Below are 136,503 nucleotides of genomic sequence, written 5' to 3'. Positions count from 1 at the left end.
ATTCCCTGGATGCAGGAAACCTCTCAGGAGCTCTTTTTTTGTTGAAATATTTTGCAAACATGAACAATTTATGAAAAAAAAAAAAACGCATGATAAGATTTTTAATCCTGCATACTGTTTAGGTACTTCAGTCCAAGTTTGCATAAGCAGCTCAACGTGGATAAAAAGTCGGGAGACACTTCGTTTGAATCTCTAAGCTTCAAATAAAACAAGAGCTCAAACAAGTCATCCTGCAAAGGGCAAACTGCCAAAATCAAACAGTTTCTCAGAGTTTTACAGGATTTGATATATTCAACAATCTTCTTCAGCCTCCTGAGAGCTCACGAAGGCTCCTGATTTATTCATAAGTAAAGCTGCATTTTCTTGGAGGTAAACAGGAAGCCTCATTTTAATAGGACATTGTGATAAAGTCTGTCTGTGAGGAGGAAATATGACGAGAGCAGAGAATGGTGCTTTGGAAACACAGTAAGTGCAGTCAAACCGAGCTCTAATACTTATGCATTACGTGGTAGTACTGTTATTACAGGAGAACAATGTTCATTTATGGCTTAATTTATGAGGAAATGCCCCGTACTAGGCATCAAATAGATAGTGAAAACTAAATTACATGAGAGAGAACAGCCCCGTCAGATCAAGTGCAAACATCAGTTAAAGGGGTTTGACAGTTAATGAGTGTTTAGTTGGAGCAGAGCTCCTGCACAGAGTTTTCTACCAGCTCATCCTCACATGAACCCGACTCCAGTCGTCTCATCCAAGCTGTGCATCAGATGAAACCTCCTGCCACGTCGTCTCTCCTCTTCTCTCCCCTCCCGGTCTCTCTCTTCTTCCTCAGCCCGTCTGCCGCTTCCTCATTCCCTCGCTCTATATTTCTCACTGTCATTTTTTTTTTTATTTCTTTGGGCCTTGTCTGCATCTTTTTGAGCTATTTATTCCTCCATCTTCTCCCTGTCATGAAACAGTTTCTTCCTCCCCTCATTTTCTTCTTTTTTGTTCTTTGGTAGATTTCTCACTCTTTCTATACTTTTGTTGCACTTCTCACTGTAATTTTTTTTTATTTCTTTGGGCCTTGTCTACGTCTTTTTGAACTATTTATTCCTCCATCTTCTCCCTGTGATGAGACAGTTTTTTCCTCCCTTCATTTTCTTCTTCTTCTTTGCCGTACTTTAGTAGATTTCTCACTCTTTCTATACTTTTGTTGCACTTCTCACTGTGATTCTTTTTACATTTCTTTGGGCATTGTCTAGATCCTTTTGAGGTATTTATTTCTCCATCTCCTTGAGTTTCCCTCTTTTTGAGGAGAAATCTTTCTTTCTTTGTTTGCAGATTCCTCACTCTTGACATATAATGTGATTGTTGCATTTCTCTATTTCCCTAATCAATTTATTCTTCCTCTCTGACAAAATGTTTCTTTTCCTGACCACCTTCTTAGTGCATTTGCTTATTTATTTATGCAGGCCTTGTCTAGCTCCTTTTTTTTTTTACCAAGTTATTTCTCCATCTCCTTTCTTTCTTTCTCTCTCTCTCTCTTTCTAGTCTATTTATTCTTCCTGTGATAAAATGTTTCTTTTCCTTACCACCTCTTTCTCTCTATCTCTCTCTTTCTTTCCTCACTATTGCTTCTTAGTGCATTTGCTTATTTATTTGTCTAGCTCTTTTTTTACCAAGTTATTTCTCCATCTTCTTTTTTCTTTCTCTCCGTCTTTCTTTCTCTCTCTCTGTCTCTTTCTTTCTTTGCAGATTCCTCACTCTTGACATATGACGTGATTGTTGCATTTCTCTATTTCCCTAATCTATTTATTCTTCCTCTCTGATAAAATGTTTCTTTTCCTTACCACCTCTTTCTATCGCTCTTTTTTTCCTCACTGTTGCTTCTTAGTACATTTGCTTATTTATTTGTTTGGGCCTTGTCTAGCTCTTTTTGACCAAGTTATTTTTCCATCTTCTTTCTTTCTTTCTTTGCTGTAAGATGTGGTTTGTTGCAGGGATGAAGGGAGGGTCAGTCCAGGCGACTTGCTTCCTGCTCTCGGCTCCGTCTAAATGCCACCTCAGTGACCACACAGCAGTGCATGATGGGTGCAGTGATGGTTCAGCTGTTACACTTCGGTCTCGGGTCATTTTCACTGAGCTGCACTCTCTCATTTTGTCCAGGATCTCAGACAGACACATTGCTGAGTCCTGTGAGTCTTCGCACACAAAATGCCTGCTGCATTGTTTGATAAAAGTTTAGACTGAGCTTTGGAAGACTAAAACCTCACGAGCAGTATTGTATTTCATCATTTTCACTTTGTTTATTTCAGCTGTTGCATTTTCTTTACCTTCATCAATCTGTTGTGTGTTTACTGCATGACTACAGACAATTACTATACAATTTTATATTGTCAGTTTCATTGTGATGAGCACACTCAAACTGGGTAAAGAACTTAATTGTTTTTTCTTTGTACACAGTGTAGGTTCCTTTTGTATGTGTCATTAAACTGCAAATGCAATGAATTGTATTAAAGAATACTCCATTAAATCCTCCTTTTGTTGTTTTGTCCTGTTTCTCATGTCTTCTTGTGTAAATCTGCCATATGGATATAGAGTCTTGCAGTATATTGATATTGAAAATTAAATATTAATGTCATGTATATAATACACATATGATAATATTGTAAATAATCCACCGCCACTAACTCTCTTGCTATGATTTCAGTCTCTTTCTCCAACTCCCTACAATCGCGTTTTGAGTGTAATTCATCTGCTAGAATAGATATAACACACACAATTAACAGAATTAAACATCTATTTCACTGGGATATTCATTTTTAAAACTATACTGTTATCTTGAACTCTTTTCTAAGATAGACGTAGTGAAAATCTGATATTGTGATCACCCTATTGTGAGATTTTTAAAAGTGACAGAATTGTAAGGACCTTTTGTTGATGCCACGTTCTCCTATATAAAACTATGTGCTATAGGATTATTAACACTATAGTGTACTGCTTGATTACATGTAATTAATAACTTCCTGGTTCCAGAGTAGCAGATAGATCCTGTGAAGGATGTGAACCGTGAACTCCTTCAGTGGAACTGAAGTCCAGACAGAGGCTCCTCCTCCTTCATAATGAGACGGTGCAGCCTCACCAAAGACCAAAGCAAATGGTTAATGTGGGCAGCCCTCTTTTTCTTGTAACATTTCCTTTGTAGCTCTAGAAATGTTGTCTAACCCTAAATTGGTAAACGTATGTGGCCATGTGATATTTTTCAAGTTAATAAGTTGATAAATGTTGCCTTCAACACGTGCAGTGTGGATAAAGACACCCTGGCTTATTTATGGGAATATATTCAGTCTTTAAATGCAGAAATTGGAGGGTCTAGCTCCCGAATTTCCACACATCCACAAGAGATGTGTTTCTAATCTAGATGAAGACACACAATGAACGTGATGCATGTCAAGCATTCAGAAGAACCACAAATACAGTACAACGTTCAGAGACGTACAGACACTTGGTACTTTTTTGCTTTCTGTAAAAGTCACACTTGGCCAGTGGTAGCAGTAAAGACAGATGCCTTAAATGCACAAACACACGGCTGATCATCCATTTCAGTTCATCACAGTCTCCAGTGTCTAGACAGCAGTCTGCTCATAAGGCTGCAGTGGTTTAAACTGCAGTTTCATCTACCTGCTCATTACAACATTTAAACATATCTTAGAGAATCATGCTCCAACTCAAACGCCTGTGGCAACAATGTGAGAAACGTGAAGCGTCTAAACACCTCCCACAGTCCTTTGTAGGGCCTGCCCCAACCATCTGCAGACCAAAAAAGAAAAAAAAAAACAGAAAGAGGAGAAAAGTTTTTAGTTTCTCCCAAAATAATGCAATGAAAACAAACAGACAGGAGTTTTTGTGTAATACCGTTATGATTATTGGGGCCATTTGACAACTTTTCTGCCATACAACATCATGTATGCCATTGTAAACTAATGTTTTCTGTATGTGTCTTTACAGTTAATAATCATTTTCTCTTCTTTCTGTTCTTCGTGCTACTGTGAAACAAAGAGTTTCCAACCGCAGACACTGTAACTCCTCTGGTGACCTCAGCTTGGACTACCTTCCTCCCTGAACCTTCATGAATGAGAGAGCAGCATCCTCTTCTGGTAAAAATGCTGAATAAACAAGGCACTCCCTGGGTTGAACTATGCTCTCTTCTTTCTCTTTCTCTTTCTACACTACGTTGGATGGATCAGGGGAACAAACTACTGGAATCTATATGCCTAATATTTTGCATATATAATTTTTAACTCCATTTTTGCAACATGAAGGGACACCGTTTTCCTTTTATTGCACACACATATGCATATTATTGCAGGAAATATAAGATCAAACTTCTATCTTGTCAACCTGGTGAAATTTCTGCTACATTGTCCACTGGAGGGCGCCACTGCACCACACAGAGCCATCAGCCGGTTTCTAGCCTCCTCCTTAAAATGCAAAAGGCATCAGTAGGCGCTTACTGATTTGTGAAGCATTCTGTAAAAGCATGTTTTCTAAGGCTCCGTTCAATAAATAGGCCACGTTTCAGCTGTTGTGACCTCTGCCTCCAAGCTGTTCTTCCCTGTAATTGGACTGTGTAAATGTATGCCCGGCTACACACAAAGGCACACACATGGACACACAATGTTGCATGCTTTCACACTGAGGAGCAGCCTTAGCACAGCCACAGTTTCTGAGCTGTCAGGAACTTTTCCCCTGGAAAAGCAAGAATCAAAAGCCTTGCTCGAAGACACTTTAAGCCCAGGGAGTTCAAGGTCTCCGTCTTCATTTCTTTTACAACAACACCTTTGTGATCAGAATATAACCTGTGTTTACTCACTATGTGATTCCCAAGATCCTCTAATGTGCAATCTTTTCTGCGCAGTAGAGTACAGAAAAAAATCTTTCTGCTATGAGAACTGACTTCATCTCGTATCTCGACTTTCAACTCAAATGACCTCGGCATCTTTAAGTCCTTGAATGCATTTTGAAATAATTCTCCAGGAGAATACAGGTAAAGGCTTTTGTCATACACACTGAAAAGGCTGTCTTTACCACTTGGCTTATACAAACACTTGTGCTTTCATCAATTATTTTGATTCATTTTTAGGAATTGGGGACAACAGTGATGTCTGAATCATGGCTGGGACCAAATACTTACATCTAGACAACCTTAAATACTGCGACTGTCTGTGCTCAAGCAACACCGACTTATTGAGCTATTTCTCTATGACTGGTTTCATGCTGTGTTTTAAGATGCATTATTTACTCTGCTCCTAGTTGCCCTCAAGACCTTTTGTGCTGTTGTTTGGTTTACCTTGATATCATGCCCCAGTTTCCCAAACATTAGGCCTTTACAGCTCAACTGTCTGTTTTCTGCATCTCTGCATCACACATTTGAAATCAACATATCGTTGGTTTTTATTTTGTTGCTTCACTGTCATTTTTGGCCAACCAGTCATATATTAAATAGGGTGGGACTTGTTACCCAGGTGACCCAGAAAATGGAGGAGAAGATCAGATGAATATGTGGTGAAAGGCTTGTACTTTAACCCAAACCATAGCATTTTCTTGAATTATTTTTGGTTTAAATGTAAACAAGCTTCTACCAAGGGATTGTCACTGTGTTCATCAGTAGACTGAACTAAAATGTGATACAGTCCTAAAACTAACCATGTAGTTTTTGTGCCTCAAACTAACCAAACAGTGAGTGAAAACCAAAAATAAATGAGTGAAAATGAAGAATAATAAGTCTTACATGGGACGTGACTGCTGGTCTCCTAGTGACGGTCCACTCACTAATCCATGCCTCCATCCTCCCCTTCTGCCTCCTAATGTGGGGTTGGTGGTTCTTTCAAGCTAAAAGCCTATTCTACTGTGTCTTTCTTAATGTAAGTGAGAATGCAGTTTTGATGTATAGAACCTCAATAGAATCATCTTCTATGGAGATAGCTCCACGTCCATACGGTGTTTTCACATTCTAGAAAGACATCATGTGCAAGATGAGCAGTCAGCGCCATGGCTGAGCTTTGCTTATTTAAAAACTGTTGTGTACCGTCTTACAAACATAGATTGAAATCTCCCTGGTTTGATACGTACGAAACCGAAGAAACCAATCCTGTCAACCTGGGATGATGCTGTCTGTATCATTCTTCTTCTTCAAAATCGGTTTTCAATTCGAACATGTCTGACTGAAATACTCAAATATTAGAAGTTGTCCTTGTGTAGCATAGAGTAGATCTACAGTGTTCCAAAATCATTAAGCTGGTGTGCTAGAGCTGCATTAGGTGTTGGAGGCAGAATGTAGATAGAGGGGTTGACTAAATAGATCTGTTCATTCTAAAGGAAGCAATGGTGTAAAGTTATATCTAAGCCATTGAAAGGTAGAAATAGATATTTTCATGGAGAAAAAAATAACTTACAAATATGTAACTTTGGTACACAAAGATGACCTTTCAGGGATTTAATCAATGACTGAAGAGACTTTATTATATATATCATCTATTTTCAGTCTTCGCTCACTTTAAATTCCCATCCAAATATTTCCCTCCAAGCTATGCGAACTCTTAGTGACCACTCCACAAGATAAATAAAGCTTTCCAGCACACTGTGACCTGGCTGTCAGTCAGCAGAATAAATGATAATTTTATTTTTTTTGTTCTCCTGCAGCAGTGTATGACTCTCATGATGTCGGAGGACAGAGAGGTCACCAAACCTGTCCAATGAACGAGTGCCCTGTCAGTCCACACGTCTAAGTAATATATAAAAACAATAAATCATTCTCCTGATGTGGGCTGGACCAAAACACAACCAAGTAGAAAGCAGTTTGAGGTGTGCTGTGGGCAATGGGCTATTCTGGTTGTTATTTACATGCTCAGAGTATTGAAGCCGTTTGAATCATTAAGATGATGAGGCGACAAATCACATCCATCCATCAAGAGGAGACAAATCTTAATGTCACATAAAGATTTGTCTCCTCCATCCCAAGATCCCACACTGCTACAAACACATTAGTGGTAGAAGAAGTTTTCAGATAATTACTCAAGTAAAAGTTCCATCACAGCAAAGTAAATGCCGCCCATTGTGAGTAAAAGTGGCCTGTTTTGATGAACCTACAGAGAATCATCACCTAAATCTGCAGGAAGGTCATGCTCCACAGCTGGAACACAGCTGCTTAAAATGGTGTATGCTCAAATTTTAAATCTACATTTAATGTTTAAAAGTTAAGAAATGATGCATTAAATATCAAAATGTTCAGGGACGTGATGGGGATCAGAGCCACGTCTTACTGAAGCTCTCCATTCATTGTAACACTATGCATTCTTTTCTTACTCTCTCACTCTTTCATTCCTGGTTTCCATTATGCTGCATGACATTGACTGACACTGCTTTAATGACATCTCCACGTAAGCAATGCCTCAGTGGGTTTTCTTGAAATGTATTACTGTTTCTATAAGCTTTTTCCATTATTAGATGGAGCATTCTCACCAAGTTTTATCAAAAACCCTTCCTCAGTTTTTCTCATCTGGCTGCTGTCTTTTGACTCCAATATAGAAATAGTGACGTCGCCTTATTGATACTGATGTATAAAAAGAAGCCACATGTGGTTTGTGATGTTAGACATCTTTTGAAACCAAAAATAAGCCGCGTCACACTTTAATCTCCTACTGTTTCACTTCTCTGGCAGGAAATCTCTCCCAAATCTAGCCTGACGTGTTACGATGAGAAAGAGCCTGCCATGTTTGCCTCCCCTGTCCCTGCTTAGCTGTATTTACCAAAGGTCCTGTTCAGGCATTCAAGAGCCACCAGGAGACTCAATAAGGAACAGAAAGCTTCATCTGCATACATTAGAATTGTAAATGTAGTCAGATGCTCACGACAGCAGCCATACATAAAGATTAGTTTTTAAAAAGTGTCAAAACTTCACGGACAAGCTTAAGGGAGGAGAAAGCCACAGATCAGCGCACTGAAGACAGATGGGCCACCAGGATGTGCAGATAATTATTCATATGATAATTGGCTCAGTTAAGTGAAATGTACCCTTGAGGAGAAATAAAATATTTTTGGGGTTCAAAAGATTTAATTTCAGTTGCTGGATAACAGGCAGCTTGGTGGGTAGTTTTGCCTAATTAACAAGATGGGAAAATGCAGAGCAGACAGACCACCATGTCTTCCAGACAGTGACGTGGAATTTATCATTTTTAAAGTTTTATTTTATTTATATATTGTAATGAATTTGTTTTGGGGAGGGGCAGATTTAGATAGATGATTTGAGGATCTGTGGACATGCTAGCAGCTCTGTGGTTCTGTAGGCCCATCAGTGATACATGCTTAAAGACCAATTTATGCTTTGTGCATCCGTATGCTCAGACCAGTACAGATTTTGAAAGCAGACAGCAGACATGCACAAGGTTCTACTCATACTACAATAGATACCCCTATGCCTGCTACGTAGAAAGACGCATACTGTTTCACATCAAAACACAGAAAAACACGTGGTGCTCCCATGGATGTTTCTCAAAGATTAGCAGAGACTTAGTACTTTTTTCCAGGGTGTAGCAGTTAGTTATAGACTGGACTGTAGACAGTCTCAGTAAAAGGTGGACCAACAGAGCACAGGGTTTCTCGAGAAGTCCTGCAGTGACTGTCAGTTGCAACTCTTCTAAAGATGAATTGCAAATGTGTGGATGATGGGGAATCCATCCATCCCTCCATTATCTATACACCGCTTAATCCTCATTAGGGTCATGGGGGGCTGGAGCCTATCCTAGCAGACTTCGGGTGAAGGCAGGGGACACCCTGGACAGGTCGCCAGTCTGTCGCAGGGCTATATATCTAGGCAAACAATCACACTCGCATTCACACCTGCGGGCAATTTAGAATCCATTTCAATTAAGCTCAGCATTTTTTTGGACTGTGGGAAGAAGCCGGAGTACCCGGAGAGAACCCACACATGCAGAAAGATCCCAGGAAGGTTGGGACACGAACCGGGAATCTTCTAGCGGCAAGGTGAAAGTGCTAACCACCACGCCACTGTGCAGCCATGATGGGGAATCTCCTTGCAAAATCCCTCCTCTTAATAAATATTTGTTTCGCTTGCAGGCTGCTTGTGAAAGTCTGCAGAGGTCCACGTTGGACAAAAGTTACACCACGTGTATCCTTGCAGACCATTGTGGACACAGACACAGAAAGTATGAATTGGCCTTAAGGCTGCATGATACCACTGACAATAGGCTGCTTTCCACTGCAGAAACTTGCAGGCCTTTTTTCGGGAGACCCACACCTTTGTCCATGTTCTGATCACATCTAAGACCTCTTGCAAGGCGAAGAAAAATATCCCTACTGGGGCAGATACATCTAAGAGGCAATAAAAAGATTGCAAGATTGCACTCAACACTCATTTGTTAAAGTTGGTAGGACAACAAAAACAAGTGCAATTTTTCTGACTTCTCTCTCTTTACGCAGTACTCTTCTCCTTTCAAACATCATCATCAAGACTGTACAATTAACCATTAAGACTAATAAAACAAAGAGCAATCTCACTGAAGTGGAGTCCAGTAACTTTTGTTGTTGTTTTGGCGTGCTCAATATTGATGTCATGGTTGCAAAATTATTACGTCGCCACCATGAGTTCGGTAGATCCTACATGGTTATGGACACAGAAAAGCTGAAAGGACTGATCATGGGTCCATTCCTGCAAAAATCTATGCCACCTTACATCTGCCTAGAGTTCCTGCAGTGGGAATGTGTTGTACTTTTGAATTAGTCCAAAGTTTTGTTCCCTGTGGTCTGACTCTGAGGATCGTGGACACATTGACATTAGAGATCTATAGATTTATTCATCCTTTCTATGTAAATTGACCCCCCCATGAAGAAGACACAAACAGCTTTCTATCCTATAGCATCACACTGAGAGGATTCTAACCTGTACGGACAATGTGCTTCATCAGTCACAGGTCCAGATCATCAGGAGGTTGACTGTTTCCTCCTTCTCTGAGTGGAAGTGGGAAAACACTTGATTAGCTGTTACTGAGTTCATGGCACAGCCAGGGCTCAGGTGATTAGTGCTGATTTGACATCAAAAACTCAGTGTTCCCTCTCAGTATGGGGTTTGAAAACATGTCCATAACTGTGTTGTAAGACGATTCTCAAGTCAGCTCGTTTACTTGTTTGTTTACCTTAAAGCTGCTGTGTGACATATACTTCAAATTTTATGACTTTTAGGTAGGTTTGTGTAATTTTTTGTAGTTGATTTTTATTGAATAAACCACATTCGGAAGGTTTTCTGAGCATATGATCTGCCAAATGTAGAACAATTTCAATTCTCTTTGTTATCATGCATTAAAGGATCAGTTTATTAATTGAAACATATTACAGACACAGATAAGCATCATTTGATTTGATGCAGACATTAAAGGACTTGACTTCATATATCCATGTCTCACTCATTGAAATCTGCTAGCAGCTCATTGCTAGCTGATTCACTGATGGTTTGAGTTTTTGTATTTTTTGAAAGTACAACCACATCCTCTTAGCATCACAGCTTGCTTTTTCTTTGTTCTACTTAATTCACCCTCACATCTTTACTTGACCTGAAAATGTTTTCATAGAAGTCAAGAAAAACAGGTTTGTGAAAGAAAAAGGATAATTAAAAAAAAAAAAAAATCGACCCCAATGAATATGTTGTAACACCTTTCTAGATTCCTCCAATTGCCTCCAACCTCTGCTGACATTCTCACTCTGCTGCTTCTCATCAGCAATTAATCTAAGTGCTTACAACACTGCACTCTTCACTCTTTCCTGAAGTGTTTTCCTGCTGATTCCCCTGTTGTCGTTCTTCATAGCTGATATTTGACATTTCACAATAAAAGGGTTTATAATAGTTTAATTTCATTTAGCTGCCTCTGTCCTGGTTCTATGCATGCTCAGAGTCATCATTAATAATTTGAGTAACAGCTATTCTTCTCCTGCACTGACAGGTTATAGAATTTGGCCACATAATTCACAGTATAGCTCCACTCATCTTCAATCTGTCCATGATTTGCAGAGTATTTGAAAACATCTGTCTGTCTTGGTCTGCTGGGGTGTACTGAGTGCAAGAGTTGTGTGATTTATGCACCCACCATCCACCCCAACCACCTCTTATGAGTTCAGTGTGATAACATGGCACTTAAAATTATCATAAAGCAGTCAGCAGTTAAGCTTCTTTGTAAACATGTTTCATTTATGATATGTGACTGTATTTCTGAGACAGTAACAGACTCTAAGCCATATTTTTAGACCAACAAAACAAACCTGTCAGCCATGTTCACCTGACTTTATAACACCTGGGTAGGTGACATCTCTGAATTTTTCATTCTCATCAATAAATTATATGACTTTCAGCAGGGGTTCTCACTTTCATTAAAGTTTAAATTTCAAATTGATACACGTTAATCACGTGACCTAAATATGTAGCGGATGGCAGGAATTGATGGGACTCAGAAACAGGCCACAGTTTAATCATTTGTTCCTTGTATGATTACCAACTGATAAATCACAGTCAATTTGTAGTAGGATCACAATCATGTGATCGTCAGCAGGTAACTGACACAGTGTTCACTTGTTGTCATGGTTACAGCGACACCGTGCCGGTAACTATATCTGGCAATGGGAAATCCTTAACAAAGCCATGGATCCAGACTATAAGCCGCATCACTGTGAAAAATTAATGAGGTGGTCCTTGTGTCATTTCTGACTTCCCCTGAAAATTTCATCCATATCCGTTTGTCTGTTTTTGAGTAACGCTTCACACTGACTGACAGACAGATTCACAGACAAACGTACGCCGATCATCACATGACCGCCGTTCCTTGGCGGAGTAATTATTGAAATTTAAACACTGTGCTTTAAGAGGAACAAAGTCAATAAAAATCTAAACTAATCAACTATATAAGAAAAGTAATATTTTTAGTGATCTCAAAAGTTCCAAAATCCAAGCTTGCCATGTCTGTAGAAAGAGGTGAGATGAACGTCTACGTTTTGTACATGATCACATTGTGAAACTGTTTCCTCTCTCTGAAATTTGAATGCCTGTTGCTCCATTTATAATTCTTGCAGTATTACATTTCTCTGCTCTAAACAGATGAAAGAACCTGAGTCACTCATGGGGCTTTACATCATCATTTCAGAAATTATGCTTTTCCATGAATTCACTATTATACCACTATTATACCACCCTGCGTGGTTCCAGCAACTGACGTGGGAAACAATCTCAGCTTAGTTTGACATCTGGCACTGACCTAAATGCAACCTGGGTAGTGAAGATAAGGAGCTGCGAAATTACCTTCCAAGTACAGAACAGAAGGAAAATGGTTTGTGAGAAAGCACACTGAGACGCAAATATATGGAGCTATCACAGCAGGGAAATTATACTGCAAGATTGTAAGCTTGAAATTGAAATGAACAATATTTTCTGAGTAAACAATTAGCGTTTTGGCTCTCTGTCATCACTAGCTTTGGTTTGGGACTCCTTTTATTGTCACCACATTATTTGTCTTCATTGACTTTGGAAAAAATGTTTTCACATGGATGCATGACAGATTTGCACAAACCTCCAGGAGTGTCATAAATCACTCTAAAATCTTTGTCTCTTTGTTTTAGTGACCGCACGGGATAATTCTGTTAGTCTGAACCAGACATATTTATTTTTTTCCTTTGGCCATGCATGAGCTGTAATCCCCACTAATGTCATAATGTTGCTGTATAATGACCTTTATCTTCCAGCTGATCATTTAGTTTTGCTTTCACCGTTACTGCCTAAGTGTACTGTCTTTTACAGCTGCCTTGTATGCAACTTCAAAGCAGGGATTTTGTACACATTTGAATCTGCAGACTGAATCCCAGAGACAAGGATTAGATACAGTGGCTTTGGTAGCAAAATATGGAAGAGGCCTTGGAGTGAACTGTTCAACTTTCTCTCACACTACGGCCTCAGCACCACCTGTTTGTTTTCTAATGTCACCATCAACCTCACTATGACTCATCTGACCATCGATCCACCTCAACCTCGCCATCCGTTCTTTCTATATTTAAACATAAAGCTCTACCAGGCTGTGATTGTGTCTTTGAGTCTGCAGAAGTTGTCGCGTTTGAACATATTGTGACATGAAATCATCGAGATGGGACTGAAGTCGAGGCACATCTTCACTAAGAACAGTGAAGGTGAAATAAGGGGAACAGGAAAAAAAAACAGAACACTGGAAGGCACGGCTGAATTCAAAGCTTGTGTTTACAGTCTGACATCTAAACAGAGAAGCAACAAAAGGAAATGTTCCGTTATACCCTTTCATCAAGACTCAAAACAAAACAAAAAACAAAAAACAAAAACACTGCTGCTCAGTGATTGATGTACTCCAGCAAGCAGCATTGTAGATCACATCCAAAAACATTTTTTCAGGCTTCCTCATCAAAGCTCTTGACACACAACTTCTTTTCCTCAGATTACTACTGTGAATCTAGTGAGCACTGGTCCACTTTGGAAAGGAAGTTTTAAGGAGGTCTTCTTCGTCTTTCTGTTTGTGTTTGGTGAGCAGGTCCTAAGAGAGACACCTCACTCACCTGTTCATCAATAAAAGTCTACATGTAAGCAGCATTTAAATTGCTCTCACTTATGCATAAACAGATTACCCTTGATTTGTAAGGATACGCAATATGCCCGTTCTTCATTGTATTCACTTATTTATTTTTGTTTTATCCCTTTTAGATCCTAACAGCTGAGAGTTACCAAAAAAAAGGCTAAAAGAGAAGAGCCGACTTTGGACTTGTGCTCATGACAGGAGCTGCATTGTATGTTGTATTTCAGTGGTTTTAACCTCATGTAATTTGAGATTTACTTTTGGCAAATATGAATACGTGTCAGCTGAAGCTTTGGGATGCACATCAGTCAAATGATCTCCTTGGTACAGAGTCCTGCAAGGGTCACTGCCAGTTTTTCCATTTGCGTTAACTTTTGTGCTTCCTCCCGATATGCCCTACATTCTGTGTGATCCATAAAAACTGTGACAAATATTGGTCCAATCTAGTTGTGATACACTTCCACTTCAGGGAAACAATCTGCACGCACTCCAAAAAAGAACAATGATGCAGTTATTGCTAATTATTCAATTTAAAAGGCCAGTCATCAACAGCTGCTGGTTGTGAGCACAGCTGCAACTGCTCTGTAAGGCTGTGATGCTGAAGCTGTGGTTTGATGTAGTATTTGGACTTCAGCTGCTGCTGCAGTTCGGTCTGTGGTGCAATGGATGTGTCCAGCTGCTACTTACTGCATCTATGACAAATATCTTTATTTCCTAATTTAGACCAGGAATCAAGAATACAGTGAATACTCAGCAAGCAAAACTGTCACTCCACACATTCAGCCAGTTCATGCAGTCAGTGTTAAGACCATAAAACAATAAAATGTGTCACAGCCATAAGCGGAACATTGGCTACAGCCACGGCTGAAGATGCACTGACTCTTTGTAGTCACAGCTGCATTACCTGAATATGATAAGGCATCATGTAGCTGCAGAGATTCAGTGCATCATCAGCTCAGATACACAGTACAGCCTAGTACAGTCACTGAGAAACTATGATAAGAACGAAAGAAAACTAGAACCTGGTTCACTGCTCTGTCAAACTGACCGTATGACTGCAGTCACTGTGGCTCTGGCTGTAGTCATTGTTAGGCCTGTGACATATTAGTTTTTAAAGGTCGTAACGTGGACTACATGCAGCAATTGTGTGTGAGCACTGACACTTTTGCCTGCTGACCATCTACTGCATTCATGTAATGCATATCGCCACTGAACACCAGTGTTATTGTATGATGTCCTCAAGAAGTTCTCTCTGTGACCTTTAGGGGGCTCCATACCTTCAGAACAGAAAATGCAAGAAAAAAATTGCCAGACATCCTAACAGTGTCTCCTCAGAGGGCTCTCAAATCTGCGCAAGTGTTGCATTTTCAATATGGACAGAAATAACTCATGAAAAGAGAGCAGAGACAGAAATATCTTCTACAGCATAATGATGAAAGGTTCTCAACTGACATAACACCACAGAAAAATGGATTTTATTTGAAAATATGCCCGAGTTCCCTGGACTATACAAAAGCCCTCCAACAAACTGAATGAGTGCTACATGTGGGTTTAACATCTTCTTATCTTTTAGATCTTTTATTCTACTGGAGCCAAAATATTTTCAACTTTAAAAGCCCTCTTTCCCTGACCTTCGCAGTTGGTTCAGAATTTTCAGTCAGAAAGTGAAAAGACCATCATGTGATACTTCAATATAATTTATACTGTAAGTTTAAAGTAGCTTTCATTTTCATTTTGTATATATTTGTCTAGGCATACTGTGAAATTCCTTAGTGTTAGTTTGTCGGCGCAGACCAGCAAATAAACAAAGATTGATTGGGGTGTGAAGACTAGAAACAACTGGCAACATGCTAAAGATTTGACTCTGAAATAATAAATTATAGTAATTGTGACACAGGAAAAACATCTAAGTGGAGCTGATCATTTTACAATCAAACCTTATGAAGGTCACATAAATTAGTACATATGATTTAAGGTTCTGTAAGCTTTAAATCGTAGAAAATTTGGTGAAAGGATCAAAGGACAACATTCAGTACAAACAGCTGAATTGGGAGTTGTTTGTCTTGATTTGGTCTGATTGATCTTTACTTGGTTTCTAATCTTGGACCTGTTGGTGTGACTTGGAAGCTGCTGGTGTCTTTTAGAACTCAACTTTGGACTTGTTAGTTTTGCTCTGGGGACTTGTTGGTTAGACTTTGGACTTGTTAGTTTTGCTCTGGGGACTTGTTGGTTAGACTTTGGACTTGTTGCACCTGACATGGGACTTATGACTTGTTGATCTAAACTTTGAACTTGCTGATTTTGACTTTGTACGTTTTGGTCTGTACTTGGTTCTTAATATTGGACTTTGTGGATTTGATTTAGAACCTGCTGGTCTTTAATCGGACTTAACTTTTTATTTGTTGGCTTTGACTTGGGACGTGTCCTGGGACTTGTTGGGCTTTGCTTTGGACTTCTTGATCTGACTTTAGAGTCAATTTTGCCCTTGTTGGTCTTGACTCTGCACAAGATTTAAAACTTGTTGGTCTTGACTCAGGACTTGATGATCCTTACTTGTAGCTTGTTTTGGGACTTGTTGGTCTTTACTTGGCACCGGACTTAAAACTTATTTGTCTTGACTCCGGACTTGTTGGTCTAGACTTGTGATTTAGCTTTAGATTTATTGTTCTTGACTCGGGACCCATTGGTCCTCATTATAGCAGACTTGCCCCAGACACTCATGACTCTGCCCCTCAGTATGATTTAAAAAACAGTCAGGCGTTAGCTGAGCAGTTTCTAAATTAGCCTTGAGACTTCCTTAATCAAACAATGGAGAAAGAAAACGCAGACTGAAAGCTTCCATCTGAAATTGTGCCATTTGACGCAGCAAACATTAAAATATTCACATTTAAACAGGCCGACTTGCCATGAATCCCAATGACAGACAAAGTAAAGTGTATATTTTTGCCAGTTTCAGTTTGTTTGGTTTCTCCCCTGACAGTGTTGTGATGACTCATTGTTTGAGCTGTGCAGGGAACGCTGAGAAGACATCATTTGCATGGTGTCATCTGAGGAATTAACAACAGTGTGAAGAGCTGACCTCCGACTAATTAGGACGTGTCTATCTAAATAAAAGTCTTTTAGGGTGCATGTGTAATTCTTTCCAACAAATATTTATCTGAAAGGTCAAGTCGAATGTATCCCAGACAGCAGCATGTTGATGTGATCTTACTGCACTGTGATACTGAAGGAGCAGTGCCAATCAATCCTAATACACAGATGATCTAATTATACGCTGTGACATTAAGGGTGAATGTTCCCTTGGACACAGGGGATGATCCCTCATAGAGAGAAATGTTGTTCATATTGAGTTTTAAACTAGGTGGCACTGTTGCTCTTCCTCCAGTCTTACTACTGTTAAAGAGAGAACAAGCATATCCGCATTAAGAACAACTTTATGACTGATTTGATTATATTTGTAGTTTAAAATCAATGACGGTTACATGGTCAAGATATCAATAGCATTAATGATCTGACTGTGCTGCAACCTTTATAATTTTACCGATATATAACAAAGAGAATGGATGATTGAAACTCTGTGATCTGACATAGTGCTGTGTAATAATAGTTGTGTTGTGATTAGGACACACTTGCTGCATTTGCCACATGGCCTCAGGCTTTAGACTTTCATTATCTGAGGTATGACAAACTTCAAAGATTCACAGTTGCTCTTTTTAGAAAATGCTGCAGCACTAATACCTGCGCTGACTTTTTATAATCAGATTACAGTCCATATAGTCAAATTGTACTTTCCATGGTGGAAAGTGGGTCAGGATGTTATAGAATGATAAAAGCAGCATTGGATCCTCCTCCTCCTCCCACACTAAGTCTCTCTCTCTCTCTCTTTTTTTTTTTGAAGATACCGAATGTCTTCAGAAGGTGATGTTGTGAACTCAGCCCCAGCATAACTTTTAAAAAACTTCAGAAAAACAACAGCTGTGTTTTGTGCAAGCTTCTTCTGGGATAACTGAGTCAGGCTCGGATATGATATGCTGAGTAAAGCTGGCCTCAGCATTCAGGCCAAAAGAAAATTCTGCCCGTGGTATTTTGCATGACGTCAGCCCAGTCTGAATCAAATTTGACAAATAATGGAGACCATTAGAAAATACCAATACCTACAGTGACAGCAGTTCCTTATATTGTAATAAAAGTGCATACAGAGCAAAACTAAAGTTTATTACCCTTTCTTTGGACTATAGCAGCACATAAAGATAAATCATAGCATTCTGTTGATCTACGCTGTTTTTACTGAACAGATATTTCCAATTTTTTAGTTTTGCTTCTTTTTGTTGCTAAAAAAAAAGAATATCTTAAAGTTCTTCTTGCGACATTGATTAAAGCCCTAAAAACTCATCCCTGCTCATCACAATCAACGTTTTACATGAAATTAATTCCTTCATGCCCTAAAACGGCTTAAATCAACACCTTTGCCTCCTTTACTATGCATGGAACTCTGAATATGCAAATCAGTCCTCGGCTGTATCTCCACCCACCCATCCGCTGTTCGCCTGCAGCTCCAGTATACCGATTCACCTTGGACTCTGCTCAAACACTGTAAAACTACTCTGCAGTACACAATGGCAAGTTACTGGAGCATTGGAGTAATTCAGATATGCATACTGGAACCAGCAACTACTTCTTAAAAATAATAATGATACAAAAATGCCCCCACTTGTGATGATGGGATTGGTTCCTAAGCTACACTGCAGTTTCAAGATGGAAATGCTCAATCCTAATTTTGGCTGCTTATGTATTGCTCATAGTGCATTTTTCAGCATATAAAAACACCATATCGCCATGCTAATAAAGTAAAATGCTTGTCTGTCATTGGAAGGGGTCTTTATCATCATCTGTAAATTACTCATATTCTGTGGTCACCAGTTGATCCTAAAAGCTTTTGACATGGTTTGACTTGAGTAAAACTTAAAGTTTAAGTTGAAGTTAAGCTTTAAAGTGATTTTTTTTTGTGCCATTTTTTTGGCCGTAAACGAAACATTGACTCATTATCAAGTTGGCAAAAAGTTGCCTATTTAGCCAGCAGACATAGAGTGACATTGTTAATCACTTGGCTTTACGTTTCAGGCCTTCTGGCAAATTTAAGTCACAAAATGATCCTCCTTTGAGCTCTGTGTTTGGTCTCCACCAACATCTGAGGGCACATCCGGATATTTAGTCATAAAATGTCACAACTGTGTTCATCAGCTGATTTCTGACTTTGTCTGTAGCTAACTGGTTCAGGTAGAGCAAAAATCTAAAAAAAAAAAAAAAAAAAAAGAGAGAGGCAGAAAAAAAAGTTTTTTGGCTTTGTTACCGAAATCAGATGCTGGTATTCTGATGATTGGTGCTGCCTTGTCGAAAAATGTTACTGCAGTGCAAATAGCAGTCAAACCCTAACCAAGATGTGGCACATATTGACACAACACTGGGTTCAGCTTGGAATGATGGTGTGATTAGACGGAACCAGAGTAAAGTCAAGAATAAAATCACAACCAAAGCAATGAGGTGAAAAACTGCGGAGCTGAGTAGATCTGGGTTCATCACTTTTTACTTATGTAATATGGTTATGAGGTTGTGCTATGAGGTCCTCATGAATCTTGAATGCAGCTAATCACATAAAATATTTCTCAATGTTGAGCACTGGTTATTCTAATATGAAAGTTAATACATGTAAAAAAAATAAAAATAAGAGGTTCTGAGGGGTAGAAAGTAGGACAAAAACACTTGAAAAGTAAAAAAAAAAAGGGAATAATAAAAATGATATAACAAGCAGCACAGTAATCTGGAAATGTATCAGTAAGCAGAACGTTTACGCAGGCTGCTGAAACAATGATATATCACAATAAACAAGCCGTGATTCAATCCGTGCAAAAGCAAACGCTGCCAGATTTAGCAGATTGCTATGCTTTGCTATGTGTGAAATTTGTAAACAGGCCTCATTATGGTCACCATATGGTTGTTTCAATGTCGCCTGTGAGGTGTCTGCCACCGCAGCACGTTAGTGGGAGTTTACTCTTCAAATGTCAGCCGAGCCTTGTCCTGCCTGGACACAAACTCTACCTGGTCTAGGCCTTCTGCAGTCACAATAAGTATTCAGAAGACACGATGAAACAGGAGGTTTGACATTATGCCTCATCCCTTGGGGGAGATTATTGTAAAGCAATTCATACTCAGCAAACTATGAATTACTTGTCAAAGCTTGTCATGCAGAGCATCAGGAATTTAGGAGGGTGCTGGAATTGAGCCCTGGTGATGCTCCATTATAGCAGGACAAAGGCATGCAGTGCAGTGACATATTGTAGGGAGGAGAAGTGCAGTAGACCAAAGCTTTGGTGACATAAAAGACACAGCAGTGCATAAAATTGTGATTCTGTTTTTGGTGTGTTGGTAAGCCTCTGAAATAGAATTCACATCAGGGCAGGCTTTGTCTCGTTGGCTCTTGTTGCTGAGACAAAAAAAAAAAAACGAGGAGGGAGAGAAAAAATGAAACCCATTCATGATAGTTAATAGAAAGCTGTCAGGTCTGTGGTGGCAGCCAATGATTCAGTGGTGTATCAGCACGTCCATGCGGTCAGGTTTCCAACTTTCACCACCATTAAAATGGAAAGTGCAGGACTCTCATATGAAAATGAGAACAGAGCAAAACCAGCTGGCACATTAATGCTCTTGTCTAACCGCAGCGATATGAAAGAACCCAGCGTGGCTGCAGGAATTAAAAGAGATGACAGGACTGTTTTCTCTGTGTGATCAAAGACAGCACACTCAACCTGCTCCTGGCCGGCTCATGACTCACTCTGCTAAACTGTGTCTTCCTGGCTTGTAAACTTTTCTCCTTGAAGTGGACATACAGGAGAAGCTAATTAGAGCGCACTGGCATTATTATGCGTTCCTTTTCATTATCACAGTTTGTTATCTGCTGGAGCGAGGACGTCCTCCCTCACCTTGTGACCCTGAACATGGCGAGTGTTTTAGCAGATGGGTGGATGGACTCTCGCACCTTTTTATTTTGCAAACAAGTCAAGCTGAACCTCAGGGAAACTCACAGAGGCAATTGCATGGAATTGTGTAAAGCCATGTGCGCTCCTACAGACCAATCACCTTCATTAATGCAGCCCACGCTGTAGCTGTGCAGCAGAGTTTAGAGTCACGTATCACGCTTTGTGTGGCATCTCCAATAGAAATAAATGGGAGCAGTAAAAGAAACAGGCAAGGATGTAACAAGCATGCATTTCATACACAGACGCATATGCAGAGCTTAAATTAGGCCACATCCACTGTGGAAGAAACCGTTGCATTGCTTCTAAACCAGTTATTAAAGTCGTATTTTATGAACTTGTTTTGTCTGAATAATAAATAAAAGCAGTCAAGCAGAAAGCTGTCTAGCTAACTGAATGAAAAAACAAAACACTTGCCAAGGCAAATGTGGTTCAAAACCTCAAAAAAGTGAGAATAAAAAGCAGCAAATGCATGAACACCTAGGAAACACAGTTCTTGTGCTGCAAACACACTCATATGCATACTAAAGCAAGCATTTGTCACCAAAAAGCTTCTATTTATTCCAGTATACTGATTTTTAAAAATAAAAAAGAAGCATGCTCTCCTGTTGCACCTAATTTAGCAAATCAATTGCTCTCTATGAAATATGTCAGTTCTGTGTGGGATGTTTTGGGACATTTAACTGGAAATCTGAGATTTCAGTGTAGCTCCCTCTCTCCGTTAAAGGCAGTGGACCAAAACAGTTCCTGGACACGAAATGTGTTACGTCTATAAATGTTTGTTGAGGACTGCAAGTGTTTTTCCAAAATAGGCTGTAATATGCAAACATCCTGAGACAAATGTTTGGATGAATCAAGGAAAGCACAGACTACGTTGCTAAGAAATGCTTAAAAATAAGATGGATGTTTTAACACAAGATTAATATCAGTGACAGGTTGTAACAGAGTACATTTATTCAACTGCTATATGGCCAGAAACATTGTTGTTGTATTTTAATTTTGTTCTTCAATATTTCAAAATTTTGTACTTATACCTCCATCACATTTAGGGAACATTTAGGTGCAGGCTTTGGTTTGTCAGCCTCCTGCACTGAAACAGCTCTACACAATGAATTACCATGAAATTCACTGACATTGGTGTAAAGTGCAGCATGTATTGCAATTATTTAATGCGCACTTTTTGTTTAATGTTACTTACTAAATGATACCATGCTAAACTTTGATGGTAAACGAACCTGCTCAGTGTGACTGTAACATACTGATGTTTAGTATTCAGCTGCAGTGTACAGAGATGCTAGAGTGGCTAAATTTTACAAACTTTAGTCTCTTTTTGACAAAGTGCACAAAGAATTCAAATTTAGCTTCACTTCTGCCCTAACACTAACCCTCTGAACCACAACCAGTTTCTTGCACCTGCCAAACTTTTTTATTTACTGCGGGTTCATTTATCACTGCAACAAAAAGTCCTGCACCTCTGTGAAAACAGCACAACCATGACTAGAAGTAACAAGTAGTCAGAAAGGTATTTGGTGCACAATGACACGGCTATGATGCCATAAATCATAAAAAGAGTTGAATTTCACTGATTTTTAATTTTACAAAAAGTGAAACACATTTTTCTGTGTGCCCCACGCTGACACCAATACTTAAGTAAAAATGTCTCCACATACTGCAGACATTAGACTGTTTAAATTTGTGCAACCTTTACAAACCAAGTCTTTTTCACACTAGAAAGATGAATGATGAATGTATCTTCCGACAACTTTCTGACAACTTGCTCTACTGTATAGAGTCTTTGGGTAATGCTGCTTGTATTTTATTGGTCAAGAATGTTTTATTTTGCTTACACTGTCTAATTAGTTTCCATGCTTGACTCCTCTCTCCTCTGTGTAAATACATCCTATAGTTCACCTGAAACGTCTCCAAATTTTTGGCACGACTCTTGGTCGAGTTTATCTTTGTACAGTTTTAAAAGAGACAGAACAAATAGGTTTTGATGACATGTCATGACTTAATGAAATATCTTTAAATGGTTGCATTACTGCTTTTACTTCTGTAAACTATCTTATTATACAGTATAACCAGCATTTTTAAATTGCAACTTGTGCCCTTTGAGTGAGTGACTACATGGGGGACCTGAGCAAAAGTCAAAATTGATAAATCTAAATACTATCAAACACCATCTCTTTCATGGTTTCTAAAAGTAAAAGCCCTATAAACTAAAAAGTAATAGTTGTCAGTAAATCTGCAACACCATAATATTCCCCAATAGGCACATTGCTGCATATTTCATAACATAAAAATCATGTTTCCTATGTTTTTTTTTTTTTCTCAGGAGCTACTCAAGCAGTTGCACTTTCACCTCAGCACTACAGAAAAATCAGTGTCAGTCTGAATAATGCAAAGTAAGAAGGCATTTCAGCTTGATTGCCATAATTTCCACCAGGTGTAGATTCACTTACATTCTGTTACATCATGCCTTGGAGGTAAACAGCCTGCAGCGGGCTTCATTAAATCTCGGTGCATCTGTGTGGTTAATGCTCAAGACAATGTGCTCAGCAAAGCGTCCTCATTTAGACAAGTGCAGTCGGTGACCACACACTTTGCCAGATGACTCAGAAGTGAAGATGTGCAGGAGACAGGTGCTACTGACTAATGGCTTGGTAAACACTGCAGAGAGTTAATGCTGGCCTCTGCGCAGTATATTTGACAATGTATTATATTTTAAAGCATTTACTTATTTAGGCTGTTCATAATGATTTTCAAAGAATATTTAGAAATGAATTTGTCATATGTAGATTACAACTGCAACTTCCATCCATCTATCCATGTTTATCTGAGGTTGGATAACAGTTACAGCAGGTTAAGCAGGGCATTCCAGACATACATCTCCCCAGGAACATTTTCCAGCTGCTCCTGGGGGATCCCAAGGCGTCCCCAGGAAAGATCAGGTATGTAATCCCTGCAGTGAGTTCTGGGGCTACCTAGGGGTCTCCTCCCAGTAGGAGGATGCTGAGAAAACTACAAAAGAAAGGCACCCAGGAGGCATTGTAATGCTTGAAACGCTTGAACCACCTCAGCTGGTTCCTATAAACACAAACTCTACTTTGAGCTCCCTTCAGATGTCTGAGCTCCCCATCATATCTCTACAGCTGTGCCCAGCCACTATTCAGAAGCTCATTTCAACCTCAGTCTTTCGGTCACTACACAGATCTCCTGACCACAGGTGAGGCTGTGAACATAAATCAGTTTTTTTACTGTTGATGCTACCTCAGTCCCTCTGTCCATCTCATGCTCCATTTTCTTGTCAATCATGAGCAAGAACACAAGATACTTAAACTTCTTTGCTTAGGACAGCAACTTATCTGTAACCCAAAGGTGGCAATCCAGAGAACCATGGCCTCTCTTTCATCCCTGCTGCTTCACACTTGGCTGCAAATTGCCTCACTTTGCGCAGAATGCTATGGTCTAATGAAGCCAACAAAATCACATCATCTGCAAAAAGCAGAACTGCAAGTGAGGTTCCCAAACCAGGCACCCTCCTTGCCCCAGCTTTGCCTTGAGATCCTGTTCATGAATATCCCAATCTGGATTAAAGACAAGTGGCAACCTTTGTCGAATTAAACGTCCACCAGAAACAAGTTTGATTTCGTGCCAAGAATACCAATACAGCTCTGAGATTGGGTGCAGAAGGATCTGATGGCTCGTAACAACAGTTCCAGTACTCTGCAGTACCACACTACCCTTTACACCAGGGGTCACCAACCTTTTTGAACCTGAGAGCAACTTCAAGAGTACTGAGTAGTACGAAGGGCACCTTGTTTGATACAAACTTCCTCAATAGCAAACTTGCGCCATCATCTTTAAACAATAATAATAATAATAATAATGAAAATAATATGTAAAAAGACTGATCACAATTATGTTAATTATTCATTACAATAATTATTAACAATTTCCACAACAATGATGGTAGGAAACACACACACACACACACACACACACACACACACACACACACACACACACACACACACACACACACACACACATATATATATATATGGAAATCTGTTCCAATATTTAAAAGTCAGAGGTATCCCATCCCTGAAACTTTGGTAAATATCTTTCTTGGCAGTTTTGTATGAATCAGCATATTTGCAGCATTTTGTTCAAAATCACACCAGTTACATTTCTGTGCAAATTGTCACTTCTAATTTTTAGGAAATCATTAACTGTCATCAAATCATGCTTCATTTGTACAAACTACCACCTTTGTAAGATTTTTGAACAATTCACGAACTCTGTCCCATGTTTGTACAAATTATCAGTTATGTAAGAAAAAAAATCAACTCTTTACATTTTGGAATGAATCCTATCACATTAGTACTAATCACCAGCATTTTTCACCAGCATTGCAACATTTTTAACAGATCATAACAACAAATCATTAAATGTTTTCAACAAATTATTTTTCACATTTTTGTGTAACGTCATGGTGTTTTGAATGACAACATGTTACCTCTTTCTTTGTCTGTAAATGTGTGTTAGTGGGAAGCCTGGCATTGCAGAGCTTATCATGTCTTACCTTTACCTTGCAGCTCACAGTTCAGATGGTTCAGTTTCCCAGTGATGTCTGTTAAAAATGCAAGGGCAAAAATCCACTCAGTGTCCTCAAGCAGCAAGGTGTCTTCCCCTTTGGATGCATGAACTCTTTGATTTCGGCCAACAGTGACAAAAAACGCTGCAAAACTGTTCCCCTGCTGATCCATGGGGTTTCTGTGTGTAGTAACAGATCACCATGTTCAGCTGACAGCTCCTCCAGCAGCACCTTCAATGTCCTGGTTGTTTGGCTTTGGAGCCATTTATGATCTTCACGACACAAGTCATCACATGATCAAATCCGGCCACTTTTGTACATACATATGTCCTGCTGGTGAATGATGCAGTGGTAATGTAGGAATGTTGGGAAGTCTGGATCACCTCTGCATCGTACAATGAAGCCTGCATGGCGACCCGTCACTGAAACAAGCGTTTCTAATGGTACATTTTTCTCCACGAAGAAACTTTTCGCCGCGCAGTAGATGCCAAAGCTGCCTTTAAGTCCCGGGTTTTTCTGTCCGTAGTGCGCATACAGTCTATGTGCTACCAGGTGGCTAGTTAGCATGGAAGCTTTGTAGCGTCTAAAGTAGCGTCTCTCCACATTGTGCCGCTATGCCGACGCAATAGTCGCCCTGCAAATAGGACACATATATTTATCTTTCACTGTCGTGAAAAAGGACTCTTCCTCCCAGTCATCCTGAAAATAGTGTTTTCTCTTTCACTTCTCTGTCATGTTTTGTGGGTGTTCCAGTTTAACTGGTGATCAGGTTAACTGGCGATAGTTTCCGTCTCCAGATGTTTCGTCCGCAGATTCGTCACGATCAGACCTGGATTTACGTGAAATAAAGATACCAGATAAAGAAGACCTCGCCGAAAAACGTCGGCATCACCGCCTAATAAAGTCTGTATCCATGTAAATATCATCTACAGACAGTAAAAAGAAATGTGCGGACCGAAATAAAAAACACGTATTTTTCAAGTACAGTGAGAGGATTCGAAACCACGTAATCTAGCGATAAAATTACGAGACCATCGTTTTACTCATTGTGCTACCGATCAGCTCGACAAGCATTCTGCTTCATCTACATAGATCACTGTCATCCTGTCAGGTGTTTAACACCTGGTGGTTGTTCAGGAAACACGTCCATGTCAACTGGGGATAGTCACAACTTAACACAGGCTTCCTGGTTAACAACGAGTCAGAAAACTATTTATTGTCTCACCAATAAAACCCACAACATAGAAGCACGTCCACTGCTGTGTTGTGTGTTAGTTTGTGTGTTCAGTGGAACAGATCCAGAGCAGAACTTCAGGTTTAACTCGGATTTGTTCTCAGAAACACTCAGACCCTCAGCAGCTTCCCATCAGAACAACACGCAGCACTTAGCTTTATTTGCTAAAATGCATCGGAACAAACTGAGACCACGTTGTTTAAACTATCTGATCAAAACAAACAATGGTTTATTCGTCCTACACAGTGAGCCATGAGCACTTAGGGGATGTATTGAAGTAGACTACAGTCACATTTGAACATTACAGCTACAGATATTCCTGTTGGACTCTAAAGATATTGTGCTGCCATATTTGTATATTTAGCCTACATGTACTCTAAGGTGGATTAGGAACATGTCATTAAATCAAATACTGTCAAACACCACAATTCACTCTAGTCTTCCTCTGCGACATCATTAAAAGTATCTTCTGCCATTTCTAAACCAGCCAGGGTGTTTGGGAAGACACAAATCACACAAATATATTGTTTGTTTTTACCAGGTCGGATCCCTTTACTTACTTTTTAAAAAAAATATATTGTCAGTGGTTAAAGTGCTCTGAATGACGGTTAGGACGTGGATGACTGAACGAGTTTTTATTGTTTTCTGAGTGACTAGTTTAAACAACGTGGTCTCAGTTTGTTCCGATGCATTTTAGCAAATCAAGCTAATGTGCTGCGTGTTGTTCTGATGGGAGGCTGCTGAGGGTCGGAGTGTTTCTTTATCTGGTATCTTTATTTCACGTAAATCCAGGTGTGATCGTGACGAATCTGCGGACGAAACATCTGGAGACGGAAACTATCGCCAGTTAACCTGATCACCAGTTAAACTCTAACAGGGGTAAAAACCACATCTAGCTTCCCAAAGTGTCTGCACCCGGAAGCTTCAGCAAAGAATGACATGGTGGTTTGACATGCGCAGTGAACTTTGACTCGGACAAGGTCAGAGTTCATTTACACCGAAAACATTTTTGTTTTTGTTTTTTTTAAATTATAATAAATATTGTAATTTAAAATCTGCATTAATGTAAGTATTTTTAATTTCAAAAGAACAGCAACTATAATTTTTTATAAGGAATTTCATGGTGACTGGTGTTATTTTTAGAACGTGTGGTGGGCAACTCACATGTCTCTGCGGGCAACCAGGCGCCCGCGGGCACCGTGTTGGCTACCACTGCTCTACAGGGTTGTAGGCCTACTATAAGTCCACAGAACACCATCACAACTTCCTAAAGCCTAAAGTAATGTCTTCAGATGTCTTACTTTGTCTGGCCAACAAGGCAAACATTCTGTTTACCAAAGAAGTGCTGCAGAAGTGATTTAAACAATACATTGCTTGTTAAAAAAAATCATTAAAGACAGTGAAATGAATTTGAGTCACAACTATGAATCTGTTCCCCTTTTACTTTGTGAACCATAGCAGCAGTCACCGACAGCATCAGTGTAAACACATGCTGCTCACGTATATTTGCTTTTTACTGCAAGCTGGTGCTCATTTCAGCACTCTGACAACATATTTTCTTTGCATCGCATGTAGATGGAGAAGACAGATTTGGCTACAAGAGGTGTGTGTGTGCAAGAGAGTGAGTTCAGAGAGGCTGACAAAAAGGCAAAGCCCAGGAGTCAGCCTATCTTCTATTAAAGAAGAACACAAGAAGGCAGTAATGTAATTAGCAATCAGAAGCTCTCTGAATGGCATTTATTGACTAAAAGTCATCAGAGAGAGAAGACTAAACAGTCCCATGTACATCATAATCAGGCTGAAAACAAAGCCGCTCAAGCCGAGCTCCCTGTGGGGTTAACAGCGCTGCAGTGGATCAATACCTCAGTTCAATTATAAATGGCATTGCATCACTTATGTCAGGAGAATCTGTGCTGGCGTCAATCAGTGATCAATGCTCCATTTGAGCAAAAGAAGGACGAAACTTGCATATTCAGGTTCTGTAATGGGGAATTTTTCAACATTTCTGTGGGTTTCAAGGGCGTCGTGGGGGTGCAGACACAGACACTCTATCATTTGCAAACTCACCGGCATACAGATGAGAGGAGTGAATAACAGCGTGGGTACAATGGGCCGACAACTAACTGAAGTTTGAGTAATAGTGTTGTTCATTAGGAGTGACGGGGGATCCCCAAAAGGAATTCAGCAACATGGAATAGCCATGAAGCGAAAAGCGTATAAGCTTTTAAATAGATGATTTTGAGCTCCCCCCCCTCTCTCTGTATTTCAATTTCACTTATGCTCTGTTTGCTTGAGTGGTTGGTGGGCATTCCCGGAGAATAAGAAATAGGATGACAATGAGATTGTGGTGACACAGAGTAATGATTGGATGATGGGAAGAAAATGCATGCAAGCAACACAACACTTTCAATAATATGTTTATATATTTATACAGAGGCATCAGCGGAGATCTGTGTTCTTGCTGATATGAAGATAGATGTCCATCTGTGTTTAGAGGCGGCTTCTCCCTGGATTTTTATCTTCATCTGGAAAGTTAAGCAATCTGGCATTTTGGGCTTAAGACAGAGATTTCTCCATAATTATAAGGGGTCCCAGTGGTCACCAGCCTTCCAGATCTTAGGAAAGTCACGATGATCACTGCAGTGAGAGAATGCTGTGACAGCTTCTCTCAGCTTAGAGCCTTGTGATGTCATCTCCGTCCTCAAACCGACATTCTTCTCTTTTCCAGAGCTTTTTCTGTTATTATAAATAACCACACTGGTAGTTTGAGCCCCAGAGAATCCACTAATAAATGAACAAATAAGGCACTAACTATCTATTTATATGATCCAGTTACTCCATAAATTGGCTGCACACCTGAACCTAAGGAGTTTGTTAATTACATAAATGTTTATTCACATTTAATTACATTGGAGTTAGCACTTACCACCAGTGCCCACTTCCTCACCTTTCAGCTGCTCACGTTTCAGCAGCCTCTCTTCACAGGATCACTAACTTATCTTAAGTAATTAAATAGTAATTTGTAGATAAAGTGTAATCAGCTAACTATCCCTGCTATAGACAGGCGAAGTCCCCCCATCCCTCTTTCTAGGGCGCTCCATGGCACCTTATCTCTAAAAAAAATACATGCAGTAGTCAGTGGGAAGGGAAAATGCTTTTTTGATCTCATATGAATTGTGCCATGAATTATACATGTGAAGTTTATCAATTTAGAATACAATTTTGCATGTCAAGAAAGTCGCCGTTTGTCAGAGAGACAATAAAGTGCTATTTATGTTTTCTGTGAAACTGCTCAGTGAGCCACATCTGTCATTTCGCACAATTTACTTCACCTACATCAACATAGCTGCTGGCATATTTCACCTTGTTCTTCCACAACAAAGGTATTGGTACGAAAGAGGTGAAAATGACTAAAAACCTGCCATGTTCAGAGCACCTGTGTGACTTTGAGGTGTAATCCTTTTATATTTGACAGTGATATTTATTTAACCGATGCCATGTGTGTCAAGCAGGATTTAGAAGCTATTTGGTACTTGCTATTGACTATACATCACATGATATAGGGCTGGACCTTTCCCTGTCTAGTTGGCCTGACAAGCTACCTTACAGACAGCTAATTAGTTGGACAGGCTTGTGAACTTCAATGAAAAGTCAATATTAGCATCTCTTGATACCTGCTCATTTTAGTGCTACCTCCTTACTGTTGTGATTCAAAGCATGTTCTCGGGTTACAAGCAGAAAAACGAAGTGGAGGGAAACTGGTTGTTAAAAGTGAGACTATGGAATAAAAATGTGACAGAATAAAAGCATTATTCCATTTTTTTTAAAAATTAAAATTAAATAAGAAAAATCAGATTTCATGGAAATTACAACTAAACTGATGAAATGACATTTCATAATAAGAAAAGATGCTAAATTGAAGTTAAAGAAATAAAGAGATATTTTGCTCATTCGTTGTGTTAACTATGTTTTGCTCTGTGTAGTCCCCAAGTATTTACTTCTTATTCCTTTATTTAACACTTTGAAGCACCATAATTTTCATCTAGTCACTTTGCATAATCTGCCTTTACCTCATGTAAAATATCACAGTTTTATATGCATCTCATTAAAACACACATTAATGAATGAATGAAAGGATTTCGGTCCATCCTGAACATCAGAGCCGTTTATTAAGGATGTAGCTCCTCGTATAACTTACAAGCCAGAGAATAGCGAGCACGGCCAAAGGGTCAGCAGAGTTCTTTAAACTGCAGTTCAAAGCCATGTTAAGTGTGGGAATCAAAATCCTTTCTTCTGAGACCAACAGTAGGAGGCACAATAGCATCCTTTTGATCTTTCCTCTGGCATGTTTTCCTCTACATTTCTCCTCCTCCGTCATCTGACTCATTCATCGCTCCATTCTCTGGAGAAATCATGCTAATCAGGGCCAGCGAGATATTGTTAAGCACCAGCAGCATGCAGTGAGAGGTGCAGAGCAGCGATAGGTGAGCAGCTCTCATTTCCAGCTAATTATGGTCCTCCTTCACCAAATGGCATGCATACTTTACCAACTGGGGAATGTCTTTTTTAGCAAACACAGACGAGTTGCGGAATCATTTTTTCATACTATTATGCACAGAGTAGCCAATGCACAATTCCTCCAACATGCACTGATCTATTTCTGCCATCCCTTTCACCGAACACTTGCAAGGTAAATGATAATACCAATTAAAGGAACTATTCAACACCTCATCTTCTTGTATTTAGTTAAATAACATTTACAGCATTTACTGTAAATATGCAGCTGGACCAGCAACCAGAGAGCAAAGCTTAGCATAAAGCATGGAAATAACAAATCTGGCTCCGTCTACAGACAGTGAAATCTGCCCAGCAGCACCTCTAAAGCTCTAAAGCAAATAATTAAGTGTAAAAATGACATTTTTCATTTGATGGGGTTTATGGGGCTGGATTTCCTGGCTTCAACCAAAAACGGTGCTGGTTGTCTGGCAACTGGTCCCAGGCAAGGAAGAGAACGTCACAGAAAAGATCAAACTGCTATTTTTACACATCAGCTATGAGATATGTCAGGTTAGTAAGCTTTAGAGGTGCTGCTAAGCAGATGAGCTGTTTTCCTCTGTTTCTATTAGCTTCTTATGAAGACATGAGACTGCATCAGTCCTCTCATGTTACTTGTGGTGAGAATGCTAATAAGTGCGTTTCCCATAATGTCAAACAATTTTGGATATTGTGATGAATGAGAAGCTTTTGACAATTAGTGAATTGTAGTTTTTTTTTTTTTTTAAATTGTGGTCACTGAAGAATAAATGATGGAACTGACCACATAACATCAAATCAGATGAAACTTAATTTCACATATTCTTTTCTTAGAGTAGAATATATACAGGGCATATATACATAGAGTCTCTAAGGGAATGGAAACACAAAGTGCACTATATGTGGACAACCACTCAGGAAGCATGTATGTTGATTATTGCACCAGAACTGTTCTGAATTCACATAGTTTCAGTGAGGATTAATATCTGCCTTAATGCATCCAAACGTCTTTCTCCTCTCTAAAGACCCTTTTGATAAATCCAATCCTCTCAGATCCACAATGGCAGCTGAGATGCGCACACACAGCTCAATCAATATCCTCTGTTTCTTTGACACTCATGTCAAGGTCATGCTTACAGCAACACCTTTGGGTGAGACATAAAAAGATGACAGCCGGGGCATTGAAATGCATTATGGCAGATGGGAGCTTAAAGTTGTATTTATTTATAAGATATTGGATTGGAATAAATTAGCGTCATGAAAGTCATTTTAATCTCTCATATCACATTAGCTGTCTCCTGTGATATTGGCACAAGGCAAGGTGAGGGATGATGTATGAGCCGATAAGGAAAGCTAATCACTGCTAAACAGCACCGCTAGGATTTTGGAAATATTGAGAAACTCTTTTCTGTCCCGTACAACACAGATGGATGTGTCAGTAAGCCCTGTTATAAATCCCACACAGAATATTTGTCTCCATTTTATGATGATCCCATTTTAGGATGTTCAAAGGAAACAATCCGTCTGTGTCGAAAAAGAACATGGTAGCAATTTTCTACTTACAATAATATGTTCTATTACTGAAAGGAGATTTACCCACTGATGTTTGGACCTGTGGTGTTCAAAAGATGAGTGGAAGATGCAGGGAAGAAGCTGTATTTTTACAATTAATGACATTATTCTATTTCATACTTCTCATATGCACATTACAGTTGAACCACAGAGTGTCTTATATGCATTTATTTACTGTTATTTTGTATTACAGGGAGCAACTTTTAGGAGCATTTTTAATTTTTTGGTCGAGGAGAATACATCCAATATACCTTTACAGACGTATAAACAATGTAAAGATTCACAGCGTCATTATATTTAAGTTTGTATAATATTCCCACAGTATGAGGAACTAGACAATATGTATTTTAATGAAAAATGAATGTCTTTACAAGGGAAGTTCGACAGCTACTTAAAAATAATCATCCTTGAACTGACCATGATCCCAAGCATGTTATTAGTTGTTAAATACCAGCGTGACAGTTAAGAAAATGCCGCAAGAGACAAGCTTCCCAGTAATGCAGACTGTCACGGTAATTGGAAAGGATCATGCAGTGTTTACTGTTGCCAGATAATGATTAAGTTAAACTCCCTCCTTAATCCATAGATACATGTTGTCAGTCCAGAATGCATATGAGGCACAGCCAATAAAGATGGATGGTGATGACTTTTACTGATGAATGCAGTTTGTCTTTGTTAACTGCTTTGTCACCCTCCAGTGTTGATTTAAGCTGTGATTTTAAGGTGAGTTTCATGGCATTTTAAATAGATTCCCTTCAGGGATACGCATACCTGATCATAAACTGCAAACACACTGAAAACATGCAAACTTATTTTATAGTAACAGGTTTACATATGCTAATCAAAGCAATCTTGACATAATTCACACGTCGTCCAAACGCCGTTTTATTTTGTCACTCGCATTCATCTATTTTTGCATTCGCGGTTTTCTCAGGGAAGGATTGTCCTCCGCGGCCACCGTATGATGTCGTGGCGTTTGCTGATGTGTACAGCGTTGCAACGGTTAGCCAGTGACTGATAACAGCGATATCCAGGTGATTTAGTCTTCATTTGTTTCCTTACACATCACATATACGACTGGACAGTGTTAACTTCAGTGGGTCGAGATGAGGCGCGCCGGACTGGGTAAGAAACACCAACAATTTAAGACTTTTATTAACGCTCCTACTTAGCTTGCTTGCTAGTTAGCTAACAAGCTAATGTTATTAACAAATGTGAATGAATTGTCGCTTTTGTTTACTCCAGGCTCAAGTTTATACAAATGTGTCACCTTTAACGTTTTATTAAAGGATTGAAACGCTAACAGAGAAGCTGACATTTATTTGTTGTTTCAAACAGGTGAAGGAAGTTCTGGGAATTATGTAGCCAGCGGATACAGTGTGTATGAAGAGGAGAATGAACATCTTCAGGAGGGACTCAGAGCCAAAGTGAACGCTTTGAAAAGCGTAAGTAATCATTGATGCCAAGTTAAATGGTTATATTGTCAGTTGGGTAAAATGCCTTCAGTGTTGTATGTTTGTCCACTTAGAGAATAGATATGGCTGTCAAAATGTCAAGTGTCTCTCAGATGTTGTTGACATTTTCTCATGAATTATATATAGTTTAAATTAATTGCCAAAATTATATATATATATATATCTCATGGCATGTCATTGTGCTTTATATTTACAGCTGTCAATTGACATAGGAACGGAGGTTAAATACCAGAACAAAATGCTGGATGATATGGTGAGTTTCACTTGTGCACTTTAAACTGAACAGTAGTGACTCATGGGTGGTGGAAGAAATGTTCAGGTTCTCTCTTGCACGACAAAGATTCAAAATGTCGTCATATATTGTTATCTTGCACTGCAATATAATGACAGTATAGCAAATAGTTCTAGGTTATCAGCATTTACAGTATACAGCAGAAGTGATCACACCTCTGTACAATATCACACAATGTCAAATGATTCATTACTTCATCACCTTACAGTAACTGGATAACTTCTGACTAGAATGGGGCATGTTTGTGTAAAATTAAAAACTGGCACTTTTGATCTATTATATTAAAAATACAGCCCTCACAGTAGTAACTCAATGCAATTGAAGACAGTTCACTTCATGTGTCCCACTTTTTATTTATGAGGACAAACTTAATCCTCTTTGGGCCAAAAGGTTTCCAGGAAGACATATTTCTTTTCAGCTGCCTGTTGCTATAGAAGTATTATGGTGCTCTATCTTTCTCTTTACATACCTCAAAGATGTTTTGTTGAGTTGAAGTCACATGAAGTACTTGACCAGGTCATAGTTTTTACTTCCTCTTTAGATACTTTACTATTTGTCAGCATAGAACTATAGCAGTCATTTAGAGGTGATTCAGTCTGAATCATTTGACATTTTAATGATTTTGCACAGGGAAGTACTCACTTCTGTTGTGTATTGTAGTATTGCAGCTTGTTGTAAGGGAACCAATTAGAGCTGTTTTCTATACTGTTGTATTGTTGTGGTTTTATGAATGGACCTAATGTTTTGTATATAAAATCCTCTTTTGCCAAAGTAACTTTACAGCTGTGAAAAGAACAAATTTTCTCTTTAAAGTAGTGCAAAAGAAATATGAAGTAGTATGAAATCAAAGTACCTCAAAACAAGTGCAGAGCTTAAGTAAATGGTTACAGTCCATCACTCCAAACTCTAGAAATATCGCTCAGAATCTGAATATTGTTGCTGTTTGTTTGCCTGCAGGACTACAGGTTTTTAATACGTCTCTCCCTCTGTAGGACACAGATTTCGACTCAACAGGTGGACTGCTTGGCGCCACCATTGGCAGAGTCAAGCAGCTGTCCAGAGGCAGTCAGACTAAGCTCTTGTGCTACATGCTGCTCTTCTGCTTTTTTGTCTTCTTTGTCCTGTACTGGTTCATCAAGCTGAGGTGATACAAGGACCCTGCTGGACTCGGCCCATCAGCTCCACATCTTTCTTTCCAGTCTTTACCACGCCGATACATCTCTAATCTAGATCAACAGATTAATAACAATGATGATGATGAAAGGCAGGGTTTTTTTTTTTTTTTTTTTTTTTAAATAACTCAGCTTTTTATGTGCCATGATGTCTGAGCATTTCACATAATGACCGCAATTTGAGTTGTGACATGACTGATGGGAGTTTCAAAAAGTAAAAGTGGTTTAGAAACGTGGATACAGTCTGAAATGATTAAAGATCACTGGAAGTACACTGCATGTATAACAAAAGCAGGTAATGCCAGTTTTTCTATGTATGTTGGTATGTACTTGATAACTGGCAAATTTGTAACAACATGAACATCTAACGACAGAAAAAAACTGCGTCAAGAACTTTTAATGCAGCGCCAAATTTGTGGAATAGTTTATCATAAGGCACAATTTGTGTTTAAGGTGATTAAGCTATAGAATGATCAGATTTTGTGTATTTGCTTTCAAGAACAAATGGATCCATCACATCATTTGACAACCTATACGATAGTAATGTTACCTCATTGTTTAAACTTTGTTGTAAAAATGTTGTAAATGTAAATAAACAAATTTTATGCTCTGAATTGGCCAATGTTGGTGCATACTTCTTACAACCATATAGGATGTGCTGAAAAGATTGTAAATGGTGTCATAAATTTCTCACTGACACAAAATGGGAGAATCTCTGCTGAATATTTATTGTACACAACAAACATTTTTATACATTATTTTTGATTTATTCTGAAAAAATATGGCAAGTCTTTAAAGGATGATTGCTATTTAAATGAACTCATTAAGGTATATTACACCAAAATTGTGCAATGGTTATTCATAATTGTAAAGACAGGAAAAGGGGGGAAAAAACCTTCATTCTGTCTGCTTGAGCTTATACAATAATGTTAAAACAATCAAAGGCAAAATGCAAAACATCCTGCTTTGCTGAAGAGAACAAAACATTTAAAAAGAACTGCACTTAAGTGCCTGGAGTTAAAATTGATGACATTGTGTTTGCTGAAGATGAGGCAGACCTTTGCAAAACTAATCACTGCTGTCCAAATTGATCTGATTTCATGAGACACAGCAACATTAACGTTGTGAGATCAACGCAGCAGCTGATGCTCTCCAGCGACTGCACAGCTTCTTTTCACTTTAGTTGAATTAGAGATTTAGACTTTTGTCATCTGATTTCAAAGGTTAATCTGGACAACACAAAACATGGTTGAAGAGACTGAACACATTCATATAACAGATCATAAACTGCTTATATGTCACAATTGTAGTCAACCTGATTTAATTCTTAAAGGATTTAGCAACACTAAAATTTCTGTTGAGGATGGAAGGATTTAAAAATTACATCTTCCGATGTTTCAGCCTAAATATCTGACACCAACAGTCAGAGCTGCATTTTTTTTCTCCTGTACTTGGCAGTACAAAATCTATAAGCGTCAATTTATTTATATAATTTGAGATGAACAAGCCTCATCACCTGATTTATATACGAACTGATGTGTGTCTGATAACACTTCATTAAATCATGATAAATTAGTGTGTTACTGTAAGTCTCTGTAAAGACTGATGGCTGCTGGAGATTGTCTGTCCTACCTGCCTACTTTCAACTCCGCTCAATGCTGCAGCCTCCTGCTCTCATTCATTTTCCAGTCGAGGCACACATGATCTCAAACAAGTGTATTACTTCCTGGGAAGCATGTCCATGTACTTGCAGATGATCCCCAGCATTACTTCATCAGCTCCTCCACCAATTGAAATCAACCTGAAATCCCTGCAGAGAAGACAAATGTCAAACTGTTTTTATTTCTGTCACAAGCATATGATGTGCATGCTGCATCTAATTCCTGTAATTTTTTCGAGCCATGTCCGTCACCGCAGGGCAAATAATACAGCTGCATTATTTGCCCCATCACTAGATGTCAGCACAGTGTAAAATAAAAAACGTACTGAGTCTGAAGCATTACCAAGACTGCATCTGATTCCGTGTTTTTATGAATAACTATAATGAGACTGACGCCATTAGTCAGTCCAATTGTAATGCTGTTATAAAGCCTGATCAAACTCCTGCACTGGTGAGGTTTCTATCACTATAGAAACATTAAACTGCCACAAAGGTGCATATTTGGCATCCAAACTAATAATAGTTGGTGAGTTAGTGAACGGTGCTGGTATGTGAAGAGTGTGGTCAGATATTGCTTCCTTTCTTTTCTTCTAGCTGCAAGGCAACAGTGCTAACCACAGAGACACTGCGCAGCCCCCAGTACAAAATATACAGCATTTTATTTATTTACAGGCAACTTGTGGCTGTCTGGTTTAGGTCACATTTCTAAATTTTATCTAATCGTATGCCTTTAAATATTCAGATATTTCAATTAGGGTCATATTAGAAGTGCTCAGCAAATAACCTGCATCTGACCTCTTTGGTTATTTCAGTCTTACCTGTAAAATCTGCTGACCAGCACATCACTAGTGAAGCCCATCCCTCCCCAGTACTGGAGACAGCCGTCACTGAGTTCTCTGGCCAGGCGCCCCGTCTTCAGTTTGGCCATAGATGCCAGTTTGGTGACATCGTTGCCTTTAACATACAATGCTGGAGGGGGAAAAAAAAGGAAGGACAAGTAGAGACACAATCAACAAAGAGTGTCAAAAATGTTCACCTGGACAGAATGTAAAGAAGATAATGGAGACAATAAAGAGATGTGCTTCAGTTCAGTGTCACCAGCAGCTGGCTATGACTCACTGTTTTCCCCTTTCAAGCCTTTTCCAAGGGCTATTGAATGCCTCTATTGTAGGTACCCTCTGGAGGAACCTGTATGAGCCACATGATTTTTCCTGTGTCAGTGTGTGAAGAAGTTGGTTTGTGTGGCTGTGTGTGTATGTCTATCTACATGCGCCAAACAGATGCAAAAGCTTTGATTTCTGGGCAGGCAAACTGGACTTGGAACTGTTACCAGCAAGATGGATTCATTCAAAGCTGCTAGCCACTGAAGTGGTTATAAAGGGAACAAGAGAATCACAAGACCTTGACAACCTGCCTGACAGATGCAGCCACACATTCAGGTCATAAACAGCGCAGTATAAAGAACGTGAATTTGTATTTTGGAAAAGCTGGTCATGTCCCATTTGTCAGTAATATTAATACCAAACTACCACACTGGCCTCCATTCAGCTCCATGCCCTCTATCTTTTAAACCAAACTACTGCATTATACATGGACAAATTAGCCACTCAAGGCTAGTTTGGCATTCACATCATTCTTGCAGAGCTGAGTCAATGGTGGCCTTATCTTAGGTATTGAGCACCGTGACGACAACTGCATGCATTAATTCTGGTATGATTTTCCCAAAATAACTCACAAGCAAATCTACATTGGATTCAAACTTAGATTAGGGTAAAACATGACTTCCTGACATAAAAAGCACATGAATCTAGAAGGACAGATGCTGCAAGAACATAGAGGATGGGGTACTAAAGGTAAAGTGAGGACACCATGGATCGGTTTTATTTATCAAGTAACTTCATTCAAAGTGAAAATCAATATTTTTGCCTTTAAAACAACACAAGTGTACTTGATCACAGCTTACTTGCCAGGTAAGTTGCCCCAAGCACATTGGACGCTTGCCACAGTTCTTCTGTGGATTTACCGTCTCTTCATGTAACTCCTGGCTGTCTCCATGTCATTGAGATCAGGGTTCTGTGGGGATCATGTTGTCTGTTGCAGGACTTTCTGAAGATAGTTCTTTAGGATTCTCGCTACATGTTTGGAGTAAACATCTAACCCTTCAGAATGAATCTGGAACCAATCAGACACCTTCCTGACAGTTTTGAAGAATCTAAACATCTAAAGTACCTTCACACAGCAGTTAATGTTAAATTCTAAATGCTCAAATTACATATTAATGAAATGTTAGTGTAATAGTGCTACCTCAAGGTTTTCCCATTGGTGACACAAATCACATAGTAACAGCTGTTTTATTTCCAGTGTGTTAATTCTGTGTGTCTCAATGCTCTGAACCAGACTCATTCAGATGCAGCCTCCACTGCCAAGTCGACATTAATCTTATTTTTTTTCATATTGCCTCTCTGTCTTATGACCCTACCTGTGGCTTGGTAGAGGAGGGAGCGGAGCAGCTCGACCTCGGTCTGCAGCTCAGCCAACCTGAAGTGAACTGCCTGGTGGTAAAGGACAGGCTGCTTGAAGATCTTCCTCTGCCGAGTGTACTGGATGGTTTCCTGAATGATGGTGTCCATTGAGGTCAAAGCTGCGGGTGGTACAGTTGAGACAGCGAGGTCATATAGGGTTGTTTCTAACACCCTCACTGAATGCCGAAAACACTGATAAGCAGCATTACATATGAATCTGCCTGTGCTGCAACAACTCTGGCCTGGATTGTGAAAAATGTCACTAAGTGGCGAAGATTGACTGAAATAAGAGCGTCATATTCTGTAGAAGTGTTTAGTTTTACTTCATTTCTTAACACGTTGCCCCAAAATGTTCTGTTCAAGAAAACACTGACTCATGCTTCTTACTAAACCTCAAATATAAGCAGCTACTTTACAAAAGATTAAATGCTTGAACCATGTGACCTGAACTCCCTGTTTCGTTGAAACTAGAACTGAAGTAACAAATATACCACTAATATTAAAACAGTATTTTCCAGTAAAAACATGCAGGAGGCAGCTGCGATGTGGTGGAAAAACAGTGATTAGAAATTAAGAAAACATACAGAAATGATATCTGATAACATAATATTTGCAGAGGGAAATAGAGAGATTAATTATATTAAGGCTCACTCACCATTGGCCACTGCCCAGAGCCGCTCTTCCTGGAACTGAAGCATCTGATAGGTGAAGCCCATGCCTTCCTGGCCAATGATGTTCTTACAGGGAACATGGACGTCATCGAAAAACACTTCAGCTGTGTCCGATGACCACATGCCTATTTTGCTAATCTTGCGGGCAATGTGTACTCCTACAGGGGAAAGACAGGAAACAGAACGATCTGTAAACATGCAGAATCTTGTTGTACATGAATCACAAATTACATACATTTACTACAATAAATAACTTTGTGCATCTACAACAAACTGACTGATCCTACCTGGCAGGTTCATGGGCAAACAGATGAGAGATTTGTTCCTGTGAGGAGGCCCGTCACTGGTGTTGGCAAGGAGACACATCCAATCAGCCTGGGTACCGTTGGTAGTCCACATCTTTCCACCATTTATCACATATTCATCCCCTTTCCTCACAGCCTTGGTCTTGATACCTAAATGGTGTGTGGTGAAATGTGCAGAAAGAGGTGAGAGCAAAGACAGAGGCTAAAATGAAAACCCAACACTAATGGAACACAAAGTGATCCAGAAAAAGACGGCAAAAATGGTGCAATATAATGACAGTGAATTTATAGCCTTGTTCTGAAAGTGAGGTAGTGTAAAAGAGGAAATTACAGGATAATAAATTATTAGAAATTGGTGGAGGAAAAGACGTACTTGAGACATCAGAGCCAGCTCCAACTTCACTAACTCCAAGGCAGGCCACTTTGTCACCCATAATGGACGGAAGGAGGAACTCTTTCTTGAGCTCAGCTGTGCCGAACCTGCAAAAACACAACACACATACAGCAATGCACATAATGTGTAACTCGGACTATATTATTTGTCTCCCTAACATCACGAACATATCCCTATTTTCTCCATCTAATGTGAACATATTACGTAGGCAGCTGTTTAATAAAAGTTGTGTCAAACTCTTTAACTGTACTGTGTAACTGTGGACAGACAAAGCGGTAGATTGTGAGCTTTAAAACAACCTGCTGTGTTTAAGGCAATTACAGTTCCAGTGGGACAGAGCAGGGAGCCCCCACGGTACCACTCCCCCTTTTTCTGCAGCTCTTTTAGTACTTAAACCTCGTTGCAGGCGAGTGTAGATCGCCTAATTAAGCTCATGAGAGTCCAACTGTCTATTTCACTGAATTCTGTCTCGTGTCACAAGCAGCTGTTTCCTTGCAGGAGGACACCACAAAACAAGCCAAAGCCCCACAGGGGTGAGACAAACTATTGCCAAATACATGAATTCACACATGCTCTAGGGTTTATAACTTTGATCAATGACTTTACAACAGGCTGTGTTTTTAAGTATAAAAATAACAAAACAACAGAGATACATGTTACATTTATGGAAAGCCTGGATGATGAAAGATCTCATATAAAATTTTACTGCACACAGTTGGGACCAAAACACGCACTTCTAGTTTGCAGACAGATCATCTAAAAGAAGAGACAGTTTGGCTTCATGATCACATGCACATATGGAAAATATGTGCACAGTGTGAGAGCCTAGCTTCTTAGGATCAGATGTTTTTGGTCTTATCAGATCTTAGCATTGTGTGTGGTAAAGTACACATTTACTCAAAGATTTTTCCTTGGAAGTCGCACTAGTGAGAAGATGACTGATAATATCCTCGGTTTGTATACAAGCGCTTACCTGTGTAAACTGTTTAATAATACTCTGCAGCCACTGTGTTAGCAGTCACATCACAGCTGAGCAGATGGTGCTGCAGAGTCTCTTAAACAGTTCAGTGGTTCACTGCAAAACCCTCTGCATTTATCAGAACTTTTCCAAAGTGACATTTCAGGTATCCGCCTCAGAAATCTCTACAATAGCTGTGTAGCGTTGACCAGTACAAATGGTACCTTTATTGCATTAGTTAGCATATGTAGCATGGTGTAACAATTCATCAAATGAAATAGAAGTCTTACTACAACTCAGTGTGTGTCACACAGTGCAGTTTAATTACAGTCACAGATCGACCTCAATGATTCTGACTAACTTTGTACATTTGTTGCACCGAACTTTTTCATTTAGGTGCAAGTTAGATGCACACACAATTTTCAATACATCATACATTTTGACTATTACATTTTTTTCAGCTCCTATACACATCTGTAATTATTTAACACACCTATCATGGTACAGGACCAGTTTCTGCTTTTAACATTTCAATTCAGAATGTTGATTCACCAAGCACAGTTTCTAGCCATACTTTGGCTGTACTTTCTGCAACAACTGCAATGCATAATGTTGGCTGTTTCATCATGTTTCAGTGCATTTACTGCAAGCATTTACTGATGGTGGCGGGTGGCACAGCATGACTGATGTGCATGCAGAGACTTAAGCAGTTTAGAGAGAAAGAGAGTAACCCGGGTTGTTTTTTGAAACTACTATTTGCAGATGTCTCCTTAATGCCTCACATGCATTGCATCAGTGGACACTATCCAGCAGCTGTGCAGAGAAGCCTCGAGTCCCCAGTCAGTTACTGCAGCGTATCATCTCAGACAGATGTCTGACCAAAAATAGATAGTTCGTCAAGAGTAAGTCAGGTTTTTTCAGGCTAAAAAAGGGATTTTATATACCTCAGTGGATCGTACAGAGACACATATAGAGACACCTGCAACTAAAATGGTCACAGTCTGGAGCTCTGCACCAACAAAAATACACTAAAATAAACACAACTTCAGAAAAGATGGGTGATAAAAGGGGACAGACTTGTCAGAGAGGCCAAATCCAATGATGACACAAATGTCTGAAATGAAGGCTACCACAGATGGACACAACTTGTTTTTAAAAACTCATAAATCAAATGCCACATTAATAATCTACATGTTAGTCAGGGTGACAGTTGCTACATCTGAAAACAAAACACAGATGTAAAATGAGTGCTTGAAAATGTACTCTGACACAAGTGGCTCTAGTGGTGGTGTAAAAAGGAAAAAACAGAGCAGCATTGTTGCTTGAGTGTGTGCTTTCAATTAGCAAAAGCATCACTTGAAAGGTACACAGGCAAGTTGAGGATTTACACAAAGACATGGCACCATACCAAACTGTTCAGTGACATGACTTTAAGGCAATACCTGGATTCAGAATATGTGGTACCAGGTTTCTAGGACTGTACCTGGCCAGTGCGGGAGTCGCCATGTCAGTCTGTACGCCGATGGCCATGGGGATGCCTCCACAGCGGATGTTACCCAGCTCCTCTGCCACTGCCACACTGTAGCTGTAGTCAAGTCCCAAGCCTCCATACTCTGCACAAGACAAAACACAGTCTAATAATTAAAGTAGCTCTGACAGTTCATCATACATTGTGTGGATTCTAGTGTATTATTATTGTGTATGTTTTGTTGTCCGTATTTGTGCAAATTTGCAAATATATGTGTAACTACGTTCAAAGACAAAGAAAGAATGGCTTACCAATGCAAGTCTCTTTGAATAAATATACCCCATCACTGCATTAGTCACCTTAAAGCAGCCTTGCAAGCACCTTCCCTGTCTCAAATACATCTTTCCTGCAATCTGTGTGATAAAATCATCACCTAACAGATTTCTGCACACACACACACACTCGGACACAACGTAGAATAGTATACATACATAATATTCTGAACTGATTCGTTGGCACTGGAGCATGCACTCAAATTAATTATAGGATGTTATCATTAACTGCGCTATCTGTAATTATGTGTAAAAAGCACTGCTGGGAGATCAGCAGCACACTGCAGATAAGGGTCACTGTCATCTCAGTGTCATCTCATCTATTCTACTTAGTATATCAAACCTTGAACTCTTCAGCAACCCATTGGGTAAAAAAGTCAAAAAATGGATGCCTATTTTCACTATTCTGGCAGGGGAGACATTTGCAAAGACCTTAGGTCCTTAATGGATCTGAATAGCGCATTGTAAACTATGTTGAAAACACCACTTTCTGTTCGTCTTCCTCATAAAGATCCACCTCTTTACCTTTCCTTTCTTTTGCCTTTCATCATCAGTTGCAGCACTCATTGTGAAAGCAGTAGCCTGATTTTAACACCAACATACTTAATGCTAAAGGACAATTTTCTGTCTGCTACTCATGGAATTAGCAAGAATATGTCCCTGCTTTACTACTGCGTTTCTCTCAAGTTGGTTTGGTAAACAGACACATATCTAAACTCTCTGAAAAGAAAAAAATATGAAGATGAACAGTCGATCTGCAGCACAAAAAAAATGATCATCATCTCATGCAAGTCGAGCAAATGTAACCTGACAGTTATTCATTGAGGACAAATACCTTGATGATAATATGCAGGCATTCAAAAGTAACGAGCCTGAGCATTTGTGAACGTTTTGTGCTCAGTTTTCCCATGACTAAATACAAAATGTCAGCCACTAAGTGATGAATACTAGCGCTGACTGACAATGAATAATTAGGAGTGAATCTACCATGCGGAGGCCTGCAACTCTAGCAAAGTAGTTTAATATCACATGTCAGACTAGTTATCATAGAATGGAAAGCACAGCCTGGCAGACTGTCAAAGACAGGCAGGGAATAAATGAAAGTGTGCAATATAAAATGGGACACAGAAAAAGGGAGGAATAGTAGGACAGGCAAACAAGGGAAGCCAAAAAAAAAAGAGGAAACAGGTGCAGCTGTGCAGTGATAAGTCTCTAAGCACTGGAAACCCCGCGGCGGCTAATGTGAACGAAGGGAAGCACCAAGGTTTATCCCGTTTTAAACAAAACAGCAGGCTGCCTGGTTGAACAAGCAAGCAGAATGAATACAAACAGAATTCTGTCACAAATGTCAGGCTTATGCACATATGTTTCTACAGAGCAGCAGATGTTCCTCACCATAGGTTCTCATCAGGTGGAGCTCCATATGAAGCAAAAGTGAAGGAGAATTTAAAGGTGCAGGAAAAGCAGAGACCAGCAGTGATGATGGGAGGAAAATACTGGGGTGTTCTGTTATAGTCTCTTCTTTTTCTATTCTGAATGTGCACACCAATGTGGAACCTAATGATGAAACAGGTCAGTTTTCTGCCAGAGGGTGACAATATGGGAAAGATGAATTACTGTCATAAGAGCTTCTTCATGATTGTTGTGTAACAACTACTACAATGGGCATATAGTGCATGTGGAAAATTTTATGATCCTTTCAAGTTTGCTTCATTTTGTTATGTTTCAGACTCATCTACAGTGGAATAAATTAATTTATTTTTGTCCAAAAAGACAAAGCAAAAAAAAAAAAGGTTTTGGAGTGCTCTGAAATATCTCATTTACATACGTATTCAGACCCTCCCTCACAATTGCGCTCTGGTTAATCATACTTCTATCAGTGGTCCTTGAGATGTATCTGCTACTTGATTGGAGTCCAACTGTGTCTATTTATATTCACTGGACATAATTAGGGAAGGCACACATCTGTCTATATAAGGGCTCACAGTTGGTGGGGTATGTCAGAGTGAAAATCAAGTTAAAAGGTTGAGAGAATTGTCTGTGGGCCTAAAAGACATAATTGGGTCAAGGTGCAGATCTGGAGAAGGATGTAAGAACATTTCTGCAACATTTCAAGTGCAGAAGAGCTCCGGGGCCTCCATTGTTCTCAAATGGCAACAGTGTGGAACCACCATGCTGCTGTGGGCATGTTTTTCTGCAACAGGGAGTGGGAGACTCTTTGGGTCAGAGGGAAAGATGGATACAGAAAACTATAGAGAAGTCCTGAGTAAAACCCTGTTCCAGAGTGCTCAGGATCTCAGACTGAAGTGAAGGTCACATTCCAAGTCGAAGCACACCACCAAGACAAGACAGGAGTGGCTTTGGGAAAACTGTGAAAGTCCCAAAAGCGCAATTTTGGAGAGAACAGAAAATGGTTGTGCACTAGTGATCCCCAGTCACAGCTTGAACAACTCTGTCAAAAAGTAAGGGCGGAACGTTGAAAGAAATATTTCAATCTTGTAGGTTCACTCCCAAGAAGAGATGAGATTATATTCTGCTTTAAATTGCTTCACTGTAGTAGTAAGTGTCTTAACAATACATTCATGAACTGAATATTATAGTCTTTTATTTTGAATAAATATACTCCAAAACCCTTTTCTTGATTTGTAATTATGGAGTAATGTGTGTACATTATCTTTTTTTTAAAAAAAAGAACTGAATCCATTTTAAAGTGATTCAGAAACATAACAGATCATGAATGCATGCAACATCATAATAGTGTGATGTCATAAAACCTGTATTAGCAATGTTTCTGAATAGAAAAACTAGACTTTGTAAAGCGTTTGTAATCGTATTACTGAAATACAAATTGTGGCTATGTAAAAAGCCTGGATACACAAGTCTAACTGCGAGGTTATTCATTTAAAGGTAAGTATCAAAAACGCTTAGTTAAAGGGAAAAATATGCAGGATGCCAGGTTCTATCTGTCTGGCAGGACACAAGGCCATTACCATGGTGTGATCTACAGATCCCACCCTCGGTCAGAGCAGAGGAAATCAGGCAGGGAGCCAAGGGTCATCCTTGTCTTCCCCCTCAACGTGACGGCCTTGGAAAAACTTCCTGTTCTCATGTTTTCAGAGGTAATAATGCCTTTCCTTGCATATGGAAAAGAGTGGAAAGTAAGTGTTGAGCTTTGTTTATGGACTACATAAGAGGACAGACTGAACAGATCAAAACATTGTAAACAGACACATTAAATTTGTTGCAGTTTCAAACATGGGACATTTTATAAGTTCAAGATGTATTGTGTTCTGTTAAGTGTTCTGTTTCACTGTTTTCACAGATGAAGTCATCATTGCCTGCAAAGGAGCGCTAAGTGATTAGAGTAAATGCCTAGCAACAGACCTAAATCATCTGCCTACATTCCTATTTTGGGATCACTGCTGGATTTACTTGGTGTATGCTTAACATGCTAAATGGGCTAACTGAATTTAAATGTCAACAGTGCCACGATCACAGAAAACACAAACTACAGAAAATGGTACTGCAAACAACCACCAAGATACTGTATTTACAAGTCATTTGGCCTTATTTTAAGCATTTGAAATTAATCTGTTTCATGAAAATGTAAATTTGTATCGATTGTTAGTATATAATTACCATAGCATGAAAGATTGTCACTTGTTCTTAATGCAGCACTGGATTATGGATAATTCCTCAAATTGAGATTAACATATTTATACAATTAATAACATAATTACATTAGCATTATGAGTAAGTTACAAATTCTCAGGACATTTTCTGAAGTTTTAATTTTCAACAAAGATATGGTTTTAATTGCTTTTGTATTGCTTTTGTCTCGAGTTGTTTTCTGATCACAGACAACCACTTCTCTCATTCCATCTGATAATGCATTTCTCCATTAAAACAGACTCCTAAATCCCTGTTCTCATTCCTGTAATCCGAGCCTCTGAATCAATTAACCCAATGTGGAATTCTTTTGAGAGTCTGCTTCATTAGTCAGCACTGCAGCAAAAGAAAACATTGTGTAGCTTCCCCAACTGCCCATGTTTTGGTTTTTTAACTTACAGTGCCACATTGGTCCTTCCAATTATCATTAAGCCAAAAGCCTGACTTCACACTCGGTGTAATGAGAATTGTCTTTCATGCTTAAACATACACATGCAGAGCAATGTTCAGGCATTAACTTTAGCAAATCTAAAAGTTTAATGTCAAAAATGTTTCATAACGGGCTTTCGGATTTTATGCAGGTATTCAAATCTGTATACCTTCTGCAAGTAAACAATATCTGCCTAAATTATCTACCCTGACCCCAGCTGTGTTTGATTTACACAGTATAATTGAGCCACTATGGTCATGTTTGTAAATGTTATCTCTTTATCGTGTGTTGTGCTGTACATGATCGTGGGTAATCTACCAGCTGATCATACAGTGTGTCTTCACCCAGCCTTCCACTGGGTCGATCCTCCTCTCTAATCTTGTCAACTAATGCTTAATGCTTGTGCACTCAGCACATTTTAATTCCCTCGCCCTCCCTCTTGCCTGACCTACAGACTTGGGGTGGAATCTTCCTTGCAGGACCCACTGCTCGTCATATTACTCACATATTTGTTCTTTTCTGCATCAACTATCACAACATGAACTGCAGATGTTTTATCCACAGACAGAGATGAGCAGTAGGAAATTAATTAAGAAAGCTAATCTATTATAATGCGAATTACTGAATAAAGAGTGGAACATTATACTGCACTGCTGGTGTTGATTGTCAAACACTTCCCCTCAGATTTCTTCACATATTCAGAATGGATTACACATCACAACCACAAAATTTTTGTGGTCCTGTACTGTATTTATCCCACTCCCTCCTCTGTCTGAGCAATAACCCAGCTGGATACGCATCTGGAAATGGGATATAGGCTGTAGCAGACAGCTGTGGCGGGACGGTGCTGTGACACCAATACCCATCATCACAGCGGGAGCATTTGTAAGCCAGACTGGCTCTAATGTATGGCTGTCAAAAAGAGAGTAAACAAATGGAACATTAACTCAGCTGTGACAAAAGATGTGCGAAATTTCTCTTGAAGCAGAAATGGTCAAAATGGGCACACAGTGAGCAATTTGTCAGTTTATAGTGTGTTGTGGGATACATTTTGATGTACCTTTCCCGAAATTTCAGGAAATGCTATCCTTTACCAAAATTATAATTCTGGGTTTGTCTGTTTTTCATGACAACCTTCTTAGGTTAAAAAAATGTATCCTTAAAAGCAATATTTATGTTGTACCAAGGGATTTCAGCTCTCGGATATGTTACAGATTTATCATGGGAGTTTTTGCAGTGGCAACAAAAACAACACGTCCCCACAGCATATATCATGTAGACTGAGGCTTGGATGATTAATCAGGCTTCATGTTTGTATGGATTACCGAGTGAAATTTACAAGAATACAAATGGACTTAAGTCTGTGCCAGGACATGCTCTCCTATACTTCCTGAGTCACTCACATAATTAATGCATTTTCTGCAAAGACCAGTCCAAGATCTAAAGCCTTCTAATGTTTTTCAGTGTCCTTAACTTGCCATTTAAAGCATCAAAGTCAAAAGAAATACCAGTGAAAAAGGGGAAAGTATGTAGGTTTTCAGCGGTTTGCTCACAGACATGTCTAAACAAGGATGTCTAGACATGTTACTCAATTTTACCTCTTAATTTATTAAAACTAAAGGTGTCTGTAAGACACAGCCGTCTAAAAGCCTTTTGTTTCCACCAGCAACAAAGGTGCACTATGTTTGGGACCTTTATGTGATGGTTGTTACCATTCCCCCTCAGGCTTGTTGTACCTCTTTGATGTTTTCACAGCAGACAAACTTCCTCCAAAATAAAAGCTTCTTGGTCTTTCAATAAAACTAAACATTTCCCTATCTGTCTCTTTCAGATAACACATTAAACTAACTAGACTCATCATTTTGTCGCTGATTTTAAAGATAAAAACACAAACGCAAATGTTTCCCCAGCATCACAAGTGTTGGAAACTATCCCAGAATGCACTTCTAGTCTACAACAGATCTAACAGAGATACAGGTGGTCAGACAAACATATCAGCTTTTATTTATATGTGCAAATTCATGCCAAACTCCCAAAAAATATGACTGACGATTTGAAAAGATACTGCAGATTGTTGTTAGGAGAAGTTAACTGCAGAGCTAATGTATCAACCCAAAACTGTGCTTAAGAAAAACGATAAAAGATAAGTGTTGGTTTTTAGATAAGAAAATGTTCAGCGTCTTACCAGTTGGTCGGTTGACTCCTAGAAAGCCGGCACTTCCTAAGATCTTGAAGACTTTGTGGGCTGGAAATTTCCCTTCTGCTTCCCACTGCTCCACATGAGGGTTGATCTCCTGGTCGATAAGCTAGACCACAAAAACAACAGTAAAGAGATATGATGTATTTGTTTGCATACAGCACGCAGTACATCTTTATCGTTTTGGCTTGGGAATTGTAGGCATTATTATGTACATGCTTCCATTTTTCTAAACGAACACGTGTTGATTTCTCAGTTGTTTTGTCTTGACGTGATCCTAACTACAAATGACAGTCCAACTATCTCCTGTCTCATAACTAACATCAAAAGACATACATTTTGCGTGAAAAAAAAGATTTTTACACATACATGGACATCCTGCTGTGTAGCGTGCGTCTACACTAAAGTCTATGTAATCTATTTCAAGTAGAGAGAGACATAAGGTATGACAGATCAATGAATAGAAAGCAGGCTGAAAAATGCGTTACATAGGGAGTCTATAATCTATAAATGATGAAAACAGTGACGGTATGCATGGCATGCTGTTTTCCACATGTATATGTTATCAGTAGATACGGGATTTTGAGGGCTCCGACTGATAGTTTTGTACTGACGCTGCTGGAAGCCAACATTGTGTTGATATTCACTATCTCTGCATTCAACCGTTTGCATGCCAATATTTTAATGACTCAGTGTTTCCCCCATCATTTTGGTTTTGGCATGGTACAAAAAACCTCTGAAGTAATATTCAGATCAGCATGCAAAACTAAAGCTCAGTGCTGAAACCCACACTAATGACATTCCTTCTGGGTTAGCAGCCACTCCATCGATTCAGCCACAAAGCCTGAGATAGAGCTGCCTAAAAATGAAGGATGACTACATTATAGGCTTTTAGAGTGGAACAAAAAGAAGTGTGGCGCTGTGGAATGACTTCCCTTATGTAAGAGGTAAATGGTGTTAACTGGCTGATGTCTGATTGTAATGACAGCTTAATATTACACACCATTAAAAGCCAACTTTCAAGCAAATTTGTATCAGAACTAAATGATTTATATGGGATGAACAAATGTATCGGGGTCATCTTGTCACTGAATTTTATATAATACTCTTCAACAGTGAGAGCAGCTTTTGTTTTGTCTCTCGAATCTAAAATAAAGCAGTAGTGTGCTCTATCGGTGTATGTCGCTGCTGCCTGGATTCGTGAGTCATGAAAATGTCTGCAGTAAGTGTGTTGCAACCTGGTTTTTGAAGAGACTTTGGAATGAGTGAACCTTGGTGCCGTGACTCATTTCAAGCACCTGGAAGTGGTCCGCAGCTGGAAAAGCACTTATGAATGACCCATCTATTGAGATGCTCGTTCGGTGCTATTTTGCGGCAACTCAAGCTGCTTCACAAAGAATAGGCTGTAGGTCTATGGTGCAGGCTACAGTTCATGTGGTCATTTGCTGTCAAGTTTTAAAAAGATTCTGCTTTACACAGTAGGCATTGTCAACAGAGGTTTAATGAACAGGATGTCAACAACAGTTATTGCAAAACAGCATTGATATGAAGTGATGCCATGCAAGAAAATCCATCAAAAAATAAAGAAAATTAAAACTGGTACGCTGTGACTTTTGTTGTATGCTTATTTCTAAAATGCCTTCAAACAAATGCATCTTCACTTGCTGTTGGTGTGATTCATAACATTTTTAATTGACCATATTTTCTACCTACCCAGGACAATTTGCTCATTGAATGGGTTTTTCTGCTCAGTATAATACACCCTAAATGGTAGGTAAAGCCAATGAAAAAGTAATGATTTAAACAAACAAGGTATTTGGTAGAAATAGGAATCATCAAATTTAAGCCTCCGCCAATAAAAGACTCAAGCGAGCCATGTACAGAAGTGTGATTTCTAAGAAAAATAAACCTATTTGATTATTCTTTCATGGTGCTTTGATTAAATCTTTAAAACAAAGTCCTGAAAAAGCATTCGAAAGTTTTTGTCCATGACTGCAAACAGTGGTGCACATTCACTTTTCTCCTGCCAAAGCAGACAAACACAAACCAGCCGACCCTTCAATGAGCCAAAAAAAACACACTTGGTGGGAAACATCTGAATACAAGACAGACAGAAAATGTGGACAACATCTTATGTCGCATTCAGAACAGTCACTACTTTCAACACGTATATGGGGTTAAAGCATGGGGCTAAACCTGTAAAGATCAGGCTTACTTACAGAGGACTGAACACAAAAATATGCAATAAAAAACAGCAGTAGTGGTCCCCTTTAACCTGAAATAAACTCAACCGTGTTTAAAGTTCAAATCCTGAGGAGGGAAAGGGAGGGACGACTCGTTGCTGGAAAGGGAAACATAAATGTCATGAGGGAGTAATCCCACATATCCTCACAAGGGTTATTGTGCTCTCTTTGTGCTCCATACCAGAAGAATTTCACATGACTCAACTGTCATGTTGAAAGACAAAGTCAAAAACTTGAATTATCAAGCCTTCCAAAAAATCCAGTCTAGAGAGTTTTTGCCTTTATCTGGGCAAGATACTCTAGATATTAAATATAGACTGGACTTTTCCGTTCAACACAAATGGATGTGCTGCCTTTCTATCATATATTATGCATTATGGCTGGGACTTAGGATGTGCCTCAAGATATGATACCATCAAGAGATTCTGCCAATTATTTTTGATTCAAATTAATTGCCCAGGTAGTTCATTTATTATATTATTCAGGATCAGTGGGGCTGCAAATTGTTTAATGAATCCTTTAGAGTTCAAAATGTAAAGTAATGGTGAAAAGCAGCCCCTTAGAATTTCCCTAAGTGTACAAATTCATTATTTAAATTGCAATTTCTGTCGAACAATAAAAGGTAAAGCCATTTCAAATGCTATAACCCAGACAAAAACAACACATTTGCATATATCAGATGCTACAATTTGCAAATGTATGTCATTTTTGTTTCTTATGTTAACTTAAATAAGTATGACATTATCAAAATAGTTGGGGTTTTTGTTAAAAAAGCTCTAAAATGAAGACTTTCTTTGGTGAACACTGGATAGTTAATATCCTTTCGTGAGAAGAAAATCCTTATATCGATGTCCTTCCATAATCAAGTCAACATTTTTGGCAACTTTCACGACTTTGAACTCTTGAATGGAGACTGCTAGGCCGAACTTATTCAACATTTACATTAATTGAATGTTTACTCAAAGTTTACACCAAACTAAATGACACCAAATAAATCCTCGGTGTGTCTGCATTTTGTTGAAATGGGCAGCCAAAAACTTGACTGCAAACTTTACAACAACCAGCGTGGGACATCAACTAAAAACAGTAGACTAACTTGACTGGATCAGAATGTTTCTCCAACTTTCATGCTTATCGCTGGGGGCTTTCAGTGTCAACGTATCAGAACTGGCAAATTTCAGCATGTTTGTTCTAATAATCGTTTTATAACACCAGACATGTCCATTGGCAGCTTTGATGGCTCCAGCATCTGTCAGTAGCAGCACCAACCCAAGCTGAACGTTAAAACTCCTCACTCATGGAAACAGAAAAGTATCACAATGGGAAACGTCAAATTATTTAATATGCCGCAAATACCAGAGTTTTAGGCTTATTTGTAATCAATTTAGACTTATCAGGTTAGCAGGTAACAGTGCATCATGATCAGTTTATTCCATCGACAGGTAATTTGTAAATTTTTCCTGTGACCGGTGATGACTAGGTACGGTTTTAGTCAACCAAGATTTTTTTCTGTTTGATTACAACCCAACATGAAAAAATGACTGTCAAATGATCACTCCATTTTTCCCAATATTAACTGCAATACTACCATGCACGCAAAATTATGTGAGTTAAGCTATTGCAAAACATATAAGTTAGATATTACAATGTGTGTAAATGCACAAGAAAAGTTAAACAGCACTCATATCTATACTGTATTTACTCTATGAGACAACGCATTCTGAAGAATCAACTGTTTGTTTGGTAATCAAGGCAGAAGTACAAAAATGTAAATGCTTAGTGGGAGAGCAGTACAAAAAAATTACAGTCCTCTGGTTGTCAGTGTTACTCTGTAATATTGTACACATGTCTGTTCTATAATGGCTTTGTTGTGTTGCGCGGAATCCTAGTCTGAAACCAGGGGAAGCTGCACATGAGTGGCTACTTCCTAAAAATATTAGGGAAGTCTTGTGTCTCTTCATTAATGACTGCAGCTGACCTTCTAAGCACACCAGCTTTGGCCGGTTCAACAATTTGTACATGTAGAAGATCTTGTTTCAGTCTATAAATGAGCACATGAATACAGTCCAACACAGGCCCACCCACTAGTAGAAAATTAGTAGTGGAAACATTGGCACTGTGAGAGTCTAACCTTGGGCAGTAACTAAAGGATTTCCTATAACCCTATTTGTATATCATCTATAAACACACACTATCCTACAGTGAATTCTTTTAATAAACCATTCTGGCTCAAGTTCCCTTTCCTGCATTGCCAACTTATTGTTCTGCATTTCCTTTTCACATTTTCATCCTTCCCAAAATTCCCAGAGCTGGTTTATTTTCAACCTCCTGGCATGTTTTGAAGGTTTAGTCAGACAACAAGCCTCCCTTCATTTACCGCAACAACTTTGCTTCCTGCCTTAAATTAGCCTCTTGTCGATATTTTTGCAGCCTCTGTCTACAATGTCTGTCTAGTAATATATATTCAAAATGAGTCAGGCTGATTAGTAATGCTTGCTTTGATTTTATGTTCCCATAATTTGCAGTGGTTCATATTTAGATCTTCAAGAACAAAAGCTCTGCACATCAGTAAATACTAACTATAGCTGAAAAATGAAGCAGCAGACTGAGAAAAATATGGAATAAGTTGTGGAAGAAGAAAAATATTGCTGATATTCCTCTACAGGGATGAAGAATTAAATAGTTGAATGAAACATTTGAATGAGTCTGAGTAGGATGAGATTTAGATTTAGATTTTCTTTGATCTGTTAATATGTATAACCCTCATCTAATGTGTCTTCAAACTGTCTTTAAAACCTACCCTTGCTCAAGTAAAGAGTAAAAAAAGACATTTACTTTTGCATAAAGGTTGATAAATCCCACTTAATAGTAATTAAACCATCCCTCTTGTATGCTTTGCCTTTTAGATGAACTTCTAAACAAAAGGACATTCAAATAAATCAACTATTCTACGTTCAGATCAGAAATATACCAGATGTTTTCAGGGTAGCAAGCGATTTCATGGAAAATTGACTATTATCAAATACTCACAGTATGACCATTACAGCAGAAAATGGAACTAATTATTGGTCTCTCCCAAATCACACAGATCTGCCAATTAGTTTTCCTACCGAATGTTTCTAAATCTGCCAACCTTAATGGCCTCAGGAAGAACACCTGTTCTGTATCGTACAAACTGAGATATTTGGCTTCTTGGTGAGCGAGATGCATCATTTGATTCAGGGCCAATCATTTGTTTGATACAAACCAAAATTGTATGTTTTAAAGCTAAAGTACATTGGCTTGACAGACATTTTCATTTGGGCACCAATGCCCACTCAGTAGTCCTGCCACCATCAATATTTATCTATTTTAGTCTTACAAATAGCACCAATTAGCAACCCAACTGGTATCAGAAACTTTTTTTACACATGGATCACGCCTCCTTACTTACAATGCAAATGAAAAATTGTTTCAGTATGAACTGATTGTTTGTAGGCTGAAGAATAAATCAAAGTATTGAGTATAAAAGTAAAATGTGTCACAATATACTAACATAAATGAAGCACTGCGGTGCTACACAGATGTCCCGGTCTACAAATCATATTCCCAATCACATTAGTATAGACTGCAGCAAAAATCACAATGTTATGGTTTACCAGAAAAGAAATGCAAAAATTGCCATTCAATCTAACATCATATCACAATATTTGCAAAAGAAAATCACAATATGACTTGTTTTGCATCAGTTTTGCCCTACTTTAGAGTTAGTGTAAGAATCTTTATAAAGGCATCACTACTGTCCTCAAAACACACTCTTCTATCTCTAAAATATCTGTTAAATGTGCTCTTGCTGTTTACCTCAGAGGATTTCTGCAACTTTGACCACAGCTTCTATTCATTTTACACACTAAACATGTTGTTCGCATCCAGATCTGCCAGTCACACAATAATTCATTGCACATTGGACCAGATGTTAAAAATCAAAAATTGGCATACGCAAAAAAAAAAAAAAGCTTTACATGAGCCTAGAGTCAGAGCAGAGATGCGGTGTGTTATCCAGAATACAGCTGACATTTATAAAGTGGGATGTGGGAGTGTAGAGTGGGTCATGAAAACACAGCAGCTGCTGCGCTGTAAACCTGTCCTGTTGTCCTTCTTTCAATAACCTAACGTTAGAGCAGCTGAAATCTGAAAGTTTGTACCATTATTTGTAGATATATTTTGGAATAGCCAAGTGAAAATATTGGCTTGGCAGTGGACTCCTTGTTTTTCGGAAGGGATACAGAGTAAACACTAACACAGTTCAGCGGAGGAGAGAGCTAGCATAGTGACCTCTCACCCACTTTACTGCCCCTGCTTTTCTTCTTGGGGTTATACTGAGCTTATATTCAGACTGCTGTGTTGTAAGAACACCCGTGGTTAATAAAATATCCAACTGTCGCCGCCTAAATAAAGCAAAATCAGCCTTGTATTCATTGTTACCCCAAACCTTCCTAGCCAAGTGTTAGCATACCTTTTTGAGGGACTCCTTTAATGCAAAGTGCTCTTGTGTGTAGATTACATGGTCGCCCGCGACCTCTGGGGAACTGGACGTGACTGATTTAGATGACACATTTTCGGACAACGACCGGACACCGACAAAAGACGTGAATTTGTAGAAATTCCGGCTGTTAGCTAACAGGTTTAAACGCAGGGCTCCTTCAAGCAGCGCCATCTCTGTTGACAGTGCAGGTAGCGCATGCGCACTCCGTTGTTCTAACAGTAACCCAGTTTGTGATTCAGGCAAAGGGTCACACGTTAATCCAATGGAAAAATAAGATGTTGTAATGTTTAAACTTCATTATTTGGGGAAACACCGCCAAATTAATAAACTAAACTAAAAAAAAAAAAAATTAAAAAATCATCTAGAATCAATAGATAAATGTGAGGGTGCTGCAAGCAGAAAGTAAGTGAAGCACATATCCGCTATATTGTTCTGCTATTTTCTTGGGAAAGACATTAGCTATTTTATTATCTGAATTACTTTAAAATAAAGAATCAGCAAAAGGAAAACCCCTCTGGTAAAGTCTTAACATCTGCATTATGGCTTTCAGGAGACATAAAGAAAAAATTAGAGGACAATACTATTATGTTTTGCAGAGAATGTTTTGTCATTTAGTTTTTTTCCCTTCCCAAAAGCAAGCTACAAGAAGAATGAATTAAATGATCCAAAAACTTCAAATAAAAGAATAGACACAGAATTTAACACAGATTGCCCCAAGGTTTGATATTTACCCTGACAACGATCTTATCAAGACTTATGAGAAAAAGTTGGTCTAACTCTAAATGTATGCAGATTGGGTTATGGAGATATATCTGTTTCTCCACCTTGTCTTGAAACCTGCAGTGAATCACAGAGACAGGCTGAGTTATACATGTGCACATTTAATGACAGTTGCTTCCGTGGATGAAACAACAAATGAGCCCATTTGCTCAGACTATATACACCACATGAGAGAGAAGCATTATACAACCCTTGCCGAATACAACTCTTATTTATTGCGTCTTTCCAAAGAATAAAATTATAAGGCTACAAATCTTGCCAGAAGATGGGGAATCGGGAATCGTTTACATGGGAAGTTTTATGAATTCTTTCTTTATTGTGTCCTTCTAGTCTTCTCAGTCTGCAAATCCATTTTATGAGGGGAGGGAGAATGTCCTCGGGTGCTAATCTGAGATATGAAAAGCTCCTCAGGTCCAGTCTAGCAGATGACACAGCCACCTTTCTCCTTGAAGGGGTTCTTCTCCTCTGAAATGCCTTTGACGAGGGTGTCCTCCTCCACTCCGGCCTGAATGTAGTCCTTGATTTCCTCACAGCATTTAGATGTCTGAAACAATCAAACAAAGGTGTTGGGGTAATGTTTTCTGGCAGCTTTTTTCAGTTTTAAATATTTTTCCCGATTTAAGTAACTGTGCTTTGTAAAATTAGATTCAAACAGGCAAAGAACTTACCAACCACCTTTCGAGTTTCACTTCAATTTTAAGTTGGTTAACTTCCATCACAGCCTTGTCCTTGTCTGTCAGGTCGTCCACATTTATGACTGGCATTATCTGTCAAAATGGAAAAAGATAACATTTAAATTCTTTTTAGATTCACTCCCATAACACAAATAAATCATGTTGGATGATTAAACTTTAAAAATTCTTCATAGAAAGAATAGGAATGTACTCACGACTGCTTACAGGGAGCGGTCCTTCACCCCCGATATCCTGCTGAAGAATCCCTCTCCTCTCCCTCAATCTGGGTTATAAAGTAATCTGCATAAACAATTCTAATCCACTAATCTGATTAAAACAAGGCCCCACTGAATGATCACCCCAGAAGCTCAAGTACGCTATCAGATGAGAGGGCGAATCCAACAGGTGTCTGTTTGGGTCCTTTTGATGTTAAAACAACAAAGTGTATTTACTGTATATTACAGATTAAAGCAGGATTTGTGCTATTTTTGACGGAGTTTTCTTAGATATGGGTTGAGGGGTGGCGCTTCATGTATCAGGTCATTTTGATAAGACGGCTAATCTGTATTTAGCCTCCACCTGTCAAGGTGGACACACATCATTGTCCTGAACATGACTGCATGGCAGTTTTGTAGATGATGACAGGTAGTTATGTGAGGCCAGAAATATACATTTTATTAAGAATTTCTGCTTCAGTTTTCACATAATACTGCTTTTATAAGTAAAGAACGGGAAGCTTAGTGAAGAAAGACTGTTCTCTGAGGGGTGATTGCACTCACTAAAGAAAACAAATGATAATGTAGGCCATAAGGTTGATAATGGGAGAGTGACAGTGAAAGTGTGTGACTGAAATCCAGTCAGATGAGTGTGTGGTGGGAAGTCAAGTAAAGATCCGTAAATGTTTCACAAGAGTGTCTGTCTCATAAAGAAAACACAATAGCAACTTGTTCAGGGGAAATTTACAGAGATGCTGAAGAGTGACTGGATCACCTTCATCCTCTTCCTCCTCACCATCACTGGCCTGTTACTGTAACTGTTTGACTCCTCTCAAGCAGACAGGATTCATTGGAGTTGAATATGAGATTAGTCATTATCGACGGCTTTCTACGCAAATATTGCAACGTTAAAAAAAAAATCCTGCCTGATGTCATGAAAGAATTCATCACCAATCTAATCTCTTTGCTGTGTAGTATTGGAATGAGTCACAACCTCCCCGCCCCTGACTTTCCCCTGGGAAACACTACTATAAAACTGGATCTAACTGGGATGGTCGGCAGAGCAGGAAAGGCTTGGACCAAAACTTACACAATGGATTTCTGCACACTGTCGCTGTTTGCATTCGTTTCCACGTTTTATAACGTTTTGGCGCTGTCTCCTAAAGGTAAGCTCCGTGCATTCATCCCTTTAGTATTTTACCGACCTCTTTAAAAACAGGAACCGAATTCTGGTTGTCAGTTTACAACCCCGAGGCGTGTTACTATCCAGTTTGGTTTCTGTTAAGCAAACCTCATTTACCGTGCTTTCCTGAGCACGTTTCGTCTTTCATTCACACTTTTCCTGGTTAATTTCAGCCGTGTGCCTCCTTCAAGTGGACGAGGGACCTTGCAGGGGAGAAATCGAGCGCTACTACTACAACACTATCACCCAGAAGTGCGAGATTTTCTACTATGGAGGCTGCCAAGGGAATGCCAATAACTTCAAGAGTTATCAGGAGTGCCAGAAGACGTGCTTCAGAATCCCAAGTAAGTTTTCAGTGTGATGAGCATACACTCCAGGGATGGTGGTGACCTTGACCACCCCTGACAGTTGCTAAGTTACTTTTTTAATTCTTTAATTTAAAGTGTAACTGGAAAACTAGTTGACGCATTTTTTTCTTGCTCGGATAAATGAGCGAGTCTTGTGCCATCAGATCTGATTCCTGAACTTCCATTCTTCTCTACAGAGATTCCCCAAATCTGCAGGTTTCCCAAAGAGGAGGGTCCCTGCCGTGCCCTGTTCCCCCGCTACTTCTTCAACATGACCACCATGCAGTGTGAGCCCTTTTATTACGGAGGCTGCCAGGGGAACTCCAACCGCTTCCAAGACCTCACCTCCTGCATGGAGTACTGCAGTCCACACAAAAGTTAGTAGGAACTTTGTATTGCTGTTGAGTAATCCTGAATTATTGCATCTCATGTCTGCAAGGATGCACAACAAAGACAGTTATAAACTTGAGCAATTCCTCCTCTAAGACTGTGATTAGTGGCCTCATTGTCATGGTTTTTTGCTACCCCGCAGCTGTTCCTGTGCTGTGTCTGGACCATCTGGACAAAGGGAGGTGTTCAGCCTCCATAACTCGCTATTACTACAACAAAGCCACCAAGATGTGCGAGGAGTTCGTCTACTCGGGCTGCGGAGGGAGCAGCAACAACTTTGTGTCGCGCCAGAGCTGCGTGGACGTGTGTGTCAAAGGTGTGTGCGAGCAAAAAGTTTCACAACTCAAACTGAAGCCATTATAACTGAGCATGATAATTGGAGAGAGAGACTCCTTTATTCGATAATGACAGTGTCTGGACAGCCACTCAGCACCACTTAAGGTTTGAATTTGGAGAAAATTCAAAAAGTCAGAGGGAGAATTTGGGAGAAGACCAAATTATGCTTAGCTGAGTACATTATCAAGCCAAAAAAAAAAAAAATGCATGGCATCTGAAGGAACCACTAACATGAACTTGGGGGCAGATGATGTCCTCCAAAAGCATTCATGGACAACAGCCAGTCATTATGTTATGACTAAGAGAACAGCAGGCGAAATCAGTCTCTCGAAAGTTGTGTTTGCTTAATTATAAGTATGGAAAGCCACAAGAATTCTAATCAGTTGTATTCTTGTTTTTCAGGAGCGAAAAAGCAGACAGGCCAAGGAAAAGGTCGGCGCATGAGACGGAATCGAAATAATCACATCACATTCTTGCAGGCGTAGATGTCTGATGCTTTTTCTCAGGAATTCTCACTTGGACGAGTCCTTAATGGAAACTAACGTGTTTGTTTATGCTAAAATGTTGACCGGGCTGTATTTGTAAGGCCTTATGAGCAACTTTTCAAATGTGACTTTACTATGTGCTGTCGATGAAGTTTGTTACTACTGCACTAATGTTCCTGATTTTGATACTGTATGTATGTTTTGTATGTTTTATATAAGTAGTACGTTACTATAGAGAACTTTTTTATTTTCTCAGCTCCATTTTTTGACACGATATACAGAATTTGTTGAAGAATTCTGCCTCTTTCTGTACTTTGACGCTGCTGTTTTAAGCAAATGACTGTATTGTGTGGTATTTTAATAATTAAACTCAAAATGTTTGCATCTTAACTTCTTCAATCACTGGAACGCATGATTATAACCTTCAAGAGTGTCTGTTATTGCCTGAAAAACAGGCCTGGCTGGTTTTCTTCACTTTCTGTTAGTCACTTTCACTTTATCTCTAGGCTGCTCTTCCATTCCTACTAATGTTGCTGTCTTCCCTCCTTATCTGGAAATACTTTGCAAAGCACTCGAGCCTATCTCAGTCGCTTCAGCACAGCTTCGAATCAGGAAGGAAGCAATCAGGGAGCAGCAAACACTGCTGTGGCAGGTTCATTAGAACTTTATATTTAGAGGAGACAAAACTGCAGGTTTACAAAATGCAAATCATGAGCTTTCAGGAATATTATCTGGCCATGGTTTACAACCTATAATGTAGTTATAGTGAACTATACACATGCTTACATGCAAGGTAAAACATACATTTTTTCTCCAAAACTCAATCATCAAATAGGATTTTCCATTTGTATTTTCCTTTTTGTCAATGCTGCCACACCGGTTTTCTCAGATAATATACTTTATGTACCACAAGAGACATCTCAGTAACCTCATTAAGTGAAGGAGGCTATTAATTCCAAGGTACTCTCTGTTTCTAGAATATGATGATGGCTCTAAATCCTTTCTTTGTTCCATCTCTTATAATAGAATTGTTGAAGTGCTGTGTGATTTTTTCAGACAATAAATATTTATGGACGGTATCAAAGGAAACTACTCATCCATCTGGCTTTGCCTATAAATAGCAATAAAAGGCAATACATCTGGCTGGGCCTTTTTGCTATTAGGAACCAAAGCACAGAGGGAGGGTGTCATCCTAATAGTCTGTATGCAGCTCCTTAAAAGCCATAATCTTGAAATCATCCCTGCTGCTCGCGATGAAACAGGTGGGGGAATTGAGGTTAAGCTTATTTCAGCTTTTTGCCCTTTGGGGTAATTTTTAATAGTGAATTAAAGAAAAAAATCTGCATTGCAAAGAAGGAAGAATATCAGCTTAGTGGCATATATGAATATGTAAAAATAAAAAGAATGAAAGAGCATATTTTATGAAGTTTAAGCTATTCAACCCTTTTTCTGTTCAGTGTTTCATACAAGTACTGACCATTCTGATGATAAATCTTTCGCTCTGAGCCTAATTGTACCTTGTGGCAACAGACTCTTGTGTGCTCATTAAATAACCAAATGACATGACAAATGTTGGAGAGGCTGCAAACAGACACAGTGTGTAACTTTTAATCCTAACAAAGCTCTGTCTTGGACCATTAATGGGTGGCAATATCATAGCTACTGATTGCAAAAGATTCACTGTAGTTCAGGGGCCCTGAGATGAATTGATTCTCTGGTTATTTCATTAGCTGCAGTACATTAGACAGAGTCATTTTGTCCCTCGTTCTCAGCGTTGATTAACGGACATTTACACTGAAGCATGATTCCCATTTAAAACTGGATTAATTCTATGTAAGAGGCTTCTTTTCACCATATCTCAAACTGTGATATTGTTTTGTATTGCCATTCAACATGATTGGTAATGATCATATGATGCTGCTTTTAAATGCCTACTGTAGGTTAAGGTGGAGGTGAATATCTTAGATGCCCCCTGGTGGCAGATTCACAAATCTAACAGCCACAGAGAACCAAAAAATTGACTTTGACACTCCTGTTTAAGGGCACAAGTAAGAAAAAATACGCTTTATAAACTTTTAATTTGGAAAAAAAAAAAAGAATTTAAGTTTAATGAAAAATCTTTAAGTTTTGATGGTGTTTTCTGGCTGCTTTAGAGTAATAAACTGCACTTACAAGAAGTTTTGCAGCAAGTGCTCCTGTCAGCAATGCATGCCAAGCACCTCAGGCGTCAACTCAGCAGCATTTATTCTATTACGATTGGTTTCTGTAAGTGGGTCTTCTTTACTCAAGTAAAAACTGTCTTCAGGGTGATCTCACAGCTTTGGATATTGGAGTATAAAAACCAGCTACCGAACATGTGGATCCAGATACATGTTCGATGAATTTCTTTGTCTGTTTTGGTTGCAAATGCAAAAAAAATCCCAGAAATCTCACTTTTGTGTATAGTCATTTAAAAGACACTGCCTCTCACAAGAAAACATTGTCCTAAGCTGATGGTATAGTCAGTCTTGTTCTCTGTGCCAGCATCCACAAAGCCACAAACAGGAAACCCATTATAGCTATTGCTGATATTATCGACAAACAAAACAGCCGTCTGTATAGAATAATGAATAGCTTTGTTATTGCTCATGAAAACTCCCTATAACAGGATGTGAGCTGAAATGTTGAATGGGAATAAGCCTCATCGGGTGTAAATTTTCCGTTCTGTGATCAATGTGTCTGCACAGTTTGCAACTTTTTTTGGCAAGACCCTTTAAAGGGGATAAATGTTTGCATCTCTTCAATCATTTAATAAATTATTGACCTTGGGGTATTACACAAGAAAAAAAGCAAACACTTGGAATCATTTTGTTGGAATTCATTTTCTTGTCCTGTTAATTACATGTCAGATTCTTACAACTATCTCACAGACCCGTTAGTGAGACATTTTGACCCCTAACTGGGTAAATGTGTTGGTTTTTAGCATCAGTTCTCCACCAACCTGTTAAGAGGTGCAGAACTGTCATCACAGCAGTAGCATACAGTGTACAACATTTCTATTTTAAGGTCCACCATGTCTTTGATGTTAGAGTTGGTCTGTTTAAGCTGTAGACCAAACATGTCAGCTGGCCCCTCTGTGCCGACATGGCATCAGCTTTTCCCCAACATTCATCACCCTCTGTTGCGTAAAGTGGAACATCTCTGTCCCTCTCCCTTCCCCTCACACTTTGAAGATTGATGTGTCTGGTGATGAGACTCCGGGCCGTTCTTCACCGTCCGTCTGGCTGCCAAACATATGTAGCCTTTGTATAATTAAACAAGTCGGACAACTCCTCACTCCTGCTCCTGAGATGTTTTGGAAGCGTTTGCAGGTACAAATTTCGAATTGACTCCCAGAGAAATGTCAACTGAAAGACATCGGAGAGAGTTGAGTCTGCACATTCACGTGGTAAAAACTGTGCTCCTAAACTGTTCTTCAGCAGTTAAACATTATTCCAATTGACTTATATCACAATCACTCTCCACAGGCCTTTACAACAACGTTTTTGTTGTTTCAGAAAAGCCTCTTTTTTGCAGCAGCAGATGACTCATAGCTGTAAATAAATCTCCTGCTTCCACCCTCTGGCAAATGGGCCACAATCTTTTTCATCAAGGTTGGGAGGATTAAAAATGATTTGAGCAGAACGAACAAATACAGGTGCCTTTTCCCCCTCTACGTCAGGTGAGGATTTTTTTTTCACAGTTGAAAAGTGCTAAAATTAAATAAATAAAAAAGGAAGATTTCAATCTATGAAGGGGCTTCTTCTTCCTCTTTGCCCGCATGCTTCAATTACCACCTTCCCACAGGTCAGAGACTTTATATTGAGCTCCTGCTCAGCAGTTCACTGCAGATTCTGCAGCTCTGCACAGTGGCCCAATTGAATCTGCTGCCTAATAAGTTTAAATATATATATATATATATATATATATATATATATATATATATATATATATATATATATATATATATATATATATATATATATATATATATATATATATATATATATGTATATATATATATCATTTAGGAAAGCTGACCCACCACATGCTCCCTAAGTGTCGAACAGAAGAGCTGCAAATTCCTTGAATAAGCAAGACGTATTGCAAACTGTAGGTAAAGAGCTAGCTGTCTTTTCTTGATACTTGTTGAAGAAACCATCCAAAAATGAAGACATTTCACAGTGTAGAAGAATGTAGGTATCAATATTTATGAACACAGAGACATAAAGGAACTAGGATTGTGTACAGCATACGTGTGAAGTAGGCCAATCAAAATAAACCAGCTCACCAGTAATGCACAGTTTTATTGCAGCACAGATTTATGCCACTTATGTGTCAAGTTATTTGAGATCTCCACGTTTTTTCCAAGTATTTTAGTAGCTAAGCGTAGCTTGACATCACTGGCACAGTTTCACAGCAATCATTTTGACTTGTCACAGCAGGGAAAGCACAGGCATTACTAATAACATTAATGATGCTTCGGTTCTGTTGAAGTGTCCCAGAAAATCGTGACACCATGACAGTGAGCTACTCAGTGTTAAAATTAATAATAGTACCGGTAAGATCAGCATTCATCCTTTGTTAGACAATTATGAGAGATCTGGTACATTAACGGCTCAAAAGGAGTCAGAAATAGGTTCTGCTGCAAGATGGCACTCAGCGGGGGTGAACAGGTCCAGAGGGGATAAAGCCAAGCAGAAATCAACGGGGAACAGGGAAAAGTCATAACAAAGCAGCAGGCAGACAGGGTGGAATGCTGAGGCTGAAACACAATGGATGATGTGGCATAGAGGGTGAGTGAGTGAGTGGTATGGTAAATATACTACAGAGCTCATATGAAGGTCAGAGAACTGGCAAATGGCAGAGAGCAGTGAGGGCTATTGCTGGGCTGGTGAAGAATGATGGGGTTGGAAATGAGAGTTGCTCAGGGAGAAGCTAAGAGGATGAAAATGAATTGTTGAGTCTTAACCTGTGACAAAGATACTGCTAAAGAATAGCCTTTGATTTATTCGAGTCCAACTTAAAGTGGCAGTCTGAGACGTCTCCCTTTTGTTCTCTTTGTCGGCAGCTCTGGTGATATAAGCAGTAGTTGCAGGTGTGCTTCACCTCACTTCCTACAGATGCAAACAGCGCTGCCTGTGTGACATTGCTAATCTGTTAGCAGTTGGGAGATGGACCACGCCTCCATAACAATTTCAGGTCACCGTTAATGAAATAGGCAAGAGAATAAAGTCTTGAGAGACAAGGAAAAAACAGCAGATGAGAAAACGGTGTACGGCTTTACACACTGGTGAGTTGAAGATGGATGGATGCAACACACATTAATAACTCATAGAACTAAATGCAAGTAATTTCATATAACTTTCCTCAATATGTCATGTGCTTAGTGGCCATTGTGTAAATGTGTAAAAGAGAAAACAAAACAAGAAAAACAAGCGATATAATTACACAAATAATTGCACAAAACAAGACAAATGAAATCCAAAATGATAAAAACAAGCCAAAAAAATGACAAATTTCGCACAAAATAACTGAAACGAGACAAAAAATGACAAATTTGAGAAAAAATGACAAACACGAGACAAAAAATGACAACAAAGAGACACAAAACAACAAAAATGAGACAACAAACGACAAAAACAAGACAAAAATTGAGACATGAAACAAAAAAAAAACAAGACCAAAAACAAGACACAAAATGACAAAAATGAGACAATGAAAACCAGTTTTGCATTCATCCAGATGTCACAGTCGAAACACTAAATCTGTTTTTTGTTCATTTTCTCTGGAACCAACTGTGAGCGCCAGTATTATGGGATATATCCTAGTGTGAACAGTTTAATGTCTATGACACAGATGTATGTTTCAGCTTGTCCAGAGTCAACTAAACATAGTCTAAAATGGACAAATCTTATTCAAATCTTCGAGACTGACTCATCAAAACAATACTCACATGTCTATGTTGATCTATCCATTGGTATAATCATATCTGCTGTCCATACTGGCTGTAAAGTGACCCTTTCTTGAAAACATTCGGATTCTGAAAACTCTTGAACTCCTTCTAAAGCAAATAAAAGGGTTACACAGTCTGAGTTAGCCAGTCAAATGAGTATCTTAAAAAATGACTGCGTTTTCAGTTGGAATATCTTTAGTCTGACTCACCAGAGGTAGACTTTGGGTATAAGCCTGCCATGTTTTACCACATATTTCATGTGGCTTTCCCCCTTCCTTCTGCTGCCTGCTTGTTACCATTTTCAGAATCCCTGTCACTACGGGAAACAACAACAACAGTCTCTGAGTAGCAACCTTGGTTCTACGGCTGGGTTCTGTTGTCAGATTAGTCATTTTAAAGACACTGCTCACCTCCTTGCATACAAACGTTCCACCAAGACGACCCCACTGATGCTATTTTACATTGGCACCATTGCTACATCTTGATCTTAGTCCCACCAAGATAATTGTGATTTGTTTAAGGAAATGCAAACAAGTCAGAGCATTTTCCTCCTGTAGCAGAATGATGGTGGTGCAGCCAGACCATTCTCCCACACTGCTGCAGTGCTGTGGAGGTGAATCTGTCTCTGCAAGACTAGAATACCTGAAATAAAACCGAAAGAAAAGGATTTAAACACACACAATCTGGCAAAAAGTATCACTTAATAACCTAATGTCTCTTAAACCCACATTAATGTATTTATAAATCACTTGGGGGCAGCACTGAAACGCTATTATCCTTAAAGACTGTAATCAAATTTACACATTTAGCAGACACTGAAGAACACTGACATTTACTGAGAGTTTTATTTCTAGCCGCCTTATGGATCTAAGTATGATATTCAGCCTTCTTTTCAGTTTTGCTTTAGTTTCCAGCAAATTTTCATGGAACTAACCAGCTCTTTAGCTGTTAATTGTTTTGTTATGTTCACTAGGTAGTCACTCTATGTGTTTTTCGAGGTAATTTAGTGCCCTGTGGGTCTATCTGTGGCCTTTTGTCACTAGAAACAGGCTTGATGAGAGTGAAGTAAAACAGTCACATATGTATTTATTCACTGGATAAATGTTTCATATACAAAATAGTGATTGCTTTAATCTTCATCAATCTTAAACTAGAATTCACAAAAGCCTGCAGCTTTATATTTCTTCAAGCTGAACAGTAGAGAGAGACTCAAGTGATTATATCTTTCAGTGACAAATCCAGGAGCTGAAAATACTGAATGCTTTGACAGGAACTGTGGTGATTTTACTCAGATATGGGCACTTTTTTGGATTCACAGCTGGAAGCCTACATTAAAATCAGACATTTATGAGTAATATATTGCATGCAAACACTCAGTGAACACATATTATCCACTCAAACAAACATCACAAGATGACATGCCCCCTTCAGGTCTTGACAGTGTTGTAGTATAAAGTGTTATCTTTCATTAAATGTCAGAATCACACCCTACAGTTTTTAACTGGCAGGAATCATTTCAGCTTCATCTGTAGTTTTGAGACAAAAAATTTTTTGTTTGCAGTGACGTCCTATTACTTTCAGGCTGGGCACGGATGCTGCCTACACTGGCACCAAACTCATGTGGCCTTTTTAATCTGGCGTCATTATCCTGCAGATTCTCAGCACAAAACAGGCTTCGCTCCAGCTCCATTTCCCTCATTCATCCAGCACCGTCCGTCACTGCCACAACTGACCATAATGAGGGGGATTCTCTGAAGAGGACTTGCTTTTTCATGGAAGTGTCCTCTGACCACAACACCACCGCCAGCACAACTCCAAATGTGACCAGGGAAAGCGGGTACTTTGCCAGGAGGGATTTCTTGGTGTTGCATGTTTGGATTATTAGCCAGAGGTGGAAAGGAAAAAAGGGAGGATGAGGAAACTTAAAAGAGGCAAAAAAACCGAATTGCTTTGCTTTTCCTGTCCAAAGATTCGTTACACGTTTTCTGTTCTATTGCATGATTTAGGGATCCTCTAATGAATGCATGTGTGCAGACATGCAGGTAAAATGTAGCTGACAAAGGGTAATCTTCCTTTCAACGTCAGAAGATTACTAACATTCCCAAGTAGATTGTGTTTGTCCACTCCTCTCCTTCTCCTGGGTGGACGTTCTGTCTTTTCTGCTAGTTTGAAGGCAGCGTTGCTTGCTGGTGGATCGTGTGGCTTTAGGGATGACAGGCTCATCATGTCTTTCACTGTTATAATGTGTTATAAATATGCAGCAACATGTTCAATGCTGCTTTGTGTGTGTGTTTGTGTGTGTATTTGTGATTGTGTGTGTGTGTGCATGTATGTGGGTGAGACGAAGAGAGATGAATGTCAAATCTGTGACGACAGCAATCCCAGACAAACACCTGGCTGTGTTGTAATTAAGTGAAAAGAGAAAATTGTGGAATGAAAACACAACAATGAGAAGAGTCTTTCTGTTTGTGAGGTGTTTTTTTTTTTCAAAGTTCTCCCTATGGTGTTGGTTTTAAAGACGTTTTCTGTTTTATGCACCACCAGCTATCTAAATGTCAATCGCCAAATTACCATGACTCTAAAAAGGAAATCATCAGCTACGTGAATGCTTTATACTCACACTGAGTTTGATTTTCTATCTCATTTACAAAACACTCCTTTTAAAAATAGATCAATAACAGTACCCTGCTTTTAGACTAAATAGAGGGATGACAGTTGGATATCAGATTGAAACCACAAACTACTTATCATCTGTCCACAGAAAACTCAACTTGATAGTTAATTATTGATGGATAGTCTGCTGTGTCTGATTCCCATGCTGACTTTTATCATTATGAACACTGGCAAATGAGATCACGCAGTGATGTTGATGATACGGTAGAGGAAAAAGACTTGCAGGACGCTAGTTTCAATTGCCATTTATTGTCACAACATCGAAAATGTTTGACGTGACAATTTCCTTGAATTAGGCTCACATTGGTATGGAGGGTTCATTGTGATGCCATTAAAAAGTCTGAGTCATTGAGAAAAGTAGATCCTTTTTCAAGGTTACTTATTGAGAACTGATGTCAGGCTTTAAAGTTCCCCTGCACGCGAAATGACCTTCAAACATTGCTGCCTATTTTAGTAAATACAATTGTATGATTCATCTTGTCTTGTGTTTCCCTCCTTGACACCAAGCAATAATTTGTTATGCTTCACTTAAATATGTTTACACTCAGATGCTATTATTAGAATTAGCATAAATAAATCATGGAAAAAGTTTTCATGAGGTTGAATGGCTTTCTTTCAACATTAACTAATTCTGTTGTAATTTACTTAGATTGGATAAACTTAATTTACTAGTGTAATCTGTACTATTGAAAAATGAGTTGACCCAATACAAATACTACCAAGCCAAGCCAGATCCTTGGGAATATGTCCCAATGAGTCCTAACAATTTATGTTCACTCAACCCAAGTACATTGAGTTGGACCAATAGAAATACTTAATGCTGCGAGAAAAGCTATTAAATCATGCAGAAATACTTTCAGTGATTTAATTAAGTTAACTGAAAGAGTGATTTTTATTTTGAGAGTGTGCAAAATCATGTATGTGGACAGTCTGAAACTAGAAGACTCTATTGAGCCAGCCTGTCAAACAATATGGACAATTTAGAATTACCAATTAACCTCAGCATGTTTCTGGACTGTGGGAGGAAGGCCAAGTACCTGAGAAAACCCACACATGCACAGGGAGAACATGCAAACTCCCTTCAAAGATTGCAGACCAGGGATCTTCTAGCTGCAAGGCGACAGTGCTAACCAGCAAGCCACTGGGCAGCCAGACACAAATCAGATGATATATTTTTTTTAATCTGTCACCTGCCAAGGTACATTAAGATTAGGAAACTGAAAATGTCTGGTTATTGCCTGATATCAGAATGAATGATCAACTTGTTATCATTCCATTAATCCATCCATCCATCATTGTAGCCATGCCAACATACTGTAACTGACTGGTTTTGCCAGAGAAAAGTAAAAACAAACTACAGTGTTGGGCAATATTGACACTATATGTTGTCCATGTTACCATTCCACTACATATTTTGGGAAATACAACTATATTTTAAAGATTTTTTGAAGAAAATTTGTCTTTTCAGTGAAAAAAAAAGCATCAGACAAATCAAATTTCACTTACAGTATCTTTTACTGGTAATTTGAGGGGATCTTCTGGGTTTTCTGCAGAGACATAGGAAGCAGGCAAACTGACAACATGTAATATTTATCACAGCATGAGTGCTTTGTATATGATTTGCCACAAATCCTAAAATAGACTATAATCGTGAATGCAAGTGATTTATGACAGAAAAATCATGGCAACCTTTACAAATACTGTCTTCTAAATGAATGAAAGATTTAAGAATAGGTATGTGTTCTCTATACCACCAACAAGGTTATTTAAAAGTCACTGTCGGCTACCACACACACACACACACACACACACACACACACACACACACACACACACACACACACACACACACACACACACACACACACACACACACACACTGCTGTTGTATCTCTTCACCATAATTCGTGTTCAGCCTATGGTGTCTGGTGTAATACGGCTGTCCAGAGGAGTGTCCAACCAGAGCGCACACACGCCATGAGGAGCCTCTCCTCGCCGTGTGCGTTTTAAACGCGGATACGGAGGTGAGGCGAGGAGGAGCTCCGGCAAACCACACGCTCGTCCGAGTAAACGGGAGGCTGTTGGATTACCGGCCAGTCAACCGTCACCGCTCATAACGGCTACCGAGCGGCGCCCTGCCCTCCGCGCTCCTCTCCTGCGCGCACAGCCGGTCATTAACCCATCCTACAATAATTAAAAAACAAAAAACGGCAGACACCTGGGCAAAGCCGCGGCGGTAGAAGCGTTTGATTGATTTTTATTGTGCGTTTTTATCTCCGTGGAAAAAAAGAAAAGTTTTTATTTATTAGCACTGCGTTAAATAGGAGCGCAGCAGCTGGGAGTGGGTCTCTGTGGAAGGACTTCTCTGAGGGAAGACGACTCTGATCCTCCTCAGCATCTTGATTCTTTCACTGGGGCTGCAGTCTCTGAAATCTGTGCAAGTAAGGTAAGTCAAGAAGCTTTTATTCTAGAACTTTTTCCTTTAAGTTGCAGCAGGGACAAAGTGTAAAGATTGGTGATGTAATGGGAGAAGATTTGGATTTTGCCAGCCGGTTTAAACCCCCTCCTTTTTGCCTCATTTCAAGTCTTATTTTTTTGGCACTGATGGAGAAATCTCTGGGATTTGCATTGGGTGACTGTGGCTGTTGATGCAACATGAACTGGTGTGTTCAAATGCTGTTGCATATGGAGAAACCTTTAAATCTAACAACAGAAAATCACATTAGCTTGAGACATGCTAGAAAAGGTTAAATACAGCATGTGACTCACATTTATGTTGTTCTAAATAGTCAAAAAGCTCAATAAAAGGCTGAAAAGACTCCACATATATGATATGATATTGCAGTTCATGCAATATAGCCACAGAGAAAATCCTTCCCAATGTTTTTTTGGGCTTCTACTCAATGAATCCTGATCCACTGAGTGTTTAATATACATTCATTGTAATAAATAATACAGCCAACCTCTGTAGATCTGATGCTATTGGAAACTGCAAATTAATAGAGGGATTTTCAATAGTGGATTACAATTTGCACAATGAATCCAGCTCCATAGCCCCTCTAAATGTGTCCCCCTCTTTGCAGTCAGAGAGATGTGAAGAAGTGTTTTCAGTTAAATCCTTTACGTCATGCTCACATTCACGACTTACACATCCATAAATGTGCAGGACTCGGTTTGTATCAATCCAGGCTGCTGCTTTTCTTTAGAGAAATTAGCAGAACAAAAATGGAGAGGTGTCTATTATGTTTCCAGCAGTAAACACACCACAAAAAGGTCAATGCATGCAGTCTTTACTCACTTGCTGTACTGACCGTACTAAAGGAACACAGTGTCTATGTGGAGACTAAAGCTGCCTTTTTGCTTCTTTGCTCTCAGAGAGGACTGCTGACTTTGTATAAATTCGATTTTCATGAGCCAAATCCGCCCAAGACTTCCTTCTTCTGCGCTCCGTGAGATTTTTTGACAGCATGTACCCTCATATTGATTGTATTAGCAAAGTCATGGAGAGGGAAAATAGGCATTCCTTCATGGACCCACCGGCCCACAAGCCGGAAACAAAATCAGCCAAAATCCTTGCCGAAGGCTGCCTGCCTCACTTCAGTCTCTTCAGCAGTGGCAGAAACTGAAGTGGCTGCCGCGAAGATGTCTGCAGCTATGCTGGGATTCTTCTTTTGGGGATTCCTTTGTGTTTACATAACCGTGTTCAGAGTAATAGCTTGTGTCATGCGGGGTTTTATTAGATGCAGGGGGTGAGTGAAGTGGCTTCAGTGAGCTGATATGACTGGAAGCAACCAGGGGCTCCTCAGCACATACAGAACACTGATACACATATGCTGCGCAACGCCGAGGAAGACAAGAATAGCAACAAACACACACAGTCAGGTTGTCAAAGAAAGAGAGAGAGAGGAAACAGCAGAGAATGAGAGAGGCGGCAGTGAGGAGATACGTGCAGACAGGCAGGGCTCAGATATGTTCAGTGCCCTGCAGTGAATTGGGCTGGGCTGGCAGCGCGTCTGGCTGCTTTCTGGGTCTCCAAGATAAGTTCGTCATTCATCATCCCACACGCTGCATGTCTGTCGGTCAGCCCGTCTGTGTGGTCAGAGGGGCAGGCGTGTGAGCAAGCAAGCGACAAATTTGCTCCTCGTTTGACGGGATGGAAGGTCTGAAAGCGAGCGAGAGAGGTTTGCATGAGAAGATGAAAAGGGGAGGATGGGCCTTTGGAGGGACATTGTGCCTCAAATTTTAAAAAAAAAAGTGTTCACTGTGTGTTTGATTCCTTTCAGAGCTTTGTGGCCAAATGTAAAAAATGGATGGATGGGGAATGTGCAAGGTTCTACAGCTTTTTCGTGCTTTTTGTGTCTTATTTTTTGGCACTTGCCAGTGATTCTGTGGGAAAACACGTTCACACACCGCACAAATGCAAATACACAGCTGTGAATACTGCCTCCGTCTCCTTTTCCTGTCTCTGTCTCTCGCACAAACACAGTCATGTAATTGAGACCCATCACTCTGCGAAGGTCAGCAGACTATCAACTGCCTGTTGTTATTCCTTGACATTAATCAAGCTAATGCTCCATGTTTTATTCATAGGTACATGCAATGACCCCAAAAGTCACCCCTTCTCTCCTTCTGAGCACTGTAATCGGCACGATCATGAACAAGACAATGCTCAATTTACTCCTCAAGCCTAAGAGTGACGTTTGCTGCGGCTGCTGAATGATCTCTTGGCAAAACACATCAGGAGGAATCACGAATCATATAAATTAACAAGATTTGACTCCAGCGTTGTCAGTGTGGAAAAAATCTTCTCCTCTGACCGCATGCTTAAGCCTGTTGGATGATGAGGACAATTATGCTGTCAGGCAATTAATTACATTTGCTGTTTTGCAAACCAGTAATAGCCGGGCTCCATGTTCTGAGAAACTCTATAATTGGGACAAATGCTGAAATGTCACCCATTAGGGTTTAGAGTTCTGAAGATAGTGAGCCATACATCACGCTTAGACACATCCAAGGGTGTGGTTTAACCTTTCCGATTACATAACAAGTGCGACTGCGTCGTCAGAATCAAAAGCCAGGCTTTGCTTCTTCATTTCATGCTACAAGGGATGTATCATTCAGCAGCGCATGGTTGTGGCCGGATCTGTGTAAAATCGTGAAGACATTTATAGAGTAGCAAGATACACTAAAGTTTAACCGAAACTATTGAGACAGCTGGACTGGTTCTAGGATACACACAGCTGCAGCCGACTCTGCCCATCTTTCATCTTCCTCTGCTCTCTGTGTGAGTCAGATATTAACTTTATGCAGGCAAATGCTCTTGTTCGTGATTTTCCACGAAGACAAGAGGATCTGCCGTCGTAAAATTTAATTTCACAGTCATCTGTTTCAGTTATCTCCACTCCGTTAAGCTGTTTACCCAGTGCAGGTGGCTGGATGAGCAGTTTTAGTGACATTTGCATGCGATTTGAGACTGAACTCACTGAAACCCCGGGAAAGAGGTGACATTAATGAGAGAACAGGACTTTATTGCAGCTTATTTTAAGTGGAACTGTGCATTTTATGCAGTGATGGATCTCCTATGAGCATCTCCAACACTTGATATGTTGAGCAGCTGAAGCATCAATAGGTGGTGCTAGAATAGAGCGAATAGCTGATGGCTTAGCAAACAGAAGCCTGCGCATCAGAGACGGCATGAGTGGTGAGTGTGTGTTTGTGAATAAAACAGAGATGTGGACAGATCCATTACTGACATTCATAGAAATGTCTGTCTGTCTCTGCTGGCCTGTGATATCTTCCCTTTCCTGTAATACCTGAATTCAATTTGCAGCACCACTACTCAAGATGCTACAGATGCACAGCTGGTGCTGAAACGTGCTGCGTTACCGCCTGAATTGATTGCATGTTCCCGATCGGAAATCATGGAGATCTGTGAAAAAAAGCCAAGGGCCGTGCTGCTCCACATCACCTCTCAATTATTTCTGCAGTTTTCACCACACAAGTTTACCTTAAGGTGAAAAAATATCACTTTACGGGTTTTGAAGTCGAAAAAGCAATTTGTCACAATCAAAGAAAATTCTTTGCTGCGCTCATTATAACCTAAAGACAGCTGTTTTAGATGGTAAAGTAGCTCATTATCAAGAAGCTACTGAAGGCCAATTAAAGCCTGCTGTCGGCTGTTAAATTGGCCTTTTATCGCAAATTCAATGCTCCAGAATGGGTTCCAAATTTCCACCAAGAAAGCTGTTAAATATCCCAGATCTTCTGTTTATGCTGTTCTGAACAAGTACTGCTTGCATGCAACAGTTTACAATTACTTTGCTAAATGTTCTCATATGAAACATTGCTATTATTGACTAGACACAAAGCCTTGATTCAATGTGAAAGCTGCAGCCATTCTGATAAAAACATCTGTACACTGTGCATTGTAAAACTAAAATTCCGTGATTAAGCCTTTTACAGGGAAATTGTGCAGACCCCTTTCTATCCCTGTGGATGACTTTGACAGTAAATGGAATAAACACGTCTCTATAAAGGATCTAATTAGCATACTAATGTCCATACGCTTCTGTTTCCTGCTGTCTGCACAACAAAAAAAAAGACACCTTATCTCATTGATATTTGCTGTTCATGCGCTGAATTACTTTTATTCCCTATAATAACTTCATTTCTCTCCTCTATTTATGTACCTGGATTTTTTTTCCTCTATGTGTACTTTTGAACTATCTCATTTTATGACAGCATCCTCAGTTCTGACTTCTATTTCATTTGTTTGTTCTTCTGTTCCTCTTTGTGTTTTTACCAGAGAACACACTGACACTCGGTCTGCCTCGTCTTATTTGATTTCATTTTGTTTGTCTCTGTCCACCTTGTGTTCTCTGTTGCTGCTCTGTCCTTTTAGTCTCTGTCCTTCACAGTTAATTGCATTCTTAGTCTCCCCTGTCTTTGGCCCAACTCTCTAATTCCCTCTGACCTCTCCCTTTTTATTCTCTAAATCTTTTCACCTTCTCACACCAGTGTTCAGTCGGAAAACTGAGGATATTTTGTGCCTTACTGTCAGCCTCGTATAGCTTTTCTATCGCTTGGGGAGACGTGCAGCCTACGAGTGCACATAACTCGGGGGGTTCCTGACACATGCGGGGGAACTGTTGCCTTGTCTTGGAAAGATCCTTTTCAAGAGATAAAACAGACTTTCATTTTTCAGAGTTGCTAAATTTTAGAGGGGGAAAAATCCAGGGAGGAGAATTCATCTTACCATGATGAATCTCAATTAAAGAAAGATAGCGTCTCCTTCTGTTTCTTCACTGCACATCTTCCTTCCTGTTTACCAGCCAGGTGTCTAGATTTTCACTTCAGATATGTTTGTGCCCTTTTTTTTTCATAAACGCTGACATTTAGAGAGAGACACAGTTGAATATTTCTGGCCCCAATCATCATCAAATTTGTTGTTCTCACACAGCACTGACGTATCTGTCTGCATACCTGCCTGCAGTCTGTCGAATAAAGCTGCCTTAGATAGCAATCTGTTTATTAATGAGAAGCTGCACTATAGACACTCAGGAAAACATGAAACAGGCAAGAAAATAATGGTTTGACATTTGGAAAGTACGTCTATTTGTTTTCTTGCTACATGGTAGTTAGAAATGATTGATACCATATATATGTAAACAATTCATATAATTAGTTTCTACGTGGAGGATGGGAACTGTAGCTGAGATCAGTATAAAGACTGGAATCATGTTCTGCATAAAGGTAACCTCTAGATTGTTGTGTCACTTTTAGAGGGCCTATTTCTTGGTCTATAACTGTCACTTCCTGGCAACCACGTCATTTATAGGCTCTGGGTTTTGCACAGGTTAAAACAAACAAGGTATGACGTATTATTTGGGTTTAGAGGTGCTAGTAGGCAGATGTAGTTGCTTTTAGATTAACCCATTCTCATTTCCAATGTTCTGGCAAAACTGTTGGCATCAGGGACTGCACTGTAGCTCGGTGGTTAGCGCTGTCGCCTTGCAGCTTGAAGATCCCCATGCGTGGATTTTCTCCAGGTACTCTGGCTTCCTCCCACAGTCCACAAACATGCTCAGGTTAATTGGTAGTTCTGAATTGTCTGTAGGTCTGAATGCGAGTGTGACCGTTTGTCTCTATAAGTAGCCCTGTGATAGAGTGGTGACCTGTCCAGGGTGTCCCCAGCCTTCAACCCTAATGAGGATTAAGTGGTGTATAGATAACGGACGGATGTTGGCATCAGAGAGATACGGACAAGATGTCCTTTGGAGTCAGTGGTTAATGTTGATAGATGTAGTCCCATGTTGGACCATTATTTTTTCACTTACTATCAAATAATTTTCTGACTTAAGCCTCACTCTCACTTGCTGTTTGGTTAAGTTTAGTCACCAAATCTACCTAGCCTTGGTTATGATTAGGAAAAAGTCACAGTTTTGGTTTAAATGCACCTCCTTCCACAACATTAAGCACATGCAAACTTCTCATTATGTCAAAAGAAACGACGGTGTTGACACCAGCAGGGAACATTTGGCAATGAATTTGTGGCATCTATTTCTCACATTCAGGGATTCCATCAGTCTGTGCATTAGAAACCAACACTAAAGGGTAGACACTGACATTATGTGCTAGTTTTTTGCAAGTGACAAAGTGGGCAGCTAGTGGATAAGGCGCACATATTAGCAGAGAGAAATCCTGGGGGTACAACTTAATGAAAACTTTTGACAATGAAAAAGATCCAGTCCTTTTGAAGTAAAGACAATGCACGATCCGGAAATCATTTGAAGAATAAAGAAATACTTCTAAAAGTGCATTAGTGACACATTAGCCCCCTGTAGAAAGACCCCTGCTGTTCAACATGGAAGTCTCACTCTTAGGGGGCCTGAAAGTGAAGCCCAGTGAGGCTGGCAGTAATTAATGCAGCTTATTTTTCCCCTCCAAGCTCAGGTCTGCATACCCTGTGAGCCACTGGTAATTCTGACTTATTACAATATCCCTCAACTACCAGACCGTTCAGTGATTTTCCTTTGCTTTGTTCCGTTCTTTTTCATCCATGTTTTGGCTCAGTCTCTGCGATTCACAGGGTCCGCTGTATTACTAGATGTAATCACCTCCTATTAAGGCTTCTCTGACTGATTGGTGGCACCAAGGGAAAACCGTCCTGCAGTGTTTGGAGATCGTCGCTGATGATTTTTTCCTTTTTCTGACACGTTCCTTTTGTCAGGCGGTTCGCGTGTTCCGTAATTTTCTCAGCAAGTCTGGTGGTGCCCATTTCAAGCTGAATGCAACCTTGACGCTGTTTAAAAGCAGAAAGTTGTTACCGTTTATTTCCGTGCCATTTGTCATCACTCGAGAGGTACTTGCACAAACACACTCGCCGCATAATACCGGCAAAACTTCAAGCGCTGCCTTTTTTCTCAGCCTCAGCAGTGATGTCGATGATCTTGATTACTAGAACACGCTGGCGTCCTCTCCATCTTCTTGATCTCCTTTACTGGAGTCATTTTAAATGTTGCAAATGTGACAGACCTGACGTCCAGAAACTCCAGTCTGACAGATAAGACTCAGACATTTTTGCCATAAAGAACCCTTGGTGCCCACAGTGAGCCAGAGCAGTAGAAATGGTCCGGGCCGGCTCTCTCTAAGTATCTAAGAGGGCTTCAGGATGAGGCTTCAGGGGCTTGTTGTGCAAAGAGAAAGTGATTTGCTGCATAATCAGCCTGTTCTTCATCGCCTCTCTGGTCACACTCACTGCTTTACTCTTTGTCTCCCTTGTTATTGGCTGCTTTCGATTGTCTCGGCTCTCTCAATTGGTCTCTTATTGCTCCTAATATTAATTGAATTTGTATTGTAATGTTTGCCCATTTTCCTTCTATCCTTCACATTTTTATCCTCAGGTCATAAAATTAAAGGATCGTTTGAGAGCTTTATCCTGCTCCCGACTTGTGATAATGGCACCCATCCCTCCCTGTTTCCGTCTGTTTACAGCTAGTAGCACCCCGACACAGTTCACTCCCTGACCCAACAGAGCATACTAGGAACACTTTGCCCAGAAGGGAATCGTAGTGAATGCCTTTCAGCTGAAGTCCAGCGGCAACATAGTTCTTTAATTACTTTCCCATAGCCCTCAGCTGCGGCGTGCTTCCTCTCCTATTGCACACTGATGCAAGTGGGAGTTAGCAATGTAGGACAAAAGTCATCTCCTAATGGGATCTGAACTGTATACAGTTATGAAGCTTTAAGATTATCAGTAAATGCCTGTTTATAAATCTATGTTCAGCTGTTGATATGTTTATTATGTGAGGAAAATACTGCCTCTAATAACCTCCTCTACATCGATTTTAACTCATTCACAGTAAAAAAAATAACACCTCAACTTTTCTTCCAGTACTTGAACAGAATTGGGTGAAAAATAACATCTAAAATAAGTATTTGTAGCTTGTGTAGTTTGCTATGCGCCCACATATTTGTGTGTACACTGATGCCAGCTGCCTTCATTTCTCGCCTTTCTTTTTCTGCCAGATTGTCTCAGTGACTGACAGATGATTTCAATTCTTTTGAAAAAACATATTTAAAGTGGGAAGAAGAGCAAAGGTTAAGAGGGAGGAGGGTTCCTGAGGGAGTTTGTTCACTTAATGATAACTGTGAGCATACTGTGGAAAAATGTCACATGATTATTTACTATTTAGTTTGGTTTTGTATTATTATTTCTTAGGGAATTGAACAAGCAAGGTTATCTTACGCTTGTGAATTATGATGAGCAGATGGAGAAAGGAATACACAGCTTTATACAGTAAGTCACCCAGATGACAGCGCAGGCCTTGGCTCGGCTCGTCTGTCATCATCTTTCTTCACTCTGAACTGTCTCTTAACATCTTGAGGGTGATATTTTCCTGTTTATGCAAATTCAACTCCACCATTTGAAGTTGTATTTGAAAGTGAGGCATAAAAGTGTCTTTGTAGACAAAAGAGTTAAGAAATCAGACCTCATGAAAGCGCTCTTGGACTTTTCTATTTTCTTTTTCTTGCAAAAGAATTCATGAAATAAAAAGGTTTGAGATTATCAATAAAGTATTGCGTTTAATATATTAAAACTGCAGCTATAGTGCACGAAAAATGTGTTTATTGTGTCTTTATCAACATCTTAATCTGAAACAAACTCACCCTTTATGGTCCATAGTTTTTTTTATATATATATATATATATATATATATATATATATATATATATATATATATATATATATATATATATATATATATATATATATAAAAAAAAAATCGTCTTAGGGAGTAACATATAACTTGTAATACAGCTATATAACTCAAAGGGAATTCATGTCTTTACCAAGATCATTAGAAGATTAATGAATTAGAGATTAGTCCCTTTGATTTTAGCTATAGGGAAGATTCTGTAGATTTGTGGTGGAAGCACTTTGTGCAAACACATCTTCATAGTGAAACTTGATTCTGATAGTGCTAATGGATTATTATGAGGCTGACTATAATAGTAACAGTGCAGACCACCAGGTACATCAATGTACATTCTTCCGCTGATTAGTTAATAGTGGGGCAATTTGCAGTGTACTTTACTGTCCACCCTCTTCCTGGGCTCTAAATGGTTGCCGTGAGCATGGCACAGATAATGGTATCAGACAGAGAGGAAATGGGAGACGGAGATACTCTCTTCACTCCTACGAATGTACGTGAGGTTTTGTGTGTCCGTGGATGTGTGTGCAGGAACATGTGGAGTGGCATAAAGCAGCAGCAGCACGTTTCCTCTCCATCCGACCCACATGTGCAAAAGAGCTCCAGCACTAACAGCAGATAAGAACTTGTGCTGCAATAAACCACTCTGAACTCATCGTCCGTATGAATGAACATGCACAAAGCGGAGCGCTATTAAACAGACCTCCTACTTCCTATTTGATATAAAAGAGAAGAAATTTCAAAGGCTGGATATTAAAAACCGTGCTGCTAATAATTATCTCATTATTGGAGTTATTCTTAGAGCAGCAGTGACATCAAGTAAGCCTGAGCAGACACTTCAACGTACAGTTTGTGCCAACTGCTGTTGCATGACGAGTTGTCGTGATGCATCTGGGCTGCTGTTCATAGGAACAGTCCTTACATCCATCACTTTGAAGAAATAATACCCTGATCTCAAGACATTTTTTAAGCCTTTGATACCATGCACGCATGACAAACGTGTTCTCAAAGCAACATTGTTGATGTATTACCACACACACGTGATCTGTCTTACAGTATCTTAGAAATGTGGAGAATCAAAGCTTTGCATGGATTATAGGTAGAATCACTGCTAAAATAAAATGTGATGTGGATTTTAGATGTTTTTTTAATCATTTTAATTCAGCAAGTTTGCCACAAATATATATTCTATGTGTTTCTGGCAGATATTTCTGTTTCAAAAGTTGATTAATGAACCATTATCTAAACCCACCTCATCCTTCAGAGTGTAATGAATGTATTTGAACTGTGTTTGTCCTAGATAGGTCAATACAGAAAGGCAAACAGAAAGTCAATTTTGATATATCCCCATCCCCCCCCCATCCCCCCACCCCACCCCCCCCCCCCCCCACCCCCCCGAAAAAAAAAAAATTAATTTGTGGCAAATCCTGCAGCAAACCACAAAGTTAGCTGGATGTTCTCTGCAAGTTTCCCACAAATCTAAATGCAAATGGGAACATGACCTTGCTGCAAAACTGCAGCAACATAGCCAAAGGTCAAATACAACTCTCTGCCAGAAACCTGGAAAACTATGAGTAACCATGAATAATAACAGTAATAATGAATAATACCATTATTGCCATAAGTGTTACCTATGGCAAACAGACTGACATATTTGCCACTAATGGAAAACATTTTGCTAGAAGGTTAAGAAAAACGAGAGGTGAACCAGTTTGCTAGTCATTGCAACTTTCTCATCATTACAAGGATGTTACTGGAAGTTTGGTAAAATTGTGGCAATAATTTTTGCTGTAAAGTTTGCCACAAATCTCTTTCATAAAGGGCAAAGACAGAAGTATAAATAAGTATGTTGGACGATTGTCATCTCTATGCTTTATTTTCTTCTATTGATTAAACAAATGAGATGTAACTTAAAAGGACATTTTGCTGAACTACCTGCTGCTTCCAGTTCAGAGTCATGATGTCATGTCTGGGCTTCTTCTGTACCTCAGTTCATTCTCACATGTAACATTCCGTTCATGGATCTGTGAGAAAAAATGATTCCAGTGTTTACTTTCCATATTCTAAGACAAATACAACTCCTGCTGTAAGAAATGGAAAATTTTATGACATTAACAAAGTTTAACAACTGCTATTTTGTGACCAAATAAACCTAAACTAGAAATAGCAGCAACAGCTCCTGTGAGAAAAAAGAAAAAATCTACAGGTGCAGGTACTGACGTCATCTCAGTATGTTTTTATCCATATTCATAAAAGTCACCAAGCTCTTCTGCTCTTAAAAAACTAAAAGCAGGTAAAATCACATAACAGGATTAATAAATTGGGATCTTAGATTGCTTATCTCCGTTTTAGATGTCACTGGGAGTCTGAATGCAGTCTTTTCATTTTCTATTCAGAAGTTCTGGTGTCACTTCAACTCTCCATTAATAATTATTTCCATCATGGAAAATATTTGAGGAGGCTCGAGAAAAATTAGTGGACCTGGCTACTTGCACTTGAAATGGAGGAGTTCTGTTATCATCATTTTTTTTGAACTGTAGTCAAAAATCCCTGCTCTGTTCAAGCGAGGTTAATGTGATCTTTCTGCCGGGGCATGACCAATCAGGATTTACTCCGCGTTCTTACATTACATTAACCAGCAGTCACTTGTGAATTAGGCTTGCAAATGCAGTGAGAAAATATTGCACTAGATGGAAATTGTGGTGTAATGATATCCTCTTGATCACTGTTGTAGGTTCAGTGGACCTCACTAAAAGATATTCAGTTTGCTATGGGCATACAGTGTATTGTGTGACTCAGATGAACCACAGTGAAGTGATATAGATGTTATATTGATGTATTAATGCACTTAGAATGTGCACATCTGCTGAAGGGAAGTTATTCTTGCAGCCACAGGTACTGTACAAATTATTTTTGCAGCAAGAAAATGTGTGGCCTTTTGCAGAAGAGGTGCCTCCTTTCCATTTTCAGTGATGTAATTAGATCCGGTATGCAGGGACAATAAAAATCCTCTCGCTCATGTCCGCTAATGATTTGGAACCTTATCAACATGCGCTTGGTTTCATTCCAGGCAATTCTGTGTCGGGCAGCAGCACTCAGGCCTGTCATTATCTGCTGCCTCCAATCAAGATGGGTTTTTCACCATCTCACAAAACTTCCAGCATTGTTTTTTTTTTAATTTATTTTTTTTAGCTGTTTTGAAGTATTTTTCCTCTTTCGGCATATGTTAATGAAATGGCTGCAATTACTGACAGCGTTCATATTGAGCTGAACAGCTGGCTAAAGGCAGTGAAGCCAGAGGAAGCGGTCTGTGTGCTTCTGTGCATGTTTGGAGCCGCCCGAGCTGAACGATATGCAGAGAAAGATTAGTTAGATGATCTGCTCTGGTCTTCAACAGATTATTATTCTTTAGCCAAAAATAACTCAGGGTCGACTGCGACAGGAAGATGGTTTGCATGTGTGTGTGTCGTCCAGCTACCGTTGAGGATCTGTTTGAGTTTATGATGACATTTTGGAAAAGTTAGGACACTTTAGAAAGTCTGCACCTTTTCACACAGCTCAAATGGCTGTCTGAGGGTTAAGATGTGGGTTTAGGTCTAAAATTCAGTTGAGTTACGCACTTACAGCCTGTTTACACTCCCTTGGGAACCCACACAAAATGGTCATGTTATTGCGCGACTTTCTACGAGTCTGTTTGGATGACAATAAATTAGTGTCTGTGTATTTTAGTGCATATGCACTTGGTGCCCTTGTGGTGATGTGGTTTTCAAAAACTTGAAGGGGACACAGATGTCTGCTCAGAGCCTTGTGTACACCTCTTAAAGACAAATTTACACTGCTCGGACCCTCGAGTACTAGCAGATGCAGAAAGTATAACACTAATCATAGTTGTGACGACTAAGGTAAAGGGTTAGGAAATGAATTACGTAAAAGTAGCCATCAAAACATTTGGTTATGTGCGTGTGCGCGCACCTGAATGTGTGTGTACGTCCAGGGTTTGTAATGTCAACAAACAGGACATTAGCGCCTCGTAATCTGGTGTGATTCTATCAAAAGTTGGCATCTGTAAAAGTTCTGAGCCATGCACACCATAATTTGTTAATCTCGTCGAAATAATCATATCAAACAGAAATATAAATGCCAGTATACAATGATAAATTATAAAATAATTCTCTGCTTGTGATCATAAAATATGAATGAAAACTATTTTTCTGTCATTTCTAGTTGATGTGTTTTCCGGCTGGTTATTTTCTCCCTCTTTGTGTTCAGGAACAGGACTTGACATTTCATAATGACATTTTAATAATGTTTTTTTCTCTTTTTTTCCCTCTCTGCATCAATATGACCGGGATGAGGCTGGTCGTGGACATTGGGTACTCATTTATTCAGCAAAGAATAAAAATGGCAATCAGCGTTCTGGGTCAAAGCTGAATTTGAAAGCAGTGTTTCACCTGTTGGCCTGTGGGGACGAGATCACGACAGCTGCATAAAGACGTGTTGTTTGGTGGCAAGTAATGTGCTACGCAGCAGAATAAGGGGCTTAAACAGTGTTAATTCATGATGTTCTTTCAGATAACCATAAAGTACGTGAGTCAAATCGTTGTGTTTACAGAGCACATTTAAGCAAATTGAAATGAAGGGTTTTACAGAGAAATGTATGCATATTTTAATCAGACAGTCTCTGGAGGTCTGGATGTAGCAGGCGGACTAAGGAGATGTAATCTGGAGCCAATCAGTGAATTAAAGACTTTAAAGCAACCAACAGAATCAATTGCTGCATCTCACTAGTAATTATTAGATGGATGCTAGCACAGGCTAGATAAGGTCTTTCCTCTTGGTACAGGGAAGAATCTCACTGCTGCATTTTAAATGAACTCTCAGTTGTAAATAACGAGCGACGCGAAGAGAAAAAAGCAGCAAAAAATTAATAAAAGAATCTCACTCGCGCCATATACATAGTGAAAAATAACAGCCTGATTTCTTTGATGTGTGCTCATACTTGAAGGCAGTGGTTCCCCTACTAGCGAGCGTTACAGGACCAGTAATAAGGACTGTGTTTCAGTGTCACTGAGCTGGAGGAACGTGTTGCTCATCTGGCATTTCACATCCTCCAGAGAGTGTCAACAAGATAATGTACAATGCAACACGTGTCACCAGCACTGCAGTGATAAGGGATGTTTTGACTTTGTAACAGTGACAGTAAATACAGGAAGTGCACAGTTTGGAAATGTTTTTATGCTGCACAAATTTTAGAACTCCATTGCTACTTTGAGTTAATGAGGAGTTTTGGGTATTATTGATAGTATTTAGACAAGCTGCACAAAGATTCCTATTCTCACTGTGGCATCCCTGTCTTCACAAAATGGCATTTCTATACAACTAAACGGCTTTCTTATTTGCATTTGGACTTAAGTATTTTTTCTTAACTCGTGCTTAACCTACTTAACCTTGTAGCTAACAAGATTAAGTTTAGGAAAACACTTTGCTTATGAGTTTCACGATGATAAAAGAGCATGCTTGAAGCTTGGTTAACTTTAGGTACCTAAATTCCTTGTTTAGGAGGAAATGATCATGGTTTGGGTTAAACTACGACCCTTTCACGACATGTTCCACGCTCCTCCTCGATCTTCTGGGTTACCTTGGTGACAAGTTCTGTGATTGGTTGACTGAAAAGGACCGACAGTAATGCAAATAGATGAATGGCAAGGATATGCTGATTTGAAATGCATTTGTGATACGTGACAAAGAAACACAATCTGGCTGAAAATATGTTTCCCATAAAACATAGCTGAGAGTTTAATTTAGTTATATCAGAGCATAATTCTGTTAACAAAAGTGCTATTTATGCTCCTGATTTGGGTGAAGGTCTGTGATTGGCTAAAATAGCCCATCATCGGCTAGATATTCTAAAGCCTGAAAACGAGGTCCACAGGAGATGCAAAAGTGTAGTTTCCTCTCAGACCACTCCAATCACGATATGCTGAGATGTTAGCATGAAAGTGTTGCCCAGTGACACCAAAATATACTGCTGCCCCAGCTTTGAGGTACTCAGTGTTGGTAAAATTCCTTTCACTAACATTTTTTTATGCTTATTAGTGATTTATTTTTGTGTTGGCACTTCAATGGCGGCATAAAATCCTCAGTAATATTAGATACAGTTAGTGAGGAGAGATCTAAGAGCGCACACACACACACACACACACACACACACACACACACACACACACACACACACACACACACAAACATACTAGCAACAAATATGTGTTCATGTAAGTGCTGAGTAGGTTGTAACGCGTCGGAATGTAATCTCACACAGAAATGCAGCCAGCAACAAATTTAGCAGAGTATAATTATAGATGCTTTCACGTTGTGCGTTCACACATCAGGCTGTGAGGCACTGATGTCCTGTTAGGGAGCCTGAGAAACCCCGGAGGTTCACCCACACACACCCACACACACCCACACACACACACACACACCCACACACACACACACACACACACACACACACACACACACACACACACACACACACACACACACACACACACACACACACACACACACACACACACACACACACAGAAAGCGAGAGAGACTGTAATCCCTCCCATTCACACTCTCGCACACAGCCTGAAGAAGAACTGGTTGATAACACTTCATTCTCTTCTCCCACTTTTCAGCTGCTTTTGTGTCATCTGAAACCATTAGCATTTAATTTGCTTTTTTAACAGAACTTAGCAAAACAGGCCATTGTATCTTATTCCCGTGCAGACACAAGCGTTGCAATTATCTTCTTTTCTTTGAGTATTTTGAATTGCACCTATATTTTTGTGTAGTCCTTGGCATTGTGGATGTTTGTCTCAGGGGACCAACAGTCGATAATGGTGATACAGTGCAGGGCATGATGAAAACATGATTGTTAAACGGTGGCATTTTGTATCCATTAAATTGGAATGTTGTCCAGTGCTTGTGTGTGCAGGCAGGTATGTGTTTGCTGTCTTTATTTCAAAGTCTTATTGGATCACACGGGGCTGAGCTGTCCTCTCAGTCTCGGCTGAAATGACTGAGCTGAGTGTCTGATGTGCTCTTGCTGTTCCTGCTGTAACAAGGATATTTCTGTCAACCTGCTTTTTTTATTTCCTTCCACCTCGCCTGATTTATCATTGAGAATGTTTGCTCATCCCAGGGACTATTAGTTGCTCCAATAGGTGCCCATCATTTTCCATCCGAATAAGCCCTTTTCTTTCTGGTGCTTCTTAAACTGTCTTATTTGAGTTCAAGATTGAGTAGCAGGATTAAGTTGGACGTCTGCCCCCGGGGCCTCTGATCTCGTCCTCCGTGAACCATTTTCTGTCTGATTGCGATCCTTGATCCAGAGGGGCTTATCTTTTATCTTTGATTTGCAGCGCCTCTTCTCTGCTAATGCTTATACAAGCTGCTCTCTGCAGCCATATTGTGCTCATTGTCCAGCGTTCTTCCGTAAAGCTCTCTAGCCACAGCCCGATTTTCTTCGGCAGTATCGTCACTGTGGCACTTCGGAGTAAAAATACCTTCTTTGATCTTGTTCAAGTGATGGCTCAGTTTGCAAGCCAAGCATGCGCTTCTAATGCCTGCAACAGGACGGGAAAAATGTGGGAGAAAAATCCCAAGAATCTCCAGATGTATGACATCAAGAGGACTTGAGTTAGATAGAAATTTCAGCTCTCTGACATTTTGAGAAATACGAAAAGACGAGAATACCGATGCTCCTCTTGTGCAAATCTGAAGCTGCAGTCACAAGCCAATTAGTTTATCATAGCAAAGGTATCAAAGTCTGCCTATACCAGCACATCTAAGGCACAGAAATGAATTGCAAATTAAGTGTTAAGTGTAAAAATAACAAGCTGCGGTGAGGATTAAGGGCAAGACTATTTCTTGGTTCATATTTAACATACAGACATGACAACAGCTTTTAATGCAGGCAGGAAACCAAAAAGCATATTTCCTAAATACCAAAGTGTTTCTTCACTGTTTTATAGAATCTCATTCACAGTATTTTTGAGATGAAATGAGTTTTCCCTGCTCTGCAGCCCAGACTGCAAACTTGGAAGAGGTCATGCTACATTCGTCATCTGTCCTCAGCGGTCTGCTTTTGGGAAATGAGACAAACAAATGTCATTGGTTGGTTGACAGTTGAGATATATGCTCAGTGGAAAGTCAAGAGGAAATGAGAAGGCTGGGGAACGGAAAGGTTGCCTGATGAAAGGACTGCGATCCCCTGAAAATACCCTCCATTCAGTGGCAGATGTCTGTAAGCACCTGAAGCTTGTCCCTGCTACCGCTGAGAGGCTGAAAGTATAGACTGACACTTAATCGTTTGAGGAAGTAAACAAAAATCTTAGTGGGAAGATGTTAGTGTCAGGCAGGGATCTGCTCATTTGACAGAACAAAGGCTGCATTCATAAACAAACTTTGCTGGTATCAGGAGGAGAAATATATTATTCAGTGGATTATATAACTGGGTGGAATATTCAACAAACAAAGCGATCTCTAGAAATCCTGACGTATATAGGGACAATCTGAAACGCAGGTACATTCTATTGTGAACATACATTATGAATAATGCAGCTGGAAATGTATGTACGGGTGGCTTAAGTGTGCTTTTCTAAAAAAATGGACTGCTTGTTAGTGTTGGTTGCACATCGAGGCCATCTCAGATTCCCATATGGATGAATGAAAGATGAAATGGAACCTCATTATAGTAAAAGGGAAGGCTGTTCTTACGGATTCTTACTGTCTACTGGTGATACAACAAGAAGATTTCGGGAACTGCAGCCCTTTTTAACCTCCGCAGTGTCTCTGCAAATCAAAGAGTTTGCAGTGCATGAAACAAGGTCTTTAACCGAACCCCATCTCAGCAGCAGCACCTCGGGATCCGATGGCATTAGTGTGAATTAATCACCTGTATGCAAATCAGCGGAAGCTTTGAACGCAATAATCACACCAGTGTTCTTCTTTGTTATCCGGGCAGGTTGCATGACTGACATTGTTTAACATCTGATTATTATATTCTGTAACCATGTTGTTGTCTCGATTGGCAGATTTGCTGCTTCGGTATCAAAGCAGCTGATTGTGTTGCAGTTTTTGCTGTTTTGCTAAGAATAGAGAAGAAACAAGCTTCTCTGATGCTTCTTTGGAGAATGGAGTGTTTATAACCTTGAGATAGTTAAAAATCTATGACAAGTGGTGGAAACAACCTAAAATTATTTTGCTGGGACATCCATCTTTACAAAAGGTGTAAAAGATTAAATATTGTGATTATTTTGAAGTATTTTTTGTGAAGATGTTAAAGGTACACTTTTGTATTATTCTATATTGCACTCCTATAAATGTGGGAGATTTTACAAGCAACAGAAAGGTCAAAGTTGGATCAACAAAAGTTAATACACCTGAGTTTGAATTCCTAGTAAAGGCCAAACTCCAAAAACACTGGATCTTACATTCCCTATGTTGCCATTCAAACCTGTTTACCAAAAAAATCATGTTTCTATACGACTAAACTGCATTCTTAATTAGATTTTGAAAGAAACCTGTTATCTTCCAGTAAAGTCATTGTATAGCTAACATGGAACCCTTTCCATTTTCACAGAATCACTGAAAGTAGTATTCCCTAGGCATCAAAACTACCTGAATTGGGAAATTATCACGGTCTCCATTAAATTTGACAACTTGCTCTTCTCTATTTTCGGAGTTACCATGACGGGTCTCGCCCCATTAAATACATCACTGGTTGGCTGAAAAAGAGCAACAGCTGTAAAGCAACACAGTGAATAGCAACGATATGTTGAAAAGTAGTTTTGAAAAGCGTTTTTGACATGTTGAAAACAAACGTAAGCCAGGAAAGAATACATTTCCCTACATAACTGAGACTTCAGTTTAGCTGCAGCGAAACTTAAATGAGTGGAGACAGGGCTCTGAAGTTTACTTGCATCTTTCATTAGACCCTCCTTGCCTTCTAAATATCAGCTTCTATTAAATGTCTAGTTTGTGATGCAGGCTGTCTCATAAATATGCTGACAACCAAGCTGACATCATCAGGTGTTGTTTGTTCTAACTTTGGAAAACTAACTTTTCACCAGCTCAATGGCACTCCTTGTAACGAGCAAATGGAAGTTGATGCGTAAAATCTTTCAAGTGTAAATCTCAATGTTTGGTACAAAATGACTGACTTTTTTCTACCATTACAGCACTCCAGAGCTATTTAGTCATTTTTACTAGTTTTTTACTTTTTTTTTGTGAAATACTTGTTTTCAGTAAAAAGGCAAGCAATAAAATTATATCATCAGTAAAGGAAGACAACAATCAATACGTTAAAATTCACGTGATTTGTGAGCAACATCAAGCAACAACCTCACACTACTCCTCCTCTTAGCTCATATGGAACTTCCATTATTAGAAATGTGGCTTTACAGGAACAACTCTCCAACTATACCAAGGATCTCCTAACCCCCAGTGACCCCAGGTGCCATTTTAAATCAGCTGGTAGTGGCTTTTTGGTGTTTCCTAGAGCCTGACTGGGACATTCCAAACTCTCAAATAACTTACCTGCAGAGATTAGAGCTGCTAATTCTATCACTGTTTTTAAATCTCCTCTTTGACATTTTTCCTAAGAAAAAGTTTTTCTTTCAGTTTGAATTTTAATAAATCTCATTTGCAATATTCTATATTTGTTTTATTGTGTTACTGACCCACCAGATTCTAAGCGGTTTCTGGCTTTTTTGCTCCTGTTACATTTTTACCCCCCCCTTTTTTTTATTGCAATACAAAGTCCTACACCTTTATGGAAACAACACAACTGTTTTATGCAGTGTGACAGATATAATACCACGGAGAAGCTAAAGTTGAATTCCTTTGGTTATACAAAAACTGAAAGAAAAATGGAATCAGCATAAATGCTTATCCAGGTGCAGACAGGCATCACCAAAACTGTACAAAAAAGTGCTGACTTTACATCCTATAGATTTTTAATGTTCATATATCCTTAATTTGTTTCCATACTTGTTTTCTATCTGTTCTGTGTAAACAGAGCCTGCAGTTGAACAGGAATTGTTCCTGAACATTTGTCCCATGACTGCTGCCAAGTTACTGCAGAATTTAAATTTTGTACCGAAAATTTGTGGAGTTTATTTTTAACTGTCAAGTTGTAAATTTGATGGGCTTTTTCTGATTCTGATAAATGGTGTCATTTTTTTGATTCACTAGATGATAACTTGCCTTTCAAACCTGCTGGTGAGCTTTGGGGTTCAAACGGTTAATGTAATCCTTTTGCGAAGAGTCTGCACTTAAATAGTGCCTTTTTACCTTAGATAGGTTCTGCAGAGCTCCTTACAACATGTTTCTCATTCACCCATTCACACACCAATAGCAGGAGGGCTGCACTGGAAGGTGCTCACCTGCCATCGGATCAAGTTGGGGTTCAGTGTCTTGCACAAAGACTCTTCAGCATGTGGAGCAGACAGGTATCAAAGCACCAATCCTGGGATTAGTGGACAAACCCGCACTACCACCTGAGCCATGGCTGAACCTGTGAAGCACTTTGCAACTTTAGCTAAGAAAATTGCTAATATAATACATAAATTAAGTCTAATGCTATCATTATTAAAAGCAGAGAATAGGAGACAGTGAAATAGCTGAGATGGTCAGACAGTGTGGACTGGGCGGTTGGTTAGTTCAGCTGTAAAACTGTCTGAGACAGACGGGGAATAGTCTGGATTTAAAGGCCTGGTGGTCCCTCCGCAGATTAACACAAAGACCACCATGACGGCAGCCTTGAGAGACAGACAGACACGGAGGAAAATAAAGAGACAGAAAGTGAGGAAGAGGTGGGAGAAGTTTGCAAAAAGCAAAGCATGAAGGTTGCCAGGATACATACAGAGCATGTAACTGAGTGCTTCTTCTGACTTGACTCTATCTGAAGTGGCATTTATAAAGGATCATCTAATTATTTCTGTGTGGAAGAATTATCAACCATCCGTTCCCTTCAGCTCTGCAGGAGCTCTTTACCGTCTTTTGGCTTCTTGCTGTCATTTCACTGCCCTTATTGTAGTTTGCTTCATTCTCACTAATCTAAAAGTGCTGTTTTCTGGCACCGCAGCAACTGATAAGGCTCAGGGCTAAATGGTGAACATAGTTTAGCAGTTAAAAGCACAGATATTTCCTTCTGGACTTGGCAGAGAACAAAACAGAGCTAAGAGGAGATTTATTCTAAAGATAACCAGCCAGAAACATGGCTACAAATAAATGATAATGCTGTTAAATATCTGCTGAATCTATAAATAGGTAACTGTTGCTGACAAGTTTTCCATATCAAACTAAAAAAAGACCAATAGATAGCATTCTTAAACCAGATGGGTTGATTTTACGTAGCCAAGCATTTGCAGTGTTGTCTGTGAAAAAGCTCTGTGATTCTCTCCGACTCGCTTCCAGGTTGCTGTTCTGCTTTTACCCTCTGATCTACACCTTTCTTTGATGTGAGGCATTACAGCACAGGTTTTGGGTGTAAATAATTTGTTATCCTTCAGAGGGCACATGGCAAAGTAGCAGAGATTCATGCTTTTGTGGCAGACAGAATATAGCACAAAACAGAAACTTTTCCCAGACATGTTCCAGACAGAGTGCTCCAACTACTGTAAAGCCCAATTAAGTCTAATTTAGGGATGTAACAGAAATGGAAAAATCATGTTCAGTTCACCTCACAGTAAAAAAAAAAAAAAAAAAAAAAAAAGGAGGTTATCCTTAAGATGTATGGGTACACCTTAGGCTGTTCTCTACAGTTGAGTTATTAGCTGTTGGACTTGAAGAGTGGCTCGGGAACCTCCAACCTGTTCCATGTAGTCATACTTAGAGGGAAATGCTAAGATGGCTCCCATCGGTCTGCCTGGCAAACTCTAAATACGTCCTATTTACATGTGATGTCTGCTTCTAGTGCTCAGAGGGAGTCGATGCCAGTTAGAAGAAAAATAAAAAGGGAGGCAACATACTTTGGAGCAGCAACAAGGGCAGCGGATTAAGCTAATGTAGCTGGAAGTCCAGACTGTGATGAAATGATGTTCGGAGAGGAGCTTCTTGCTCTGTTATCCATGTTTCTCTTATTAATGTGCCTTTACAATCCCTCATCTCTTCCCATGTCTGCCCGTTTAATTCTGGAGAGGAAGTGTGTGTGGGATGCCGTGGCATTAGAGATCAGGTATAAATCATTTGCTTACACTGAGCCAGCGAGAGGCCTCTTATTACAGGAGACTTGTTTTGGACAGCGGGAACACTACAGCACACAAGGCTCTCCTGCTTCATCAGCACTAAACATGTTCTTACCAATCTGAACATCCTGGATTTCATGTTGGCACTTGAATGCAGAAAACTGAATGAGGACGACTTGAAATGAAAATCAGTTTTGTGCTTATATGGAAAATAATCCATCCATCCATCCATTATCTATACACCGCTTAATCCTCACTAGGGTCGCGGGGGGGGCTGGAGTCTATCCCAGCTGACTCGGGCAAAGGCAGGGGACACCCTAGACAGGTCTGTCGCAGGGCCACATACAAAGACAAACAATCACTCTCACATTCACACCTACGGGCAATTTAGAATAATCAATTAACCTCAGCATATTTTTGGACTGTGGGAGGAAGCCGGAGTACCCGGAGAAAACCCACGCATGCACAGGGAGAACATGCAAACTCCATGCAGAAAGATCCCGGGAAAGCCGGGACGCGAACCAGGGACCTTCTTGCTGCAAGGCGAAAGTGCTAACCACTACACCACTGTGCAGCCCTGGAAAATAATCATTACACACATTTTTTTTTTTTGAAATGGATTAAAAAAAAAAACAAAAAACAGCATGACATATAACTGAGAAAATTGTGTTTGCAATTAAATACGCTGACCTGCATTATTCTAGAGGAGATAACTGTCCAATCAATCCACACCATGAGGGCTCCATGTATTCGGTTGCATCTTAATTTGTTTACTCATCATGGAGATGAGTTTCCCTGTCACCATCTGTTTGGGCTTCCACTGGTCAGCCGCCCCCACATTCTGGGTGTCATTTGAGATGCACACAGTAAATCAGGCCTCAAGCGTCCTACACTGCACCGCCGGCATCAACGAATGAGACGTATCCTCAGAAAAACATAGTCAAGATCATCGCAGACTGACCTGTAATTAATAAACTACAATAAAACATAATAAATGTTTTGGAGAACTTGGCAAGGAAAACACATTCCTATTTATTAAAATCTGTATTTACATAGACAGTCGCTGCTGTCAACCAGGTGAGATGCTTCAAATATGTTCTTTTAATTGACTGAATTAAAGCAGGTATTTAGCATTTAACACTTGCGGTGTGTCTGAAATCACACCTTCATTTACTATTCCTTATGTAACACCTAAATCAAGATTTGTGACTCTCATGAATCATTGTTGTGCTGCATCATTACTGACACATGGTCACATAAACGTACTAAGTACTGCTACTCAAATACTGCACTCAGTTATACAATTTTAGGGTACTAACTTACTTGAGTATTTAGGTTTTTTGCTACTTTACACTTCCATTCCACTACATTTCAATAGAAAATATTATACTTTCTAATCCATGACATTTGCCTGACAGCTTCAGTTACCTGTAATATGAAGATTTTGGATAATGGACATCAAAACATGCATATTTTTAAAAGATTAAATCAGCGTTTCTCTAACTTTTTGGCTCTTAACATCTGACAAAAAGCAGGATATAATATGAGTTGTCACCAGCCCCACTAAAGTAATTTTTCCCTCTATATTTATTTTGATAAATGTTTGAATAATCCAGTATTGGACCAGGAATCAGAGAGAAACCTAATCAACTGAAATCAGCATTGCATATCAGAAATGAGCTTTTTCTTCTTTTGTCCTCCATAAATCATCTTACGTCTCTTCAGATTTATCCATTGTCCCTCCAGCAAATACAACAGTAACATGCTGCTGATACAGTGATGCTTCAGTATTAAGACTCAGATGATATAAAATATTAGTTAGAGCAAACAAACCAGTAAATCTACATTAATACTTTAAATTGTTCCTCTAATACGTTTGTAGTTTTACTAAAGTAGACTTTTTCATGCAGGGATTTTACTTGTAATGCAGTATGTTTGCAGTTCAGTATTGGTGCTTTTACTTTAGTAAACACTGATGATTTTTCACATCACTAAACTGTAAAACATTCCACCATGTGATTCCCAGCAACACAATCTCGTCCATACACTGGAATACAGCTCAACGTATTCCAATAATTGCTTTCTTTGGACATGGGCATGTCATGATTCCAGTCTAGTTAATCACACACTGGTACTTATTTACTCATCAGAGTCAGAATCTCTGCAGAAATTCCCTTATTTAGGCAAAAAACTAATATAAATCCATTAGAGAACCAAACGTGCATTCTTACTTTGAAGTAACTTAAGTATTTAGGTCTGCATCTTGTCTGATTTCTTAGTCACTTAAACAGCACAACGTTGGACTTTGCTGAAGTGTATTCTTTGGAATGTAGAGAGATGAGTTGAAAAAAGGTGATGTGTCACCGTTACGGGAGAGTGTTTAATGTTTAAAGGCTTCTCTAGCTGATGAATCTCTTGGATCTGCCCTGAGAGTCAGAGTAAAAGCCTTGAAAATGTAGGAAAAAGGGAGAAAAAGGCAAACCGGAGCAGAAAGGACGGCGGCAGGCAGAGCTTTTTAAGGGGAGATTGTAACAGACAGGAGGGAGTGAAGACAGGAGGGGGTGAATGAGAGCGAGACAGAGCAACGAGGTGAGGCGGGGGGGAAATAGATTAGAGGAGCACAAGATACGTGGAAGTAAAAAGAGGCCAGAGAGGAAATGAGAATGCAGAGAAAAGTGGGATTCTGATGAGGAGGAGGAGGAGGAGGAGGAGGAGGAGGAGGAGGAGGTGAAATGCACGGGGAGGAAATGATGCAAGCTTGTTCTTTTTACCTTAATTGGAGACACTGGCATTTGATATATTTTTAGAGATGATAAAGTCAAAAAAACATGAACAAGTCAAGCGGCTGAGCTTTCACCCTTTACCTGCCTCCCCTCAACACAGAAATATGGCAGCTTTAAAATGTGACTCAGAGCAAAATGTTAGAACTGGCAGTCAGACTTTTACTTTACCTCACTTCTCCTTTCTTTTATACATGCTCATCTTATTTCTGTCTCCAAGCAAACAAACCACAAAAAATAATCCACAGATTTCCATTTAATTCACTGTTGTTTGAAAATCAGCTTCAAGAGACTGGCAGCACTTGCGTGATACGTGTGATTATTCATGACAGGGTTTTTATTTTGGACGCTAATGCAGTTTAGCGCAGCAGACGGTTGAAAAATTCTCCTTGTTGGTGCATCAGGCGGCTCTGAAATCCAAGCCTTTGAAATTTAATTCAGTGCTTTGACTTACAGTGATGTGCTTTTGAGTCAGAAATTCAAACTGTGAGTGTGTCTTTGACACTTATTGCAGCTGTGCCCTTTGACATTCTAATTATTGCATACTAAGAAAAAATTATTCCATATTCACATCTCTGTAGGAATATGTGACAGCTGCATAGAGTTTGCTAAATTGGGTAGTTTTAAGTCATTGTGGGAAATGCTGCTTTTTAAGTCAATATAGGATTTTTATATATCATTATCATCCAACAGTGTATGCAGTTGCCTATCAATCTCATATTGTGACAAATACAGATACAGCCATTCAAAGTTGCAGTTTGCTCATGCCACACTTTAAAGCACTATGGATTCATATTTCACCGCAGTATAAAGTCCTGCACCTCTATGGAAACAGAGAATTAAAGAGAGTTTAAAAATATCTTCTGTGCATTCTGACAAAGTTATAAAATCTTTGAAAAAGCTGTGCCATGGGTGCCATAAAGTGCCTATAGGTGTTGACCGAACTGGAAAAGAAGTTGTGACTCTACACAGTATACATCTTTAGTATTTACATTTTTAACTTCTTTCCATACCTGTGTTCAATTTGCTCTGTGGAAACACATCCTACAGCTCAACCTAGTTCGGTCAAAAAGTCCCTGACTTTTTTTGTCACATGACTGTTGGTTGCAGTGGAATCATTAGTGCCGAATTTTATGATTTTTAAAGAAACTGGTTCAATTTTAATCTTGTAAAATTTTAAAATAAGACTTGCAGAGTACATTGCATAGATTTGGTTCAGTTCCTCAAGAGGATGTCAGAGATGAGTAGCTTAAGGACTGTTGGAGAGTTGAAAATCCCACAATTTTCTCTGTTTTTACAGTTTCTGTCTAATTATTTTGATGATTTTTTAAAAAGACAATATGTTTTTCCAACCTGCCAGGACCTTTTGGGGTTCAAAGGGTTAAATGTGCAAATAAAAGACATACAAAATGACTTAAATGATATGAAGTATGTATTAGCTTTAGTGTAAGACGCGCAGCTTTCTTTAAAAACGAAACTAGCACATAAACCCTTTGTGTGCACCATATATTGCTCTACCTCAATGCAGTGTAGACAGTGAGTATGCAGAGAAGGCCGATCAGGTATTTATTTCACCTGATGCTTCCACCATTATCTATAACTCTCTCTGACAGCGCGGTCAGATGGCTGTGACTTGTACATAAAACACAGCTTCATGGGAACAGTGATTATGGATGTTGCGGTTATTAAACCTCAGTGGCAGTAAGCACTAAGGAGAATCCTTGGGTTGTAGATCATGGCGCAGTAAAAGTATTTTTGCTCTTTTGGAATAAGAATTGTATGGCAGTTTTGTGGTTAACGTCCACAATCTGTCTGTTTATCACATTAATCCACCTGAGCTCGCAGCGTAATCCGGCTCATTTGTTGCAGCTCGGGACTCGGACACCAAATCACGTCTGTGTGGCTGCTGCCTTCAGACTGAGTGATGGGGTCTGAGGCAGTGAGGAGTCGGGGGAAGGCAGATCGAGCGGCCGCATCCTCCATCACCCATGTGATGTCAGCACAAATCTGTGTTGTCACTGTGCCTGTGACTGCTGACTGCGAGAGGAAGGAGAGGGGATGGGCGGCTCTGTCTGCTGCTGTCAGAGTGATATAAGGATGACATAAAGAGAGGGAGAAAAATGGGAGGCGAGGGGGAAAAACTTAGGAGGAGAGGAAGAAAAGTGAAAACGCATCAATAATAATACTAGTAAGAATCAGCACACATTAAATAAATGTGTATATCACAGTCAGGATCCAAAAAAAACCCCCAAAACCAAATGACTGCTGCAATAAAAAGTCCAATTAAAAATCCAAACACAAACTTTTGTAGCATCAATAGAAGCACAAATCCATTTTGTGTCAGCTTTTAAAGGATGTTATTGGTGTTGATAATCAAACAGAACATAGATAACTGAGGCAGAGGACATCAGAAGTTTGAATTTGTTGTGACTAAGAAAAAAAACTCATTAAAATAAACTTCAAACCAAATCTTTTCTGTTCAAGGTTACAAATTCAAGATTTGAACCTTGAGCATAAACTAGTTAAGAACTAAATTTGGAATCAAACTGGTAATTAATGTTGCAAAAGGTTCTTACAAATCCCTGCTGTAACTGTTTGACCTTCATTTGATCTACAGCAGCTTTTAGTGCTGAACTGCATCGTTACCCTGTTTGCACGATGCTCTCGCTCAACCTTTTGAGAGCTTTTCTTCATCTTCTCGGGGTCTGTGTCTTTAATTAGCTACAAATGTCCTTTGCTATTCATATCACAGTGGATGTATTCATCTATAGAATACTCTGTCAATGTTAACGGATATAGAGCTAATGGGTGAGGCAGACACATAGAGATGTAAAAAAAAAACTCAACATTCTCCTGCTGAAAGTCAAATGGAGATTTGAGTTTGACTAAAACCATCACATGTGAAGCAGAGAAGTGAAATGTGCTCTTGGCAAATGCATTAGTGATGAACAGAAAGTGTGGTATAATGTCAAAATGTTTCAGGAATTATTGATGTCTGAGATAGAAATCCAAGCTCTCTCCTCTGACTGCACACATGAAGTTCCTATAGATAGATAGAATTCTAAAGGTTCAATAAATCCCCACACAGCAGCCTTTAAAACTATCCATAATAATGATTTTTAAACATTCAGAGTCTTGTTGTCTTTGGAGGTTGACTAGAACAACTCTTCCCATTGCTTTCAGTGTCTATGCTAAGCTAAGCTAATGTTCTCCTGATTCTGTTGCTCATTACTATTTCACAGGCAGAGATGAGAGTGATGCCTTCTTTTTTAACTCACAGCAATAAAAATGAAGCATCAGGGCATCTCTCAAAATTCCTATGAGGTGAGAATGTGTCATTTTAAATTAGCATGAATTAACTGGTTCGAGTTAGATAAGAATATTGATACCACTGTTGTACAGTAAGCTGGTTTAACGTTTGGTGGCTGAGTTTGAATTGAGGTAACGGATATCAGCACCTCATTTTGACTGGTCGTAATTACACCGTGATTAGTCCGAATTTTTATTAACATAACTATAGTGTTTCTGATTAGTCATTGCGATAGTTAGAGGTCTCTGTAATTCAGATTTCACTGTAGTTACAGATATCTCTGACATCATTAAGACTTGTCCAACTTGTTGCGCATGATGCTGCTCATGTGATGCTTCTATCAGTCCAGCAAAGCATTTGACCAGCGCTAGTGGAAGTAATGGCGGCTGCTGCAGTGGATAAGATCATTAGAGCGTGCTGTGAAATAGGAAGAGCTTATTAGCCTGCAGTTTGTGGAATGTGAGAACTTTGTTGATTAGAGACTTGTGGTTGAAATTAACCAGAACGCTGCTCTGACATGGTGGGAAAACGTCTTGTCATACTGTATGTTTTATAAGGAAACTGCTTCCAACTTGTTGTTGTGGCAACTACAGCCATTTGCAGCATCATTTCGCCTTATCAAAACTCAAATTAAGCAGAATTATATTTTAGGAAATCTAAAGCCTCATACTGATATCTAAAGGGGACAATGTGAATATTTTGAAATTGAATATATTTTGAACTAGAAGTATGACTGTGGATTTGTGAACTTGGAATTAATACTAGTCATAATCTGGTTGCAGATATCTGCAATGGGAAGTATCTGTAATGATAGAAAAATGTGTCCTATAAAGAGTGACAGTGCGGAGATCTGAAATGACAACTGTGAATAGGAAGAATGTCACTGTGGATGTCTGAAATGTTCTGTTTGACCAGGAAGAACACACTTAGGGATATCTGTATTACATATCCAGTTAATTAGATGTTAAAATGCTGTGGTACTGTAATATCTGTATTTTAAATCTGATGCTCACGGTGATGTCAAGACCACGAAAGGACCAAGCTAATGAGAGAGCGCTGCTAAATTCATATTTTGCATGATAATGGTATTGAACACATATTTCAGAAAAGTAATTTTTTAAACGTTTTTTTTTTTTGTTGAGAACATTTTTTCAGTCACGTTTGCACCATTTCAGTGAAACAACCTGACGGTCAGTCAGGCAGTCACTGTCAATATCTTCGAAATTATGCTTTCTAGTCCGTAATTTTGATTGTTCTGGTGCATCTGCAGTTATTTGACTGTAACATCAGAGAATATCCCAATTAATCCACTTTTAGACAAATTCACATGACCACGAACGCCCAGAGGCGATTAGCTGATAATTGACTGATGTGGATCCTCCGCGCTGACATCATGATACTTTTTATAGATCTTCTCTTCCTCCAGGCAATTTTGGGATCCATACTTTTCCCTCGCCAGTCTTCTCTCGTCCTTTTGCCCTTGATTGGTGTTTTTGTGTGCTTCTTTGTATTCTTCCACTGCTTCTTTTCAAAGCAGAGGTGTAAAGCGGTTTGCCACTGTGACCTTCACAGAGCTTTTCAGCATGCTCAATCCACAAAGATGTCCATTATATTCTATTCTGTATTGTACTGCAAAACCAGAGTAGAGTTAATGTTTGGACTAAAAATGCTTGAGATTTATGGTCAGAGTTGCTCAAAATTAACATTAATGAACATTTTAATATTTGGGTTAGAGTTGTTCCAGTCATTTTCTGAGGAAAAATACCAAAGTTTCACAGTCTAACAAGACGTTTGAAGTCACCAACTTCGGCTCTGGATAAAATATGATAGTTATTATCAACAATCTTTTTCAACTTTTGTGTCTTTAAAACATAACCATCAATTTCAAATTCATTAGTAACCAATTAATTTTTTTCTGTTTTTTGAGAATCAGCTGAAGCTCAAACTATATTTGCATTGTGGAAATCTTGTGTTCATCATCAGTAAAATTTGCTCTGCATTTTAAATATATATATCATTGGTCTTTAAGTTTTATAGACCAATGATTGTATATCAGTATTATATCATTGGTCTATAAAACTTCAGAACATTGTTTAACATTGCCCTTTATGTTCAGTTTACCGACTGTCAACTACCCAAAACATTTCATCAAATCTTCATAACTAGAGGAAAAACTAGAAAAATGGAATCCTTGTCATGTTTTGCTTTAAAAAATGTTTTGGGCAGGTTTTAACTGGAATTTTTTGATCAATTTATTGTTATTTCATAGATTATTCCAGTTTTCTTAAGAATAACTAGCAAAATTAGAGACAAAGTATTAATATGCATGTTAACTATAAAAACAACACATGAACACTGATGTATTGTCTCCATCAAAAAGCAGTACTAATAAGCTAATAGCTTTTATAACCACTGACCATGAAATTACACTATTATATAATGTATCATTATTTTACAGATATTTGCCATCATTTTTACTGTATTTCACCATTCTTTATGATTTTTTTCTAGCACTCTTGCTGCCAGATTTTTTTTACATTTTTATTCTCAATAGATTTTTTTTTTTACAGAGTAGCTGCTAATACATTTTGAATCAATAGACTTTTATTTTTAGCTCAACTGTACCATATGCAGATGTTTCATTCTATATTTGAGCCTTATGGTGAGGTTTTAGAAATGCCTTTATTCTAAATTTAGGACATCTTAGGATATTATAGCTAACATGGTATCTACCTGAACAGTTTGTATTTCAGGAAAGCATGAAAAAGCAATAAGAAAGTTGAGCCAACTTCAAGGGATCCCTTGTCAAAGATCATCACTCCCTCTTTAAAATTCTTGGCAGATATGGGTTTATTTGTCATCTACAGCTAAGTAGCCTACCATCAGTGCATCTCTGAGGCCAAAACAAATACTATTAAACCTGCTAACCCTTCACAGCGTCTTGCTCATGCATGTCTATCAGCTGCCCCCTGGGGCGCTGTCAGGTGTGGAGGACAACCAGTAGGCCGTCCTGACTGTTCAAACTGCAGAGTGATCGGTTTCCAACAAGGACTCCACAAGCCAAAGCAAAGACAGCTGAAATGAATTCTAATCTCACATCCACTCAGTTACTAACCTGGCAGATCTTCTCCTGCAGGAGTTCAGGCTCAGCGCAAGATGATTAATGACCACCAACTATTTTTGTCTGTTTTTCTTCATCCTTTTGCTCACATAATGTAACATTACTGTTTCATGCTATTGTTTCACATATTGATGAGGACATGGTATCACTATCTCTCAGACACACAAAGCAGAGGAGTGTGAAATGACACAAACTGCAGAGCTTCTGCTGCAGTGTTTTGCATTTCAGATGAATGATTGCTGTGGCTGTTTTCTCCTGAGAAGCCGTAATCCTGATTTGAAACAACCAAATGTTTGTTTACTCAGTCACTTTCACGGTAGACAAATTATTTATTTTTTCTGATAGGTTTACCTTGTTGTTCTCTTCTCTCTATAGAGATTTGCCTGTGAGAGGAAGATATGAGGTTAGCCGACTCCTTTTGGATCTTTTGGTTTCTACTGGTGGTAAGCTCTCACTTTTTTATTCACTGATGGATGCACTTTAAGCGTGAATATCCAAAGGGCCTGTTTCTCATTTTTTTCCCCCATTATGTATGCTGTACATAGGCAATCAGTTTTCATTAAACTGACTTGTAATATCTCGTGGTCTAGTGGTTTTCTTTAATCAGCGAAAATCTCCAAATCTCATGATTAATTTGCACTCGTGCAAATTATAATTTGTAATTAGCTCGGCTTGTTTGTTCAAAGATAATTCGACTATGACTGTTTTGTTTCTTTGTGCCACCTTCACACTGTGTGCTTACACTTTTATGCAGATGATCACAATTCATCATCTCTATGTAAGCTGAGCTCTAAATACAAAATGTAAATTTAATTGTTATATGTCATTGTGCTGTTGTAGAGGGTCTTACTATGCATGTTGCTGCATTATGGAAAAGAGTCACACTTCTGGCACTTCATTACAAGTCACTACGCATATCAACAGCATAACATCCCTGCAACTATAGAGAACAAGGGACGCAAATGCTAAGCAAAATGATTAGATTTATATATGTACAGACTATTAACGAACTAAAGTGGGGATCTGATGACTATGTTATGCTGTGGGGACATTTTGCTGCCATGGTTTGCTTCCATTTGATCCCTTCAAGGGGAAAGTCACTTGAAATCAATACAATAGCCTCTGATAAAACATTTCTGTCTTGATAGAAGTGGTGTCTTCAGTGACGAGGGCTCACTGAATGCTTTGATGAGTATGAAAATGATGTGAATGACAGTCTATAGTCTTTGTCATCACCAGATATAAACCCATTTGAACACCTGTCAGAGATTGTGGACCAACATGTATGTTAGACACTGCTCTCTACCACCATCGTTAAAACAGCAAATGAGGGAATATATTTTAGAAAAATTATGCCTCATCCCTCCAGTAGAGTTCCAGGGACTTGGAGAATCACTGCCAAGGAACACTGAAGCTGTTCTGGCAGGACATGGTGGTCCAACACCTTGCTAAGACACCTTGTGTTGGTTTTTCCTTCATTTTGTCACTTGTCTGCAGGAAAAACAGTAAACAGAGCAGAAATGTGTACCCTAGCAGAACAAATTAGACTCACACAAAGTGTCAAATCAAATTAGATTTAAACTTTCTGTTAAACGGGCGCACCTGTAGCTCAACTGCTTCGGTGGGCAACCCATAAATAGGTTCTATAGTCCCTGACGTAGTGGTCATGGGCTCGAGTTCAACCCATGGCCATTTGCTGCATGTCCTTCCCCCACTCTTCTCCCCACATTTCCTGTCTCTTCCCACTTTCAAACTATAAGAAAGGCTAAAAATACCTTGGGTTAAACACAAAACATTGCCATTTATTTGAAAAAAGCATGGAATTTGTACAATATAGTATAATTACTCTGATGAAACGTATGAACATTGTGTTATTTGTTTTTGTTAACAGGCATAGGGAAAGAAGAACTTGAATAATATTAATAAAAATCTGTGTTTTTGTATAAAAGTCTCTTCCTAATACATGTAAGGTTTGACTGGCCTTTATAATTCACACTTCATACTGGTCACAGCAGTCACACTATGGTGCATTCACATCGTTACATGTATATGGCATATATCCACACAAACATGTATATGTAGTAAGTTACGCATTGTTTGCATCTCATTAGTTGCCTACAGCATAAAGATCTTAATAAAGACCTCGACTCTCAATCTGAGTTTCTTCTTAAGCTCATGATCTGATTTCATTGCAGCTTGGAGGGTTGAGTCATAATCACAATGTGCTCCAGCGACTGAGAAATGGCATCAATTAGCTTAATGGGGCTGCTGTAATCATCAGTCAAAGATCATAACACAAACGTGATGTCTTATATGAATCATGTAGGGGTGACGCATTGTGGCATTGTGTTCTGTCATTTAAACATATCATGATTTGCCTGCTGAAGGTATTACAATTAAACACATCAAACTTTAAAGTGATGTCAGTCCTGATGGTTCTCCTAACAAATTACTGCAACTGATTTAATGAAGACCTTTATAGTAAGTCGTATTTATAACACATGGCTCTAAACTTCCTGAAGCTCATTAACCAACTGGCTAAAAGAGCTTTAGAAAGTTTTTTTTTTGTCATGAGTCATTGGACCATATGAAAAAAAAACCCAAAAAAAACATTTGGTTTACTATTTTTCAGTGTCACTGTGGAATTAATAAGTTCACTGTTTCATTCTCCTTTGCTTTGCAGCATCACCCTGGACAATGAGGCATTTCTACAAATTGCATGCCTGACATACTGCATCTGAGCTGTTCTGTCTTAAGTTTCTGTGCTTTGCTTTTATAATTATCTTGTTGATTGAGAAAAACTGAAGAACTGTGACAGATGAGGTGGGGATGTTGTGAGTTTTTTGTGAAAACCAGAAGATTTTTTTTTCTCATGCTGCTCAGCTGTTGATATTGGTGGTGGCCTGGTGGTCGTATGTATGACGTCATTTACTTCAATGCTTGGAGTGACATCATATGTACGGCTGCTAAACTGCTACATGGGACATCAGCGTTCTCACAGAAGTAACTTTTTTAAGTGTTTTTTTTTTTTCTTTTACTTGTTTTTATTAGGCAGGTAAGAATGATATTTTGAATGAGAATTTCCCTACAAATATTGAGGGGAATGTGGGCATCTCAACTGATAAGGCGTGTGGACCCAATCTCCCTGGAAATGCATTAAAATTCCTCAGATACTTCAGAAAATGCAAGTGCATGAGCCTGGCACTCTGAGAGGCTTAATTTTCAGCCCAAAAAAAAGAAAGATAAGTCAAAGCGAAATGGTCTCTTTATCCTTCAGCGAACAGCATTATCAAAATCAGCATTTCACCCAGCAGGCCTCATCGTTTTAATGGTACCTCCAAATACAAACAATAGAGCAGCGATAGGATTCATTTGGAGAAAATCAGCTGCTAAACGTCTTTTGTGAGTTCCCACTTTAATAAGTTAAACGAATTGAGAGGGAAATCATCATCCGATGAGCTTTGAAGATGCTTCAGAAAGTTTGCATGCTCATCCTTTCAAATTTTTATCGCACTGAAGGATGCATGTGGTTATCTAAGCATGATAAAACTGTGTCATTTCAGCTGAGATCGCAATCCAAGTTAATATTTCCACTTATTTTTTGACTGTTACGAGAGTCAGACCAGAGCACCAACCACAATACACACACAGTACCAACTCTGTACTACAGTTGCATTTACAACTCAGTGTAGATCATGTTTTTGTCCCTTCTTCTCTCATCTCTAACATCGTGTTGTCTCCACACAGTGCAGGGCAGCAGCAGGCACTGAGCCAAACTCAAACCCATCGTTCAGCCCCAGACAGGGCATTACAGAGGGACACAGCGAGCAGGCGATGAGCCATGGTCAATACAAATGTCTTGAGCTGTCCAACAAAGATCAACAAGAAAACAGAACCGGTGAGAGGCCCAAATCATTTCCAGCCTTCTTAAGGCCACATCGATTACCTCTGGGAGAGCATCAAAGATGTAGTGAGGCTGTAAGCAGGATAAGAATACTGCTGACGCTCTTGTTAAAGATAATTGTAGGTTTGCCAGCTGAAGTTCAAGCACAACTGACTTAACATGGATTTTTGAGTAGACACTGAGGGTTATAATCTTGTAGCCAAATGATTCCAATCTGACATACACTGACATGTCTGCAAACACAGTATATATAATCATTTCACGTTTTCATTTTTCCTGTCTTGAGGTGTGTTCTGTGGTCATATGTGGGATGGTTTGTTGTGCTGGGATGAGACACCAGCTGGGACGTCTGTAACACAAAACTGTCCAGATCAGCTCGACCTGGAATCAGCTGGTAAGGAAGCTTTAACTTTTCTCATCAGGCTACAGCGATAAACTGGCTGAACTGAAACTTGTAGGAACCTGGGAGGTTTTTCTGTAGAACTCTTAAATCAGCAGGCAATGCATGGAAATGATGTAAACATATTTGTATGATGGAGAAAGTGAAAGGAAAGATGGTTTGCTTAGTCTGCACTCTGAGCCTTAGACCAGCTCATAATTAAAGGGATGCGTAAATAGTAGCAACTATTATACGATATTACAGATTATAATAGAATTCTTTTAATATCATGGGTCTCCTCACTTTAAAAAGGAAATAAATAGCTTAGACCGTACTTGCATTAGGTGATCATCATCAGCTTTTTCATTCAAGTGTCATAGTAACTGGCTAATCCTAAGTGCTTCAGCTCCTGTTTGGTTCTTACAGACGTTTCACCTCTAATCCAAGACACTTCCTCAGTTCTGACTGTCTGATTCCCATCAGTCAGCCCCAGATATATATTGTTGCCCTTAAATCCCATGACTAATGGCACGTTAGACTCACATGCCTCCAGGAGTGAATGGTTGTGAAATTATCAGGTCAGAGATGACCTGAGGTGTTAGTGTTGGTAAGACCTTCTGCAAAGCGATTTCAGGACTGCATTATAAGTACCTGATAGGGCTCAGGTCGGCTCAGGCAGGATTGACCTGGATGACTGAGAATCTACATAGACACATTGTTTTGCACTTTGTGGTTAACACCTTGTGGAAGATGCCACTCATCAGGTACTTATAGTGCAGTCTTGATAGCTCTCCACTGACGGTTTTGCGACAGTTAACACCTTGAATTGAGGCATGTGAGCCTTGGTTTAACACAGGACATAAACCTTTTTTCCCCTTGTTGACAGTCTCCAACCTCCTAATGCAGACTTTGTGTCTGTGGAAAGGTTTCCTACTAGGTCATACTGTTACCTTTCTGGGAGAAAACATGTTTATTTCCTAAAATGATCGAGAATGCACTTCATTTGTAAAGGCCTGCAGTTTTTGGGAGACAGGGTGGACCCATAGGATGGATCCTTATATCTTAATGCAGCACATGTCGAAACTTCACTTCCAATCCAATGAAATGTCTCAATGGAGACAGGAACCACACAAATTAACCACTATTCACCTTGGTCTTTACATACAGCTCCCTCCCTACCTTCTGACCCACTCTCTGACCATCCCTATACAATGTGTACTCTGCAAATATCCTGGGTCGGCTTACTCGTATACCAGAATACTAATAAACACCCCAATACAGTCAGCTTCGAAGGACGTAGAGTGAAACTTCTTAAACCCACCAAATTTCCTAAAAGATGTAACTTAATAAGTTTGGCAATTCCTTCACTTTTCTTTCAGTGTCACCAGGTTAACAATTTTGTTTTTTAGTGAAATGTCTTAAAAATTACTGAGGTACTTGTGGTGAAATTTGGTTGAGATATTCATTTCTGCTACTTTATGAACTGCGTTGGCTTTGACTTTTCAGTTACAGCAATCAGTATTTCAAGTTGTCCACTTACTTACAAAACGCATGCAAAACTAAAGACTCAGCTGTAATTTGTGATTAGTGTTGGTATTACTATAGGACTGTGAACATGGTAAACATTATACCTGGAACATCGGCATGTAGGCAAAGAAGAGATTCATACACTAAATAAAAGGTAAATGATTTTCTCTGGCTATCACATCAGCCAGAGAAAATGAAAAAAGACATGTATTAGTATTGAAATTGACCGTGGGCTTTGATTATGTAAGGACACTTAATTTTTGGATTGCTGCATAACTATTTTCCACAGTATGTGCAGTTTTTACATTGTGAGTAATGCAACTCTCAGCAATGTCTAGTTGAAGAAATCCAGAGTCAAGTCGTGTCTGATTTAGGAGATGCAATATGATGAAGAGAGGGGAGGTGAAGGAGAGGACAGAGAGATGAATGAGGAGTATGTGGAGGGGGGAAGAGAAGCAAAAAAAAAAAAAAAAGAAAAAAGGATTCAGGAAAAAAATGCAGGGAAGCTGGAGTCAGAGAGATGGATGGGGAACAGAGAAGGTGTTTTTGTTAGAGATGGCTCATAAAGGATCTTCCCAAAATGCCTGCGACGCTAAAAGTCCCCCTATGGATGCTTTAAAAGCTGCTGCTGCTGCTGCTGCTGCTGCTGCTGCTGCTATGAGGCCTCTGGGGAGACGTACAGCTGGAGGTGGCTGTTGAACAGTTGATGAGCTGTCAGCGAGGACTAAGCAGTCGGCCTACTGCTGTTGTTGTCGGGAGCGATGTGATCTCATTCTTAGCCCAGTCGTGGCTCCTCCAGTACATGTGGTTTTAAGCCTGACATTTGAGAATTTGCCAGAAAAGAAAAAAAAAAACGGAGGTGGAAATTTCAGTTTGACATTACTTTTAATGTCTTGTGCCAAGTAAAATTAATCGCTGTTGTTTGGAAGTGCCAAGATTCAGGGTCCGATTTATGTGTTTGGATTATGCCAACATACTACTGCTGAAAGACAAAGCCAAAGAATACAACGATTTGCTCCTGAACTCTCCACTAAATAAACAGAAGCAGCAATCTGTGCCTGGAAGTAATTTAATACCGTATATGAAGCGTTCAGGAAAGTTGTTGATGGATTATTCTGTTGTCAACCTGCCAATGTGTTTTTTTCTACAGAAAAAGTGACCAAATATTGTGACATATCAGGTAACTGGGTCCAGATTGGCTCCACCTGTAAACCAGCTTTAGAGGACAAATCACAGGTGTGTGTTCATTGACTCAACAAAACAAAGCTTTTATTGGTTTCTATCTACACTAATAAGTTAATCTTTCATTGTTGTTTTCAGAAGGAAATCCCTGATTTGTTAAGAGATGCTACAGGAGAGCACACCACAGAGGCCACAGGGGTCAGCTCAGAAAAAAACATCCTTGAAAGTGAGAAGAAATGCCTCGAGAAAATGAAGACTGATCCACCTTATAATAAGTCTGGTACTGAAACGCATCATGTAACTCCATTTGTCCTCCAATCGGTTGGCTTTTTTATATCAATATGTTTCCTACATGACTGACTTGCAAACAAGAGGTTTTTGTTTTTTGTGTTGGAGGTTTGTACTGCAGTCATACCTGGGATGGCTGGCTGTGCTGGGATGACACTCCAGCAGAAACATACGCCTCCCAGAACTGTCCCGATTATTTTGCCGACTTTGACTCCACAGGTGACCCATGTTCTGTTCTACTGATGTCTCGTTGTGTTCTCAGCAATTAATCTTTTGACTTTATTTAAAGGAAGTGGACTTTGTAACGTAATTATTCTTTACAGAAAAAGCGACTAAATACTGTAGAGCAGATGGCCAATGGTTTCACCATCCGGAGAGCAACAAGATTTGGACCAATTATACACTCTGTGCAACCACCCATGAGAAGAGGCCAAAGGTAATGTACACTCTCAATTTCAAGGGACCTATTGGTACGACTTAATTAAAAACAAGATTTCCTAATTCAGATCAACCTTTGAAGTTGCAAACATTATTTTGATGGGTTGGGATGACAGAGTAATGTTGGTAATTACATCAACTTAATAATGTGTGTAATTTAAACTCAAATTCCTTCATAAGTTGATTTAAAACAAAATTTAAGTTGAAGTAACTGAATAAAATTGGTTTGATAACTTAATTTTTCTTCATGTTGAGTTTAGAATTTAAAATCCTCTTCTCTACTTAAAAATAACTGGATAATTTTCATTGTATTTTTACTACACTTTGTCTGTACTGTATATTGTATTGTTGAAACCTCTCTTTTCTTCACAGAAGCCGAAGATGCTTGAGAATGAATACAAATGTCTCCTGAAAATAAACCAAGACCCGCCTTTAAACAAAGAAGGTATTTCCATTTTGTAGTTCTGCTCTACACACAATTCAGAGGAAAATATTGCTCTTTTTACTCACTCCATTTATCTGATAACTTTAACAAAATAGGTACTTTGCATATTCAGATTAATGATACAAAACCTAATCAACAAATAAATGATGATGTATTATTGCAGGAAAGATCACACTGATGCTTTATCATTACATTAAACCCATGAACTTCACAACTCACAGCAGGTTTGAAAGGCATGTCATCTTTAAAAACGGGAATTGCCAAAAATTTAAAAATAATGTTAACCAGATGCTTCTCATGTTTCTCAGCACGATCGTAAAGCCATAAATACTCAGCTGTCACCAAGAGTGACATAAATTCATGGACCTTTTATCTAAACTGGGCTGAACAGCAGGCTGTGTTTACACAGAGCAGGTAGTAGACCAGTATGAACACAAATTGAAATTTAAGCAGTAACATATCTATAATACAGAGAGCAACCTTTTTCTGGTATTAGTAACACCTCTGGGGGACTTTGAAAATGTTGTACATGTTGATTCCAGGTTTATTTAATTTTTGAAACAATTAATCTAAAAAAAAAATACAACTTTTGTTTTTACTTTGCTATGATTTATGACCTCATAACTGCAGAAACATTATTTTTCACTTCTGTCTGCTTCTATACATGGTTGTGCTGTATCCGTAGAGGTGTAGGACTTTCTGTTGCTGTGAAAAATGAGCCCCCAGTCAGTGACGGATGTGTCAGGAACAAAAACACCCAGAAACTGCTGGAGGTTCAGAGGGTTGAGTGAAACTTTACAACAAACTATCCAACAGTAAATAAAATAATTAAAATAAGTTTCACCTTTACCAGCTGCAACAATAAAGTTCATGCATTAATAATTATAATCCAGTATTATAATATTCATTATTCTAAACTTGGACTCAATTTGCACAATAAATACTTTTCCTTTAGGTACTTAAGTTATATTCTGTTGCTAAGACTTGAACATTTACTTGAGTTGAACTGATGCCTAACAGTAAATTTACTGTATGATATTGGTACTTTTGCTTAAGCACAACATCTGAGTACTTCTTCCACCACCTGTATATGTTATGTTATCATGTTTTTGCGGTTTTGTTGGTGTTACAGATCTGCACTGCAGCCGCAACTGGGATGGCTGGTTGTGTTGGGACGAGACTCCGGCGGGGAACTTGGCTTCTCAGAACTGCCCTGATTCTCCTTCTGACCTCGACTCCACTGGTAATATGATTGTAGTAAGATCTGCTGATATCCTTTTAACTTCTTTTGATTTTCTGTTAAATGTATAAAATTACCTATGCAAGAGTTTCACACTGTCCTGTGTGGATATATTTATTGTGTCATTTCAGAAAAGGCAACTAAGTACTGTGGAGAGGATGGACAATGGTTTCGCCATCCAGAGAGCAACATGACGTGGACCAACTATACACTCTGTGTTTTCAACACTAAGAAAAGGTTGAAGGTAATGTATTTATTCTTCATCATGGAGCAGGGAGGTCCGTGTTAAGAAGGCTTAGCACTGCTACTGTCCTGCAACAATAATATCCATCATCAAGTAGCAGAGTTCTGTCAGCAGGCCTTCATTTATCTAGTGACTGCCTCAATAAAGCAGCAAATTACAACAAAATTCATCTGTTAGGTTGCCATTATTGTGGAAAGCACGACTAATTTCTCCCTGTGACAAGTTTATGCAACGCTTGAACCCTCCTGAGTCACGGTTTACTTTGGTTGATCATAACTTTGTGTATGTGTGTCGGTGAATAAAATGAAGGCAGCCGCCCAGTTTTCCAGGGATGCCGAGGTCGAGTCCACCAATGAGGCGACGGTCAGTCCACTGGTTAACCGAGAGGAGAAGGAAATAGTGAGGAAAAAAATCCTCGACAGCCAGTACAAATGCTTCGAGAAAATGAATCGAGATCCACCTTATAACAAATCAGGTAGCGATAATAACGGACTCATTGTGGTTCCCTGTTATTGTGCTTCTCCTCTCTCAATGTTAAACTCTACTTGTGTTTACTCCCTACTGTCAGTGGTGGGAGTGTGTGTCTGTGGGCGTGTGTGTGTCTGTGTATGTATGGGTGTGTGTGTGTATGTATGTGTGTGTGGACGTGTGGACGTGTGCGTGCTCCTGCAGTTGTGTGCATATATGTATATATGGAGGGAGGGACGGGTTTTCTTCTTTAATGTTTTTAATGTTGTAAAGCACTTTGTGTTGCATTTTTAACTGTATGAAAAGTGCTATATAAATAAAGTTTGATTTGATTTGATTTGATTTGATTTGATTTGTGGTTTTTGTCGGTTTCTTGAGGTTTGCACTGCAGTCGTAACTGGGACGGCTGGTTGTGTTGGGACGACACTCCGGCTGGAACTTACACCTCCCAAAACTGCCCAAACTATTTTGATGACTTTGATCCCACAGGTAAACAATGAAACTCAGGAGTGTCACTCTTTTAAAGGTCTGCTGTTTTTAAGAAATAGATTTATTTCATGATTATTTCTTTCCAGAAAAGGCGACTAAGTACTGTGGAGAGGATGGCCAGTGGTTTCGCCACCCAGACACCAACAGGACTTGGTCCAACTACACACTCTGCAATGAAAACACTCAGGCAAAGCTGAAGGTAATTTTCTTTAAGATAAAGTATCCATCATAAAACTGTTGCATGGTGGCCACAGTGTGATGGGTCAGCATAATTGCATCTTTTGTGCTGGAGGCAGATGGGAGTAAATGTGGAAAGTGGAAATTGTGTGCGGTTGCGATCAAGTTACCTATAAAGATTGCCAAGATGCACTGCTCTCCCACACTGATATAAAGTTACATTTCATGGCAGACAGCAATTTGATGAAAGAAAAGAAAGCTTAACAATGTAAATTTGGTAAAAAGTTACCGATTACCTGTATTAATTTGCATTTAATTTGCATTTTGTTAAAATTACTACATTCTTGCCTCATGGCAAAGAAGGCCCAGTAAAGCAGGTTCTGTTTGTCTGGTCAAACAGACTTTGCATTTATTGGAACAAAACCATCAAACTATTCAAATCCCTGAGACTACACAGTCAGGAGGAGTCTCTCTACTAACAGCTCTTTGTAGACATCATCACATATTTATAATCTTCTTATCTCTAACAGCACCAGGCTGCAGCACCAAGCTGCTAACAGCATTTCCTACATTAGCACAGGACCAGGACACCACAGAAAAGGAAAAACCAGGTGTTTTGTCTTAATCTATTTGGTTGCAACATGCCTCAGTGCTGATACCTTCACAGTCACTTCTTCTGCAGCAGCGGCCAATCTTGACTGGCCTGTCCTCACAAAATTTTCGTACTACATCCATCATCAATTTCCTCACATGATCCTCACAAGGTCACAAAACATGAACAAGTCACAAACACTGTGTCATGTCTGCTACAACTCCCATCAACATAGCAGTGCTGAAATACGCACTCAGAACTCATCCAGCCCCAGACTTGTTAATTTCCACATCAGGTGCCTTCAGACAGTTTCCACTCGCAGATCATCTCACTTCTCTGAACAAGTGGTATAGCTTTGAGTGTGTCCACTTCTCATCCGCTTCAATCCTCGAGACTTAAGTTACATCAACTCTTGTTTCTTTCTTATGGGAGGCTTTAGGTCCACTGGCCCGGGAGCGCTTGCTGATCTCCGACTAAGCTTTTCCCCCACACTACATCAGCTCAACTCAGTCACCACCAACAGAACAATTCTTTGCATCCAATAAACAATCAAGCTTTAAATCGCTGGTGTGGTCCGTGCTAGTGAAATACTGCACGTGTAATTTATTTCAGTTACATTCATTGTGAGCTTTTGCTTGAAGTAATGTCACACGTTATCTCAAATCTTGTTTGTATTTCTTTTCCAGTCGGCATACATCCTATTTTACATGGCTATTGTGGGTCATGCTCTATCCATCGCCTCCCTGCTCATCTCTCTGGCCATCTTCTTCTACTTCAGGTAATGAATTCACTGTGATGTTCCTGCCCTGCATATACAATTTTAACAGTCTGAAAATGTAGCTGCAGCTGCAGATACTGATTTGATGATGTAATGATGATTAATCACTGGTAGTCCTTATGGGCTCAGTCATCTTCACTATCAAAAGTGCTTCTGACAGGCACACAGATGGTGTCAGGCTTACTCATCATGAGTACTATTCCATTCTCTGTATTATTTAGAGTCAGCAAAATCCTCACTCTGCTTCTGCCCAAACTAGCACAGTAAACTTCATAAATCAGAGCCACACAAAAGAGTTTCAGCGTTAACTGTTTGTTTACTGAGGTGAATATTAAGTGTTAAAAGAGCTCCACTGGTGAAAGATAGCCAGAGTATTAAATTATCACTAAAGACTGAAACAAGAAAATTATTAATATCTTCACTGTCACAAATTATTGCAAGCTATCGACCTGAAAATAGGTCTGCTGCTTCACTGGGTGTAATTTATACGCAATGTAGCTAATTTCATGCCAACTTGGCTTCCTTGTGAAGTACATTTATTTCATGGATATTTAGGATTCCAGACTGGAGAGCTGTGACGTCCAATGAATGCGTTGGTGCTCCGCTCTTATTAGAAACGTGTGCACCTGAGTGCATTGCTCATTATGGATGTTCATCCCAATGTACTGCTTAATCCCAGAGGGAAAGAGAGCACAATTAAGTGAGATACTTCTGTTGAAATTCAATTAGATAAGAGTTCAGAATAACCAAGTGGATAAGGGAAAAAGGGAGGTATAATATTCAGTTAATGTATGTATAATTCAGAAATGATGAAGCCTGAAAAAAGTTACCAGACTGTGGAGAAGTCTGCATGTCGTTAAAACTTTATTTAACTGTAAGTTTATTTTTTAGGAAGGATGGAACTTAATGAGCACTAGTTTTGATTGCACAATAAGGTTTTTATAGTAGTTTGACTTAATCATCTGTGAACATGTAGCACAGGAGAGAAAATAAATGTTCTTCTTGGTTTATAACAATATTTAGAAATGCTGCTTTGTTGGCCCTGTAGCTGGCGATTTCTGTGGTTATAAATTTTGACGTGCCGAAGGTTTCTGACCTCCTAAACACAGCTGTTATCCAGAACAGATCTTGTAAGAAGCCATCAGCGCGCTGCAGAGTTTTATACACACTCATAAATCTGAAGGCCATGTTTGGGGCAGGTGCAAAATCACAAAAATCCTGCGCCCCGCTGAGAGTCAGACTTCTAACTCAGCTCCACAGCAATTTAATACGCCACTCACGATTCATCATGATTAAAGTCCTCACAAATTAATGTTGCAATAAATAAAAAGATATTGGCTCAGAAGATCATTTCTGTTTTCTTTTAAACCATAACTTAGTATATTTATAGCCAAAACACTTAACATACTGGAGGCTTGATTCTTCATTACAAGATCCAGATGTGAAGTTTTGCAGTGGTATGTGATGGTGTATCGCTGCACTGCTCTGTTATTTACAACTGTGCATCAACACTGTCAGGATTCCGAGATAAAAATACTCCAGTTTGCGGTGGAAAAATAGAGGAAGGTTGAAAGTGTGATCCAAAGACATTAGGACTCCATGACGGCTCAAACAACGTTGCCATAAGGACTCAGTCTGTGTTTTGACAGCCCCTTTTAGATAAAAACTCCTAGTATATAAGCAATCATCAGCTCCTGCCGCTCCTTTTATGTCTAGATGTCTGTTTGAAGAAACCATAGCCTCTGAGTGAGACGGTGAAGTTGTGTTATTTTACCCCGGCTTGAGGAAATTTAGTGCTCTTCCTGTTTTCATTGGTGTCAGGAGGGCTTATGACTCACCAAAGATAAAACAGGCCACAAGCGCTATATGAATATAACTTCTTTAACTGTAGCGGACATATTTATAGGAAGCTATATTCTGTAAAAGTCAATTTGCTCCATGGTTCCATTCAGCTTCAAACCCTCCCTGAGCTGCAGTCAGTTTGATTGCTAGTGTGAAATTAAAATGTTATTTAACCATTATTGTCAATAATGGTGCTAATATGAATGACTTGTAACCATTTGGATTGTAATAGTTGCGTTCACTTTGCCTGCCATGCATTTTATTATGCTATTAATTCTGAGTGGCCAGCCAAGCTAATGAGAAAGCACCCTTGGGATCCATTATGCATTATTTAACAGCACTTCTAGCGTGTACAGTACAAACCATTTAGAGGCAATCCAGCTTGTTGATCCTGGGGATTTTTTAACAACCACAAAAAAAATGTAGTCTGAGATGAAAGATCTAAATTATTTGATATTTTACATACTTTTAGCAACATCTGACAGCCTCATTCATATATTTGCCTGCCAGTCATTACAACTACTATTTTTCCATGTCTTCTTTAGCGCTTTGCTTTTCTGTGTCAGGAGAGAATTTATTGTATATTTGTAGGTGTTATTTTTTATTTTTTTGAATTATCACATCATGTCCTGCCATGTCAGCATGTTACAAAATCAATCATGGCACACAGGAGCCTGAGCTGCCAAAGGATCACGCTCCACAAGAACCTGTTCTGCTCCTACGTGCTCAACTCTGCCCTCACCATCATCTACCTCGTAGGTGTGGTCAACAATCCCGACCTGGTGGCCAGAAACCCAGTGAGTAGATCCTCTGTGGAATATTTACCTCCAATGAGAAAAAAGAGTCTATGGTGTAGGCCTGTACAAGACAATGATTGTAAGACTTGCGATCAATTAATATTTAAATGTGCAAAAGAACTACACAGTTCCTCCATATTGCTGTTTTTTAAGGCTAGCATAGATCCCAAGCATTGAGTAATTTATTAGATTTTAAACAGGCTTTTATTGACCAAATTGCACATGAATAGTCAACCACTTGAACAGAACATTAGTATTATTTTGACATTATAACTACAGCTGTTCCCTTTAAAACATTTTCTTCTATACTCAGCAAAAACATCTTGTCATGTCCCCTGAACTTATCCCTTTCTTCGGTCATCATGCTAGCTAATTTCATATTTGCCACCGAATTGACACCAATCAAATCTGAATGGAGCTGAATGTCCAAATGGTGTGAATGCAGAATCCATGTATCCCTGTATGTATGACTCCATCTGATTAGTCAAATGTTTGCATGCTGAGTGTGACTGCACGGTGTATTAAATAAAAATGATTTTTGCAACTTGCTGCAATTTGTTCATGTTGTGAATGACGAAATTAATTATGAATGAAAATAACCCAGCTCTTGTCGGTCAGCACAATTTTCATAAGACTGGCTACGTGCTGATGTTAGCATGCTAGCATGCTATCACAATAAAAATGTGAACATCTTAAACATTTATATTGTTGACTTTGTTCATGTTTTTTTAGCGCGTTAATGTGCCAACATTTGCTAGTTTTGCAGATATGTTAATATTTACTGTTCTGTTAGCAACATTAAGACCAAAACAAACGGGCATGTGAGCCACACCTCCTCCATACCTTCAGTTTAATTTACAACCAGAAAAGCTGTACACATGAGAGCCAATGAAGAAAAATGCAGTCACAACCATTAGCACATACTAGCATTGTAAAATACACTAAATGGCCATATCAAGATGATGTCAACTTAAGCAATGTTGCCTTCACTTGAAATATCTCTCCTCTCTGGTTGTATATTTTTCTATAATATATTTTCTATAATGACTGGAGCACAACAGACACAAGCGGAGAAGGAGTAGCAGAAGAGAGTCTCAATACAATAGTGGAGACTCTGAGCTGAGCTGCAACTAAATGAGGGAACATAAATTAGCTTTTACATTCTTTGTTTTTGGGGGCACTGGCTGAATTCTAGACTGCACTTTTGGATTTAGATGCAGTGTGGGAGGTCAATCTCAGTCTATATGTCAACTGAACCAACGGTTTCAAAGGGAGGGACTCACATGCACTTACATGCACTAACCAGCACGCACGTCCACTCCGGCTACCAAAACATGGAACAGAGAAGGTTTGCAACATATACAGAGTCAGTGTGACTTCATTCTCTGTTAAGGAAGCTATTACTCCACGATATCTTCACATAGCAGATAATTGTTTACAGCTAAGTCTGATATATTGCTCCTTTAATAAGATCAATAATATATAGTATGACTGTAATTATTATTGTTCCCCTAAAAAGGACATGAATGTATCATATTTGATAGTGAAGTATTTCTCTAGACATTTCCATGTGGACCACAGTGGCGTCCGACTGACATAATTGGCATTACTAGAGCCCATAGTTAATGTAGCGTGCCAAAAAAAAAATGCCATGTAGCAGAATACAGTGTGAGGGGGAAGGTTAGCTGCACTGCCTTGAAATGAGATACAAATAATTTATGCTAAACCTAATAAAAATGCAAGGAATAAGAAATTTCGATGTGCAAAGGCAAACAATGTGCAGAAGCAAAATTTAAAAGGATATGCTCTATTTTTAAAAGTTGGTATAACAGATTTTTAACTGTCTTCAGTAGCATTTCATCTCACTGTGCCACGTCTTGCTGGGGTTACACCGTCAACAGACAATTTTTGCTCTCTTCCACATTCTCCTGTTAGAGTTTTGCAGCCACACTGAAAGCCTTATGTGAATTCTTTGAAACCCTGAGGTCGTCTTAGGTAGAAGTAGTAAATCTGTCTTGTAGGAATGTCTCACTATCAGGACTGAACATAAATTTGTGTGTTCCTCCTTTTTGGAAATAAAAATAATGAAAGCCTTAAACTCAGTGCTTGCTCCTTCTTAAAAGTTGTTATTGCAGAATTTCTCAAACTTCAAAAAAGGATCACATCTTCTTTGCTTTTATGTAGACCCAAATAAAATTAAATGCATTCAGGCTCTCAACATAAATAAAACTGGACAAAATATTGCTCAAACAACACATTTAAAAAATAAATACGAATCTGTCCACTATGCTAATGCGTAACAATTGAGATACATAAAAGAAAAAGAGCTTCAGATGATCAAAGTGCCTCACAAGAGCAACAAAGACAGCAGACAGGATTGTGGAACTTGGCGCTTATTTCACACAATCCCATCAGCCTCAGCCTGCTCTCAGCTGGAGCATCTCCTGCATGACAAACTAGTGGAAACACTGAGGACACAGCAGATGCATCAGCTGGGTTTGGGTTTGATTCTTGTGTCCTGCTGCTGCTTCATTTGCATCCACCAGATCTGTCTGGCTCCTGCTGAGCTAAATGTATCCAAGAAGCAGACAGGAATAACAGCCGTCATCATCAATGTGAGGAAACATATATGTCTTTGTGCAGTGGCTCCCTTTCAAACTTCCCCGTCGTCATTTGTCAAGCAGGTTTGTGTTGAGTCTGTTACTCTCTGATGTAGCGCGGTCAAGTTGTGCTAACTTGCTGCAGTTTGTCAAAATAAAATTAGTTACCGTGGCTCTGTTTCGCGAGAGGAAGCAGAAAAAAGAAATCATAAGCGTCACTGGTTGGGATTCATGCATGTCTGCTGGGAAACATTTTGATATTTACCGCTGCCAAAGTGAGACTTACGGGGCTGTTTTCAGTGCTGCTGATTTAGGAATGGTGGATTGTAGTTGAGATTTGCTCTCGTTAAGAAAACAAGCTCTTTTTATGCTCTCTGGTGTGGTGATACAGAGTCTGGTTTGGCCTGCCAGCGCTGTGGGGGAGTGAATCCCCAAGGCTTATGTCAAACCAGGGAGGAGGCTGAAAAACATGAGAAACATCTACATGATCTATAGCAGCTTGATTTGTTCACCAGAACATTGTTGGTAAGACAAACTTTGGTTAGCAGCAGTCCTGAATGAAGGAAATGTAAGTGATCTAACTCTCAGGTACCGATACAAGCCGGCGTCTGTTACACTTCCTCCAGCGGAAAGGAAAACGTAGGAAAGTGAGACATATGGCTAAAAGTTTAGAGGTGAATGACTGCAGCATGTTTGGAACTAAGAAGACCCCTGAGAGCAGCAGTTTATAGTAATGCCAGCATCTCTGTGGCTGCACGCATACTCTTTTAACTCAAGACTGTGAACCAGAAACCCCAATGTGAATATTAAAAATATATGTTTATGTTCTCTACACCAGGCTTTCAGGGAAACCAGTGAATTCAGGATGTTTCTTTCAAACAATAAGGAGCACGTTTTACTTTTTAAAAGTGAACTTAACCTGTGTTCTTGTGTCCTGAATTCCACTAAGATCTAAATACTTAGATAGCATAAATCAAATGACAGGTATAATAATGTAAGTGATAATCAACCAATCTTCTAATGTAGCTCAAAGAGGTAGGTGTGATAGCTATAATGAGCAATAAATCAAGTAGCCTTCGGGAAATGGCTTAAAGATTGCAGCAATTATGTGTAGATAGTGCAGTGGTTGGTATGGTGATCGTTAGAGGAAAAACAAGCTATTTTTGCTTTTAAAACCAAATTAAAATGCTTAGTTTTTGAGCAAGGTCTTTCAGCTGACTTTTGTAAAATAATCTGCTAACTACATTTTTGCACTATGAAAAATAAAACAAATGTAAAAACAGTGTGATTTTTCAGCAGCTAGGGTGCCACAAAAAAATTGAAAATAACAATAATCATCTCATAAAAATACTGTAATTCTCCATAATGAAAATGCATTTTGTAACCTTACGTCTACAAGCGATAATCTAAGAAAATCAGAGGACTAATGTTCTTTTTCTGTAAATTTTCAGTAATTGCATCTAATTTTAGAAATATATGCTTACAGTATTAAACATGCGCACTAACAATTTTATCTTCTAAATAGGTTTAAAATTACATTTGCCATTATATTTGAAGTGTCTTAATGTAAAAGGTTTCCCTAAAAAACAGAAAATCGACTTATTCACAGTAACAAGTTCAATGTTAAATTGACAATCTGTTTTTCTATTTTGATTATAAAATGTGGAGGAAAAAATCTGTACAATATGACGGAGAGATTCTGTAAATACAGTATCATCAGCATGAAAAGGACACTGTAACTTTCAATTGGAAATTGAATATTATCGTTCATGCATAAAATAAAAAAGCCAATTTATTGGTGTTCCTGTATCCTTGTTAGACACCATTAAAATCGGTTTGGCATCTTGATTTTGATCCAAAAGTTTAGAAATATACTATTTAAATCAGCAGTGAGCAGATTCAGTACAAATTCTGAAAAGCGATTCATTTATAGTTAAATGTTGTAGTCATCAGTATACTTCAGTAATACTACAGTGTATACTATAGTTTGATGCTTTTGGAGTACTAATCACAAACTGAAGAGAAACTTTGTTGCATGGAAGTGATGGTGGCACTTTGTGACATTAGCAATAACCTTTTGCATGATTGTCTGATTTGTTTTTACCTCCTGCTGCCATTTTCCTTTCACTCGGGCCACATACCGATAATCCAAATTTATGCTCGAGGGAAGAAGAGGCAATCTGAGTTTGGACAAACAGAAGCAAACAAAGCTGATAGGATTGGCAGAGATGCCTGTCAAAATAGTCCAAAAACATGTTTCCTTAACAAATCTCCTGATAAAATGCATAAATGAGTTCCTAAATCACCAGCAAGCCTCACATTAAAATGCACAACTATTTCCTTTTGTGGAAGTTTTGTTAAATAGAAAAGGTCTTGAGTAGATTTTCAGTGCAGTCCGGTTCTCTGGGAGTCATTAGGAGAATTATAACTTATGGCGCATCCATAAATGTCTTGATAATTACAGCTTTGGTAGACTGTGGTAAGAAAAGATTGACATAGTAATAATATGCCATCAAAGTCATCATCTCTTATCATCATCAGTGACTCAATCAAAGGAACATAACAGGTCATGCTGTCGTGTTCTTACACTACACCGGATGCGCAAATAGGAAATTGCACAGTCCAGTATAAGATGCTAATATAAACACTCTGACAACATGGCTGTGATTCCACTTCTTTGTGCAATGTGAGACAAACACAATCAAATACCCCCCAAACACAAAGAAAAATCATCATTTCCAACCCGGCTCACCTCCAAAGGGGGTAAATGAATAAACATCCTCTCATTGTGGAAAGGATAATACCGGCTAATGAATCTGTGCCACGAGTGCTGAAACATCCCATTACATGTTTTTTTTTGTCTCCTGCTGAGACGATGTCAGAGAGTACTTAAATTAAATTGTGGTTTAATAGCTATCTTTTAATATAAGAAATCCAAAACAAATGACAGAAAATCCTGTTTTTGCTGTGTCTTCAGGTTGGCTGTAAGGTTTTGCACTTCTTCCACATGTATATGTTGGGCTGCAACTATTTCTGGATGCTGTGCGAAGGCATCTACCTGCACACGCTCATCGTGGTGGCAGTGTTTGCAGAGGAGCAGCATCTGCACTGGTACTACCTCCTGGGCTGGGGTGAGTCATCTGCCCTATTTCCTGTGTCTTCTTTTTGTATACCGTGTATCCTTAAAGACCAATTTTTGCAAGACGGTATTGGACTCAATCACAGCTTGAAAACTCCCAGAAAAGCAATTCAACAAGATCGGACACAATTTACTTGTAACCGCCCGATTCTTGTACAGTATGTCATTGCGGACATGCTGACAGCTTTATTGGCCTCCTGTTGCTTAGTACCGCTCCTGTCCTGTTTTTCACCGTGTTCAAAACAAGGAATAATGGGCGCAGTCTGTCAAACAAGTCAGCGATGGAACTAAATGGATGGTCATCATTAAAAATGTTAGGATAACCCTGAGGCCTGTCTTTGCCGTGGTTTTGTGTGTGTGTGTGGATGGAATAAAGCCAGTTAGTCAGGTCCATCTGTGGCTGATACGCTGCAGGGCCTCATTGGCATCTGAAAATGGACCGAACATGGATTCTTTTGTTTATATCCGTAATAAAAGCAAAAATGTGAGCCCAGTCTCTAGTGGGTGTTTTATAGACTGAATGTCAAATTAGACAGAAAATTCACCAAGCGTTCGTAGTGCAACAGTAAAATTACAACCGGAAAGTTTGTAGAAATGTCGAAGTTTGGGCTTTTCCAAGAAAGTGATAATTGCAAAGCAACAATGTAACTGATGAGGAGGTTTAAGACCAACAAACAAAGCAAACTGCGCTTTCACTGTTGCATAAATGACAAATGAATTTCAGAAAATTCACTCAAGACCTCATCTGGCTGCCATTTCTTCCCTGTCCAAGGCTTTCCTCTAGTGCCTGTATCCATCCACGCCGTGGCAAGGAAAAAGTATTTTGATGACAAGTGAGTAATGTTCCAGAAACTTCTGCAAATAAACAGGAGATGTTTGCATATGTGCTCAGCTGTGTGTGGCAGCGAGTGAGAGCGTGCAAATCCGTACACATGCATGTTTTTGTATGTGTGTGTGTGTGTGTGTGTGTATTTTGGGCAGCAGACGGCACTGACTGATATGTTTTTCCCTCTGTAGCTGTTGGATGAGTGTAGACACCCATCTGCTCTACGCGGTCCATGGGCCTATAGTGGCAGCACTTCTTGTAAGTCTGCTAATCCATTGCTTTACCCCAGAAAAACATGGATCCCCAAAGTGAAGCATATAATTATTATTTGTAATGTTCACAGCAGCCTTCTCAAAACATGCAAAAAAGGGCGAAAACATGCTCTTTCTTTTGTTTCATTAATCATTTCTTCATTTTCTGCAGGTGAACCTCTTCTTCCTGTTAAATATTATAAGAGTATTGGTTACCAAGTTGCGAGACACGCACCGGGCAGAGTCCAACATGTACATGAAGGCGGTGAGAGCCACTCTGATTCTGGTACCCCTGCTGGGAATACAGTTTGTCATTTTTCCCTGGAGGCCAGAGAACCGGCTAGCTGGCGAAGTCTACGAATACATCATGCACATACTCATGCACTACCAGGTAGGTGCTGAGCTGAGAGCAAGCCACAAGATTAATCAAAATCCCCACAAAAGGGCCAGCTAGGAGTTCAAAGGCAATTCAACAATGGGTGAAAAAGCAGGATAGTGCTTCACTGTTCTGTGGATCGAGACATTTCGCACCTCCCGGCAAAAATCCTTTCAATAATGAAGGAAAAATAATGAATAAGCATTGTAGTCGATGAGCTTTAAATGTTTTTAAATCTAACATTTGCAACACTTTTATTTTAGCCCTGAAACCTCAGTGTGCATGCAAAATTGATTCACACAGACTTGTTCGTACCATCAGGTGCTGTCAGGCTCCAGATTTAGATATTTAACGTTGCATGATTGAAAGTTTCTACCCTCACAAACCCTGTTTTCTCCCTTGTAGCTGTTGTGATTGATTGAAGTGGTTCAATGTTGAATTACCATTTAAAGAACCAGTTAGGGACCCCATTAACTCTGTTTTACTACCAGTTACGCACTTAATTAAACCGCAGACAGCCAATCCATGAAATATTTAGGTCGGCAGTCCATTTATTCACTTAGATAGTAATTTAACAATGGCTCCACCAATACTGTTTTTGTTCTCTCTTGAAAAATGTTGTCTCGCTGCTGGAGAGTTATATTTAAACCTTGTTAAGGTGATGAAAACAAAGAGGGTAAGAAAGACTAACTTTCTGCTTGTTTTTCTTTCTCAAGGGTTTACTGGTGGCAACAATTTTCTGCTTCTTCAATGGAGAGGTAAGAATTGGTCATGCATTCACACATATTAGCAGTTTGGCTTCCTTACAGTGAGCAGCATCTAAAAAAAATTGTCAAAATTGCACCATTTATCAGAGCTATACACTGTAAAAACAGAAGGATTAATTAGATTTTAAAATTTCCAACAGACTGTGAACTACTCATCTATGATGCAAAAACCTAACCAAATGTCAGCTTTTAAATTCTGCACTTCTAGGCATATTTAAGAAACTACAACTGAGCTGTGAAGAACAGTCACATGACAGAAATTTCGGGATTTTTTTGATTGAACTTTTAAAATGTAAGCAGTAAAATATCTAGAACCATCATTTTTTCCAGTATTGGGAACACCTATGGGGACTCGGAAAATAGGTATATTCCATTTGTTTTCCATAAATCAGTAAAATAAATAATAAAGGAAAAAAAATCCACTTTCATTTTTTTATGATTCATGGCTTACAGCTGTGTCATATTGCCCAGAAGACATTTTTTGAGTTCTCTCTATGTCTAGCTATGATGGTGCTGTTTCCATAGAGGTGCAGGACTTTGTATTGATGTGAAAAATGTGACAAGCCAAAAATGCCTCGACACAGCTTGGGGTTCAGATGGTTAATATTAAGGAAGAGTTCAACTCTGTCGGAATTATGCACTTACTTTTTATTGCCATGATTTAGATTGGTACCAGTCTCTGTAAGCTGAGACAAAGAGGCAGCTATCAACAAGTTGTATTTGTTTAATTAGTCGGTTTTAGAGGAAGCAGATTTTATTACCTTTGGACACAGAAACGCTCGCTTTTTCCAATCTTTGCTCAAAGCCAAATAAAACCAAGATGTCCTGTCTTCTCTAGCACCAAAATGAATGGACAGATATCTATTCAGCTAACTCATGGCAAGAAAGTCCCAAAATATGCATCTGTTCCTTTAAAAATATTGCACCCTGGTGCCCTGTTTGACATAATATTGCTGTAGTTAGAGCAATTGCCCTTTTCTAAAGGTCACCGTGCGCATGTTACTCTGGGAGCTGTTCAGTCATGAAGCAACAAAACTGCTCATTGCTTGTGACATTATGCATGAGACATCAAACTCCATCAGGTAAAACATTTTCATATGTTGTTTTTCAGGTCAGATCTTTGCCATCTTACATCCGCATCTGACAGCACAAGTGACCCGTGAATATCAAAAACAGACTCAAAGTTGGGATTTGGCATTGAATACTCTAGTAAAATAGTTGTACCTTAACGTTAGTTCAGTTGTATAAAGCATTGCTCTTCTGGTCTCCTCTGAGACTGATCTGGTGCTGCAGCAGTAAAAGCAGAAGGGTCATGTCAGGTGAAGAGTAAGACACAGTTTATAAATGACTGTGCAGTTTCCAAGCTCGGCTGGAAATTGACTCTCCTTTCAAGTTCTTCTGTCAGCCTTTCTAAGTCTGTCTGCAGCTGTTTGACTGCGAGCATCCTTAACTCGATTCACCAAACCAACGTGCTCGGTTTCCATTTTAAGCTGAGATCCGGGGGTTAATGGTGTTGTGAAGACCTTGCGGCTCTGTAGACTCATTGTGTGAAAGACGCTTTCAAGCTCAAGGTGTCCACAAAGAATACAAGTTGTACAGTTGAACTGGACATTTTTAGCAGGTCGTTAGAGTTCATGGCAGTGTGTATAGAGCGGAGGAAGCCGATAATTACACATAGATGTCTCTCTGTAATATTTCTGAAGTTAAAATCATGAAAATAGGTCTGTGAGGTTCTGTTAGCCAAAGAGACAATGATGTTGTTATGAGGTATTTCATTGCATGAGAGAAAAACAGGGCAGAGATGCATAAACTGCAGGAGTAGCAGATTTAAATACTCAGCATGAAGCGTTCTGCTGGCAGCCTGCTGAGGAATTTTATGCATTCAGCCTGGTAAACAGGTCATCTACTAACTCATACATGAGCAGTCAGAAAGCAGCAGCATCATCTTAAACGATGTAAAGTATTTGCGGAATAGAAACAATGTGTAGAGCATGTGTGAAGGGCGAAAACACTAAACTGTCACAAGGGAATGAAAGGGCTTGTTTGCTTCACTCACATAATGGCCAGTTCATGCTGCCTTAATTAGGACACGGGTCTCTGGGACTGAGTTCAAGTCTGGTTTTTGATATCAAGGCCAACCTGCACAGGCCTGCCTTGTTCCTACAATGGCACCATTGTCTAGTTGGGTCAGTGAGACAAACAGGCTTCAAGCTGTATTTGTGACATCAAGCAAGACGTCCTACATGGAGACTTTAAGCCTCAGCTGCTCTTTTGTCACATTATGACAATTAGTGGCATAATTTTGATCATTAGATCTTTTTGTGTTAGTGCACCCACAGTGATCACAGTAGAACGGTGTTACAGAGTTAAATGATAACATGCCTCTGGTTTCTGTTTTTAGGAACATTTTTCACTCTTCACTTGTTCAGTCAACCAGTAAACATGGAGATAGTGATGAATTGATGGACACCTGTATGTTACCGTGCTATTAGAGACAGGAGGCGGTGTACACATGGTTAGGTCGCTAATCCATCACAGATTTAAAGACCGACACAGAGAGACATAACCATTCATGCTCATGTTCACAGCCAATTTAGAATCATCAGTTTACCTAACATGCATGCGCTTGGACTGTGGGAGAAAACCCACATCGGCCCTGGGAGAACATGCTTACTCCAAAGGTTCAAAACTTGTTGCTGTAAACATATGTGATCATCGGTATATGCCTGACTGAAGGAAAAACACCAAACATTCCCTGCTTCCGGTTCCTCACACTTGAAGATTTGCTGCTTTCCTGTATTTCACAGTCTTTGGAGTGTTGGTTAGATAAAATAAGCAATTTGAAGGTGTCAGTTGGTGGCATTTTTTCACCATTTTTTAAAAACAAACATTTTATAGACTAAACAAATAAGAAGGAAGACATGTTCATTTTTACATAAATATTTCATATACAAAGGTAATTGCGAGTGCTTTGCATTAAAATGTACAAAGAGGTAGAAAAACATTCAACAACTATATTGAAATTCAGACTAGAAGAAGATCTAAAGATAAAATTAGAATAAAGGAAAGTGTCTAATTGATTAAAAGCAGTGGATAAAATTAAGAGTCTTTGGGTTGGTTTTTAAAATTAAAAAAAAAAAAAAAAAAAAAAAGTTCCAAGAGCAGTTAGTCCCAGCAGTGGGTAGCATAATGACTAAATGCCATTTCACCATGTTTGGTTTGAACTTTGGGCACCACTAGCTAATGAGTCCCTGCTGATCTGTGAGACCTTCCAGGCTTGTCCTCGATATGTCTCTGATTTATTTTGGACCTAGATTATTAAAAGACTTGTTGGCAATAAGAAGGGACTTGAATTCAACTCTATATGCAACTGGAAGCCAGTGAAATGATCTAAGAATTGTGGAATATGGTCTCTGTTTTTGATGTTTGTTAGTATTCTGGCAGTTTGCAAATATCTGATGGTCTTAGTGGGGAATCCAATGAATGAATGAGTTGCCTTGCTTGGACAAGTTTCTCATTTGGCTGTGTTTAAGAGGCCACAATGATGACTTAATCACAGCTTTGATGTTGCCTCTGAAGTCTAGCTCCTCGTTAATGATTACACCAACAATCTTGATGTAGCTTGATGCACCACAAGGTGTCCACTAAACCTTCCTTCCTTATTATAATAATAAATATTTCAGTCTCATCTTTATTGAATTGTAGGAAGTTTGGTTGCAGCCATGTGTTTAGTGCTTATAAAGCACAGACATAGCAAGTGTACTGGACTATAGTAATTTGGTGAAAGTACTAGATAGATGTGAGTCTTTTCTGCATAACTATAACAAGCAACCTCCATAGTCTTGGAGAATTTGAGCAAAGGGACCACATAGCAAGTTAGATAGGTCGTATTTAGACATATTCAGAATTAATAAAAGATCAATTCTAAATGTGACTGTTAGTAGAAGTATTCATTCATACAGCCATCAACCTACTTTTGGAGCAGTGTCCAGGCAAAATGAGCTATAGGCCTTAACACAGGTTTGTTGGATCCTGATTTGATTTATAAGTTCAGGAATATAGCAGTAAATTAAGTAAATTATTCCAGTTTCTGTGTGTGTTTTTAACATTTGGCTATGAATAGTGCACCTTGATGTTGCATTTCTTTGGTTATTGAAAACACAGCAGAAAGCCATGAGAAGTTGTTTCCATTTATACAGATGTGAGATTGGTTCGGTAAAGTGTATATTTTGGAGCATTGACTTCTCTCAGGTATGAAGGCATCTGCAGGACAAAAAGTCAAACTTTGTTGTTGTTACAGTGAAGAAAGCTGGAGTTTTTGAAAGTATTGGATGCTTGGATTTCTATGATCTGAGATGATCTGAAGCATATCAGTTGTGGTTTTTATGTACAGACATACAAGATTCTCATATATTTTATGTTTTTTGTCGGTCCAACCTCCTTTTTTCAGTTTTGTGAACTAAGTTTCTGTATATAAAACCATGACTGATGATCACATTAGGGACTAAATAGAAGGATTATGAAGGGCTACTTACAGCAAGTCATCTGGATCGTAATGGATTTTGTGATGAATGGATTTGGTTCACATGCTTATTAATGTGTTTACTGCATCAAATGGTTGCAGCAAGACATCAGCACGGTTGCATGAAGATCTGTTGCTTATATAATTATTGAAGTTGTATAATATTCTAATTAGTTGATTTGTGCTGAGCAGTGAAGAGAAAGAAGCCACTTTTAATTTGTTGCTGATTAACATATTGCACAGTTTCAGTCAAGATAGTATAATGAAAATCATGATGATGTGTCAAATGACTTGATACCAAACAGCTTTAAAGGAAAAATGTCACACACCCTATAAGCAATGATGGGTAACTTAAAGCTCAATATGGATTACATATTTTTTCCTTCATATAATGCGATGATTCACATTTGGCTGCATTTCAAGAAAAGTGCCTCCGGTGATTCCTAACTGGGATCTGTTAATGTGATTGTAATTTAAGTGATCCACATGTGCTGCAGCAATTACGCACGCATCAGTTAAGATCACTGTCAGTTGGATTAATATTGTCACATGATGGTGTTTACATAGGCGCTGCCTCACTCACATTGATCTGTAACCGCATTTTGATTTACATATGAGTTTGGGTGTCTGGTGGAATGATTTTGTGGACGAAATAGAACAGACAAGGCAAACAGAAAAAGGTGCTTTTGAGGAAAAATTGGAGAAATCTATTTACTGTGCACCTTTTCCAACCAAAAAATACAAAAACACCTCAAAATGATGTCATTGGCACTGAGACAGCTGTGGCTGGACTGTTGACGAGTGTTTCCAACATGGAGACTCACTAGAGGATCAGAGCAGACAGCTGTTGACACATTTCGGACACTACTTGGATGTAACGCAGCAACACAATTCTGCATCAGATTTTTGTAATGTTCTCTGTTGCGCAAACAAATGCCTGAACATTTGGACCACATTTGGTCACCACATTGTTGCTTTTCTTTAGATAAACACACATTGTGCACTTTCAATAACTGTGTTAGACAAATCTGTGCACAGAAAGTTTGGCTGCACTTTATTCATTTACACGTACATGATGGTGCCTGCAGCTGTAACTAACAGGAATTCAGCTTCAACCGTGATGTCAGCTCAACTCCAAATGTGGCAAAATAGCAGTTGCTAGATGTAACTCCAGTTCTATGAGCACATAGGAAATATAATAATGAAGTTTGGTTAGTTTATATGCTGAATTGATGGTGATGTTTGAGAGGAGATAGCTGCTACTTCACCAGGATATTGAAGAGGGCAGAAAAAATGCCGCTTGTTGTCCTCTCCGAGTTTAAGCAATCAGCATTTGTCTTCTCTAAATTTAAACAATCACTGCAATCACTGTCAATACCTACTTAGCTGTTTTCAGTGCCATTCTATTCTCTCTGGTCCTTGGAGCACATATTTTTTACTTTTTTCTCGTCTGAAAATGGCCCTGAAGAGGTTCTACGTGAGCGATTTTCTGTGGTTGGAAAACACACAAGGTTTAGGCCACCATAAAACCATTCGCAATTTCCTACAGTGGAAAACAGCCTTATATTGTTATGGACCATTCCTCAAAATATTAATTATCCATGGACAGTAGGCAAATACATTAAAATAAAGCAGTAGTAGCCCTAGTGTAGTTTGCTGCAAATACTTCATAAGGGAGCTTAACAACGTATAACATATTGAAAGTTTAAACTGAGGAACTAATGCCTCAATTATAGTTCCTGCAGGTGTTTTAATAATAACTGCTGCTGTTCAAGCAAAGGAGAAGACGAGCCACTGCACCATCATGTTGATTCACCAGTTAGTGGACTATGTAAAGCATTGCAAGTTCGTGGACAATCCAAACCCAGCTATGGTTTTATGGAGTGGCCAATGACTGATCACGACACTGAAACATCTTTCTTTATTATGTGTTTGTTTAGGTGCAGGCTGCTCTAAAGAGACAGTGGATGCAGTATAAAACCCAGTGGGGTCAGAGGCGAAAGGACCACTGCTCAATGCGCTCCACGTCCTACACAGCAACGTCCATCACTGAGGTACCTGCCTTCATATACCATCACGACTGTAACACTGAACACTTGAATGGACGCCACACAGACGACTCTGAACAGGTGGCACTGAAATCAGGAGACACATACGCTTGAGGACAAAGAGTGTAGCAAGGGTTAACAACTGAAGGAGAGCAACGGAGCCACGGAAATGTACAGCCTGGCACATCCCGGTGATTAAATCTCAGAGGCTAATGCTGGTTTGTGCAGCCCAGGAATGATAATACGGGTCAGGAAAAACAAAGAGCTCATGGAGACGGAGCTTGATTAGCTCCAAGGTGGACACTTTTTACATTTAACTTTACATTGCTGTTGCAGCTGCTTTTTTCAGAACTTTGATGTCGAGAACTTGTGGTATGAGACAAGAGCTGCTTTTGACATGTGTCAACTTCCTCAAGCTGCTAAACTGCGTGTGCAGGGACGGAGGTTTGCGTGGTTGTCTTAGAGATGACGGTGCTGACTGTGATGAAGGTTATGACTGGACGTGAGGTGAATAATGACTGTGATGATTATCAAGGTGAAGTAGAAGAAACAATCATTCCTTACCTCACCTATACCAAAGGGTACCGTTTGTTAGTCATAGCTATGATGGTGCACTAAGTCCAGCTAAACACACGTGAAGCAAAAGACACACACATCCACAAACTTCACCAACCCAATCATACGTGCCATGGTAGAGGTCCAACAGCAACAGACCCTCTGTGCTTAAAGCTGTGGAACTGTGTACATAATATGTATGTTCAACATGTTTCATTTTGAAAACAGTGTTCAAATGTTTTTTAAAAGAAGACTTTATTTTCATTTCCTATTAATGTTTTGTTCTTGCTGATTCCTAAGTATATGCTAAGTGTACGTCCTGTGATGCTGCATTTCCTGACTGCTTTTGTTGTTTTTGCAGTTGCTATTTTTGTGCCGAAGATCACAGGGCTGAGAAGCAAAAATGCACGCAAAAACTTATCATGAATAAAAAAAAACTTTATTTTGAGGTAAAAAAGCCACAAGAGTTGTTTCACTGTGTCAGCTGTGCCAATGATTCTGACAAAGATTTAACTCTCAATCATCCTTTGTCTCCTCATGATGCCTATACAGCTTTTCTAAGCGTAATATTCTGTCCTTCATGCGTATTTATTCATTTATTTTGTAGCCTTTTGTATGAATGGGCATCTAGGGCAGGGGAATGGCTCACTTAAGATGAAATATTGAGTTTATATCCAAACTGTATGCACAGACTAAATTAACTGATGTCTTAAAGGCACGTTCACACATCTTTCTCACTATCTTGCACTGACATCAAATATAAATTCATCTTGTTGTCCTAAACACACAGAAAACCCCTTCATGTGACTCCACTGTCTTATAATTGTCGATTTGTCTGAAGGGTTCAGAGTGTAGCGTAAGAGTTTTGTTAAAACATGAATAAATTCCATGTCTTGCATTTTCCTGTGAAAGTTGCCAAAAAGCCCAATAAGTTTCTAATCTCCGATGTCTCGAATTTAAATTCAGACAGAGCAAATCGTTTATAACGCTGGAGCGTATAACCAATAGCCATTAAAGCCTCTGGCTGCTCACACGGTGATTGGTTTTTGACTGCTTAACAGAAAATTGGCACTTTCTGCTCTGAGTTTAATGAAATTCTTTGTAAAACATGAGCATCTAAAAGGATACGGCTGGTAGAACACAAAAAACAAACAACAACAATGCAAAATGTCAATAATTTTTGACTTTCCTCTGCACCACACTCATTACTTGGTAATGAAGGCGTAAATCTAAAAACACAATCATTAGTCTGCATTAATGTAAATCTTTAAACATGTCTTCAAATTATACAAACAGTTCAATTTTCATAAAGGTTGGGTGTTTTTTTCAAAAAATCTGAGCGTCGTGTGGTTTTTAAGAAATGCTACTTAAAGAGTCATAAGTAGTGTATTTGTTATTTGTCCTTTAATAGATATTTGGGATTTGTTGAAATAATTATTCTTTGAATCCACTTTGAAGATCCTTGCAGAGACTAAATTTCATTTTTACCATCAGACTCACTACAATTTCTGTCTACACAGTGCTCCTGTGTTATTATACGCTGAATGTCTGGTATTCATGTGTGCTGCATTTTAGGTTTTCTTGTCATTGTCAACTGGAATAACTCTTGTATAAGATATTAGAGGGTTATAATACAGTACAGAACTGTTGAAAATGTACAGTTCCCATGGACCTTTATAGTGAAGCTCAGACCGAATTTACACATTTAACCACACAGAAAAAGTTAATATTTACATTATGCACATATTCATATTGTAATAACTGCAGTACTTTTGAATTATCATTAAAGTGTAAACATGTACTTTCTGTAAAAGTCAGATAATCAGGTAAATATAGACTTTGCAAAGAGATATTGGAGATTTGTCTGAGTAGGAATCTGAACGCCCACCACTGCAAGCTAATTTAATATGTCATAAATAAGGTCATCAAACCCAATCACTTTGATCAAATTATTGAAGTCAGGGATGCAGCTCTTCACTAGCCACCATGGTGCAGTTTAGCAAAATAAAATTTGTGAGCTACATAAGCTGAATGCAGTGAATCTTATTTCATGGCTCCATTTACTGTCACTGTAGTTCCCTGTTGAACAAAACCCACCGACTCATTGCAGTAACACATATCAGTGAGTTGTTTTTTTTTTGTTTTGTTGTGTGTCAGGTTTAAGGAAAGAACAGAGTGACAATCATGATGGCAGAAGGTTTTAATGCTACAAATGAGAGATAAAAATGTATATTATTTATTTTAGTATGAAATTCACCGTTCATCTTCATTATGGAGATTTGTCTTGGATCTGGTGCACATTGTAAGACTATGAGTCTTGTGCATCCTGGATTCTAAATATTTTATATGTCGGTAGCCATGTACATACAAGCAGACACTGTGTACATAATAGATTTTTGCACTGTGAAATATTCTGACTATTTTTGTTACCTTCCTGTCATTGATTTTGCCTTGTGTTTGTCTCTTTCTCCCTCTCAGCTTGGACTTGGCATCATCTCAAAAGCTGATAAAAACTGCATTTTAATAAAGCCAAACTGATTAGTGTTTTTCTTTGTCCCCAACCCATTTAGCACAAGAATACACACATAAAACACTTTTTAGTGTTAAGAAAAAAAATCAGAAAAAACAAGTTGCAACATGTGTTTGTGAAGGGGAAGAAAGATGAAAGTGGGAAAATGGACAATTTGCAGCACGATGATTTGACGATGAAAGGTATGTCTGAGTTTGTTTTTTTCAGAACAATTATTTAATGGCAGAATGGATTCTAAAGTAAGAGTTCTTTTTCCAAATGCTTGTTTTCTCTGATGACCTAGCTGCATCTCCTTCGACAGCTTTTCTTGTCGATTTTTCAGGGTGGAGAGATTTTCTATGTGTGCACAGGGAAAACAAAGGAAGTCTTCCTCCATTTGGCATCTTGCTTTGTGATCTCTCCAGCTGAACAACGTCTTACAGCTACGTCTTTACTTTAAAGGTACAGCTTGAACCACATGCCA

At 39.1% G+C, this 136,503-nt stretch overlaps 5 protein-coding genes across 5 annotated transcripts; 3 read left to right on the top strand and 2 right to left on the bottom strand.

The window, feature by feature from the left end:
- The first annotated feature begins 33,567 nt into the window (after window positions 1-33,567).
- Window positions 33,568-36,154, top strand: bet1 (Bet1 golgi vesicular membrane trafficking protein). Its single transcript, XM_023277490.3, has 4 exons — window positions 33,568-33,726; window positions 33,940-34,046; window positions 34,273-34,329; window positions 35,361-36,154. The coding sequence occupies exons 1-4, from the start codon at window positions 33,708-33,710 to the stop codon at window positions 35,514-35,516; spliced, it is 339 nt and encodes a 112-aa protein (XP_023133258.1). The 5' UTR covers window positions 33,568-33,707; the 3' UTR covers window positions 35,517-36,154.
- Window positions 36,155-36,244: 90 nt separating this feature from the next.
- Window positions 36,245-57,117, bottom strand: zgc:85777 (uncharacterized protein LOC405871 homolog). Its single transcript, XM_023277489.3, has 9 exons — window positions 56,885-57,117; window positions 50,135-50,255; window positions 43,534-43,663; window positions 41,072-41,178; window positions 40,681-40,848; window positions 40,378-40,551; window positions 39,680-39,841; window positions 38,019-38,169; window positions 36,245-37,350 (listed from the first exon to the last, which is right to left on the bottom strand). The coding sequence occupies exons 1-9, from the start codon at window positions 57,083-57,085 to the stop codon at window positions 37,260-37,262; spliced, it is 1,305 nt and encodes a 434-aa protein (XP_023133257.1). The 5' UTR covers window positions 57,086-57,117; the 3' UTR covers window positions 36,245-37,259.
- A 658-nt stretch (window positions 57,118-57,775) lies between these two features.
- On the bottom strand, window positions 57,776-58,644 carry gngt1 (guanine nucleotide binding protein (G protein), gamma transducing activity polypeptide 1). Its single transcript, XM_023277496.3, has 3 exons — window positions 58,584-58,644; window positions 58,363-58,461; window positions 57,776-58,238 (listed from the first exon to the last, which is right to left on the bottom strand). Exons 2-3 carry the CDS (start codon window positions 58,456-58,458, stop codon window positions 58,113-58,115), a joined length of 222 nt encoding a protein of 73 aa, XP_023133264.1. The 5' UTR covers window positions 58,459-58,461; window positions 58,584-58,644; the 3' UTR covers window positions 57,776-58,112.
- Window positions 58,645-59,594: 950 nt separating this feature from the next.
- Window positions 59,595-61,714, top strand: tfpi2 (tissue factor pathway inhibitor 2). Its single transcript, XM_023277491.3, has 5 exons — window positions 59,595-59,749; window positions 59,940-60,110; window positions 60,311-60,490; window positions 60,646-60,819; window positions 61,242-61,714. Exons 1-5 carry the CDS (start codon window positions 59,635-59,637, stop codon window positions 61,322-61,324), a joined length of 723 nt encoding a protein of 240 aa, XP_023133259.2. The 5' UTR covers window positions 59,595-59,634; the 3' UTR covers window positions 61,325-61,714.
- A 10,183-nt stretch (window positions 61,715-71,897) lies between these two features.
- calcr (calcitonin receptor) lies at window positions 71,898-136,056 on the top strand. The gene is made up of 22 exons (XM_035951514.2): window positions 71,898-72,417; window positions 104,012-104,079; window positions 107,384-107,534; window positions 107,827-107,934; window positions 110,597-110,682; window positions 110,767-110,908; window positions 111,025-111,135; window positions 111,240-111,352; window positions 111,727-111,799; window positions 112,932-113,042; window positions 113,171-113,283; window positions 113,593-113,758; window positions 114,130-114,240; window positions 114,327-114,439; window positions 115,696-115,787; window positions 118,300-118,426; window positions 124,004-124,157; window positions 124,938-124,998; window positions 125,183-125,249; window positions 125,415-125,633; window positions 126,335-126,376; window positions 132,848-136,056. The coding sequence occupies exons 2-22, from the start codon at window positions 104,035-104,037 to the stop codon at window positions 133,067-133,069; spliced, it is 2,427 nt and encodes an 808-aa protein (XP_035807407.2). The 5' UTR covers window positions 71,898-72,417; window positions 104,012-104,034; the 3' UTR covers window positions 133,070-136,056.
- The last annotated feature ends 447 nt before the right edge of the window (window positions 136,057-136,503 follow it).

Source organism: Amphiprion ocellaris, chromosome 15, assembly GCF_022539595.1.
Source record: "Amphiprion ocellaris isolate individual 3 ecotype Okinawa chromosome 15, ASM2253959v1, whole genome shotgun sequence".
Classification (NCBI taxonomy): domain Eukaryota; kingdom Metazoa; phylum Chordata; class Actinopteri; family Pomacentridae; genus Amphiprion; species Amphiprion ocellaris.
This window is presented reverse-complemented; position numbering and strand designations above follow the sequence as displayed.

Bases quoted from the DNA above. Each gene is read 5' to 3' on its own strand.
- bet1 (XM_023277490.3), top strand. The intron at 34,047-34,272 runs GTAAGTAATCAT...TTATATTTACAG, and splicing joins AAGTGAACGCTTTGAAAAGC to CTGTCAATTGACATAGGAAC. The intron at 34,330-35,360 runs GTGAGTTTCACT...CTCCCTCTGTAG, and splicing joins ACAAAATGCTGGATGATATG to GACACAGATTTCGACTCAAC.
- zgc:85777 (XM_023277489.3), bottom strand. From the start codon at position 57,085: ATGGCGCTGCTTGAAGGAGCCCTGCGTTTAAACCTGTTAGCTAACAGC. The intron at 40,552-40,680 runs GTAGGATCAGTC...TTTCCCCTGTAG, and splicing joins TTTGCCCATGAACCTGCCAG to GAGTACACATTGCCCGCAAG. The intron at 38,170-39,679 runs GTAGGGTCATAA...TTCCCCCTCCAG, and splicing joins CCTCCTCTACCAAGCCACAG to CATTGTATGTTAAAGGCAAC.
- gngt1 (XM_023277496.3), bottom strand. From the start codon at position 58,458: ATGCCAGTCATAAATGTGGACGACCTGACAGACAAGGACAAGGCTGTG. The intron at 58,239-58,362 runs GTAAGTTCTTTG...TGATTGTTTCAG, and splicing joins TGAAACTCGAAAGGTGGTTG to ACATCTAAATGCTGTGAGGA.
- tfpi2 (XM_023277491.3), top strand. From the start codon at position 59,635: ATGGTCGGCAGAGCAGGAAAGGCTTGGACCAAAACTTACACAATGGAT. The intron at 59,750-59,939 runs GTAAGCTCCGTG...GGTTAATTTCAG, and splicing joins TTTGGCGCTGTCTCCTAAAG to CCGTGTGCCTCCTTCAAGTG. The intron at 60,820-61,241 runs GTGTGTGCGAGC...CTTGTTTTTCAG, and splicing joins CGTGGACGTGTGTGTCAAAG to GAGCGAAAAAGCAGACAGGC.
- calcr (XM_035951514.2), top strand. From the start codon at position 104,035: ATGAGGTTAGCCGACTCCTTTTGGATCTTTTGGTTTCTACTGGTG. The intron at 107,935-110,596 runs GTAAGGAAGCTT...TTTTTTCTACAG, and splicing joins GCTCGACCTGGAATCAGCTG to AAAAAGTGACCAAATATTGT. The intron at 114,241-114,326 runs GTAAACAATGAA...ATTTCTTTCCAG, and splicing joins TGATGACTTTGATCCCACAG to AAAAGGCGACTAAGTACTGT.